This window comes from Rattus norvegicus, chromosome 11 (genome assembly GCF_021556685.1).
Source record: "Rattus norvegicus strain SHRSP/BbbUtx chromosome 11, alternate assembly SHRSP_T2T, whole genome shotgun sequence".
In the NCBI taxonomy this organism is placed as follows: Eukaryota; Metazoa; Chordata; class Mammalia; order Rodentia; family Muridae; genus Rattus; species Rattus norvegicus.
In genome coordinates this window covers 99,307,053-99,443,980 of record NC_141544.1, presented here as the reverse complement: position 1 = coordinate 99,443,980, position 136,928 = coordinate 99,307,053, and the positions used below count along the sequence as shown (strand labels likewise).

The window sequence follows — 136,928 nt, the reverse complement described above, 5'->3', positions numbered from 1 at the left end:
CCACATCCTCGCCAGCATTTGCTGTCCCCTGAGTTTTTGATCTTAGCCATTCTCACTGGTGTGAGGTGAAATCTCAGGGTTGTTTTGATTTGCCTTTCCCTTATGACTAAAGATGTTGAACATTTCTTTAGGTGTTTCTCAGCCATTCGGCATTCCTCAGCTGTGAATTGTTTGTTTAGCTCTGAACCCCATTTTTAATAGGGTTATTTGTCTCCCTGCGGTCTAACTTCTTGAGTTGTTAGAATATTTTGGATATAAGCCCTCTATCTGTTGTAGGATTGGTAAAGATCTTTTCTCAATCTGTTGGTTGCCGTTTTGTCCTAACCACAGTGTCCTTTGCTTTACAGAAGCTTTGCAGTTTTATGAGATCCCATTTGTCGATTCTTGATCTTAGAGCATAAGCCATTGGTGTTTTGTTTAGGAAATTTTCTCCAGTGCCCATGTGTTCCAGATGCTTCCCCACTTTTTCTTCTATTAGTTTGAGTGTATCTGGTTTGATGTGGAATTCCTTGATCCACTTGGACTTAAGCCTTGTACAGGGTGATAAGCATGGATCGATCTACATTCTTCTACTTGTTGACCTCCAGTTGAACCAGCACCATTTGCTGAAAATGCTATCTTTTTTTCCATTGGATGGTTTTGACTCCTTTGTCAAAAAACAAGTGACCATATGTGTGTGGGTTCATTTCTGGGTCTTCAATTCTATTCCATTGGTCTATCTGTCTGTCTCTGTACCAATACCATGCAGTTTTTTATCACTGTTGCTCTGTAATACTGCTTGAGTTCAGAGATAGTGATTCCCCCTGAAGTCCTTTTATTGTTGAGAATAGTTTTAGCTATCCTGGGTTTTTTGTTATTGCAGATGAAACTCATCTGTTTCTCATCTGCAAATTGTTCTGTCTAACTCTTTGAAGAATTGGATTGGTATTTTGATGGGGATTGCATTGAATCTGTAGATCGCTTTTGGTAAAATGGCCATTTTTACTATATTCATCCTGCCAATCCATGAGCATGGGAGATCTTTCCATCTTCTGAGATCTTCTTCAATTTCTTTCTTCAGAGACTTGAAGTTCTTGTCATACAGATCTTTCACTTTCTTGGTTAAAGTCACACCAAGATATTTTATATTATTTGGAATTATTATGAAGGGTGTCGTTTCCCTAATTTCTTTCTCGGCTTGTTTCTCTTTTGTGTAGAGGAAGGCTACTGATTTATTTGAGTTAATTTTATACCCAGCCACTTTGCTGAAGTTGTTTATCAGCTTTAGTAGTTCTCTGGTGGAACTTTTGGGATCACTTAAATATACTATCATATCATCTGCAAATAGTGACTACTTTTTGACTACTTCTTTTCCAATCTGTATCCCCTTGTAGATCAGGTATTTTTATTGAACATCTGCTTAATGCTAGACAAGTCACAAATTTTTCATTTATTTATTGCACATATTTGAGTGCCATTATGATTATTATCGGAGGTGATGGAACACACAAAAAGCTAAGTATGTTATCCCTCCATGCCAAACTGTGTTGTTGGAAAGTAATGAAGCCTTAATTTTAGGTTCAGGAGTAATGGTACCAAGCCTGAGATATTCAACTAAATCATATGCTACCAAACATATGGGCATTGTAAAGAGGAAAGGGCAAATTTACTGTATCCTTCTCTGAAATTGCTTGCCTAAGAAACAATGCTTAGACCCAAAGAACCCAGGCCTTGGACCTATAAATTCATCATTTACCCAAAAAGTATATCTAGGGTTGCCTTTTATGTTTCAACTTCCCCTTTTCCTCAAATAAACACAGCTATTACAACTGTGCTGTATTTTTGGAATCAGAGACCCAAGGAAAAGATAGTTTGCTCAGGGACTGAAATTCCTCAGCCTGGACATTTCTAACAAGTCCTTGGTCCTAACAGAAGATTGAGGAAAATAGAATGTGAGTGACTGTCAGAGTCACCTTGAGACATCCTATTGGTACTGGGAGGAGACTTAAATGGTAGCTATTTTCTTGTGTTTTTCCCATGTGTCTGAGTCAGGTCCCAAGGAGAGAAGATGAGAGGTGGGGGCTACAAAGAGCAGTGGTTGGCTTTATTCTCAATTAGGAGATGAGCTTTGGCTCTGCTCTTTGGGACAGTATGGAGATGTTTTGTATACCAGTTTGGAAAATGAAGGCTTTGAACTGTTGGGAAGGAAACAGAATGCAGGGAACAATATTCTGTTTTGTTTGTCATTCTAATTAATATTACTTTAAGTTTTAGAATACCAGTTATCTAAACTCTACACATAAGAGCAAGGAATTTAGTTGATGCTATTACTTGATTCAGGGAAGTGTATTTGGGCTTTGTGCCACTTTTGGCTTGCTCAGTGCCCAGGCAGTTTTAATAGTAACAGAAACATATTTCTTGGCAGCTTGCTTTGCTTCCTAGCTATAGTTTTATTTTGGTATAATGGCATGTAGTCTAGAGGAGCAGGGTTTGTTCTGAAAAGAGGCTTATTTTACCTGTATTTTCTTGACAATGATTTTTCTGAAAAATAGGTATTTGGAGATTTAACTAGAGATTTGCCAAGAGTTCAGTATCATACTTCAAAGAGTATTCATGCTCAAAGCAAACTGCTTTCTGAAAAGTTAGTGGTGAAGACCCTCTTTGCCATTCGAGGAAAAAACTGAGATGCAGTGAACGGTCGTTGTCAGTTGATATTCCTTCGGATAACTACTATAGCACTTTTAAAAATAACCTTTTCTTTCTCAATTTATACATTATCTTTCTACAAATCCAGCCCTACAAAGGAGAACAAATGGAAAACTGCAACAAAAGGAGGGAAAATATACCATAGAAAAAGCAAGAAAGTAATCTTCTTGCAACAAACTCAAAAGAAGAGAGACACACAAACTTAATTCCACCTCCAACAACAAAAATAACAGGAAACTATCACTATTCCTTAATATCTCTTAACATCAGTGGACTCAATTCCTCAATAAAAAGACATAGACTAAAACACAGGATACATGAAAAGGACCCAGCATTTTGCTGAGAAAACATACCTCAGTGACAAAGACAGTCACTAACTCAGAATAAAAGACTGAAAACAATTTTCCAAGCAAATGGTCCCAAGAAACAAGCTGGAATAGCCATTCTAATACTAAATAAAATAGACTTTCAAACAAAAGATATAAAAATATAAGGAAGTACACTTCATGTTCATCAAGGAAAACATCCACTAAGTTGAATTCTCAATTGTGAATATCTATGCTCCAAATGCAAAACCACCTACATTCACAAAAGAAAACTTACTAAAGCTCAAATCACACATTAAGCCTCACACAATAATAGTGGAGGATTTCAACACCCACTCTCATCAAAAGACAGATTATGGAAACAGAAATTAAACAGAGACACAGAGAAACTAACAGAAGTTATAAACCAAATGGATTTAACAGATATTTACAGAACATTCCATCCTAAATCAAAAGGATGTACTTTCTTCTCAGCACCTCATGGTGCCTTCTCCAAAATTGACCATCTAATTGGTCACAAAACAGGCCTCAACAGATACAAGAAGACAGAAATAACCCCATGCATCCTATCAGATCACCACCAACTAAGACTGGTCTTCAGTAACAACAATAATGATGGAAAGCCCACACATACATGGAAGTTGAACAGTGCTCTACTCAATGACAACTTGAGGAAAAAATACAGAAAGAAATTAAAGACTTTTTAGAATTTAATGAAAATGAAGGGACAAGATACCCCAAATTATGGGACAAAATGAAATCCGTGCTAAGAGAAAAATTCATAGCTCTGAGTGCAAAAAAACAAAACAAAACAAAACAAAACAAAAACAAAAACAAAAACAAACCAAACTGGAAGAGCATACACCAACAGCTTGACAGCACACCTAAAAACTCTAGAACAAAACAAAGCAAATACAACCAAGAAGAGTAGATGGCAGGAAAGAATCAAACTCAGGGCTGGGGTCAACCAAGTAGAAACAGAAAGAAATATACAAAGAATGAAAAAAACAAACAAACCAGGAACTGGTTCATTGAGAAAATCAACAAGATAGATAAACCCTTAGCAAGAATAACCATAGGGCACAGAGAGAGTATCCAAATTTACTAAACCAGAAATGAAAAGAGAGCATAACAAAAGAATCTGAGGAAATTTAAAAAAAAACCCTCAGATCCTACTACAAAAGCTTATATTCAACAAAAATGGAAAATCTGGATGAAATGTACAATTATCTAGACAGATACCAGAGACCAAAGTTAAATAAGGATCACTGCATAACTCCTAAGAAAGAGAAGCAGTTATTAAAAGTCTCCCAACCAAAAATAGCCCAGGACCAAATGACTTTAGTGGAGAATTCTATCAGACCTTCATAAAAGACTTAATACCAATACTGTCTAAACTATTCCACAAAATAGAAAGAGAAGGAATACTACCAAATTCCTTCTATGAAGCCACAACTGCACTTATACCTAAACCACACAAAGACCCAACAAAGAAAGAGAACGTCAAACCAATTTTCCTCATGAATATCAACTCAAAAATAGTCAATAAAATTCCTGAAATCAGAATACAAGGACACATCAAAACAATCACCCATCTCAATCAAGTAGGCTTCATCCCAGGGATGCAGGGATGATTCAATATAGGGAAAAGTATCAACTTAATCCACTATATAAACAAACTCAAAGGAAAAAAAAACACATGATCATCTCATTAGATGCTGAGAAAGCATTTAACAAAATTCAACACCTCTTCATGTTAAAAGTCTTGGAAAGATCAGGAATTCAAGGCACATACGTGAACATAACTAAAAACAATACACAGCAAACAAGTAGCCAACATCAAACTAAATGGAGAGAACCTTGAAGCAATCCCACTAAAATCAGGGACTAAACAAGGCTACCTACTCTCTCCCTACTTATTAAATATAGTACTCGAAGTCCTAGCCAGAGCAATTAGACAACAAAAGGAGGTCAAAGGAATACAAATTGGAAAAGTAGTAGCCAAAATATCACTGTTTGCAGAGGATATGATAATCAAGTGACCCCAAAGTTCCACTAGAGAACTACTAAGCCTGATAAACAACTTCAGCAAAATGGCTGAATATAAAATTGACTCAAACTCAAAATTAGCCTTCCTCTACTCAACGGATAAACAGGCTGAGAAAGAAATTAGGAAAACAACACTCTTCACAATAGTCCCCAATAATATAAAATACCTCAGTGTGACTCTAAGCAAGCAAGTGAAAGATTTGTATGACAAGAACTTCAAGTCTCTGAAGAAAGAAATTGAAGAAGATCTCAGAAGATGGAAAGACCTCCAATGCTCATGGATTACCAGGATTAATAAAGTAAAAATACATCTTGCCAAAATCAATCTATAGATTCAATGCAATCCCCATGAAAATTTCAACTCAATTCTTCATAGAGTTAGAAAGACACATTTGCAAATTCATTTGGAATAACAAAAAACCCAGGAGAGACAAAACTATCCTCAACAATAAAGGAAATTCTGGGGAAATCACCATACTTGACCTCAGGCTGTATTATAAATCAATAGTGATAAAAACTGTACGATATTGATACAGAGACAAGCATGTAGGTCAATGGAATAGAAATGAAGACCCAGAAATGAACCCCACACACCTATGGTCACTTGATCTTTGACAAAGAAGCTAAAACCATCCAGTGGAAAAAGGATAGCATTTTCATCAAATGGTGCTGATTCGACTGAATGTTAGCATGTAAAAGAATGCAAATCGATCCATTCTTATAGACCTGTACAAAGTCCAAGGCCAAGTAGATCAAGAACTTCCACATCAAATCAGATACACTCAAAATAATAGACGAAATAGTGGGAAAGAGTCCTGAACACATGGCACTGGGGAAAATTTCCTGAACAAAACACCAATGGCTTATACCCTAAGATCAAGAATCAACAAATGGGACCTCAAAAAATTGCAAAGTTTCTGTTAGGCAAAGGACACTGTCATTAGGATGAAACAGCAGCCAACAGACTGGGAAAAGATCTTTGCCATCCTACATCCAGTAGAGGGCTAATATCCAAAAACACAAAGAACTCAAGAAGTTAGACTCCAGAGAGCCAAATAACCTTATTAAAATGGCATACAGAGCTAAACATAGAATTCTCAATAAGGAATATCAAATGCATGAGAAGTACCTAAAAAAAGTGTTCAACATCCCTAGTTACTAGGGAAGAGCAAATCAAAACGACCCTGAAATTCCACCTCATACCAGTCAGAATGGATAAGATCAACAACTCTGCTGACAACAGATGCTGCCGAGGATGTGGAGAAAGAGGAACACTCCTCCGTTTTTGTTAGGATTGCAAACTGACACAACTACTCCGGAAGTCAGTCTGGAGGTTCCTCAGAAAATTAGACATTGTACTACCTAAGGACTGAGCTACACCTCTCCTGGGCATATACCCAAAAAATGCCCCCACATATAACAAAGACACATGCTGCACTATGTTCATAGCAGCCTCATTTATAATAGCCAGAAGCTGGAAAGAACCCAAATGCCTTTCAACAGAAGAATGGATACAGAAAATATGGTACATCTACACAGTGGAGTACTACTCAGCTATCAAAAACAATGACTTCATTAAATTCATAGGTAAATGGATGGAACTAGAAAATATCCTGAGTGAGGTAACCCAATCACAGAAAAACACACATGGTATGCACTCAGTGATAAGTGGATATTAGCCCAAAAGCTCAGATTACCCAAGATATCACATGCAGTTCAAGAAGAAGGATGACCAAAGTGCAGATGCTTCAATCTTTCTTAAAAGGGAGAGCAAAAATATTCACAGGAGGGGATATGGAGTCAATGTTTGGAGCAGAGACTGAAGGAATGGCCACTCAGATCCTGCCCCACCTGTTGATCTAGCCCATGTATGTACAGCCACCAAACCTAGACAATATTGCTGATGCCAAGAAGTGCATGCTGACAGGAGCCTGATATAGCTGTCTCATGAGAGACTCTGCCAGAGCTTGACAAATACCGAGGTGAATGCTTGCAGCAAACCATTGAACTGAGAGAATTGGGTTCCCATTGGAGAAGTTAGAGAAAGGATTGAAGGACATGAAGAGGCTTGCAACTCCATAAGAACAACAATACCAACCAACCAGAGCTCCCAGAGACTAAACCGCCACCCAAAGAGTACACCTGGACAGACCCATGGCTCCAGCTGCATATGTAACAGAGGATGGCTTTGTTGGGCACCTATGGGAGGAGAAGCCCTTGGTTCTGCCAAGGCTGTCCCCCCACCCCCGTGTATGGACTGTCAGGGCAGGGAGGCAGGAAGGGGTGGGTGGTTGGGTGGGGAACGCCCTCATAGAAGAATTGGGAGGGGTATGGGATTGGGGGCTTGTGTATGGGAAACTTGGAAAGGAGATAACATTTGAAATATAAATTAAAAATATCTAAGAAAAGAGTTTTTAAAAAAAGAAATTGAGATACACAGAAAAAAATTAAAATAAACTCTACAGAATCCAGAGCTCAGGGAATTCCCAGGAAGAGACTGAACAAGCATTCAATAAGCACTTGAACATATTCATATATATAAGCAAATAAACTTCCAAAAACTTGTGATTGAAAAAATATTCATTTATTTGTATGTACACTGTAGCTGTCTTCAGACACATCAGAGTGCATTGTATTCCCATTGCAGATGTCTGTGTGCCTCCATGTTGTCATTGGAAATTGGACTTAGGATTTCAGGAAGAGCAGTCAGTGCTCTTAACTGTTGAGCCATCTCTCCAGCCTACTTACAATATTTTAAAACTAGCAAAAGAAACAGATCATCAGACTAAATTCTATATCCAGCAAAACTATCCTAAAATAAAGGAAAAATCATACATTCTCCAGTGCATATAATTATGGAAAGAATTTCTAGGATGCTAATGTGTCAAAAGAAGACATACTCTTAAATATTTCTAAATAAAATAAAGAGAAAAGAAATAATAGAAGGAATTAGGAAGGAAAAAAATAATGGAAATAATATACATGAACACACGCACATAATGTATTGGTTTGTTCTTTATTACTTTTATAAACCATGTGTGATAGAATAAAGAATCATATTTCTGACTCATAAATAAATGGTACTTAAAGGTGGAAGATCAAGGAACCCAAAAGGAATTGAACTTTTTACTCTTGATAGGAAATGTTAAGACAGTGGTGTCACCTGAAAGTCACATATTACAAAACAGCAGTCATTATAAAATCTCTTTAAAACACACTAAAACACTCACAGTAAATTAAGTGAGAATCCTATTACAGTACAAGTAACCTACAGAAAAGAAAGAAAGAATAATAGAGGGAAACAACGAAAATAGCAATTAAAGTATGTACAAGCCATCAGCCAACTTGAATATGAATTTTCTAAATATCTAATCAAAATAATAAATACAAGTTAACAGGATACATAAAGAAACATTACCAACTAACTGCTGTTTGTTTTTCTTATACAATGACACAGGCAGATTAGATGCAGAAGATTGGAAATAGATGTATCAATAAAATAGTGATTTTAAAGACCAAGCATATTTCTATATGTATTGATAAAATAGACTTTAAAACAAAGAAAATTGTAGAAATAGAGATAATTTCTTTTAGTAAAATATCAATCTACAGGAAGAAATAGTAATCTTAATTATGTAACAAATAAAAGAATCTCAAAACACAAGAAGTAATTGAAAGACATAGATGAGCCTACAAAACTACAGTTTTCAGCCACACCACACCTGATAGCACTTCAAGACAGAAATCTAGAAAAAAAGAGGACCTGAACAATGATGTCAACCAGCAAGACCTAAGTGGATTTGCACAGAGCATCCTATGTGACATTTAGATAGAAAACCTTTTCAAGTGTGAAAGGGATATTTACTTCTATTGGTTGAAAAAGATAAACAAACAATAAACTTAGCAATACTAATATTATACAAAATATGCTCTTGGCCTCAATTAAATCAAACTGCAAATGAATAACAGAGATGTCAGGATATCTCTAAATAAATTTCTAAATTATTCATGAGTTAAAAATGACATACCAAAGAAATTTGAGATGAATGAAAACAGGGTACAAGAGAACACAGCCAGATGATTATTTATCAAGGGAAGTAGAGTTCAGTTAAAGTAGTGGTAAGGAAATATATTGTACTAAATTCTTAGAAATAACAAAGAATTCAAGTTCCTCCCTCAAGAAACTAGGAATAAGAGCAAAATAAATTTAAAGAAACAAGAAAGAAATGACGTAATAGCAGAAGGCACTTGCTGAGCTTGCTATCACTATAAGACAGTCAGAGGACACTGTGTAAAGGCTTATTCTCACAAAACCAATTGCTATACAAATTCAACTGACATAAAAAGGGCTATCTGAATTTTTCTGCTGTTTTCTATATTTATAATTAAAGAACTACAAAACAAGTAATTTCTGATACCAATGGTTTTACTAGACTAGAGAATTCTACCAAAATTTTAAAGAAAATTTAAAACAAATTTTCCACAACCTCATCCTGATAGTGAAAAAGAAAAAGAAATGAATATAGCCAAACTCACATAACACAAGCAAGTTCACACAAAGACAGAGAAGGAAGAAAGAAATGCATGCAGAAATAACAAAACCCTCAATCAAAAGCAAACTAAGTCAAATTATATACAGAGAGAGAGAGAGAGAGAGAGAGAGAGAAACAGAGACAGAGACAGAGAGACAGAGAGACAGAGACAGAGAAAAACAGAGAGAGAGGCAGAGACAGACACAGACAGAAACATAAAGAAACAGAGAGAGTTATATTTTCTAGTTCAATACACTTGACTATGAATTTCATGAAGTCATTGTTTTTGATAGACAAGTAGTACTCCATTGTGTAGATTACTACATTTTCTGTATCCAGTCCTCTGTTGAAGGCCATCTAGGTTCTTTCCAGCTTCTGGCTATTATAAGTAAGACTGTTATGAACATAGTGGAGCATGTGTCTTTGTTGTATGTTGGAGCATCTTTTGGGTATATGCCCAGGAGAGGTATAGCTGGGTCCTCAGGTAGTACAATGTCCAATTTTCTGAGGAACCTCCAGACTGATTTCCAGAGTGGTTGTACCAGTCTGCAATCCCACCAACAATGGAGGAGTGTTCCTCTTTCTCCACATCCTTGCCAGCATCTGTTGTCAGCAGAGTTGTTGATCTTAGCCATTCTGACTGGTGTGAGGTAGAATCTCAGGGTTGTTTTGATCCATTTCTCTGATAACTAAGGATGTTGAACGTGTCTTTAGGTGCTTCTCAGCCATTTGATATTCTTTGGATGAGAATTCTTTGTTTAGCTCTGTACCCCATTTTTAAACAGGGTAATTTGGCTCTCTGGAGTCTAACTTCTTGAGTTCTTTGTATATTTTGGATATTAGCCCTCTATCAGATGTAGGATTGGTAAAGATCATTTCCCAAACAGTTGGTTGCCATTTTGTTCTACTAACAGTGTCCTTTGCCTTACAGAAGCTTTGCAGTTTTATGAGGTCCCATTTGTCGATTCTTAATCTTAGACCATAAGCCATTGGTGTTCTGTTCAGGAAATTTTCCCCAGTGCCATGTGATCTAGACTTTTTCCCACTTTTTCTTCTATTAGTTTGAGTGTATCTAGTTTGATATGGAGGTCCTTGATCCACTTGGACTTAAGCTTCATACAGGGCGATAAGAATGGATTGATTTGCATTCTTCTACATGCTGACCTCCAGTTCAACCAGGACCATTTGATGAAAATGCTATCTTTTCCCCCACTGGATGATTTAACTCTTTTGTCAAAGATCAAATGACCATAGGTGCGCAGGTTCATTTCTGGGTCTTCAATTCTACTCTACTGATTTACTTGCCTATCTCTGTACCAATACCATACAGTTTTTAATCACTATTGCTCTGTAATACTGCTTGAGGTCAGGTATGGTGATTTCCCCCAGAAGTTGTTTTATTGTTCTTTTATCTGTTGAGGCCTGCGTTGTGACCAATTATATGGTCAGTTTTAGAGAAGGTACCATGAGCTGCTGAGATAATGTATTCTTAGTAAGGTTTCTCTTATGAATGTAAGTGCTCTTGCATTTAGAGCATGGATACTTAGGACTGAAAGTTCATTTTAGAGGATTTTTTTTGATGGATATGAAGTATCTCTCCTTATCTTTTTGATAACTTTTTGTTGAAAGTCGATTTTATTCGATATTAGAATGGCTACTCCAGCTTGTTTCTTCAGACCATTTGCTTGGAAAGTTGTTTCCCAGCCTTTTACTCTGAGGTAGTGTCTGTCTTTGTCCCTAAGGTATGTTTCCTATATGCCACAAAATGCTGGGTCCTCTTTACATATCCAGTCTGTTAGGCTATGACTTTTTATTGGGGAATTGAGTAAATTGATTTTAAGCGATATTAAAAAATAGTGATTGTTGCTTCCCGTTATTTTTGTCATTAGAGGTGGAATAGTGTTTGTGTGTCTCTCTTCTTTTGGTTTTGTTGTTAGGAGATTACTTTCTTGCTTTTTCTAGGGTGTAGTTTCCCTCCTTCTGTTGGAGTTTTCCATCTATTATCCTTTGTAGGGCTGGATTTGTGGAAAGATATTGTGTGTATTTGGTTTTGTCATGCAATATCTTGGTTTCTCCATCTACGTTGACTGTTTTGCTGAATATAGTAGCCTGGGCGGACAGTCGTATTCTCTTAGGGTCTGTATGACATCTGCCTAGGATCTTCAGGCTTTCATAGTCTCTGCTGAGAAGACTGGTGTAATTCTGATAGGTCTGCTTGACTTTTACTTGACTTTTTTTCCTTACTGCTTTTAATATCCTTTCTTTTCTTCATGCACTTGGTGTCTTGACTATTAGTGATGGGAGAAATTTCTTTTCTGGTCCAATCTATTTGGAGTTCTGTATGCTTCTTGCATGTTTATGGGCATCGCTTTCTTAAGGTTAGGGAAGTCATCTTCTATAATTTTGTTGAAGATATTTACTGGCTGTTTAATTTGGGAATCCTCACTCTCTATACTTGGGTTTGATTTTCTCACTGTGTCCTGGACTTACTGGATGTTTTGGGCTAGGAGCTTTTTGTGTTTTACATTTTCTTTGACTCTTGTGTCAATGTTTTTTATGGTATCTTCTGCCCCTGAGATTCTCTCTTCTATCTCTTGTATTCTGTTGGAGAGGCTTGCATCTATGACTCCTGATCTCTTTCCTAGGTTTTCTATCTCCAGGTTTGTCTCCCTTTGTGATTTCTTTATTGTTTCTATTTCCATTTTCTGATCCTGGATGGTTTTGTTGAATTCCTTCACCTGTTTGTGTCTGTTTTCCTGTAATTCTTTAAGGGATTTTTTTTGTTTCTTCTTTAAAGGCTTCTACTTGTTTATTTGTGTCATCTTGTATTTCTTTAAGGGAGTTATTTATGTCTTTCTTAATGTTCTCTATCATCATCATAAGATGTGATTTTCATTCCAAATCTTGCTTTTGATGTGTGTTTGGATATCCAGTATTTGTTTTGGTGGGAGAACTGGGCTCTATGATGCCAAGTAGTCTCAGTTTCTATTGTTCGGGTTCCTGTGCTTGCCTCTTGCCATCAGGTTATATCTGGTGTTAGCTTGTCTTGCTGTCTCTGACAGTGGCTTGACCCTCCTCTAGGCCTATGTGTCAGCACTCCTGTAGACCCATTTTCTTTCAGCCATATCTGGGAACAGAGAGCTGCTTCTGGGTTTGTGTGACCTGAAGCCTCCAGTCAGGTTGCTTGGTGCAGAAGAGTTGTGCTCTGAGGTGTGTAGGTGGTCCTGGTGACTGGCTTTCATATCTGGGCACATGCAGAAACCAGATGGGTCCTGCCCCTGACTGCTTCTAGGTCCCTGTGCCCAGAGGGCACAGATGGCTGTAGGCGATTTGGTCAGGAATGTGGGCAGAAAGACAGTTGTCCATACTTTTCAGGGTCCAGCTCTCTCCCCCATGGATTTGGGTACAGGGAACTGTTGAACTGGTTCAGTTCAGTTCCAGGCCCAGGCAGAACCCAACAGATTCCTGCTGCTGACTGCTCCTATATTCCTGTGTCCAGAGGCCACTATTCAGTTTCCTTGTTGGCCAGGAATGTGAACAGAAGTGGGCAGAAGTGGCAGTCTCTCCTGAGCTGTCAGGATTGTCCGAACTACTGGGAATTCAACACCCCCCGCCCCCGCCCCACTTGCAGTCAGTGCTCATAACCACTGAGCCATCTCTCTAGTCCAATTCTGTCCATTCTTATTCAGCAAATAGTAAAAATCCTAGCCACTGCAAAAGGGAGATAAAGTGAATATTATCCAAAGGAGTCTACACAGAAAACTGGAATAAAATAAATACAATAAGACCACAGGTAGAAGATCAGTTTACAAAAATCACTTGAAATTCTCCCCAAAGATGAACATTCAATGACTGAAATAAAAATCAAATTCATATTACACAAGTAATAAAAATATTTAAACACATGTTTAGAAAAGCATAATCAACAACTTTATGTTGAAAATTACAAAATGCTGATGAAAATATTAAATACACATATATACCCTATGTATTCAGAGAGATTATAAAACATCAGAGATAAACTCCAATCTCTGTACATCCTTTTATAGTGTAACTACCTAGACCACAGTCACTCATATTTGACTTAGTGATATGCTTGCTTGCTTGCTCTTTTCTGCTTTTGTTGCTTAAAACAGGCTCTTGCTCTCCAGTTTGTCCTACAACTTGCTGAATTCACTGCTATTTCCTTTGTCTCCAGGAAAGAGACAAAGGACTAGAAATAGCCAGCCACATTGCCATGTTGGGTCATCAACCATGCTGGGACAACTGTTTTGAAATAACTCTTGAGTGAGTTCCTTCTCAGTAAACTAATCCAACCTAGGTCATTGGATATTCCTCCTTTTCCTCGTGTCAAAGTCTGTAAGGCCAGTCCTCTATTTGGTTTGAGGAAAGAGACATTGCTCTAACCAACCTCATTGCCACAGATTTGAGCCCTGTGTCTCCACATCAAAATCAATTAACAGCAAATTTGCCCAGTCAAACCCAGATTCTTTCCATCGTTGTTCACCCAATTTGTATTAATTTCATCAAAATACAGCCTGTGGGGGAAAAAAGATACACGTTCTATGAACCCTCTCATAGGTGAGTAGCAGCAGCCCACTGTAAGGGTCCTGTGACTGGGCCTTTAGTTAACACAAATATGGCTCTAATGTAGTGTCCCTGAAACCCAGAACAGGACTCAGAACACCCTGGCACATGTCACAGAAGTCACAGGAAGCAGCAACTCTGAAGTGTTCCTCTTCCAGCCCCCAGGGCCTTCCAAACCAGTTCAAACCCCACCTCTATCCACCCAATTAAGCCCCCATAGGTGCTTACCCTGCCCCCTCCTCCAGAGTTTCTTTAAAGACTTGGGCAAAAGTAGTTCCTGCTTGACAGTTAGGGAACCCTTGCCAGTATCCCAGTATGTTTCTGTTAGTAGAAGTTTCTAGACGTGGCTGTTAAAATTGCTTGTTGTTGAACTGGAAACATATCTATCTAATTTCATTTTAATTATCCGTGATGACAGTCCAGGCTCTGCCATCATTCTGAATTCTCCCTCTCCACCAGCCATGTCAAAATGACTTTGTCACGGTTTTATACTTGGTTGATTTCTACTTTCATGAGGTTCTGTAGGGAAAGGCTTTAAGGGCTCAGATTCGCAAGACTGGATCTCACAGCTTGGCTAAACTCGGGTGGACCCCAAACCAAGGCCAACCACGCCCTAAGGAGCCCACTGTCCCAGGAGGCAGCAGCAGGCCAGGGCACAGAGCATGGGGACCTCAGCTGAGTAGGCACATCCAACCTTCTGCACAGAGATTCACACATGCCCTTAGTGTCATGAACAGAAAAAAAGCATCTTGTTTCTAATTCTGCTGTAGATAATGAAATTAGCTCCCAAATTACCAGAAACTGGAACAAGTAAACACAAAGGCAGGAGCTAGGTTGCCAAGCCTCCCCTCCCCCGCCCAGCGGAGACCAGCGGTGACTTTGGAGCTGTTTAAATTCAAAGCAAAGCTTCTGTTTTCCTAAGTCACTCAGTGCTGACCCTGAGCAGATAAAGCACGCTCAGTGACACTGAGAGCAGAGCTGCTCTGTTCCTGCAGGGTCACTCTGTTTACATCAGGAAATCCAGCCCCAGCGCACTAGGGCAGCGCGGAGGCGGCCCGGGCGCCGGCCTCCCTCGCGCTTGCCGCCGCGCTGCGCTGGCCCCTGGAGCTAGGCGGCTGACTCCATCCAGATGTGCTGCGGCTCCAGAGTGGCTGCCTCGCGCAGTAAATGGGCATCCGAGGCTCGTCAATCCCGGCCAGAGCAATTGCGGTCTCGCGGGCCGCCCCGCTGGCACGCGGAAACGCGCGATCCAGAAAGGACCGTGGCGGGGGGAAAAGGGGAGTCAGGGGCGCGGGGGGAGGGCAGTGCACCCCGGCGCAGAAGCACACTAATGACCGACCCGGGAAATGTGCCTAATACATTTGTACATTTCCTTGTAAATGTTTTACACTTTGAAAGAAAGGAGAACTCTGTATATCATTTGGAAATGTTGGCTGTCTATAGGTCCCTGTGGATATCACGGGGTTAGTACCGCTTGTAACAAGAGCAAGAGAAACATTAAAAAGTTGGGAAACACAGCCAATTAGTTATTACCGGGAGACTGTAAAAACAAGAGAAAGAGAAGGGGGAGGGAGGAGAAGGAATCAAAAGAAGAAATCGCCCCGGGGGGAAGAAAAGAGAAGAAACTAGATGAAGTTTTTGTGGCGTTCTCCGAATTGAATCGGGAAGAAGAACAGCTGGTGGCTTTCTAATCAGCAGCGACCTGCAAACCAGCCAGTTCCAGGGTGCGGACCTTCGGGGAGGGGGGGCTGAGATTTCCCAAACTATACCTATTTGCTGTCCTGTAAAACTTGAGCTGGGTCAGCGGACAGGCAGTGAGTTTTGGAGCAGAACCCAATTGTGCAAAATCCAAGTCAGACATTTATTTCTGATCTCCTGCCGCTTATACAGGTGTTACTAGCCGAGTAGTAATAAAAATAAGACAGGAACCACTTTTTTACAACCCTAAACTTCTACCAACCAGTCTGTGCCATGCTTACTAGAACTGTTTTTACTTTTACAGTAATTTTGATGTTTCATGATAGATTTTTGCTAATGTTGTTTTATTTTGTTTTGCTTTTGATGGCCTCTTTCTTTTTCTCTCTTCCTTCCTTTCTTTCTTTTCTCTCTCTCTCTCTCTCTCTCTCTCTCTCTCTTTCTTTCTTTCTCTCTTTCTTTCTTTCTTTCTCTCTTTCTCTCTTTCTTTCTTTCTTTCTTTCTTTCTTTCTTTCTTTCTTTCTTTCTTTCTTTCTTTCTCCCTTTCTTTCTTTCTTCCCTGTCTGTCAGCTTTTTAGTCTGACTCAAAAATCTAAGAACATACAGCATCACAGATCTGGTTGAGCCTTCCCATTCTTGTCTATGCTGAGCCATCTCAATACTCATAAAAATATGGTATATGGCAACTATAAAGTTCATCAAAAACAGGCTTATGCTCTTTCTTTCAAGGAGGAACAGGAATAGTAGCTGAACCTTCCTGGTGTGGTGGGAACAGGTAGATAAGAAACTGGGTCTGATGCCCCAGGAATAGAAGCAAAAGATGCTTGCTACAAATCTATTTATTTCAGCAACAGGAGGACAACAAGCAGACTTGGAGCCAGGCAGGCCTCTTCAGCCCTGAGTGATCTCAGTCCCCAACTCTGAGTCAGGAGGACTGCCACATGTGTCTCAGATTCGGTTTCTGGAAAGAGTACAAGTTTGCTAGTTAGCTAGGGTACTTCTTGGTGTCTGGCTGTAAGTCAGCAAAGACACACACAGCCCAGACTTAGCAGTACAGATCTTACTAAGATCTGCTTCAAAAATGATGAGAGAAGCAATAAAGTGTTCTTACAGAAGCAGCATAAGTGTGTCCTCTTTCTTGAGCACAAGCAATCTCACAGGCGAGCACTTGTAAGCAAAGTGTTCCAGCAATCATCTCTGAGATTCACAACTTCAGGAATTGTTTATATCTGAGTTCCTTGGAGATAGACATGATCACAGAGAAAATTCTTTATCTGGCATTGACTTTTAGCTTCTTAAGTAGTCTGATGGGAAGGCTACAATCAGAGACAAACTGGAAAATCCCTGTGACTGGGGTCCTTAATCTACCCATTCACATTGGCTGTAGCCTAGATACATCTGACTAATGACAGTGCCCACCACCATTAGTCATGCGTCTCCTGAACACTCAAAAAATTATATCCAGTTGCTGCTGGCAAGCCTGTTGTAGTTGATGGCATTACCCAGTGAATTTTCCTCTGTACAGAGTTCATTCTGCATCTCTGACTTTAGTTCCCTTCCGGACCAACTCACTTCTGTTTACCTGATCCTAGTTGAACTATTGTCTGAGGCATTGACTTTGCTGGTCTCTATAAACCATGTCTTGCCAATAGTCTCTCTACTAATAATTCTACTAATGACACAGGACCTGAAGTTTTAACAGACATAATCAGCACACTTACAACTGCAATTACCATTTATGGATGAATTCTACACTGTCCATTTTCTAGCCTCCTGATAGGAACAAGGATATTCTGAAGAGAGACACTGGTGCCTCTCTTCTCCCAGAGTTATTAAAAATTGGTCCCAACAGAGATGACATTTTCCACTAAGAGTCTCATGCTTGAAGGAAAAGGTGAGCCTGGTGCCAGCCAGAGGAGGAACTTGTCTCTCAGGAAGAGATCTCACAGAATTCTAAGAACTTGTCAGACTACCTTGTAGGACATACTCAAGACAAGATGGTGATGGATCAGTGAAGAGGGAACCGCACCTCTATGGTAACTGCTTAGTTATGCATGCTTCTTATCTTCTACTGAAATAAATCTTCATGTTATTAACCCAAAGACAGACTGTAAGTGGGAAGGCTTCTCTTCTCACCTTGTTACTCAATAGATATTCTTCTCTATGTGGCAACAATGAAGAAACCTCCTTTCTCAGCTTTTCAGTATTGCTAGACTCTTCAACTGGAATCCCAGGACTGCCAGGGCCCAGGCTCTATCTCAAACAATTCATTGTTTTGGCAAAGAAATGTATCTTTATTCTTCCCAAAATTGACCTGCTTGGCCTCCTGTCCCTACCAAAACCACATTGCTGTCCTGTTTCACAGACCAATGAGTACATGCAGAATTTCTTTTTAACTGATTGTCATGCCTCATCAGCCCTATGGTAGACAGCGCCCATAACAGATGTCTAGGGATCAGATCCTATCTCTAGTTCTGTGGATACATTGGTGAAGAAGGCAGTTCACAGCTGGCTACACATGACTACTTGTCACAGACTCTCCATGTCTACCACATAGCTTCCATGGAAGAGTAATTTCATTGCTCAGAACCTGGCTATTCTTTACATTTACTTTGTAGAAAAGCTTGTGCTCATGGACATTGAAATTTCCATGTTCCTCATCTATTATGACTGCCATCCTCTGAAGTGGAGGAGGCTTTGTCCTCCTTGTCCCCTGCCTATTGTGGGTATTACAGTACCATCCTGGAGATCTACTCCTTCCACAGATGGTGACTTGTAGAAGCTTAGACTATTCTTTACTCTCTAGTAGTAAAACCTAATCAAACCTTAAACCCCAAATCAATTATACAATTCACTGTGTAAGACCAATTTTTACAGGAACCTACATTCCCAGTAAGATCTGACCATACTCCAAATTACCAATTATTGGTATCTTCAGGTCTTCTACATCTCTCCACCAGCTTACAAACATACAAAGTGTTTAGACAACCAACTCAATAGTCCTAAAATATAACTCCCCCCAGTCTCTGCCTCCTTTTATAATCCTTATTAATTGCAGTAATAGTATATTTATCTATTTCCACTCAAATCAAAACCTGGGAGTAACCCTCATGTTCTTCCCTTTTCTCAACTCTAAAGTCTAGTCAGCAATCAAATCCTCTCTCCATGTCTTAGTGCTGGCTGAATGTGTGCTCCAAAGGTTCGCGTTTTAGAAGCTTATCTACATGTATCCATTCATTTATGAATTTAACCACAAAGTCCATTCCCTGTTTCTGATCACTTGAATTAAAACACATTTATTAATTCAAGAATTACACTGAGACTAGGTGAGTGCTTCTTTGGCTAGAAAAAAAAAGTCCACTGCAGGGACTCATATAATTCCAGGTCAAACCCATCACAGATAAATCAATATGGTCCTGTCCTCAGAAAGCAGTATAAAACAGTAGGGCTGTTGTGGCCTGGCTTTCTCAGCAGACACAAAAAAAAAACCCTCAATCTGAGAGCTAACTTTCTTCTTCCTTGTCTTAAGCTACATTTCCACTTTGTCACTTGTAGTTCTTCCTTGTGACAAAACCCGCTCCATCCACCAGGGACAAAGGAGAAAAGTTCTTAGTCTATCAAGAAGGAGGTTAGTGGGGTTGGGGATTTAGCTCAGTGGTAGAGCGCTTGCCTAGCAAGCGCAAGGCCCTGGGTTCGGTCCCCAGATCTGAAAAAAAGAAAAAAAAAGAAAAAAAAGAAGGAGGTTAGTATCACATCAAATAGGGAGGCCTCCAATGGAAAGCATCACTTTTAATAGAGATGCCTCTCTATTCAATTAGTCAATAGTTGGGCCAGTAACAAATTTCTGCTTCTCCTACCCTCCAACCCATTCTGGTCCTTAACAATGCTAATGTCTGCATACTTAGATCTGAGAGAATTAATAACACAAATAACATCTGAGGCTTCATGACTAAAACTCTGTAATGGTAGACAGTCCAAGTAAGGTGTAGCACTGAAGTTTTGACTCACAAAGCACTGGGAGTGGGGACTGGTAGGAGTGAGTTATGATTCCATGTGAAACTCTGGGGAAGCATCCTATGCAGATGTTTTTGTTTTAATCAGCATGACATCACAAGCTACTAATTCGTCCATGTTTGAAAATTCAAAACAAAACCCATCTGAAACCTGCTGCATAAAATCATGTTTTCTTCATCTCTGCAACTCCTAGTTCCTCTGCAGATAGTTCCAAGCTGCCTCTTCCTGTGCCTGAAAGAAAGAGATTTCAAGGCTTTCCCAGAACAATCATACTCCAGACTCAGCTACACAAATGTACTGAGACATACACAGGAGCACACACTAATATGCAGATATATGTGGACAAACACTTATACAGATAGATACACAGATATACATAGAACCATAGAGTTCTAGATCCAGACACAGGTATAGAAACACAAACAAATACTCTTACATATACAGGAATATATACCTTCTTAGAAAGTCACACAGCATGGGTGTGTGCAGTCACAGTGACCGTGACAGAAGCAGTCACCAGAACACTGCCAGACAACATTGATTACTGGAGGGTCAGCATACTGGTCTTATACCTTTGACCTCACTTCAGCTCTTTTAGGAAAAGGAGGACTTTGAACACTGTGGGCTTGCAAAAAGCCTGGGGGAAAAAGTGTGAACCACACAGTCCTGATGGGACCATTAAGTACTCTATCTATTCTGAGTCCCTGCCTTCTTTTTGACATGTATTTCTGCAGTCAAGGAAGATGGTATATGGTAGTGCTGGTTTGGGGGGTGTACTGGGGATATGATGGGTATTACCTGAAAGTGGACTTTTTAAAGCAGTGAGACACAAAGTACAATATACCCTTGAATGTTCAGGATTCTTCCCAAAATAGCTGCAATGAGTTATTCTGATTGGTGTTCATTTGGTTTGGCTTGGTTTTTTGTTGCTGTTACTTTGGTTTTGGTTCTTTAGGATAGCTATGCCACAGTGTGCAGTCAATTTATTTAGTCTGTGTTATCAATGCAAAGGACTCCATCATGAACCCTTTCTTGCTCTTACTCTACCAACTTAGGGTCCCAAAATCAGTCAAGAGGCTGATCAATCTGCAGAAGATAAGGACCCAAATGTATAACATAGTGGTTCTTAGTTCTGGATTATAGCCCACTCCAGGAACATCAGCAAAACTCTCGATAAATGTGTGGTTATCTAAGGGGTGTGTGCTATTTGCAGATAGTGTAGAGATCAGGCTGTTTCCCCCAACACAGGGCAGTGCTGTCACCCCCAGCACAGAATGATCTGGCTTTGAACATCAATAGTGCCAAGCCTGGAAACCTCCTTTTTTTGACTTGCTTGTGAATAGCTTCTCAGTGCAATTGTCCCACAGACTTCTCTGACTTCATACCACAGAAAGAGTCACTGTGGAACCCACAGCTTTCTGGCAGGCAAACCTAGCAATCACGTCTTGCAGCCAAAGCTAGAAATCAATGCAAGAGCCTGCAAAAATACAATGAAATAAAATTCAATGACATCCTCAGACCACAGTTAACTTCTGCAAAGCAGTTAACAAAAATTACAGGCATATTATTAAAAATAAAACAAACAAAATAAAACAAACAAACCAAAACTCCAATTTTATCTGGTGACTTTCCTACAGCAGAAAAGGAGAGCACCTTGCCCATTATCAGTGGTACTGTTCATTTGTGATCCGCTTTGGATTTTATTGGACAAGATGCAGAGCTCTCAATACTGAGGTCAAGATAAATGACAGCTATGGACACAGTCATACAAGGGCCCTGCTTATACTGCACAAGCCTCTTACTGGCTTGGGCTGGAACAGTCCTGTGGGCATTTCTGAAGGTGAGGCTAGGGACAAAGGTCTTTCCTAGACTAGCAAACTTCCTGCAGTTCCATGCCCTGCTGCTGATTTTACGTAACTTAGGAGCAGGTATCATGTTGAGACTGTGGACCAGCTGCACTGGTGAGCCTGTTTTCTTCCACTTCTGCACTTCAGTGTCTTCACTAGAGCTGCTGCTGTAATATGTAAAGGGTGTGAGCAGGGGAGAATGCTTTACATGTACCAAGCGGTATCTAGGTGGTTTTCACATGCCAGCCTAGTCTATCGCAACAGCCTTTGATAATCATTGTACTGCAAACAAGGAAATCAAGTCTCAGAGTGTTTATAACGAAGGAAACACAAATGGAACTAGCTAAGGTTGCCATGTTTTTAACAATTATGTGCCTAACTATGTATGGTTCTTGGCTGGAACAAATGATGTGATGTCTGTATTGTCTTTTGAAGACATTTTAAGCGTTTAGTGGCTGGGGGCTATCCTATAAGCCAATCACTTAGCTTCCTTTTCTGGTTCTTTGTGAACAAAGCTAAAGGAAGCTGAAAGGAGAGCAGATGCTCCCACCTTTTGTGGAAGACTTTGTAGACACTTTGCAGTTCCCTAGCGGACCTGGCATTTAGGAGTATGGCAGAGCTGAGATCCTGTAAGAAGAGATCATTATAACTGAGATTTTGTGGTAAAGACCCTACTGTGGTCTACCACAACCCTGGAAGAACAGTCTTTCGTGAATGCTAACTCTGCAGTATGTTTGAAGAGCCCCACTTTGCATGCTCAAGGTTACCGTGCTCAAGAAGAGTGCCTTCTTCACTTTCAATTTATGGTCAAAATAAGGCATTAGAGTATATAAGCTCATATAAGAGCTGAAAGAAAAGTTCCAAATTCACCTTCTGACTATGACCTTGGCGGTGACTTTAATTGGTAAGACAGGGTAATCCATAGATCTGCTGTTAACTAAATTAGAGGCAAAAACAGTATATAGAATGAGACTCCAGAGTACTGAGTAGAAAGACTTCTCAAAGGGCAGCACACAGAGTTTCAAAATTTTTTCTCATCAAATATCTTACTTGATTGTATGGTTGCACGTTGAAGTTGTCATAGAATTTGCTGCTTTTCTGGGTTCACAATGCAGAAACAAGCCCTTCACACACTAAGGTAAGGCAACTGCCTAAGGTAACACAATTAGGACTTCCATCATCTTCCCAGTCTGGATTGTATATGGTTTGTCTCTGGCATCACAAGTATGCTGGTAGGGTTTTCACTGTGCACCATCACTGAGCCTAGAGCACAGCCACATCTGTTGTTGATGCTTCCAACACCTGAAGAGGAATCTTGTGAAATCTGCTGAACCATTAACTAATACAACCAGCACAGGTCTATAACATCCTGCTCTTCCCATAGTATTTCTCTCTGTATTCACACACAAATGTAGTTTAAAAATAAGAGCAGCTGTAGCTATCCACATACAGTCTTCTTGGTAGACTCAGTTTCTTCTGATCAGATAGCCAGACTTCCAAGATGCTTGTCAAGAGACAATAATTTATGGAATCTCTCTAAACAATGAAGTAAACCCATGCATGTTATGGACACATGTACATAAAAAGCATTATCTTCGTGTGGTATTGTTTTTGAAAGCCTCACAGGTTTTTTTTTCTTTTTCTCTTTAGCATTAGTGAACATCTACTAGACAGTGAGGAATCAGTTATGTGAACCCCAGGAAAATACACTGACTCTTTCAACTGTGTATAATTACAACGTCATAATATAGAGCTAAGGCCTTCCTACCTTATCCACGGAAGTGGGTATTTGTCTATGATCGAGCCTCAGGATTACCAACCAACAAGGGTGGCCTTTTGGCCAGGCCAAGGCTTTGTGGTGACCCATGCACATTTCATTCCCCATGCCTTATATAATACGGAAATCAGGGACATCACTTTCAAGGCTGAGGCAAGTACAGTTCTTGTTTCTTGTGAGGGAATTCCTTCCTGAATCTTAACATTAAACACTTTTATATTTCTAGTTTCAGAAACTCCAGAATTTCAAGTTAACAAAAATTCTGACTTCTAAATAATAAAAGTACTGCTGGATTTCACATTTATTTATCTCAGAATCATCATAAACCATTCAACTGAGTTCATGAGATATTTTTGAATGACTATTTGAACCATGTATTGTCCTAAGACAAAAACTGTCTCTTCCATTACAGTCCAGGGCTTATGTTCTACTGAGAAGTAGAAAGTAACTAATGCATGATTGAAGCAACATGAAAGCAGAGTATGTGGAGGTAAATGGGTGTGAAAAAGGACTTGGAAAGGGAGTTCCAGCGTGGACCATGTGCCACTTGAGCTGAGGCATGATAGTCTCTAAGGCTGACTTAGAGCATCTTCCAATGGAATACTCCAGCCTTTTGATCACATTTCATAAACACCAACTGTGTACTAAGACCACATGGAACTCACTGGCAGCAAAATTAAACATGGAGCCACCAAGTCTCCCTCCTAGTTGAGGAAAGATTGCCCTGTCACCGTGATATGCTTTTGATCAGGGCAGTACCACTAAGGAGAAGGCTGATCCAGAGTGACCTCTTTAGTTGCCATGAACCCTCTTTGCAGCTTAGCTACAATCTTTACCCCAGATGGCCTAGTCTATGGCCTCCTTATCCTTTCAACAGAGCTGTGCTCTGCCAGCTCTGCATAAACTGCACGTATACTTAAAAGGGATCAAACTCATTCAGTGCATCTGGTGGAAAGATGTTCTTAAAACAATGAAGGGACCATGCCTGTATACCTCACAGAGGCCACCAGTTAGAAGCTTAGGAAGAGGCCTCCTTTTGCTATCTCTGAGAACAAGTACCACTAAACTCACTGTACCTAGCTTGCCACACTTTTGCATGCTGCATCCTCTTTTTACTTTTTGCAGAAGGAGAGTGATTCAGCATTGTTATGATTTTTACAGCTACAGCTGAGACCAGCCTTGTTCCTAAGAAACAGCAAATAAATGTCTCTCCACAAAGGTTTGAAAATGTATCTGAAGAACTGGTCTTGGGGGAATAAACAAGATTAAAACTACATGGAAGGAACAGTGGTCAAATGGTTGGCTGACCCTGTCTTCTCAGCACTGTGGGGCAGTGATTCCTGAAGCCTAGTTCTCCCACACATGGACTTAGCAAAGCAAGGGTGGTGAACATTTGCCAAACACTTGTTTGGTGCTGAGGCCTTTCCACACCTAACTTCACATGCAGAGCATTCTTATAGAACCAGTGTTATCCCAGTTTATAGATCTGAAAACCAAAGATGGCCACCTTTGTCTGTCTATCCCTTGAATTAAAAATGCTAAACTTCTTCAAGTAAATGGAGCCATTTAAAACCTCCATCTGTTGTGAAGCAATGGGAACACTCCTCCATTGTTGTGGGAGTGCAATCTTGTACAACCACTTTGGAAATTAGTTTGGTGTTTTCTCAGAAAATTAGAAATAGATCTACTTCAAGACTCAGTTATACCATTCCTAGGCATATATCCAAAGAATGCTCTACTATATAACACAAGATCATGTGCTTAACTATGTTCATAGCAGCTTTATTTGTAATAACAAGAAACTGGAAATAATCTAGATTTTCCTCAACAGAAGAAAGGATAAAGAAAATGTGGTACATTTACACAATGGAATATTATCCAGCTATTAAAAACAGTGGCAACATGAAATTTGCAGGCCAATGAATGGAATTAGAAAAGATCATTCTGATTAACCCAAATCCAGAAAGAGAAACATGGTATGTACTCACTTATAAGGAGATATTAGCAGTAAAGTAAAGGATAACCATGCTACAATCCACAGACACAAAAGAAGGTAAGTAGCAAGGAGGGTTCAAGAGGGAGGGAGGCACTTGAATTTCACTGAGAGGTGGAAATAAAATAAATATTGTGGGTAGAGTATGGGGAGGGTAATTCTAAAGAATAGGAATCAGATGGGAACAGGAAAGACCAGGTCAGGAGGACAAAGAGAAAACTCGGAGAGACAACTGGAATCTGAGAGCATCTCTGGGGACAAAATAGAAACCCAGGTCAATGGAAACCCCCAGGAATCTGTGAGAGTCACCTTATCTAAGTTATAGCAATGGGGGATATAGAGCCTCAACTGCCATCCCCTATAATTAGGCAAGACCTCAAATGGATGGATTTGAGGTCCCAAATCCATCCAAAACAAAACTTTCAACCTACAATTTTTCCTATGTACAAGATGCGCAGGAGTAAAAATGGAGCAGAAATCAAGGGAAATGGCTAACCAAGGACTGGTCCAGCTTGAGACCCATGCAATGAGAGGGAGCCCACCTCTAACACCATTAATGATATTCTGCTATGTTTGAAGACAGAAACTTAGCCTGTCACCAGAAAGGCTTCCCTAAGCAACTGATGGAAACAGATGTAGAGACCCAGAGCCAAACATTAGGCAGAGGTTGGGGAATCCTTCAAAAGAGGGGAGGAAGAATTGTAGGAGCCAGAGAGCTCAAGATCACCACAAGAAAACCTAAACACTACAAAAATCACCTAACCTGTCCCCCATAGAGGCCCACAGAGACTGAACTACCAGCATAGAGCATGCATGGGACTGAGCTAGGGCCTTTGCACATATGTAACAGCTGTGCAGCTTTATCTTCCTGTGGAACTAATAACAGCTGGAGCAGTGGCCATCTCTGACTTGATTGCCTGCCTTTGGCACCCTTTCTGCCTACTGGGTTGCCTCTTCTAGCCTTAATAAGAAAAGATGTGCCTTGTCTTACTTTAATTTGATATTCCAAAGCTGCTTGATATCCATGGGATGCCTCCCCTTTTCTGACAAGAAGGAGAAAAAGTGAATGGGAGTAGGGAGAAAGAGAAGAGGGAGAGAAAACCTTGATAGTCATGTAAACAAATTAATTTATTATTAAGAAAAATATCCTTCATTCACAGTGTCTCAGGCAGCCCTGCCCAAACTCACTGACTTTCACTCCCACTAATGATACCCAGGAAATCAGGGTCTCCTCTTGGAATTCTTTGTCTCACTAGTGAAAAAAATTAAAAATAAACTCAAACAGAAGGTTAAAAACAGTTTTATTTGAATGTAGAAGAAAAAAGCCCAGGAGAAGCAGGTTCTGCCAAGAGGAGGAAGATGAGGAAGAGGAAGACAGAAAGCAAAGCCATTTGAGTTAAGACAGCAAGGATGCTAGCCACATGGTATGGATCAGGACTTTATAGATCAAGTAAGGAAACCCAAAGAAGCAGAGAAAGAACACCTAAACTCTGGATAGTAACTGAAAGAAAAAGGCAGAGCGAAGAAATAAGGTGTGCTGACCTAGCTGAACTTCATGGCAGCTAGTAGGAATACAGAATTCGGAGGAGGTAAAGTACAGTGTCTCAGTGAAGAACTAATTATCTTTAAAGTTTAAGGTGAGCCTGCCTTCCTAAGGATGGCCATAATTGGCTAGGCTAGCTGGATTCACTCTTAAAAAGGAGAATGTGGCAGGTCTTCACTGGGGTTGGGGATGGAGGAGCGGGGTGGGGTGGGGTGGGAGGGATTCTATTGTTTTGGCAAAACTTTCCCTTGATGGGCCCTCTGTACTACTCTAACACTGGGATCAGGCCCTTGCTGAGCCCAGTCATTACACTGAAATCTATTCTGCTTGTCTTATCCTTATTACAACTTCTTACAGGAGAAAAAAGGTTGGCTCAAAACTGGTCAAAACTGAAGGAGGTAAGGTGACATGTTCTTGGTAACCAGGTATATTGGAAGCAGACTCATTAGGAGCCACCCCCACATTCTAGATTCCTGAACTATATGCTATGCACCTGAATTTGCAGAGGATATTGATGTTGAGGACATTGTTAATCCCTCCATGCCATGCTGACACATTGCACTTTTGAATATGTCAAAGAGCCATGCCAAGCAGGTGTGGCTATAAATGAGAACACACAAAAGCTAACAATGTTTCTTGCCAATCTTTTCCACACTGAAGAAGGAACTGAGGACTTACACAAATTGGACAGGTGCCTACCACTAGACTTACCCCAAATCTTGCATGAGAGAGATCTGGGTATTTTCATGTTACATTTGAGGCTTTAAATTACAGTAAAATATAATTAATTTCAAAGATCACAATATGAAAGTATTTAACATGGAAGAATTTGTTTCTTGAGCTATCAACAAACACCTTCATAATAATATATTTCAAGTCAGTGATGGACACTGACTTGGAACCTTAGGCCCCAGAGCCAAACTAATGTTCCCCAAATCTTCCTTGCACAGAAGGCTGGTATATGACCAAAATAAATATTGAATGAAGAGAACTCAGTGCCAACATTAATTCAGGCCATTCCATTCTTGACACTTGCCTTGTAATAAAGCATCCTCTAGAGGAATGCCTCTTTTGTTTCCCTCCTCCTGCAGTCCCTCCCGCTTCTTGCTCTTATCCATTGCCTTTTCCTTTCTCTCTCTACGCCTTTTGTTTAAATTGTGATACTCTTCTCCCATGAAGCTTAACTTGCTGGTTCACTGTGTTGCCTAGTTATATATCAACATGACAGAAGTCAGAATCACCTGGGACTCTGGACTGAGAAAATGCCTCCAGACTGTTTGATTGTAGGCAAGTTACTAGGGTATTTCTTTTTGATTAGTGTTTGAGATTGGTGGGCTCAGCCCACTGCAGAGTGAAGTCTCTCGTGGGAAGGTAGATATCATATATTTTGAATATGTTTGACCCAGGGAGTGGCACTATTTGGAGGTGTGTCACTGTGGGCATGAGTTTAAGACTTATTCTAGCTACCTGGAAGTTCTGCTAGCAACCTTCAGACGAAGATGTAGAACTCTCATGGAGCTCTCATGGAGCTCTTCCTGCAACATGCTTGCCTGAACTTCCATGTTCCTGCCTTGATGATGCTGGACTGAACCTCTGAATTGGTAAACCAGACCCAATTAAATGCTATCTTTTACAAGACTTGCCTTGGTCATGGTGTCTGTTCACAGCAGTAAAACCCTGAGACAATAGGCCTGAGTTGTATTATAAAAGAATGTTTAACAAGTCATGGAGAGCAACCCAATAAACAGCATTCCTCCATGGCCTTCACTTCAGTTCCCGACCTTGAGTTCCTGCCCTGACTTCCATCAGTGATTGAGTGTGATCTGAGGCTTGTAAGTTGAAATAAACCTTTCCGTCCCCAGACTGCTTTTGGTAAAGTGTTTTATCATAGCAGTAGAACACCTAAGTGACAGGCATACCTTCCATAAGGGCCATCAACTGTTTCCACACTACTAAACACATAATAACAGATTGAAACTGAAAATCAGAGCAAGGTCTAAGACAAGATACTCATGTTCTTGAAAAAAGAGATACTTGTCCCTTTGTGAGTTCATAAACTTTGTAAAAATGATTAAAGCTGGTCACAGAGATACATACCTCTTCCCAGCTACTTAGGAGGCTGAAGAATGGGTTCAAGGCCAGCCTGGCTAACATAGCAAGACTGTTTCAAAAGAACTATTTTCACTGTTTAATCAATTGGGATGCTCACCAACCCTACTAGGGAGTAGGGAATGAAAAGAAAAAAATCACAAAATCTATCTAAACAGTTGCTGTTTAACAAAAATGACTTCTGCTATGCTCCATTAATAGAGTTTAGAAATGTTTTCCACAAATGCCAGTCTTCCAACTAGAGCACAGAAAATCAGTCCCACTGCTCTCTTCCAAAAATAGTTTTAGATTTGTTTGCCTATAGGTGACCTCAGGAAGGAAGGTGAGGTGGTCAGGAGAGGTAAGAATGAGAACAGGTGAAGGAGCAAGAGAAGAGAGAAGGAATACATTGATTGATAGCTGTTTTTCTTTAGAAGAAAAAATGTTTTCTCAAACTCTTGAGATCTAGTATCCTTTAAATATTCAACATGCCTAAGCATTTGATATCTGGAAAAGGGATTTGGGAACTTACTGTCCTGCATGTTTAGCATATTCCCTTAATCTTACTTAATCAGACAACTCAGAGTCAAGCCACCACTACTGCCACAAGAGCATCCTGGGCTCTCAGATTCAATGATGTGACTTGCTGACAAATACCTCTTTTTGTTTGGGGCCCTGGGCAGCTTGCATGCTCCAACTGGGATTGCTCTCTGGAATCAGGCCACTCTGAATGGCTGTGGGATCTTGTAAACAGGTATGCCAGCAGCTGGTGGTCTGATAAAGAACAGACAAACCATTCCAGAAGCTCATGAAGAATTTTTCCTGCTCTAGAGGAGGATGGTTAGCCACATGAAATTCTGGAAGGTCCCTTTTTGAAAGACCTGAGAATGTCTGCTTCAGGCATGGCTTGACTGATGACTAATAGTCATCAAATAGTAAGTCCATATGCTTGCTTTCAAGCAGGAAAATAAGGGCTACACATAAGCATGTTTAACAGTGTATGTGCTTTGTGGGAGTAAGAGTTTTAAGGCTCCTGGGATGCTGTGAGAGCCTCAGACAATCTATGCCATTCAACAGATAAAGAGATAAAGAACATGTGGTACATATATACAGTGGAATATACAAAGAAGAAAATTCTGTCATTTACAGTATAGACGAAAAGGGTCCTGTATGATCTAATATCTCTGTATTATAGCCATGACCAAAGTGTCTATACAAGCAAGTACAAAATTGCCCTAGGGTACCATCTAAACAAAGTCACACAAGACAGCAGGAGAAAAGTATGAGTGGACTTTATAACTTTTATGAGTGTATTTTAGCTTGACTTTGCCCAAAATACCTGACAGAAGCAATTTATGAAATGAAAGATTTGTCTTGGCTCACAGTTCTAGAGTCTGAAGTTCATGACACAGCAGAATACAAGCTGCCAGGAGCACAGGGCTAAAGTTCCTTACATGACTATAGAACAAGAAACAGAAATATTGGAACTGGAATCAGATGTAGCCCACCCCTAATGACAGACTTCTACCAGATGGGCCACATCAAAAAGTTCCACAGTCTCCTAACTCGTGTTGTCAACTGGGAAACAATTGTGAAACATGAGCCTGTGCAGTGGAGAGAACATGTCAGACTTAAACTGTAATGATGAGAATCTCACAATCAAAACTTCTAAGCACAAAGAATTATTAATTATGAATGATGAGTAAACAGAAACAGCAAATCCCCCAAAATTGAAATAATAAAAAATTGCATGTCATAAGTTATAAAATTCTTAGGTTATTAAAAAGATAATGAATTCCTATAAGAAAGATAACTCATTTGAAAGGAAAATGGACAGCTTAGAAAAAGTTTTTTAAAAAAATCAGTGAAGAAACAATAGTTATCAGAATGAATTATTTTAATAAGTAGAATATTGTTATTAATAAACTTAATAGTAATGTATTACTGGTTTACATCTCACATTAGGCATAAGTGAAGAAGGAATGTGTATTTGAGGAAGTCAGACTTAAAGGGGAATGACATAAACGCTGTACTGAGTAATACAAGATGCTGTGCAAAGCCACTTACAACATCTACCATCTACTATCTACCTATCTACCATCTACCTATTTCTTAGTCTACCTAACTTCCAGTCTACCTATTTCCCAGTCTACTTATGTCCCAATCTACCTATTTACCACCTATCTACCTATTATCTACATATCTACCATCTACCTACCTACTGTCTAGCTATTTTCCATCTACCTATCTATCAAGAGAACACAAATCCTCACATCTTATTACTCACACAATACTGATTTATTTGGTAAAACATTATTACAAGTAGAAAACAGCAAGGATTTTTTTAACTGTCCAGTGTAAAATTATTGCCCAAATAACATAGTTCTGTCTGACAAAATAGGAACAGAAATAGTTTTCAGAACTTTACCTCTTTCCTTCCCAGTCCTCTGTACAGAAAATGGATGGGGTACAAGTGGTGAAGCTGATATATGCAGAATAGAAAGCTGAGAGGCCATCAGTCTATGAAAAAAAGCTAAATAAGTAAATAATCTTTCTTATTTATTCAAGTCATGCTAAGTTTTGTTTTCTACATGATCTGGCTGCATGTCATGTCTTTGGTTGATAAGCTATATAAGAAGACTAAAAAGCAGAAGACAAAAGCAGAGTGAGATAGTATTTTAAATAGGAAGTCCCTAAGAAACTTCCAAATCAAATGAAAACACTCAAAGAATCTCACCATCTCGACCAGAAAGTTTAAAAATAATTCTGTTCAAGGAAACACTCAAAACAGTAATGGGAGAGAGGAAGTCATAAAATTAGCCACAGAGAAAACATGGTCAGATTAAAAGCAGGATTCCTCAACTGAAGGAGGTCAGAGACAATAAAATAATTTCTTAGTGTTGAGAGGAAATCATTGCTGAAAAAAGATTACACTTAACTAACTATTGTTTTAAAGGAAGAGAAAGACTTTCAGATACAGAATTTGTCAGTCACAGACCTACAGTAAAATATGTTCAGAAAAATGTGGTCACAAAGGTGGTCAGGAGAAAGGGTAAAGGAAGCACAGAGATACCATGGAGCATGTACATAACCCTGAGCAGCAAATTTGTTAAGGGTCCAGGGCCATCTTATAATAATGTTTAGGGAAGGTGTGAAATATTGTTAGGTGCTCATTTTTTATTATTTATTTATTTATTTATTTTTAGCAAAGCTAGACTCTATAATTTTACACGCAGATCTCCAAGCCTTTCTTCGGTTCATTTTCTATTAAGCCCACATTTCCTACCAAATTCTTTGGAAATCCCTGATAATTTTTTTACATGATTTTACTTTACAATTTCAGAAAAGAAAGCATTTGATTAGTTTGCATAGAGTGATAAGTTATTGGTTTAAATGCCTACATGATCCCATCTGTCTACCAAATGTCACTTCCTCTTAAACGTTGCCATTACCAGCATTTCACCTCATTCTGTCAAGGTCCTTTCATTTCCCCATCACTGATATGGAAATGAGGGCAAGGAAGAGCCACTCCACTGAAGCTGGTGTCCAGTTAGTACCCAGTTCACTAGGACCACTATTGTCACCACAAAAATTAAAGGAGAGTATTTGATGGTACACAATAATCTAACAAGCTATTCAGTTCTTTTGTTAGATATTATTTCTTCATGTTAATGTTTACTTTATAGAATTTTTCTTAAACAAATCATTCAATTTCAATCATTCAATATTTAAAATTCCTCCTAAGCTTTCAAAAATTGATCCTCTTCTCTTATTTTTAACAACAAATGTTGAAGTAAGGAAGAACTATTCTGTTCTTGTAGTTGATTTCCTTTTGTCTAATTATTGATGAAGATACCTATTGATTTCACTGATATTTGTCAGAAAATTCTCAAACTGAAACCTATACCAACTCCAGCAACTCTACACAGAATTTGATATTCCTATCATCAAGTTTGTTCTTACTTCTAGGTTAGAGATTGTGAATTATTGAATCCATTAGACCCTTTGAATTCTTTGCCATATTCTAGGAGTTAACAAAATATTTTCAGGAGAAACACACACACCAGCAGCAGCAGCAGCAGCAGCAGCAGCAGCAGTAGCAGCAACAACAACAACAACAACAACAACAACAACAACAACAACAACAACAAGATGAAGACATTCCCTTCCTGTCCAACACAGCATGGGAACAGAACCTATTCCTCAATGCACTAGCCCCTAGTGGTCACATTCCTTCTCAAGTGTGGTTGATGAGGTGGTCTGGGAAACATTCTGACTGGGAGGGATCGAATTGCTGAAAGGCATGCAAAAAGGAATGTGGTTTTCAAAAGGTTTCCAGCAAGTACACAGGAATAGGGCTCTTGAAAGAGCCTGGATCTGGAGCTTCCCTTCCGAAAAACACTTCCAATCTCCACAGAGCCAAGTATAATAACAGTCCTGACATTATTATTACGAAGGGGAAAAAATCATTCATGCAGACTTAATGCTGTAATTTGGATATTTATAAGCCATACCCACTTTGCAACCTTACAGTTAGTTCTTGATCCAAAATGAAGCCCGCAGAAAAGCAGGGCCATGAGTCAAAGCCATAGGGCGGTTAAGGTCCAGCTTCTGAGGGTATCAGACAAGGGTAGCTATTTTTTAAGTGTTTTGAGGTAATTTTTCAAAACTTGGCCTCTTTTCATATATATATATATATATATATATATATATATTATATATATATATATATATCATCGTATTTCACAAAATTTTCCATTTTGACCACAAGATAGAGTTCCAGACATGGGCAAAGAGCCGCTGTAACCAGAGCTCATGGTTAGGGGAACTTAATACAATAATCATGTGTTTGGGACAAGGTTTTGCAACTGCAGCTCTTTCTCCTTCTCCTCCTCTTCCTCCTCCCCGCTTCTTTAAGAAAATCTGCTTTGCTCAGAAGGAGCCAGTGGCTCCCATTATTTCCCATGGCCTCCCATTAAACATGAGTGTCATCAGTTATACTTGAACTGATTTCCAGAGTGGTCACATCCTGAATGCTACATTAACAGATTCCACCCCCATACACAATGACATCCTACATGGCGACAGCATGATTGTTTAAAAAAATGTAATAAAATATATATAATATAAAACATCATTTTAGCCATTACTAAGTACATGTTTCAGTGGCATTCAATCCATTTGAATTACTGTACAGCCAACCATCATTTCACTATCTTGAAAGCTACTAAAACCTTCTCCCCATTAAACACAAAGCCCTTAGTTCCCTCTTCCTCTGGTCCCAGGCAATCACCATTCTCTTTCTTCTGCCTATAATTCTCCTTTTGTAGATATTTCACGTAAGTGGCATCATGTAACATTAGGATGTTTGCATCTGGAGTGTTCTGTCAGCCTTACAGCTCCATGTTCACACGCGGTGTTGTACGTATCTGAATTTATTTCGTAGTCTATTTCCTAATTATCCTAATTCTATTCTAAAGTAATATTCTATTTTGTTTATTCATCCACCCACTATCTAGACACTTACATTGTTTCCATCATTTGCTATCGTAATGATTATATGAAAATTTTGTACAAATATCTGTGTCACAGAAAGGAATAATGGCTCATGTGGTTATTCTGTGTGTACTTTCTTGAGTAACTTCCATATTCTTTCCACTGCATTTGTATTATTATACTTCCCCACCAACCACCACCAGCATTCCATTTCCATATCCCCACTAATGCATATCATTTCTGGGCTGGTTTTCTTTTTTCTTATTTTAATTTTATTTTAAGATTTGTGTGTGTGTGTGTGTGTGTGTGTGTGTTTGTGTGCGCGCGCGCATGTGCATGTGTATGTGTATGTGTACAAACTAGTTTGTGTGAATACTGGCACACATGTGGAAGTCAGAGGACAATATCAGGTCTTTGCCATCTCCCTTGAATGGGAATAGATCTCTTGTTACTTGCTGCTGAGCTGTGTACAGACTAGCTGGCTGGGAATTCTCCAGTCTCTATCATAGGAGACAAGCACTATGATTCATAAGATATGATGCCAGGTTTGATAGGTTTGGGGCAAGGAACTCAAACTAAAATTCTCACACTTATGTAGCAAGTACAGAGCTTCTGATGTGTTCCAATAATGAGTGTTTTTCACACATACATTGGCTATAAAGTAATTATCTCAAATCTTTTGCCTGTTTTAAAATTAAGCATTTGTTATTATAGAATTATTTTCTCTTGGTTGACTGTGATTTTGGTGTGAAATCAAGGAATTATCATCCAATCCAACCATGAAGTTTCCCTCATCTTTTCTAACAAAGTATGTTTTAGTTTTAGTTCCTGAGTTTGGCTCTTTGGTGTGTTTCACTTAACTTTCAATATGATGTAGAGTATAACATGTTTCTCTTGTGCACACAGGGTCCATTTTCCTAGCTCTCTTTTTAAGCACAGTGCCTTTCATATTTTGAATGCTCTTGATACCTTTATGCCTTGTTAAGAATATTTTGACCCCTTGTTTGAGGATTTATCTCTGCATTCTCTGTATTCTGTTTGTTCTCGTGTCTGTCTGTGCACCAGTACCACACAGCTTTATAGTAAGCTTTGAAATCAGTAAGTATGACTGATTCCGACCTGTACATTTTGAAGGTTGTTTTGTTGACTTATGGTTATTTTCCTAATGCAGTTTTGTTTCTTGAAAATATCATTGATATTTTGATTAATGTTGCACTGAGTATACATGTGATTTTGACTATAATTCACTATTTTTATGTTAGCTATAGATTAAATTAACACTCTTTCAATCTTTGACTGTGGGACACACTTTTCTTTGTTTCTGACTTAAATGTGTTTTTACAATATTCATGTTTCCAGTGGATAGATTTTTGGTTAAACTTATTGCAAAGTATTTTATTTTTGCCATTACTGTAAATTCTATTATTTTCTTCATTTCCCCTTCAACTTCTTTACTGTTACTGTTTATAAATGTAGTTTAATTTTTATCAAGGTAACTTCTTTTAAGTATAAAAAAAGTATGTATCACCTTTCATTAATCAGAAGCAAAATCACTTTATTTGTGGGTGTCTGTATATTTATTTCCTTGGAGGTGTAATGATAGAATTGTTGGAGACCAAAGAACTGAAGAAAGGTAAAAGAACCATCTTACATAAGTCAGTCTGAACCAGGCATATCGGCACTTGCTTGTAATTCCAGAACTTGGGAGGCATAGCCAGGATAGTTAGAACTTCAAGTCATCCTCAGATTCATAGTGAGTTTGGGGGTACTTCGCACTAAGTAAGACTGATGGCACCTGCATCACCAGTGTGTGAATATTGGGCGTAGGTTTGCGGGACTGAAAGAAAACATATACCCGGGTCACCCGTTTTCAGAGAGTGCCACCAAGGCTTTACTGAGATCTCCTTATATACCCTTATATATCCTTATATGCCACAGGTTGTCTAGAATGACTCCAGTTTTAAGCCAACTTTCTGTTACCAATGTCACAAATTTTTAACCATACCCAATAACTCAAAAGCCAGTAAACTATAACCAAGACATGTAGAGTGTATTATACATTTAAAACTAATCAGAAACAAAAAATGAAGTGACTACACGTATCTTTAATATTTGGATCAAACACCATTTTTATCTTTTCTAACTGTGATTTTAAGAGAAGCACTTTGTCACCTATTGAATCCAGTAATCACAGTCAAAGAATTTCCTAAGAGAAACAGCCATCAGTTCCATTACCATAGAAGCTGTGAAGCTCCTGGAGCCTTTAGGATCCGCTAGTGTAAACATTTGGCCAGCCCACTGGGGAACTTCCCCAGTGGACTTAGGCTCCAAACTACAGATGCAGGGCTCCAAAAGCCAATTGAAACTGCTTTTTACTTATTTGTTCCTTTCTTGAAAGGAGTTAAAGCTACATCAAAGGGAGAATCAACCAGCATTTAAAGTTTTAACCATTTTTTTCTTTTAAACATGAAACACAAAACACTCAAGCAACGAGAAGCAAAACCCATAAATTGACATACATGGACAGCTTGGCGCACCAAGAACAGACAATAGATATACAGGGGGAAAAACTAGATGGTGTCCCACCAAAGGGACCCAGATATCCTACCTAAAGGACCCAGAACCAGAAAGAAGCACTTCTCTAATACCAGCAAGGAGACAGGACTGTCTCCTGCCGTCCTTCTGTCCCTAGGAGGGCTCTTAAAAAGCTTAAGTTCATTTTCCTTCTCTCACCAAAGCATCTGTGGAGAGTCCAGGAGGACTGTTTTTCTCAACCCCATTTTCTCTCTTGTCTAGGGTGTAAACTGTCTCTAGTCAGGATCCAAAGACTAAAAGCATCTATGATAATTGACTTTGCTCCTCTAGATTTTAGCATAACACTAAAAGATTACATACACAAAAATATTTTACCATTATTACCTTGTCCCTTTTAACCTATTTCCAATCTGGAATATTAAAACCGCCATTAGCTATAAACCAAGGACTGACTTGTTCTATAGTTTTAACAAAATCTTGGGCTGTCTTTACCATAATACCAGTACCTTGTTGTTTGAGTAAACTTACAAGCTGATCTAGGACCAATACCAAGGAACTTGTGGTTCCCATAGGTAAGACAAAACCTTTGTAGTGCTACTTACTTTCAGTTTTGCCCCGTGGTCACTGCTAGTCCCCAATACGTTCCTCTTCCTTGTGGGCCGACATCTTGGAACGATCCTGTCAGGTTGTCCTCTCTTTCCCGATCTGGGTGGAACCTCCAGATGACAGCGCCTGTGCCGCCAGTGTGTGAATATCCGGCGTAGGTCTGCGGGATTGAAAGAAAACACCTACACGGGTCACCTGTTTTCAGAGAGTGCCACCAAGGCTTTACTGAGATCTCCTTGTATACCCGAGGCAAAAGCCATCGAAAAACAACAAGGCAGGTGAAAATTACCAACCAGGAAAACAGGAAAAGTCTGTGTGGTGGAAAGTCCCGAGCCCAATCAGGGGCATAAACAACTTCTTAACAACAATAAGCTGGAAGGCTTGGTAGGGAGCAAGGGTGCCATGGAAAAATCCCGGCCCCAAATCAGGGGCTAAGAGCAGCTACCAAAGGTGTAAACAACTTCTTGCTATAGCAGGCTAAAAGGCTCAGTGAGGGGGAAGGGAGACACCCCAAGGTAGGGCCCAACATAAGATCATGTTTCAAGGGGTAGAGACAGACAAATTGTCTCTGGTTGAAGAAATAACCATGAATAGTTCCTTTCACTTAGTAGAGCAAATGCTGCACCTTGAACTTTGTGTAGAGGCTTCTGTAAAGCACCAAGCTCATCCATAAGCTTCTATTCTGAAAAGACAAATGAAAATCTACAAACAACTGTGGAGAACATAGGACATGGGGCCAAGAGATGTCTCAATGGTTTAGTGCACTGCTTGCTCTTCCAGAGAAGCCTGATATGATTCTTAGCACCCACATGGCAGCTCAGAACAATATTTTAACTCCAGTTCCAAGGGGATCTGATGCCCTCCTGTGGCCATAACGGGTACTGCACACAGGTGGTACACAGAAATTCACACACATATAATAAAAATAAATCTCAAAAGAAAAAAAAGCTTCAGCAAAGTAGAATAGTAGAATAGGTTGTCTAGTAGTCTATACTATGATACAACAAAGTAAAATGAAAAACTGGAGTATAACTGAGAACAAGGAAGTAGTACTAGTCAAAGTTCAAGAGAAGATGGAGAAAACTCACAAATGGTCATGTAAGAATTAATAAGGAAGCAAAACTCCTTGAGCAGGTTGGGTTCAGATGCTATTTGTAACACAAAGGTGACTGTTTATGATCTCTATATTTCACTCTAGGGGATGTGGTCTATCCTCAGGAGACATGTTCTTTGTAAATACCTACAACTCTGTAGAAACGTCAGTTCTCTAGCAAGCTTATAGCTTTATTATCTATGTTAGGATAAATGGAAAGTCTGCTGGTCTGAAATGAGCAAGCATTATTAATGGGGACCATGTACCTGTCAAACATGTAACATGAATTACCAATAAGAAATATAGATTAAATGGCACTCCTGAACTCAAAATCTTGTTAGAAGGGTATGTCGTTAGCCGAGTGCTAGGCATAGACCCCTATTCCAGAATATTGAGTCCAATAAGAACTATAGCAAAAGGACCAGGTAATGTTTGACAAAGGTACAAAGAATATTTAATGAAGGAAGATGGTCATCTTACCAAATGAAGTTGAAACTGACATTCAAATAAACTTCCATGTTATCTCAACATAACCTCATAGTTTATGCAAAATTAACCTTGGAATATATAACAGCTTGCAAAAAAGTTTTTCAAAAGCTCCTGGAGAAAAGCATAAAAGAGGACCCTTATGCCCTCAGCAAAGTAATGAGTTCTTAAACATGTCACATGGGACTGGAGAGATGGCTCAGTGGTTAAGAGCACTGACTCTGACTGTTCTTCTAGAGATCCTGAGTTCAATTCCCAGCAACCACATGATGGCTCACAACCATCTGTAATAGGGATTAGATGCCTCTTCTGGTGGATCTGAAAGACAGCTACAGCGGACTCATATAAATAAAAGAAATCTTTTAAAAAAAAAGTCACATGAAATAAAATGAGAGGAGCTGAAGAGAAAACACAGCGGTTAGGACCACATACTGCTCATACAAAGGACCAACGTCAGCCCGCAGCACCCATGTCTGGTAGCTTACATCACAACTGCAGTTACAGGGGATCTGACACCTTCTCCTGGATTTTGCTGGTACCTACTTCATGTGCACATGCACACACATAGATACATGCACACACATACTTTTAATGATAAAAATAAATCCTAACAACCATAGATTGATTTGATCAAAATTAATATACTTTACTCAGCAGAAGTTACTAGCAAAAGAGTTAAAAAGACAAGCTACAAACTGGGAAACATTTGCCAACCTTATGTTAGGTAAGTAGTTTTCACAGTGTAGTATAAAAAAACAAAAGGGCCCAATTTTTAAAAAAGAAACAATATTTCTATTAATTCTTTGAGAATTTAATATACTGCATTTTAATTGTATTCACATTCCTCCTCTGACTACTCCCAGATTATCTCCTTATCAGCCATCTTTTCAAAGACTGGCCAGTTGAATGCCTCTGTGGTAACTCACCTTTGGCACAAAGAAGCTTCTTTCTGATGAAGGTTGACCAGTGCACTGAACTATGGGTATAACAATCAGGAGTCATTTCAATACTATGCCCATTTAGCAGAATAATAGTATTAGAAGCTCTCTTAGGGCCTATGACCTGTATAGCCACAAGTTCTTGGCCTAATCAACAGTGACAGGTTGCCAGCTAACGGAACAAGCCTTGGACTCAAACAAAAAAATGGCTGATTATTCCCATAACACTTACGTCACCTCTGTAGCAGTGGGCTGAACTCGTCAAGATAGCCATTATTAGCTAGCAGGGTTTATAGTTGGTTGAGAATGTTGACTTCTTTCCCCCTCTTATAGTATTTCTAAAACCCTTCAGCACTAAGAAAGACAGTCATCAGGACAGATGAGTTTTTATATGAATACCAGCTTGATAGCTTCATGTTCTGTGACTCAGATGTGTGGTGTTTTCAGCAACAGAGTCTTACTGTAAGTTCTAGAATGTAACCAAGAGTACTAGCATAGCCTAAGACATGTCTGACCTACAAAAATAGGAAAAGGAGGCAGAAAGACTGTAAGAACCAGAAGGAATGGAGGATACCAAGGAAGCAGAGCTCTATAAATCATGAGTAAAGCTCATATGAATTCAGAAAGGCTAAACCAGCACACACAGGTCTGCATTAGGTTCTTTGTGTTTAAATTAGTGTGCTTCCTGTATAGGGTTTTTATGTGATCCCTGAGTATGCAAATGAATAGATATCTGATTCTTGTATCTTTTCTTAGATTTATTTTTCCCTGTGGGTTCATCCTTGTCCAACCTCAGTGTAACAGCTTTTGTTCTATTTTATGTTAAAAAAATGAGTGGATGAATGGATGAATGTAAACCTAGTTACTCAGGTAAAGATCAACAACTTACTAATTTACCTTTCTTATCTGCTGGGAGACTGAGAATCATTTACTCCAATACAATGATAGTGGGTATATCTGGGGTAGGCCTTATATTCAGGAGTAGGTGACCAATACAGTTGTGGGTTTTTTGTGGTTTTTGTTGTTGTTTGTTTTGCTTTTGTTTATTTGTGGTGTGTGTGTGTGTGTGTGTGTGTGTGTGTGTGTGTGTATGTGTGTGTATTTGGTTCTAGTTTGGTGTGTTGTGTTATTTGATTTTATTCTTTTTGGTTTCTTTGCTGTTGTATTGGGCTTTTAATAATGCAAAATCCACAGCCACCACTCTTAATAACCCCATAGCCTCTACCTCAATACCATACACTTTCCACTGTTCCCTTGTTGTGTTCTGGCTACTGTCATAAAGGGATATTTTCAGGGGACTATATTTCTTATGTTTGGCTTGTGATACTAAGGACAATAAAGAATTCAGTGGGAAGTGGTATGACCATTTGAATGTTTTGAGCACCTACTGTGTGCTGTTGTTCCTGCAGTAGACACAATCCCAGTGTGGTATTGACTAATTGTCTCGGAGCCCCAAGCACTAATCTAGTGTGAGAACAAAACACCCTCAGTGACAGAGGGTAGAAACTAGATCTCCTTGGTTCCAAAGTATTTCCAAATACATCGGGTCAAAACCAGGAGGCTCTGGCTACTAGTTTTTTTTTTTTTTTATTAACTTGAGTATTTCTTATATACATTTCAAGTGTTATTCCCTTTCCCGGTTTCCGGGAGAACATCCCCCTCCCCCCTCCCCTTCCTTATGGGTGTTCCCCTCCCAACCCTCCCCCCATTGCCGCCCTCCCCCCATAGACTAGTTCACTGGGGGTTCAGTCTTAGCAGGACCCAGGGCTTCCCCTTCCACTGGTGCTCTTACTAGGATATTCATTGCTACCTATGGGGTCAGAGTCCAGGGTCAGTCCATGTATAGTCTATAGGTAGTGGCTTAGTCCCTGGAAGCTCTGGTTGCTTGGCATTGTTGTACTTTTGGGGTCTCGAGCCCCTTCAAGCTCTTCCAGTTCTTTCTCTGATTCCTTCAATAGGGGACCTATTCTCAGTTCAGTGGTTTGCTGCTGGCATTCGCCTCTGTATTTGCTGTATTCTAGCTGTGTCTCTCAGGAGCGATCTACATCCGGCTCCTGTCGGTCTGCACTTCTTTCCTTCATCCATCTTGTCTAATTGGGTGGCTGTATATGTATGGGCCACATGTGGGGCAGGCTCTAAATGGGTGTTCCTTAAGTCTCTGTTTTAATCTTTGCCTCTCCCTTCCCTGCCAAGGGTATTCTTTTTCCTCATTTAAAGAAGGAGTGAAGCATTCACATTTTGATCATCTGTCTTGAGTTTCGTTTGTTCTAGGGATCTAGGGTAATTCAAGCATTTGGGCTAATAGCCACTTATCAATGAGTGCATACCATGTATGTCTTTCTGTGATTGGGTTAGCTCACTCAGGATGATATTTTCCAGTTCCAACCATTTGCCTACGAATTTCATAAACTCGTTGTTTTTGATAGCTGAGTAATATTCCATTGTGTAGATGTACCACATTTTCTGTATCCATTCCTCTGTTGAAGGGCATCTGGGTTCTTTCCAGCTTCTGGCTATTATAAATAAGGCTGCTATGAACATAGTGGAGCACGTGTCTCTTTTATATGTTGAGGCATCTTTTGGGTATATGCCCAAGAGAGGTATAGCTGGATCCTCAGGCAGTTGAATGTCCAATTTTCTGAGGAACCTCCAGACTGATTTCCAGAATGGTTTTACCAGTCTGCAATCCCACCAACAATGGAGGAGTGTTCCTCTTTCTCCACATCCTCGCCAGCATCTGCTGTCACCTGAGTTTTTGATCTTAGCCAATCGCACTGGTGTGAGGTGAAATCTCAGGGTTGTTTTGATTTGCATTTCCCTTATGACTAAAGATGTTGAACATTTCTTTAGGTGTTTCTCAGCCATTCGGCATTCCTCAGCTGTGAATTCTTTGTTTAGCTCTGAACCCCATTTTTTAATAGGGTTATTTGTTTCCCTTCGGTCTAACTTCTTGAGTTCTTTGTATATTTTGGATATAAGGCCTCTATCTGTTGTAGGATTGGTAAAGATCTTTTCCCAATCTGTTGGTTGCCGTTTTGTCCTAACCACAGTGTCCTTTGCCTTACAGAAGCTTTGCAGTTTTATGAGATCCCATTTGTCGATTCTTGATCTTAGAGCATAAGCCATTGGTGTTTTGTTCAGGAAATTTTTTCCAGTGCCCATGTGTTCCAGATGTTTCCCTAGTTTTTCTTCTATTAGTTTGAGTGTGTCTGGTTTGATGTGGAGGTCCTTGATCCACTTGGACTTAAGCTTTGTACAGGGTGATAAGCATGGATCGATCTGCATTCTTCTACATGTTGCCCTCCAGTTGAACCAGCACCATTTGCTGAAAATGCTATCTTTTTTCCATTGGATGGTTTTGGCTCCTTTGTCAAAAATCAAGTGACCATAGGTGTGTGGGTTCATTTCTGCGTCTTCAATTCTATTCCATTGGTCTATCTGTCTGTCCCTGTACCAATACCATGCAGTTTTTATCACTATTGCTCTGTAATACTGCTTGAGTTCAGGGATAGTGATTCCCCCTGAAGTCCTTTTATTGTTGAGGATAGCTTTAGCTATCCTGGGTTTTTTGTTATTCCAGATGAATTTGCATATTGTTCTGTCTAACTCTTTGAAGAATTAGATTGGTATTTTGATGGGGATTGCATTGAATCTGTAGATTGCTTTTGGTAAAATGGCCATTTTTACTATATTAATCCTGCCAATCCATGAGCATGGGAGATCTTTCCATCTTCTGAGGTCTTCTTCAATTTCTTTCCTCAGTGTCTTGAAGTTCTTATTGTACAGATCTTTTACTTGCTTGGTTAAAGTCACACCGAGGTACTTTATATTATTTGGGTCTATTATGAAGGGTGTCGTTTCCCTAATTTTTTTCTCGGCTTGTTTCTCTTTTGTATAGAGGAAGGCAACTGATTTATTTGAGTTAATTTTATACCCAGCCACTTTGCTGAAGTTGTTTATCAGCTTTAGTAGTTCTCTGGTGGAACTTTTGGGATCACTTAAATATACTATCATGTCATCTGCAAATAGTGATATTTTGACCTCTTCTTTTCCGATCTGTATCCCTTTGATCTCCTTTTGTTGTCTGATTGCTCTGGCTAGAACTTCAAGAACTATATTGAATAAGTAGGGAGAGAGTGGGCAGCCTTGTCTAGTCCCTGATTTTAGTGGGATTGCTTCAAGTTTCTCTCCATTTAGTTTAATGTTAGCAACTGGTTTGCTGTATATGGCTTTTACTATGTTTAGGTATGGGCCTTGAATTCCTATTCTTTCCAGGACTTTTATCATGAAGGGGTGTTGAATTTTGTCAAATGCTTTCTCAGCATCTAATGAAATGATCATGTGGTTCTGTTCTTTCAGTTTGTTTATATAATGGATCACGTTGATGGTTTTCCGTATATTAAACCATCCCTGCATGCCTGGGATGAAGCCTACTTGATCATGGTGGATGATTGTTTTGATGTGCTCTTGAATTCGGTTTGCCAGAATTTTATTGAGTATTTTTGCGTCGATATTCATAAGGGAAATTGGTCTGAAGTTCTCTTTCTTTGTTGTGTCTTTGTGTGGTTTAGGTATAAGAGTAATTGTGGCTTCGTAGAAGGAATTCAGTAGGGCTCCATCTGTTTCAATTTTGTGGAATAGTTTGGATAATATTGGTATGAGGTCTTCTATGAAGGTTTGATAGAATTCTGCACTAAACCTGTCTGGACCTGGGCTCTTTTTGGTTGGGAGACCTTTAATGACTGCTTCTATTTCCTAGGAGTTATGGGGTTGTTTAACTGGTTTATCTGTTCCTGATTTAACTTCGATACCTGGTATCTGTCTAGGAAATTGTCCATTGCCTGAAGATTTTCAAATTTTGTTGAATATAGGTTTTTATAGTAAGATCTGATGATTTTTTGAATTTCCTCTGAATCTGTAGTTATGTCTCCCTTTTCATTTCTGATTTTGTTAATTTGGACACACTCTCTGTGTCCTCTCGTTAGTCTGGCTAAGGGTTTATCTATCTTGTTGATTTTCTCAAAGAACCAACTTTTGGTTCTGTTGATTCTTTCTATGGTCCTTTTTGTTTCTACTTGGTTGATTTCAGCTCTGAGTTTGATTATTTCCTGCCTTCTACTCCTCCTGGGTGTATTTGCTTCTTTTTGTTCTAGAGCTTTTAGGTGTGCTGTCAAGCTGCTGACATATGCTCTTTCCTGTTTCTTTCTGCAGGCACTCAGCGCTATGAGTTTTCCTCTTAGCACAGCTTTCATTGTGTCCCATAAGTTTGAGTATGTTGTATCTTCATTTTCATTAAATTCTAAAAAGTTTTTAATTTCTTTCTTTATTTCTTCCTTGACCAGGTTATCATTGAGTAGAGCATTGTTCAATTTCCACGTATATGTGGGCATTCTTCCCTTATTGTTATTGAAGACCAGTTTTAGGCCGTGGTGGTCCGATAGCACGCATGGGATTATTTCTATCTTTCTGTACCTGTTGAGGCCCGTTTTTTGACCAATTATATGGTCAATTTTGGAGAAAGTACCATGAGGAGCTGAGAAGAAGGTATATCCTTTTGCTTTAGGATAGAATGTTCTATAAGTATCCGTTAAGTCCATTTGGCTCATGACTTCTCTTAGTCTGTCGACATCACTGTTTAATTTCTTTTTCCATGATCTGTCCATTGATGAGAGTGGTGTGTTGAAATCTCCCACTATTATTGTGTGAGGTGCAATGTGTGCTTTGAGCTTTAGTAAGGTTTCTTTTACGTATGTAGGTGCCCTTGTATTTGGGGCATAGATATTTAGGATTGAGAGTTCATCTTGGTGGATTTTTCTTTGATGAATATGAAGTGTCCTTCCTTATCTTTTTTGATGACTTTTAATTGAAAATTGATTTTATTTGATATTAGAATGGCTACTCCAGCTTGCTTCTTCTGACCATTTGCTTGGAAAATAGTTTTCCAGCCTTTCACTCTGAGGTAGTGTCTGTCTTTGTCTCTGAGGTGTGTTTCCTGTAGGCAGCAGAATGCAGGGTCCTCGTTGCGTATCCAGTTTGTTAATCTATGTCTTTTTATTGGGGAGTTGAGGCCATTGATATTGAGAGATATTAAGGAATAGTGATTATTGCTTCCCGTTATATTCATATTTGGATGTGAGGTTATGTTTGTGTGCTTTCATTCTCTTTGTTTTGTTGCCAAGACGATTAGTTTCTTGCTTCTTCTAGGGTATAGCTTGCCTCCTTATGTTGGGCTTTACCATTTATTATCCTTTGTAGTGCTGGATTTGTAGAAAGATATTGTGTAAATTTGGTTTTGTCATGGAATATCTTGGTTTCTCCATCAATGTTAATTGAGAGTTTTGCTGGATACAGTAACCTGGGCTGGCATTTGTGTTCTCTTAGGGTCTGTATAACATCAGTCCAGGATCTTCTGGCCTTCATAGTTTCTGGCGAGAAGTCTGGTGTGATTCTGATAGGTCTCCCTTTATATGTTACTTGACCATTTTCCCTTACTGCTTTTAATATTCTTTCTTTATTTTGTGCGTTTGGTGTTTTGACAATTATGTGACGGGAGGTGTTTCTTTTCTGGTCCAATCTATTTGGAGTTCTGTAGGCTTCTTGTATGTCTATGGGTATCTCTTTTTTTAGGTTAGGGAAGTTTTCTTCTATGATTTTGTTGAAGATATTTACTGGTCCTTTGAGCTGGGAGTCTTCACTCTCTTCTATACCTATTATCCTTAGGTTTGATCTTCTCATTGAGTCCTGGATTTCCTGTATGTTTTGAACCAGTAGCTTTTTCCGCTTTACATTATCTTTGACAGTTGAGTCAATGATTTCTATGGAATCTTCTGCTCCTGAGATTCTCTCTTCCATCTCTTGTATTCTGTTGGTGAAGCTTGTATCTACAGCTCCTTGTCTCTTCTTTTGGTTTTCTATATCCAGGGTTGTTTCCATGTGTTCTTTCTTGATTGCTTCTATTTCCATTTTTAATTCCTTCAACTGTTTGATTGTGTTTTCCTGGAATTCTTTCAGGGATTTTTGCGATTCCTCTCTGTAGGCTTTTACTTGTTTATTAATGTTTTCCTGTGCTTCCCTAAGTGTTCTGTCTTTCTTGAAGTCCTCCAGCATCATGATCAAATATGATTTTGAAACTAGATCTTGCTTTTCTGGTGTGTTTGGATATTCCATGTTTGTTTTGGTGGGAGAATTGGGCTCCGATGATGGCATGTAGTCTTGGTTTCTGTTGCTTGGGTTCCTGCGCTTGCCTCTCGCCATCAGATTATCTCTAGTGTTACTTTGTTCTGCTATTTCTGACAGTGGCTAGACTGTCCTATAAGCCTGTGTGTCAGGAGTGCTGTAGACCTGTTTTCCTCTCTTTCAGTCAGTTATGGGGACAGAGTGTTCTGCTTTCGGGCGTGTAGTTTTTCCTCTCTACAGGTCTTCAGCTGTTCCTGTGGGCCTGTGTCTTGAGTTCACCAGGCAGCTTTCTTGCAGCAGAAAATTTGGTCTTACCTGTGGTCCTGAGGCTCAGGTTTGCTCGTGGGGTGCTGTCCAGGGGCTCTCTGCAGCGGCAGCAACCAGGAAGACCTGTGCCGCCCCTTCCGGGAGCTTCAGTGCACCAGGGTTCCAGATGGTCTTTGGCTTTTTCCTCTGGCGTCCGAGATGTGTGTGCAGGGAGCAGTCTCTTCTGGTTTCCCAGACTTCTCTGCCTCTCTGAAGGTTTAGCTCTCCCTCCCACGGGATTTGGGTGCAGAGAACTGTTTATCCGGTCTGTTTCTTTCCGGTTCCGGTGGTGTCTCAGGCAGGTGTCCTGCTGCTCCTGGGCCCTCCTCCACGGGAGCCCAGAGGCCTTATACAGTTTCCTCTTGGGCCAGGGATGTGGGCAGGGGTGAGCAGTGTTGTTGGTCTCTTCCGCTCTGCAGCCTCAGGAGTGCCCACCTGACCAGGCGGTTGGGTCTCTCTCTCACCGGGTCTGGGAGCAGAGAGCTGCTGTGGGCCGGGATCCGCGGGTGTGGGACTTCGGGTAAACACAGAACGTGCCCGGTCCTAGAGAAATTCTGCTTCCGTGTGTCCCAAGCTCACCAGGCAGCTTTCTTGCAGCAGAAAATTTGGTCTTACCTGTGGTCCCGAGGCTCAGGTTCGCTCGTGGGGTGCTGCCCAGGGGCTCTCTGCAGCGGCAGCAACCAGGAAGACCTGTGCCGCCCCTTCCGGGAGCTTCAGTGCACCAGGGTTCCAGATGGTCTTTGGCTTTTTCCTCTGGCGTCTGAGATGTGTGTGCAGGGAGCAGTCTCTTCTGGTTTCCCAGACTTGTCTGCCTCTCTGAAGGTTCAGCTCTCCCTCCCACGGGATTTGGGTGCAGAGAACTGTTTATCTGGTCTGTTTCCTTCAGGTTCCGGCGGTGTCTCAGGCCGGTGTCCTGCCGCTCCTGGGTCCTCCCCCACGGGAGCCCAGAGGCCTTATACAGTTTCCTCTTGGGCCAGGGATGTGGGCAGGGGTGAGCAGTGTTGGTGGTCTCTTCCGCTCTTCAGCCTCAGGAGTGCCCACCTGACCAGGCGGTTGGGTCTCTCTCTCACCGAGTCTGGGAGCAGAGAGCTGCTGCGGGCCGGGATCCGCGGGTGGCTACTAGTTTTTAATAATGCCTTGCTTCCCTAAAGCATCCCATTTCTGCAAATTCTCCTTTGTAAATCTGAGACTAGAATGTTAAGGAAATAAGATGAAGAAGAAATACCTCTAATTTTATCTTAGAGATCAGAAAAAGTTTATTTTGTTTGGTCATGGCAACCAAAATCAGCATTGTTAAATCAAATTATGACTTTTGCAAGATCACAGAATTATATAGATGTCAGTGTTTTCAGGGAGAAGATGTTCATGCTGGAGAAAACAGCTTACCTCAGAACAGGAGAAATCAGGCTGAACTCATCTTACTCTAGATGCTCCTCTGGGCATGTGAAGAGTTTTCAATAAAAAAATAATTTATAGCCTTAAGATGTTGATTAAAGACTTTCTAAATAAACTGACCATTCAAATGGCTATTATTCACAGTTGTTTTAGTGCAGACTAAGAGTGTTCTAGAACTGAATCATAAGTGGACACAGTAAGCCTTTTTTTTCCCTCAGATGTTCCCAGCAATAAGTAAGATGTGCAAAGCACCCAGGGACTTAGTGAAAAATTTTGAACTGTGCCAGAATTGCCATATTAAGGAGACTATCTCAGCCTGAAAGATAGGATATTATATTAAGAATATATGACTGTGAGAACTGGACAGATGGCTCAATAGTTAAGATCACTTATTCCTTCAGAGAACCCCAGTTAAGTTCCCTGTACCCATATGGCAGCTCGCAACCATCTATATTCCAGTTCAAGAGTATCTGATGCCCTCTTCTGGCTTCTGCAGATATCAGGCATTGAAATGTTACACAAAAATGTATGCAGACAAAACACTCATACACATAGTGCATGCCATTTTATTATGTTTTTATTAAAACAACTAACCAAAAATTCTTATATTAAAGGTAATTATTTATGTCCTATGAAATGTTTAAACTTGGTCCTCTGAGAATGAACCATCTTCAAATGATCTCAGTTGAGAAAAGTTCAACACAAATACATATGGATGTCTGAACTTTTAGATATCAAGCAGAACCCACACTCTTCTGCAGCAGGCTGTTATTAGAGAGAACGAAGGCTTTAGAAAATGTGGGATGGATTTCACAAATGAGGACTGCTCTGTCATGTGAACTCAGAGTGCTGTAAGAATTCAAGGGCAAGGTCAAGCACCAGATTATTTTTAATCAACACACTAAAAATCTGAGACTGACTATATCAGGAAAGACCCTGGTAGCCCTAGCTGTGCTGTTCCCCTGAACAGAATTAGAATGTGGCTGGACAGCTGAAAAAGAAGCTGCAGAGTAAATACGTGTTCCTCTCTTGTCTTCTTCTATGACCCTCTAGTAACCAAAGGGGCATCCTCAGGGCCAGTACTGGGATCATCTTTGGAACAAAGTCCAAGTCAAGCTGATTGCAAACTTGTGGGAACTGGTTCTCTAAATTGGGTTTCCCATAGAGAAGGGAGGACCTATGACTTAAAGGTCCCTGTCCAAACACATGCTGAAATTTAACTCCTGTTGTGAAGTAGTAAGAGAATGAAAACAATTTGACCAAGATCTTTCCATAGGGATACTTCAGAGGCAGTAAGGACTAGATGAGGTCATTGGGGGTAAATCCTCCACCATGGCTTTATAAGAGGAGGAAGAAAAAGACCTGTGTTAGCAATTGTGCATCTTTGCACCATATCAAGTTCTGCTCCTTCTTGGGACTCTGCAGAGAGTTCTTAGCAGCAAGAAATTCCTCACGTGATGTGACCTTGAGCTGTTGTTACAGGAAGTTCAATAGAGAAGAGATTGCCACTTAGACACAGTTAATAGCCAATTGAAAATCTTATTTTTTATTGGATTTTTTATTTACATTTCAATTGTTATTCCGGTTTCTGGTTTCCTAGCCATAAGCTCCGTATCCCATCCCCCTCTCCTTCTTCTATGAGGGTGTTCCCCCTCCCCAAATTCCCCCTTCCCACCCCCCTGACCTTCCCCTGCACTGGAGGGTGGAGGGTCCAGGCTTGGCAAGACCAAGGGCAAAAGTCTTTATTCCAGCAGGCTGGGAGTATACTCAGGTGTTCAAGAACCCAGTGTCCAGAGCAAAAGGCTTTTAAAGACTTTGCCTTCACATAATGTTTTCCAGCTGCACTGGGGCTTTACAGAAGCAAACAGTTTAACAGAAGCTAAGATAAGCAGTTAGCTGGAGGGGGTTCTGCACAACAGGTAGTTTATCATAACAAAGATATACTAGCTAGGACAGCTTGACCCCAAGTTCCTAGAATAGAAAGATATGCTAGCTAGGACAGCTTGACCCCAAGTTGCTAGAATAGAGTTAGGTAATTTTCCATGGGATTTTTCCATCAAGGAGATCAAATTCTAGTTAAGTTTGAAATGGTCTCAATGAGAATACAAGATGGAGTAACCTCGGCACTGTCCTACCCTATCACAGTGCATCAAAAAAAATTTAAGTAAATTGCACATTTAAATATATTGTGTTATCCATATATAGAATAGAAAGCAGACTAAGACTGGAGACTAGAAGAAAAAAAATCCTAGAAAGTGAATTCATAACCTCTACAGTGCAAGTAGGAAGAGCAAAACAATGTAGAAAATAACCACAGATGAAAATTAGGATTAGGGTCAGCCAGAGATTCTGAAAGATCTGTGAAGCTGCTACTCACCTGTATGTAACTTCTGTGTACCTGTCCAGGGAGCCTCCATCCTCCTCTCAAGATCACTATTTGGCTGGGCCAGCCCCTGTGTTCTATTAGAGAATGGAGACCAGTAAGTTCATGATAGTTAAAGGGCACTCAGGAATACAATATACAAAAAGATGGTGTTGTTTAATATGAATGTAGAAGGCTTAAAATACCTGCCCACCCCCCAAATGGAAGAAACCCTAATATATCACCAGAGGAAAGTAACCCAGGAGAAAGATAAAGGAAATCACAGCAAAGAAATTGCCATGAAGCTTCACAAATATATGTTAAAACTAGGCTGGGTGGCAGAGATAGAATTTGATGATATATTTTTAAATAAAATATCTGAAAGGCATACCAAATGAGCCAGGGGCATCATCTCAACCATAAAGGCTAAAGGTAGCAGGACCAGGACGCTCTCATCAGTATCTACTATTCCCCAAACCTAAAGACCATCAGCCATAGGGAGAAAGCAAAGTTCTAAAACCACACAGCTACGTGGAGTAACACAGCACTGGAGTACTTCTCTGTATGCAGTGGTGTGTCCACACTAATGGAAATGAAAACACCTTTTTTGTCCTTCTAGTCACTAATAGTCACCAGCAAAAACACAACAAACAAGCAAACACCCATAAAGAAGCATTTTAGAGAAGTAGTTTTGTTCCTTACCCATGTAACAGAATAATGCTACAGCTTCTAAAATTGTTCAGGAAAGCTGGTGATAAGGATTTACTTTATTTACCTTACTTATAAGTCACAAGAAGTTCACTCTACCAAGACAGTAGGGGCTTATAGCTCTAAGCCTCTCACAGACACTTTTGCTCTACATCTCCACAGAGCACGATCACCCAGAAATACATTCAAGACTAGAAAACAAGACAGCTGCACTATGGCTCAGGGAACCATACGTGGATTCAGGCCCAGTATGGTTCCTACACAGTCACTAAAACCTCCACAAAAAGAACTCTCTGAAAATAATATTATTTTCTGAAGAAATCTTAGCATTTCCATATGTGCATTGTAAGGGAACTAAAAGTCAGCCGATCTAGTGTCTAAACATTGTGACAAAATCATAAGAGTTCACAAGAGTACACAGCACAGTACAAGTCAGAGGACACTTCCATCTCTAAGCTTTGCCTCTGCTCCCCCAGTCTCACCTTTCTAGTGCTAACCTGTCCCAAACCCTCTAGCTAGCTGTCATCGCTTCTTGTCCATAAGGATCTGAAACCTTGCCTCCAGGGTGCAGCTATGAACTGGAGTGCACAGAACAAGGGACAGCTGCTTTTCAATGGTCCTCAACTTGAACGGCCCAGCTACAGCTAATTAGGTGAGATTGGGCAATTAAATCCATAAGCTTTGATCTTTTCTTCAGATATTTCCAAATATTCTGTGTCATTCTGCTTCAGACAACACTAACATTTCTTCCAGTGAGCAGATGCCTGCCTAGGTGACCTTGGTCTCCCTGCCAAAATAAGCTAGCATCCCTCAAGGGCATGGATGTAAAGTCATGCCTCACCTGCCCAGGCTGGCATTCACTGACAAAACTTCATCCCTCAAGTTTCTGCAGACCATTCTGTGTTTATACCTAATAGATCAGGCTTCCTAAGTGTCAGGAGATAAGAGGCTGAGTCATCTACCCATCATAGCAATTGGGTAGCTTAGACAAGAGTAGGACACTTGCCAGATCCATCCCAGCCCCACCCTGGACAGACTCATCATGTGAATTCTTTTTATTGTACCTGCCCCTATAAGGATGAGACTAGGCTAGAAACCCTAGTAAAATGGATTTTGCCATCTAAGAAAGACCTGTGAAAAATCTTTCCCAAATCATTTTTCCTGTGTCTTCCATGTAAACTTATATGTAAAAGTATATCCACCTGTAGTAATATATAATTGTTATGTTAAAATGTATAACAAGATTTAGTCCTATGTGCATGCACAGGGCTCACAGGAAATGGTAAGTGAGCTTGGGAAGTTTGTCAGAGATAAGAAACCAGCTCTAATTTCTTTTCTTTCTTTCTTTCTTTCTTTCTTTCTTTCTTTCTTTCTTTCTTTCTTTCTTTCTTTCTTTCTTCCTTTCTTTTTTAAGTTTTTGTAGTGTTTGGAGGTTGAAACCAGAGCCTAATGCATGCTAAGCAGCCATTCAAACAGAGGAGAAACTCAGAGGAAGCACAGCTGTAATGTTTCCACCCCCCAGACTCCAGGACACACCAGTGGAAACCACACTCACAACACACACACTATCGTCCTCTAGAAGGTCTGGTTTATCAGAGTCATCCTATCCTTAAAAAAAAAAGGCGAATTTCTGAGGACCCACGTATCTCTCTTCCTGATAAGCAAAGGGATCCAGTTCTGCATCCTCTGGCAGAAGCGTCTATTTTGTTACCAGCTTCTGTTACATGACATCACACGTTGAAGCCTTACAAAATATTCAGGAGCAGTGTGGGGCTTGGAAAGAACTGGATCCCTTTAGTTCCAGGTCTTCAGGCTTTCTCCGATGTGCAATTATACCAGCCAATTAAACCCTCCTGTTTCTGAGGATGCACAGTATACTGAAATTCAACTTCAGTTGGATGGTCAGCATAAACATTCTATCAACTCCTAGAAAAATACCTCCCTTTCCTTACTCAGGATGTTAATGGGCTCAAAGAGGAAATGGCTATGGTTGTGGGGAGGGGGGGAGGCAGGGTGGTGACTTAGTGAAATCAGAAACTTTTCCAGCCCTTGCTTCTGTCAACTTACAAATCGAACAGGAGTCTGGATGTCTAACTGTTTCTATGACCTCATCTGAGTGCAAAACACAATCAGTAAATAAGCACAGCCTTTAAATGCAAAGCTACTGACTGTTTCATTATTTTACCATCTCTGGTTCAGATTTGTGAAGCTATTCTGGGAGTACACGTAACAGAAAAGACCAAAAACCTATGGAGAGGCAGACATGTTTCCCAGTCATTTTCAGCAGTCTGCTGAGACATTTTCACAAGTTTCTGCTGAAGACCCAAGCATGTGGATGCTTATCTGCACTAAACTAAAAACTTTGGAATCTTAAACCTCACTTCTTAAAACCTTGCCACATGCTCCAACTTGCAGCTCCTCTGGGCGCTGTCTCCTGAAGTAAGCGTCACCTTTACATACACCTGTTCTGCCCAGGCAGGGTGTTGGAAAGCCAGTGGCAACAATTCAGTGCTTCCTCCTCTAACTTTGCCTGTAATTCTCCATTTCATTCTATATGGTCTGTGAAACCACCACATGTTCAAAGCAAGCCCACTGGAATGCTTCAGGGTTAGATGATCATAGGAGAGCTTTATAATAAATCCACTTAGAACAGCTCAGAACAGGTATCAGCTAGACAGACAATTAGAGCACATATTCTGCCAGGAAACTCTGCCAGCTTTTACCTGTTAAAGCAATTGAGAAATAGACCTGCGCTTGCAGAAGAACCATACTTGTACATGCATGTGTGGTGTGGGAAGCTGAGCAGGTGTTTGCAAGCCACAGTTATAGCCTTAACAATGCTGTTGTCAATTAAAAAAAATGCTTGGTGCTCAAGCTCTCTTGCCTTACATATGGGAGGAAAATGAGCTTAGGGGGCTACTTGGAGACTGGTATTTCAGAATAGAAGAGAGTATACTTTTTTTGGAGCATGAATTCCACAGCTAACCGGTCTTGAAGGTTTTTCTTATTAGTTAGTTAGTACTTTTTACAGCTATCACCCTTAGAGTCGTCTTTCTCTTTTTTTCAAACAGTAGGCGGAGCTAGTAAGAAACCCCCAGAGGATACCATTAGTCACTTCTTTACCTCCCCTGGGGGACTGGTATTTGCCCAGCAGTAGCCTTTTTCCCTTGGGTCCAAGTAAAGGGACCACTAAGGGAACAAAGACAATAAAGTAATCTATTGAGTAATCCTGCTGAGAAATGATTCCTGTTTGAAGCCAAATCTAATTGCACACAGACAGTAAATTAGTGGCTAGCTGATAATAGATAAGGAATGCTTTCATTATGTTACAATGTATGAGCAAGGCTCTTCAACAGCAGGCAAAAGCTCTCTGATAATGCCCATGGAAACAGATGAAACACAAAGCATGTTTTTATAATAAAAAATAATTTGCAGTTTCTTTCTCATTCCACTAGCCCCTCCTTTCTTGTAAGTTATAAGCCCTGCAGCTTGGGCAAAACAGGGGATCTTAGCTTTTCTCTGCATACATGAACAGCTGCTTCCAGGAGAAATCTAAAACCCAGTTGTTAAGCAAGAATGCTCAGCATTCCACACAAGCCAGAACTCAGGTAAACCCCAAACTTGTTCTCTGCTATGTGCCCAGTTCTACAGCAAAGCCACTGTACTAAGAAGTTGTGGCCTTGGTGCATGGTCTGTGGTCCAGGTTACTGTGGTCAATAATGTGATTTCTTTCTAGAGGCTTCTTACAGTAAAGGAACATCTTGCATGTCACTGGCTTACAGCCACCCCTTCTTCCCTGTCTCCAAGATCTTTCCACAACACATTTTTTTTTAAAAATTTACTTATATTTACTTTTTCACAATTCATTCCCCACCACACACACACACACACACACACACACACACACACACACACACACACACAGTTCCTTGAGGATTCTCCCCTCTACCAAACCTCTCCCCTCCCTGGGGCCTCAAGGATTATGCACATCTCCCACTGAGGCTAGACAAGGCAGTCCTCTGCTATATATGTGCTGGGGCCTTGGACCAGCTCTTGTATGCTGCCTGTTGGTGACTCAGTGTCCGAAAGATCTCAGGGGTCCAGGCTGGTTGAGACTTATGGTCTTCCTATGGAGTAGCCCTCCTCCTCAGCTTCTTCCAGCCTTTCTCTAATTCAACAACAGTAGTCCTCAACTTCATTCCACTGGTTGGGTGTAAGCATCTTCTGCTATCTCAGTAGCTGCTTGTTGGACCTCTCAGGGGACATCTGTGCTAGGCCCCTGTTTTACAAACCATAGCATCAGTAATAGTGTCAGGCCTTGGAGCCTCCTCTTGAGATGGATCCCAAGTCTGGCCAGTCACTGGGCCTCCTTTCTCTCAGCCTCTTCTCCATTTTTGTCCCTGCAGTTCTTTTAGAAAGGAATAATTCTGGGTCAGAGTTTTTGACTGTGGGTTGATAATTCTGTCCTCTAACTTGAAGCCCTGCCTATCTACTGGTGGCAGACTCTTCAAGTTCCCTCTCCCCACTGTTGGGCATTTCAGCTGTGGCCATCCCCATTGAGTCTTCAGAGTCTCTCACCTCCCAGGTCTCTAGTACTTTCTACAGGGTCCCCCCACCTCCCCTCTCCTGATGCTGCTCATCTCCATTCATTCTCTTGGCCCTCTGGGCTTTTATCTTGCCCTCCCCCACCCCAATACCTGCATCTGTTCCCCTTTCCCCTCCTTCTCCCCTCCCCCACCCAGAATCCTCCCTCCCTCCGCCTCTCAGGATTATTTTCTTCCCCCCTTCTAAGTGGAATTGAAGCATCCTTACTTGGACCTTTCTGTTTGTTGAACTTTGCGTAGTCTGTGGATTGTATCCTAGGTATTCTGTGTTTTGGGGCTAATATCCATTTATTACTGAGTACATACCATGCATGTCCTTTTGGGTCTGGTTACCTCACTGGGGATGATATTTTCTATTTCATCCATTTGCCTGCAAATTTCATGATGTCCTCATTTTTAATAGCTAGTTGGTATTCCATTGTGTAAATGAGCCACATTTTGTGTATTCATTCTTCAGTTGAGGGATATCTGGGTTGTTTCTAACTTCTGGCTATTACATATAAGGGTGCTATGAACATCATGGAACATGGGTCCTTGTGGTATGGTGAGGAATCTTTTGAGTATATGCCAAGAGTTATATAGCTGGATCTTCTTCAGGTAGATCTATTTCCAATTTTCTGAGGAACTGTCAGGTTGATTTTCAGAGTGGTTGTACTAGTTTACAATCCCACCAGAAATGGAGGAGTGTTCCTCTTTCTCCACATCCTTGACAGTGTGTGCTGTCACTTGAGTTTTTTTATCTTAGTCATTCTGATTGGTGTAAGGTAGAATCTCAGGATCATTTTGATTGTGTTTCCCTGATGACTAAGGACTTACAACATTTCTTTAAGTGTTTCTTGGTCATTCAAGATTCTCCTGTTGTGAATTCTCTGTTTAACTCTGTACCCCATTTTTTATTAGGTTATTTGGTTTTTTGGAAGTTAATTTCTTGAGTTCTTTATATATTTTAGATATTAGTCCTCTACCAGATGTGAGGTTAGTGCAGTTTTTTTCCCCAATCTGTAGGTTGCTGATTTGTCCTATTGACTATGCCTTTTGCCTTACAGAAGCTTTTTAGTTTCAGGAGGTCCCATTAATTAATTGTTGATCTTAGAGCCTGAACAACTGGAGTTCTTCCCAGTGCCAATGAGTTCGAAGCTCTTTCCCACTTTCTCTTCTGCTCAATTGAGTTCATCTGATTTAATGTTGAGGTCCTTGATCCAGTTGGATTTGAGCTTTCCACAACCACTTCTAATTCTTAGACTACTTAGAAACATAGTTCAGTGGACTATTTTTTCTAGCATGGACTTTCTGAAGAGAAGACCTTCCTCTTCATCTACCTAAAACACAAAGGAAGTGGTGAACAGCACTTCATCTAAACAACGGATAATGCAAGAGCAAGGAGCAGGAACAGGAGAGAGCCAGATTACTGGTCAGATTAAAGCAAGGTGTGTGTGTGTGTGTGTGTGTGTGTGTGTGTGTGTGTGTGTGTGTGTGTATGACAATGGGTAGCCCAGATCAACAAGTGTGAGCATGGAATCCCAGAAGCATTGTCAGGTCCCATAGAAATCCACAGCAAATGCTAACTGTAGTAGTGCCTTTTAGCATACCAAAGTGCAGACTGGGCTGCAGCACTTCTCACCCGACCCTAAAGCTTTCCAGCCTAGCTTCACATCCTAGTTTCTGATTCCTATACAAACCTACCATTCTGGTCATTTGCATTTTCCTGATGACTAAGACTTTGAACATTTCTTTAAGTGCTTGTCTGCTTCTTGGATTGCTCTTGTTTCTCTACCTCTTGTTCTACTCTTCTCTCCCTCTCTAGTTCTTTCTTCCCTTCTCTCCTTCCTCTCTTGGCCTGCTTCAGTGTTAGCATTTTGTCTATGCTCCACCCCACAGTTACCTGGTAACAACCAGGTATTCCTGACACTATAAAGGGGGCACTCCTTGCCCCTCCTCACTCTCTTGCTCTCTTGCTTACCCTCTTCCCCCTTAGTCAATCTCTCCCCATTCTCCCCCCCACACCCCATCTCTGCATGTGCTCATGGCTGGCCTTTTCTACTTCTCTCCTCTCCTCTCCTCTCCTCTCCTCTCCTCTCCTCCTCCTTCTTCTTCTTCTTCTTCTTCTCTCTCTCTCTCTCTCTCTCTCTCTCTCTCTTTCTCTCTCTTTGTCCCTACTACCCTCATAATTCCCCTCCCCGTGCCCTGAATAAATTCTATTTCTATACTTGAACATCATGAGGCTGGTACCTCTAGGGTAAGGGATGTCTCAGCATGGGCCTGCTGAGACAACCCCTTTCCTCATACCTCACCACACCTCCATAGAATATAATCCCCCTCTTTATCTTTTTATAAACACATCAGTCAGGATCTTCTAGATGTCACCGGCTGTACTCTCCCTCATACTTACAAAAATATTTTGCTCCTCAACTCTAGCTTTGAACAGTCATGTGCTCATTTCATTCAAGTAGGAATTGTCAATCTGATCAACCAACCTTTATTGCTGTCCTTTGAAACTTTACTGTGTCTTTGGTTATCATTGTACTTCATGGCTTTCTAACTTTCCCAGCAACATCACATCAAGAAAAAAAAAATGGCCTGTGTATTCAAAGTAACCCTGAGAGGATCCACTGGTGAGAAATCCAAGATAATATGTACATTGTTTTCTGCCCCCTAAGTCAGGCATATTTACTAGTATAAAAGTTAATTGGGGTGTTAAGTGGTCATACATGCACTGTTGAGAGGCATATATGCAAGGATACAGGTATCTACTCCTGTCTTGCATGTGTGTCTCAATTTAATTGCATCTTGGCCAAGCAATGTCAACTACCCATTAGCCATTACACTGGAGTATCCTGTCATCATGGCAGTATAAAATGTACTAGCTTTCTCTTTTATTGTCCTCGTTTTTGACAGCTCCATGTTGTAGCCAATCTACAGAAACCCCTTTTTCAAGGGTTATTCAAAATCACTAGAATTTGGTGAGCATTATAAATAAGCCCTGAGTAAAGAAAAAAAAATCAGTCAGCCTCCAAATCCTAACCCAATAGGGGTTACATGTCTGTGGACCTTCTTTTTTTTTTTTTTTTAACAAATGCTCTTAAAGGAGAAATTAGTTTAATATGGTGGAATCTCACTGGTTATAGAAACCACATTCAAGGAAGGTTTTATTTTTCCTCCATCTTTATTAAGTTGGGTATTTCTTATTTACATTTCAATTGTTATTCCCTCTCCCGGTTTCCAGGTCAACATCCCCCTAACCCCTTCCCTCCCCTTCTATATGGGTGTTCCCCTCCCCATCCTCCCCCCATTGCGGCCCTCCCCCAAACAATCACGTTCACTGGGGGTTCAGTCTTGGCAGGACTAAGGGCTTCCCCTTCCACTGGTGCCCTTACTAGGTTATTCATTGCTACCTATGCAGTTGGAGCCCAGGGTCAGTCCATGTATAGTCTTTGTGTAGTGGCTTAGTCCCTGGAAGCTCTGGTTGGTTGGCATTGTAGTTCATATGGGGTCTCAAGCCCCTTCAAGCTCTTTCAGTCCTTTCTCTGAATCCTTCAATGGGAATCCCCTTCTCAGTTCAGTGGTTTGCTGCTGGCATTCGCCTATGTATTTGCCATATTCTGGCTGAGAGATCTACATCTGGTTCCTGTTAGCCTACACTTCTTTGCTTCATCCATTTTATCTAGTTTTGTGGCTGTATATGTATGGGCCATACATGGGGCAGGCTCTGAATGGGCGTTCCTTCAGTCTCTGTTCTAAATTTTGCCTCCCTATCCCCTCCCAAGGGTATTCTTGTTTCCCTTTTAAAGAAGGAGTAAAACATCCACATTTTGGTCATCCTTCTTGCGTTTCATGTGTTCTGTGCATTTAGGGTAATTCGAGCATTTGGGCTAATATCCACTTATCAATGAGTGCTTATCATGTGTGTCTTTCTGTGATTGGATTACCTCACTCATGATGATATTTTCCAGTTCCATCCATTTGCCTATGAATTTCATAAGGTCATTGTTTTTGATAGCTGAGTAGTATTCCATTGTGTAGATGTACCACATTTTCTGTATCCATTCCTCTGTTGAAGGGCATCTGGGTTCTTTCCAGCTTCTGGCTATTATAAATAAGGCTGCTATGAACATAGTGGAGCATGTGTCTTTGTTATATGTTGGGGCATCTTTTGGGTATATGCCCAAGAGAGGTATAGCTGGGTCCTCAGGTAGTTCAGTGTCCAATTTTCTGAGTTACCTCCAGACTGATCTCCAGAGTGGTTGTACCAGTGTGCAATCCCACCAAAAATGGAGGAGTGTTCCTCTTTCTCTATATCTTCACCAGCATCTGCTGTCACCCGAGTTTTTGATCTTAGTCATTCTGACTGATGTGAGGTGAAATCTCAGGGTTGTTTTGATTTGCATTTCCCTTATGACTAAAGATGTTGAACATTTCTTTAGGTGCTTCTCAGCCGTTTGGCATTCCTCAGCTGTGAATTCTTTGTTTAGCTCTGAACCCCATTTTTTTTTCTTTTTCTTTTTTTTGGAGCTGGGGACCGAACCCAGGGCCTTACGTTTGCTAGGCAAGCGCTCTACCACTGAGCTAAATCCCCAACCCCTGAACCCCATTTTTTAACAGGATTATTTGTCTCCCTGCAGTCTAACTTCATGAGTTCTTTGTATATTTTGGATATGAGCCCTTTATCAGTTTTAGGATTGGTAAAGATCTTTTCCCAATCTGTTGGTAGCCATTTTGTCCTAACAACAGTGTCCTTTGCCTTACAGAAGCTTTGCAGTTTTATGAGATCAGATTTGTTGATTCTTGATCTTAGAGCATAAGCCATTGGTATTGACAAATCGTTTGACTATGTCAGTTCTTGTTGAATGGCTTTAACGTTTTTCATCTTTGAAGTAGATTGGATCAGGACAGATTACCTGAATTTTAACAGAGAAAAAGTACTTTTGAGCCCCTAGCCTTGATGCTATTCATTGTCTATTCAACAGTGCTTTGGGTCCTTTGGAATCATTATCACCTAGCCTTTATAAGGCAAATGCTATTTCCAGCCTAGTATTTTGAATAAGAAAATGAGTTACTGAGGGTGAAGTCACTGGCAATGGTGACAAGAATAAATGACAAATCTGACATCTGGCTCCTAGAAAGACTAAGGACTACCCACTTTGTGTGCCCTTGGGGGATCCAGGATGAACAAAACAGCAGGAGCTCCTTCATCCCTGCTTCCCATAGTGCAGAACACAGAGACTAAGTGAATGGAAATAGTATATTAACTCATTCCAGAAGAACAGGTTATGATGACAATCTTGATCTTTGCGAACTGGGTGCTTTCCTTGAATGGAAACACAGAGTGCTCTCTCAGAGGGGAGAAAAAGGGGAAAACATACCACCCATAAATTTTCTCCACTATGGCTTCTAATCTTTACCTGCAGCAGGTTAGATTTTTAATTAAAATACAAAGAACTATTTACAATGTCCCAAATCTTTCATCCTTAGGTTGCTCTAATTTAAAACTTGAGAAAAGTACTAGTATATACAGCTTCAGTTTTTAAAGAAAGAAATCTAAAAGCAGCATCATTTACATTTTGTTAGGACAGTATATATTCCTCTACTGCATTGTTTCTCAACCTTCCAAATGCTGTGACCCTTTAATACGTTCTTCATGTTGTGACATCCTCCAACCATACAATTATTTTGTTGTTATTTTATAACTGAAATTTTGCTTCTGTTATAAATTGTAAATATCTCATATACAGGATATCTGATATACAACTCTCAAAGAGGTAGTGGCCCATAGGTTGAGAACCATTGCTCTAAGTTTAAATTCACTTCTCCAATGCTTAGAGTACAACAGTCAACAAGTAAATGCTGCTTTCTGTGCCATGCCAAGAAGTTTAGTAAGGTAGAGCAGGTCAAGACCATGAAACTTGATGGGCAGACACCTGAGGCTTAGGTGACTCCCAGTTCCCTGCCAGACTCCTGACTTGGAATTCTTGCAATGGTTCTCACATAAAAGAGATGTGACCTGTTGTCATATAGGCCCAAAACAGAGTTCTCAATGCTAATGAGTTACCTAGAGGGCAGGAGGAGGGCTTAGCCACTAAGCTTCCCTTCCCAGATATTCTTCCCTCCCAAAGGTATTTACTGTCAGGCTCACCCTAAGAAGTGAGGTATGGTTATACACATCCATTTTCTGCCATGACCATAAACTGTTTAGAACCATGGACTGTCTCCACCACGGGGAGCCATGAAGAAGGCCTTTGCCTGCAGAGCTGCAGCCTAATCTCCTGTAAAAGGCCTCTCTGCACTCTTAAGTCACAACTGCCACTAACATTGAGGCCACCAAGCTAAAGACAATTATCTTTTCTGGGAATAGTCGGACCTGCCCTTTTCCCCCCAGGCCCTAGCTAGATGCTGTCCCCAGCCTATGGGCCTTGATTCTGTTTTCTGCTCTTCTGCAACTCCCAGTAGCACCTGGATGTCCAAGAGTCTGAGAACACCTTTGGCCCCAGCCTTGTCATGGCCAGGGAACCCCCGAACTAGCTTCTGCTTTCCCACACCTCAGACTGTGTTTTCCCACCCATTGAGAGGTCTTTCACAGCTTCCCTATAGTCCATCACCCATCCTGGCAGCAAAGGGGTTAAGTACAGTCCAACTTCCTATGTCTGTGCCCTATAGTGAGCAGGAATCATTACACTCCAGTCAGATTTTTTTTTTATATGGTTTGGCATTATAAGGCAGATATTGTAGAAACCAATTTATAGAATGCTACCATGAACAGTATTTCAGATTAGGATGACCTTCCTGAACATTTTCCATTAATGAGTAGCTCAGCATTAGACTCACCATGGTATTCATATGAACCATTGAATCTGTACAAGTGCTCTCTTACAAAGCAGCAAGTTTCTCTTGTAGCCTCAGTGAAGTTGTGAGTCTGATCCTTATCCCTCTGGTTCTGGTCCTTTTAAAAAAGTAAATGTACTTTTAAAAACTGAGCTGTGGTTTCTTTCTTGTAAGCTCATTCTCTGCTTAAATAAGCCAGTGGTCACCTTGATATTTGCCAGGAAAAATTCTCAGTGAAGTAAAATTTACTCCTCAGAGAAACAAATCTTCAGTTAGGGTTTCTCATTATGCCAAAGAACTAAGACACAGAAGACAGAACACTCTACTCAAGATTGTATAGTTGAACAGTAAAGATATTGGTAAGAGTATTGCTATACACACATGAAGATCTGAGTTTCAATTCCAGAACCCACAAAGGAACTGCCACATGAATGAATCAATGAACTTTTTTTTATTCATTTAGTTTTGTTTGTTTGTTTTGTTTGCTTTTGGAGTTAGGGTTTCACTATGTAGCCCTGGACAACCTGGAACTTGTTTTGTAGACTAAGCTGACCCTGGACTCAGGGAGATCCCTTACATCTGTTTTCCAGTGCTGGGATTAAAGGTGGGGGCAATCACTACCAGCTTAGTTTCTTTAAAAGCCCCTAAATACAATTCAATTATTTAATTAACTTGTGTTAATTAAAACTACAAATACCTTTAAAAATTTTTTCCTATAGTCTAATCATTGGTATCTTGAAGAACAGGTTTAAATTACAATTTAAAACACAGGTTTAAATGAAACACTGAACTAGCAAGTATCTTTTAAAGGAAAAGAACTTTTGTTAGCTGAGTTTCTTCAACAGTTCGACAAATGCTATTTATTAACCAATGAGGTAGAAAAGTCTTCATTTTCAGAAAAAGACAATTCTAAGCTGCAAAAATTTTAAAATATTGCTATTGACTTTTTCATACATAGATTCATGCCTTCCTTTACCCAAGTAAGAGTCAATAAGAGATAAAAAATACCACCAAGCAAATAATGATGAATGTTTTAGTTGGATCTTTAAAGAACAGCTGAAATACATGAAGTATCTCAAATTATACCTACTAATCATCCTTCCCAACTGTGAATATAGTTCACACCTGTAGCAGCTTGGATTTTCATGCTAATTATGTTACCCAAAACACCTGTTTACAGTGTCCTCTCCCTAGGTTAAAGGAAGCCTGCCCCCAATGGTCAATGGTTCAACAGGATGAAAGAGGAGGGATTGTTTTTTTTAAGAATTCCTGAGCAAGAAATGCAGGGCAGAGGAAGAAGGAATTCCATCATGAGAGAGGCATAGAACTCACCTTCATCATGAAGGGGAAGAGGGTGAGATGGCTAAAGCTCGCTCTCTTTCTCTCTCTCTCAGAGTGGGTTAACTATCTGCCTCTGCCTCTATATTCACCACTTGAAGGTAATAAGGAATATTGTCTTTTATAACTATTACTCTCCTTAAATGTCATCTAACTGTGACGTGATTCATTAAAACTTGAGGCTGAAAATTGTTCAGATGTGATCAAGAGATCAGTATAGAGAGCGATTCCTTACTAATAAGCCCTATGTGATTTATAACAACAGTTATAACAACAGTGCACTGACACTGACCATTTCCAAAGTATCTTCTATAGTATTTCATTATTTTAATCATTTGAACAAGTACTGTTATTACCACTTAAACAAAAAACAGATTAAATATGTTAAGACTTTTGCTTATTGTCCCACAGTTAATGAACATAAACTACTACAATCAAGCTGTGCTGTACTCTGCATGACTCCGTATTGTACGAATGTATGGCATTCCACCTTTTGAATCTGTTTTGAAGAGGGAGGGTGACTTTGAACTTGGGTGGACAAGCACATGTCACTACTATCTGTGTTCCATTACTCTCATACAGCACAGGTTGATGAATGACTTATTTCTGTCATTCAGCCTATAGACTTGGGACTGGTGAACTAGGACTATAGGACACATGATCATATTAAAATCATACCAGAAAACAGACATAAGAACTTATGAGACATATCAGGTCAAAGAAATTCCCCTCATTTGGGGCCATAAAGAGGACACCTAGATTAAGGAGGGTAAAGAGCCCATAAATTTGTCATATATGCACCTGTGTATGTATCAAAGTGTTAATGAGCTGAAAATTCTCAACTGGCTTCAGTTTAGCTTAGTTCCCATTGCAGGCACGGCCTAATTGAAATGTCATCTACCCATCCTACTGGCCTATCTTAAACTGCTGTACACCAGTCCATCCACTCACCCAAGCGTTTGTTTAGTTTCTTGCTTCACCTTGCTCCTGAAACCAAACTAAGATGCTGTAGCCAGGCTTTATGTCTGTAACCAGAAGCCTCCCACAGACTTCCAGCTGTCTGTTATCTTAACAGATATAATCAATTCTGCATTTCTATCAGTTTCCTAGATTTGGCCTCTCAGGCCTTTTTAAAACTTCTGTCTCTTAAACCATTTATAGCCATTATACAACTTAAATATATACACATAGATATATTTACTATGTGATGTGTGATCTGAGTTAATGTTACTTAAGAAGATTGGAATTTACCTGGAGTCAGTGCTCAGTGGTTCAGAGCACAACTGCTCTTCTAGGGCTCCTGAGTTCAATTTCTAACAACCACATGGTGGCTCACAACCATCTGTAATGAGATCTGATGCCCACTTCTGGTGTGTCTGAAGACAGCTACTGTGTGTGTGTGTGTGTGTGTGTGTGTGTGTGTGTGTGTGTACATATATTAAACAAATCTTTTTTAAAAGATTAGAATTTTAAAAATGCATAATTTCCTTGGCAATAAGGACAGAGACTCTGGTAAAACATTGCCAGTGTAATCATCACACTTTGTAAATTTATTGTTATTAAATACTTTTTGACACTGTAGAAAGACATAACTATGTTCATCTGTTTCTGACTTCATATACCTCAAATATAGATTGAATTAGTCACTTTGGGTGTGATGGTTTGTAAATGTTTGGACTAGGGAGTGGCACAATTAGAAAGTGTGGCCCTGTGGGAGTGGGTGTGTTACTGGGATTGTGGCTGTAAGACCTTTATCCTAGCTGTCTGGAAGTCAGTCTTCCATTAGCAGTCTTCAAATAAAGATGTAGAATTCTCAGCTCTGCCTGCATCATGTCTGCCTAATACTGCCATGTTCCTGCCTTGAAGATACTGGACTGAACCTCTGAATCTGTAAGCCAGCTCCAAATAAATGTTTTCCTTTAAAAAGACTTGCCTTGGTCATGGTGTCTGTTCACAGCAGTAAAACCCTAAGACATTGGGCTAGTAGAAAAAATTTGCTACAGACATGTGGCTTCAATAAAAGCCCTTCTCCATGTCCTGGCAACTGAGCAAATCAAGATGATGCGGATGCTAAGTGGACTCTTTCTAGCTTGCAGGTAGGTGGCTTACATCCCAGTTACTGATCTTCTTTGACACAGGAAGAGACAGGGAATAAGCTCTCTACCGTCTGTCTCTCACTTTGAGGGCACAAATACCATCATGAGACTACACCCTTAGGATTTCACCTAAAGCTCATTAATTCTCAAAGACTACATTTCCAGATAGTATATTGTTTGGGGGTTTGAATACATGAATGTGAGGACTCACCTCCCACAAAGGGTTTTGTTTCTGTGCATACTCTTGTTTTTGCTGAGTTCCATAAATATGTGCTTTGACTAACTATGATGAAGATGTATCTCTCTGACTTCAAAAGACACTGCAGAAGAAAGTACAAGATTTTCTCTTGTACCAAAAACAATATGTGGTAGCATCATGAAGGGATGCAAAGTATGTATCATATGTGCTAGCTAGATCTTCCAGGAACAAGAAGATTGGATACATTTGTGTGAAGCAAGGCAAATAGAGGAACTAATTCACCAAATAATTATTAGGTTATAACATGACCACAATTGTTTGACTTCCCGAACAAATGGATCTAGGTTCAGACCATGGCTCCTAGATGTCGAAGTTTAGGACTTTTGTCAGTTTACTCCAAGCTCTTTAAGGTTTATTTTCTTCAACTCTAGAATAGGAGTATTCAAAAGCACTTATTCCCCAAGTTTTTAAAATGGCTTTTTAATGAGGTAATGCATTCACTGGTGCTCCACAGAAGACCAAGAACTCTGTAAATCTCTCAAGTGCATAGCTATTAAAAAAAACAAACAAACAATATAAACACAAAACAAAAAACAAACAAACAAACAAACAAAAAACCCACAGAATTACAGTGAAATAAGAAAAGAATCCAAGTCCCAGATGTCCTGGATTATTTGAGGAAAAGGTCTGTTTCAAATTATTTTTCAGTTACCTTTCTGAGAACTGATCAGTTCTCAAAGTTTAGTAATTTCAGAAAGCTCAAGGAGAAAAGCACTCACACTAAAAATGAATAAGGTTTAACCAGAGTTAGTCTGAGTGGACATTATGAGTTTTCATGTGGGTCTTTTCCTCCAACATGAGAGCTAATGAAAATAAGCCATACTCACAGTCTCTGTTGCCCAGTGGCCTGGCTCCATGATAGCCCTATGATGAGTGGTCCTGGTGCTTTGGCGTTCAGCAAAAGCTTGGATTTAGCAAAGCTGAAATCATGGATGAAATAGAATCAGTGTTTAAAGACTCATGCTAATTTTCCTTCCTGTTTAACAAAAATAAAGAATAGGAGAAGTCCAAATTATGTGGACCCTTAAGACTATATGATTACAGATACTGCACAAGTAAACACATTCTTTCCTCCTAGGCAAGGGAACCCAACATCATCTCCAGGACAGTGCAGGCCAGTCTACCAATAAAAGCTGCAAACCTACCAGAGGGGTTTCATAGCTGTGTCTGGCCAATAGTAGACCATCCATGGACCCAAGTGATAGCTCTATGGAAAAAATAGGCTGAAGGCTTACAGTCACCAGTTTCTGGCAAAGTCTGACTTTAGAAGGGAGCTCTTAAATATGGGAACCAGGATCCAGGGTGTGTTGAGGGAAGGGGAATCAGAAACCTGAGACACAGACTCTGGAGACCAGCATCAAAGTGCAGATCTACTTTGTTATGCAACAACAAGCATTTTTATAGAGTCTTTGGGCCAATGGGGAATTGACTTGAACTCTGGAATAGGTGACCATCCCACAGACACTGGGGAGATGCCAGGCCGAGGGACTTCCATAAAGATGGGAAGAAGCAACTATCCTATTCTGGACCCATTCTGAGGTTCTACTAGTTTGGCAGGATCCTCTATTATATGTCAGAAGGTATGCCGGCTGACATATGCACTCATACTTTTAGAGTAGTATGGAAGCCTCTTTGCTAGTCCACCATGCCCTACCCAGTATAGATTCAATATAATGTCCATGAAATTTCCAACACAATTCATCACATAAATTGAAAGGACAGTTCTTAGTTTCATATGGAAACAAGTACAAACAAACAAACAAAACAAAACAGGCCGGTTAAGGATCTTGAAGAATTAAAGAACCAGTAGAGGAATCACCATCCTTCACCTCAAACTATACTACATGATAATGGCATAAAGCAGACACGTTAATCAGTGGAATTGAAGATGGAGACAACACTCTACATATCTACAGATACCTGACTTTTGATAAAGAAGCCAAAAATACACATTAGAGGAAAAAGACAGCATCTTCAACAAATAGTGCTGATCAAACTGGATGGCTGTATGAGTATAGAGTCCTGCCATGCAGAAAACTCAACCCAAATGCATCAGGAACTCAACATAGGGCCAGATATCCTGAATCAGATGCAAGATAAAGTAGGGAATGACTTTTAACTCATTGGGACAGGGAAATATTTTCTTCACAGAACAGCAACAGTTCAGACACTAAGAATATAATAAATAAGACCTCAGGAAACTGAAAAGCTTCTGTAAGAAAATGGACACCATCATTCAGACAAAGTAGCAGACTGCAGAATGGGAAAGGATTTTTACAAACTACATATTCAATGAAAAATTAATATCTAAAGTATATGAAGAACTAAAACAAACAAATGAAAAATTGAGCACCAATTAAAAACTGGGTTATGGAACTAAACACAGAATCTGAAAAAAAAGAGAGAAAAAGGAAACACAAATGGCTGAGAAGTACTTAGGGAACTTTTCAACATCCTTAGTCACTGAGGAAATGCAAACAAACTATCTTTCAATTTATTTTAACACCCATCAGAATGCCCAATATGAGTAAAACAAATTACAGCTCATGTTGGCAAACATACAGGATAGGGGGACACTTATCCATTGGTGGTGGGAATACAGACTTTTATGTCTACTATAGAAAGTGGTATGACAGTTCTTCAGGAAGCTAGTAAATAAATCTATCTCAAGACTTACCTGTACAACTCTTGGGTATATATCCAAAAGATGCTTCTTCCTACTACAGCAGTACACTTGCTCAACCATGTTCACTGTTGCTCTATTCATAATAGCCAGAAATTGCAAACACTTTATATGTGGTACATCTATATAGTGAAGTACTATCCAGTATTAGCCAGTCATTACCAGAAAAAAAAGACACCACAAAATTTACAGGTAAACTGATGAAACTAGGAAAAAAAATCATCCTGAGGTATCCCAGACTAAGAAAGATGAATATGGTATGTATTCACTTAAAAGTAGATGTTGGTTAACTATTATGGCCTTAATAAGCAGGTGTTATTTGTATAACAATTGAAGTGAGGCATAGAGCAAAGAACTGGGCACTGGGGGAGAAGGATCTTCCTAGGAAGGGGAAATAGAATAGTGATTTATTGACACAGAATGATGACTAAAATGGGAGGATCAAATGAGGAGAAGTGATGTGGGGAGGAAGGGAGATACAGTGAGAAACAGCTAAAATTAAGGGCCATTGGAGGACCCACATGAAACTTAATAGAGTAGGAGTTTCTAAATATATATATGAAATCTATATTGGAATAACCAGTTGCAGGAGACAAAGCCCCAATTAGACATCTTTTACTACCAAATAAAATATCTAATGCTGGATTATGCCTAATCAAGTTGTTGGCCAAAGGGGCTCCACAGAAAATACAAATAAGCCAGAGTATTGCCAAGGCTACTGGTTGCTCTCCACAAATTGAGGGTAAAGACCTATTGCTGAAGACAACACCTATATAACTCACTAAAGACAGAGAAGTCAAGTTGGCGTCTACTAGAACCCTCACCCCCTACCGACTACTTCATGGTATTGGAGGTTACTGTGCACACTGCCCAAAGAAAAAAGGAAAAACCAACCCAGCAACAAACCCTGGTATCTACAATGGGAATGATCTACCTGCCTACAATACATGTGTACAATAGTGACACAAAGTTTGTGGGAATAACCAACCAATATCTGACTGCATTTAAGACTCACTCCATGAGATGAAACCTATGCTCAATACTGCTTGAGTAGCACAAAACCTGGGAGTATAAAGGCTATGGACATAGGAAAAAAAAACAAGTACTGTTATTCTGCTAAAGCAACATAGCAATAAAATGACACCAAATGAGAAGTCACTTGCAGCTATTATGCTATATAGATAGATCAGTGTCTTGCTCCGCTATCATCAGAGAAATTTTCTCCTTCAGTGGATGAGAATAAATACCAAGACCATAACTGGACCTTGTGCAGATTGTAAAGTACCTTGGAACACTCAGTCCTAAATGGATGTCTCCATCAAATCCCTCCCTTCAGGGCTCAGGAATCTCTCTGGCAGAGGAGACAGAAATAGTGTTAAAGGCAGAGGTGCTGGAGGGCATCAAGGAAATAAGTCCTGCTAAACACATATGAATTCACAGAAATTGTGGCAGCATCCAAAGGGACTGCAGAGATTTGGGACAGATGTGTTCCTAGAGCTAAGAGGTAAAGTAGACATGGTCCCTCATTCTTAGTCCAGAAGCTATCACCAATTGCTAACCACTTGCAAAAAGAATTAGTTTTTTTTTCCAGCAGAGAATCACTGTGTACACAATCCACACTTAAGGGCAGGCTCCATGCCCAGCAGTAAATGGCCAACACAGAACAAATTCAATATTATTTTTGGAGGAATTTTCTCTCACAATGCGTTGTCTGCTGTTTTGTTTTTTAAATTTATAGATCTTTCGTGTATATATTATGGTTTCTGATTTTGTTTTTATGGGTTTTCTGTGTGTGTAGAAGATATATATATATATATATAGTGTGTGTGTTTTCTTTGGCTCTTTTTCCATTTTGTTCTATTTTGGTTTATTATTTATTACTTATTATTATTATTTATTAATTATCCAAAAGAGACAATCAAATTTACCTGTATGTGTTTTACCTAATATTCATCAGTTTAAAAAAAGAAATAATACAGTGTATTAGAAAGCAGAGTGGTAAATGCAGGACTGAAGGTAGACCCCTTCAGTCCATCAGCTGATATAGTCACTTGGCAGTGTGTGTGTGTGTGTCATAAAGAACCAAAGCACAGAAATGGACACCAGATCCTTCTTATTTCTTCTGCATAATTAATGCTCTCAGAAACTCCAGATTCTGGTTGAAGGGTGAATTCTTAAGGCACATCAAGATAAAGAAGAGAGGTTGTATGTGTCAGACATTTGATGTCCATGGTCTCCCAGGCTTATTAGTCCCTGCATAACTAGAGATTTATGTAGTTTCAGACATATCTATGTTCTGAAAAGGGAAATGTGATTCCCCAGTTGGAGTACTTGACAAAGCATCTCACTTGTGAGTCTCAACAAAATCATGTAGGAAATTAAACCTTCACAGAGCATCAGGTCCTGAGTGTCAATCAGGGCTGAAGAGCATGTGCCTACATCAGATGGTTTGTGTCACCTGTAACTATGGCTCCAAGGATGATCTGACATTTTTTACCCCCGATAAGCATCTGCACTCATGTGAGCTTGTGCAGATGAGAGACTAAGAGTTAGATTCCCTGGTAGCCAGACTCAAGGGGGAGGTGGAGGGTAAGTAATAAAGGTGCTGAACTTCCAAGATATCACTTTTTTACCTTTCCGACTCAAGACTGACAGCTTAAAACAAAGGTATTGTGGGCATTTGTCTCCCATCAGCTGGATCCCCGCTCTTGGACCTGCTCAACAAGTGCAAAGAGGAATAGTTCTGGGCCAATCAACCATCCTATTTTTCTTCAAACTGATCAACCATAAATTAGGGATGGGAAAACTCCTCAAAGACTTAAAAAAACACCTAGCCCTTGCGAAGAGACTGGATTTTCAGTCTTCGACTGTTTCTCTCTGCTACTGTCTGTGATGTTCACTATTTCTTCACTGACTACCTGCTGTGCTCAGGTTTTCCTCCTATAATTCTGTAAATGGCAGTAAATGAACCCAATCAAGACCCCTAGACTTTAATTAAAATATTTAAAAATGAATCTTTGTTTTTAAGATTGCTTCTTCCCAGAACAGTGCAGAATAGACAAGGAGAATACTCACATGTCTGTGGCTCGAACTTTTTCCTGAGCAGAATACTTTCAAACAGTGTTCATCCTCTTTTTGACTTGTAAGTGTCTTAAATAAAAAACTGTTTGGATGAGGGCGACTGTCTCACATCTTCTAAAAGTGGCATTAGAATCCTGTGATCAGTAGCCATCCCCAGAAAGTGACAGCATCAATCTTTGGACAGGCCAAATTGTAGTGAGATTAAAGCCTGTGAAACAATCATCTAACTAGCCAGAAAGGCAGGATTTTGTAGGAACCACGTGACACATATCTTGCTGAAGCACATTTCAATAAATTGGTTTCACTATCTGCTGAAAGCCACACAGACAGCACTACATATGGAAACACTGCCCTATGGCTCAGAGCTTCGGGGCACAAACTGGGAGCTAAGGAAAGGATTGAGGCCTCAAGATGGGCTTGCCAATTGACAAAGCCCCAAAACCTCCAACCGGTACTCAGGTAGTAGAATACCCTAAAAGTTTTTCATGCTGGTCAACAGATGTGAACCTATTATTGCTCTCATTGCCTAAATCTGTTCTTCAAAATGATATCCAGCAGCACCAAAGAAGAACACACACTGAATACTGCTTTTGAAGAATAAAACAAAACAAAATAAAAACCACACATAGAAGCACACAAACAGAGGCATGCATGAACCCTGAATGTCTAATCTATTAACTGTTTTGAGGGGTTTATTTTTATTGAAAATAGGAACAAGAAAATTGGGAACATAAGCCTTCTTAACAATTTTTAAAACAACTGAATCATGAAGTCAGCCGTCTGATATGAATGATCATCATTCTTTTAAAGCTCGTATGTTGCATTTTCTTTTACAACAATTTGATTTTATGATACAAAGTAGAATACCCAACATTGAAATACTCAATCCTTTCAGTGACTAACTAACATGTTAAAAATAAAACTTGATGATTATAAGTAGAAGATGTAGATATAATTCCAGCAATTTCCCCAGCCCTTCCTGCCAAGACATTCTGACACTCCAAAACACAGACCCAGCACTTACCACACAAAGTCCAAACAGCTGACCCTGGGATTGATGGATGCTCAACATTTTCCCACATAGTGTGGGAAACCCAAGGGAGCAAATCCTCAGCCTGAAATTGCTTTATGAATTATTCTTGCATCTCATCCATACACCCCCCAAGTTATTCTTCTGTTGGCAAAGTGCTGACATAACAAGAGATGGCAGCCTGAATTTCCCTGGCTGGAAGGACCCCAGTCAAAGAAGTAGATCCCCTCTAGTCTGTGAGAGTCCACTTTTAATTGTGGGACTTTGGAGGAAGCTCCACCCTGCAGCTTGTTACTCTGAGACAGTGTCAACATGGATGATTTAATCATCAGATGGTAAAACCTTGTTTAAAGGACAGATGCTACATAATGGATCTTTAAGTTCCAAAGCAATGGAAAATACCTTAGTGACTTCTAGGCAGCTGACTTGAAGGGTGGCAGTCCTTTGCTTGCAGGAGTTTGTCTTGTCTGCACAGGCCCAGGAAGCACCAGGTGCTTCCCAGTCATTAGCTTTTTTCAGTGAGCAGCTGCAGTTTCAGTAAGTGACTAGAAGAAAGCTACTGAGCAAACAAGTCACCAGGCCACTAGCCTGCAGCTCTCTATACAAGACAACTTCTGATGCCAGTGTACAAAGGACAGGACTTCTCCATGGTATGAATAAAGACAAGGTTTTTATTGTAGATATGAGGAACAGTACAACCTGAGGCATCTGGAAGAGACCAGAACAGAGAGATAAAGTAGTAAATTAAACATGACCAGCAGACTGAACTGGGCCATGGGGGATGGTGCAATAGAGGAAGGCCAAGAGAGAGGGCCAAGAGAGAGGGGGCCAAGAGGACCAAGAGCCAAGAGGATCAAGAGGATGCGTAGCCAAAATGGTAGGGTTAAATAGGAATGATAAGCTGCGGGAATGGAAGCCCCTGAGCTGCAGAAGTCTAGGGTAGGGGCAGGGTGAGAAGAAAGAAAAGAGGAGTCACAGGTATTGAGTGAGCCTGGAGGCAAGCCTGCTTTCTGGTATGTGATAGGCACCACAGTTAGCTTTTGTCCTGAAGTTTTTGGTTTAGAGGTTTCTTTAAGTGTTTGTTTTTTGTTGTTTTGTTTGTTTGGCATTTTGTTTTATTTGGTTTTGTTTAGACTTAACAGCTAGGTCTTACCACAGGAGGCCTTAACCAGCATAGCAAAATTAGTTCTGTTTTCTTCATTCTGTTTTTATGGTAAAGTGTTAGTAATCAGTCTGGAGGATCCTCAGAAAATTGGACATTGAACTGCCTGAGGATCCAGCTATACCTCTCTTGGGCATATACCCAAAAGATGCCCCAACATATAAAAAAGACACGTGCTCCACTATGTTCATTGCAGCCTTATTTATAATAGCCAGAAGCTGGAAAGAACCCAGATGCCCTTCAACAGAGGAATGGATACAGAAAATGTGGTACATCTACACAATGGAATATTACTCAGCTATCAAAAACAACAACTTTATGAAATTCGTAGGCAAATGGCTGGAACTGGAAAATATCATCCTGAGTGAGCTAACCCAAACACAGAAAGACATACATGGTATGCACTCACTGATAAGTGGCTATTAGCCCAAATGCTTGAATTACCCTAAATGCCTAGAACAAATGAAACTCAAGACAGATGATCAAAATGTGAATGGTTCACTCCTTCTTTAAGAGGGGAACAAGAATACCCTTGGCAGGGAAGAGAGAGGCAAAGATTAAAACAGAGACTGAAGGAACACCCATTCAGAGTCTGCCCCACATGTGGCCCATGCATATACAGCCATCCAATTAGACAAGATGGATGAAGCAAAGAAGTGCAGACCGACAGGAGCCGGATGTAGATCGCTCCTGAGAGACACAGCCAGAATACAGCAAATACAGAGGCGAATGCCAGCAGCAAACCACTGAACTGAGAATAAGTCCCCCGTTGAAGGAATCAGAGAAAGAACTGGAAGAGCTTGAAGGGGCTCGAGACCCCATATGTACAACAATGCCAAGCAACCAGAGCTTCCAGGGACTAAGCCACTACCTAAAGACTATACATGGACTGACCCTGGACTCTGACCTCATAGGTAGCAATGAATATCCTAGTAAGAGCACCAGTGGAAGGGGAAGCCCTGGGTCCTGCTAAGACTGAACCCCCAGTGAACTAGACTGTTGGGGGAGGGGGACAATGGGGGGAGGGTGGGGAGGGGAACACCGATAAGAAAGGGGAGGGGGAAGGGGGATGTTTGCCCGGAAACTGGGAAAGGGAATAACACTCGAAATGTATATAAGAAATACTCAAGTTAATAAAAAAAAAATTAAGACAGATTGAGAAAAAACAAACTCCTGAATTCCCTCCCTGCCCAAACAAACAAACAAACAAACAAACCATTTTCTTTTAAAAGCATACAGATTGGCAGAAAAACATGCCTAAGTCTATCAGGACCCTTGACATTACTGTCCACCCATGTGGACTACATAACACACTGCCCCAAGCAGGACTCTTCATTTTATGTGTATATATATCATATATCATGATATATATACACACTATATACACATACTCTCTACATGTATACATTCATATACACACAGTATATATATATATATATATATATATATATATATACACTATATTTATACATGCCATATATATATATGTATTGACTGGTGAATAAAACTAAGCATTTACCAAGCAGGACCCTGTCAAACATGTGGGTTGCACCAGACAATTCTCCCATGAAGAGTCCTTGACTTTATTGTCTACCAGTATAGGCTATTGCACACAAGTCTCAGTGTTTCTGCAAGGGTGAAGCCAGTCTTTCCCAATGTCAGCTCTGAGCACAAACATAATGCCCACAGCCGAATTGTTGATGGGTCTCCTGGGACATGCCTTGCATGTGTCCAAGGTTCCTTCAGGAATGTGGAAGGTTTAATGATTACAGTGTACCATACTAGGCTATCGCCAACTCTCTTTTATGATCCTTCCTGACTTTTTAACTAACTAGAAGTATCAAGTCAGATAATGAATTAATAATAATTAAATTTATTTTTAATAATTTTGCCTTTACAGAGATATTACTTGGTGAACTTTCCTCAGTTACTACTTATAACTTAAATTATCTTCTGGCTATATTTTCTTGAATTATAAACAGGAAATATTTTCCTGGGAGGCATGATGACATAATTACAGGCATATCAATCTGAGAGTAGAGTCCTCCATGTTGCTGACTTTAGAATTCCACTTACATGCAGACAAGGGTAAAGTCTCCAGGTTTCACCCTGGTCACTGCCTGTGTCCTATCATTGGTGACATTTGTTTAAGACAAAGCCTGGAGCATTTTAGCAGCTTTCATGAGTCAGAAACTTGAGGGGAGGTCTGGAGTTATACCCTTATAAACGATTTCTTATTTGTTTTTATACTCACTGATGTTTGATAATTCTCTTAGAGTAAGTACCTCTTGCATGTCCCTTGTTTATTCTGTTTTATGGAATAGCTGCAAGGTTTAACTGTCCAAAATCTCCACACTACTACTTCAATATGAAGTGGTAAGCAAAGGACGCATTCATTTTGTTAAAACATTCAATAAAATAACATTTTGTTTCCCTACAAAATGTATGTCTTTAAATTCCAATGTATCTATTAATAAGAAGGTAATGGTCTTTAGGCAGTGATGAGTGCTTTATTGTGAAGATAACAGGCTAGTTGATGGTGAAATACACATGAATAAGATTAAAAACTTTTGAAAGGGACCCTCAGAGGCTTAAGTGCCATAACTTTATTTAAAGTATGTATGTAAAAATGTGATTTTTATGGCTTTTCAAATATCCTTAGTGTTTTAAAATATTTCGTTTATTGTAGTGGTGTGTGTGTGTGTGTGTGTGTGTGTGTGTGTGTGTGTGTGTGTGTATGTGTATGTGTTTAGGTCCTCTGACCAATTTGAGAAGTGGTCTTTCCTTTCATTATAGGTTCCAGGGACTCAATTCAGGTTGTCAGGCCTAGTATAGAGTGCTTTAACCCACTCGTCTAGGGATTTTGTTTGTTTGTTTGGTTGGTTTATTTGATTTTATTGTTGTTGTTGTTGTTGTGGTTGTGGTATGTGTGTGTGTGTGTGTGTGTGTGTGTGTGTGTGTGTGTGTGTGTTGTCTGTGTACCTATGACCAAAAGGAACTTTGGGGAAGAAAGAGTTTATTTTTTTACCTTACACTTCCTGTAATTCTGCATTTCTGCCTCTGCCCTTGAGATAGTAGAAGATTTCTGAAATTTGACCATATTCTATCCGCCAGTTCTGTGCCATTTCAGTGAGCTAAACAAACAACAGATAGAAATCTGGGAGAAGCCCACACTGTACTTCAACCATGCTATCCCCTGACCTTGAACTTTTAAGCTCCTAGAAACAGGAATTAAGTAAGAGATTGATCTGTGGTTCTTCTTGATTATAAATATTCTACAAGGATTTATCAGGTGGACTAATATCTAATTGCATACACTTTTGTTATCGTAAAAATGATATTTCTAATGTAGACAACTTAAAGAAAAGAAGGTTGCTTTTGACTCTCAAACTTGGAGGGTTTGGCTCATGCTAAGTTGACTCTGTTGCTTATGGCCTATATTGAGTCTCCACAGCTTGGCAAAAAACAAACCACTCATTTTATGGTGGGGAAACAAAGAAGAAAAGAAGAGGAAGGGGTAGAATTGTAATATCTGCATTCAAGGAAGAGCACAGCTTCACCAACCAATTTTCTTTTACAATGCCTTACTTCCTAAAAGCTCAACTTCCCAATAGTGTCAAAGTGAAATCCTACCCTTAAACACATGGGTTTTGGAGAAACACCTCAGATCCAAAGTAAAGAACCAACTTCCTTCAGGTTCTCATCAAAAATACTGGCAAAGAAATTACTTGATTGCAAGATATAGGCATTGGTTTAAAGGTAAAAGTTTAAAAACATTACTTTGAATTTTAAGGCAGTCTTTGCAGGACTTACTATAAACGAGCATATATTTCTCCATTAATTTTTTTCTGTCTTCTATGACAGCCATGTACTGGTCAGTCACGTGATAAAATTGTGTTAAAATTGGGTACTACTTTAAAAGCTCTACAACTAGAAAAGAAGCTACATTATCCAGGAAATCAAATTAAAGACTCCTCAAGGGCCTAGCACTCTGATACCTTCCTGCCAAATTCTCCTATAGGATTACTACTGCTGTGTCTTAGTTTCCCTGAGAGAAAATTTTAGTAAAATTTAGTAATATTTCCCTCAAAACCAAACAAGTCCTATGAGAAAGATCTTAGATAAATGTAGGGCAGTGGACTATGAGAGGAAGCCTGGGGAGCTGGAGAGATGGCTTAGTGGTTAAGAGCACTGGTTGCTCTTCCAGAGGTCCTGAGTTCAAATCTCAGCAACCACATGGTGGCTCACAACCATCTGTAATGTGATCCAATGCCCTCTTCTGGTTTCCTCTGAGAGGAAGCCTGGTAATGTAGAGCCAAAGGTTTGAAGCCCCAGAGACCCAGAAGGGACAGTAGGAGCTTTACTGGCTCTGGGCACCATGCCCCTGTCACATAGCCACAGCCCCTGATAGATTTGTGGCCATCTAAGGACAATGCCCCAAGTCCTTTTACATGTAGATGAGGCATCCGTAACATCTCAGACCAAGACAATAGGAAAAGAGGTTTGGCCACAGTCATGTAGGCTCAAAACAGAGTTCTCCGTGCTAATGAGGTACCTAGAGGTCTGGAGTGCATTGTCAATAAACTTCTCTTTGCAGACATTCCTCCTTGTAAAAGCTGTATTATCTCAAGTCCACCCTGAGAAGTGAGGCTTGATTTTTATGTATCTATTTTCTACCATAACAATAAATGGTTTGGAACCACAGACTGTCTCTTTTTATCCAGATCCACCATGAGGAGTCATGAAGGTCTTTGTCTATAGAGCCACTGCATAATCTCCTCTATAAGGCCTCTTTGTGCTATTGGTCACAATTGCCACCAAACCTGCTGGACTCTCCCTGTGGGACTAGCAGGTGCTCCCCTTCCCCATTGCCCCATACCCCCAACACTCCTCCAGGCTCTGGAATAGACCCAGTCCCCAGGCTTCCACTCTGTTCTCAGCTCTTCCCAAGAGACTGAGAACATCCACGGCCCTGTCCTTCTCACAGGCTCTGAGACCCCCAAACCAGCTCCTGCTTTACCACACCTCAGACTATGCTTTCCCACCCCTGGATAGTGTCTCAGCACTTCCCCACATCCCAACACCTGACCTGTAGGTAGCTCCAGAAAAACGCAGTCAAACTCCCGGAGTTCCTCCTCTCCAAGCAGCTATGCCCCTTGGTGGAGCAAACACAGGCCCACAACACTACAGATAAAGGCATTTCTATTAGCAGAAAACAATGACATGGACTCAGTCCTTCTATGAAAAATAAATCCACTCATTTCACTGCTGAAGTCCCACTTCGCTCCTCACCTAGGTACAATTTACATTTGCCATATAACTTAATGGCAGTGATAAATTATGAGAAAGACATTATTGGTCAGTGTCTCACATGGTATACTAACCCAAACCTAGATGCTATTACCCTTTACATAGAAGGATATTGGTATAACCTATAGCCTGTTACTCTCTTGCATAGTATAAACAATGATGCCATACAGGAATTTATCTTTGTGTGTAAACATAGAAAACATACAGGCTGAAGGAATTATTCATTTTTACTGTAATCTTACGAGGTAATCAGCCTTTTTGTGTCACCATTGACCAAAACACAGCACACAGTTAACCCTTTTTGGGGCCCATAAGAACCCTGAGCTCTCTACCTCAAAGAGACTCCAAGGATCCTTGGAACACTTGCCTCGTGGTCTTAATGAAGTTACTTCTCCTGGATTATAGGCAGGCATTCTAAGCTTCTTGGGATGTAACTTCTGTGATTACCACTATTCTAGATACTTCACACATGCCCTCTCTCATTGTCCTAGACTCACTCTAGTTGAAGCTGGCTCTGAACTCAGGATCTTTCTACTTTAGGGTAAAGTTCTGTAACTACAGATGTGTAACTGTCATCATGCTTGGTTTTACCAGATGCTATCTTGCTAGCAGAGTGACTTTGGAGAGTCCTCATTTTGTGCTCCATGAAGTACAGAGCTGTATTGGGGAATCCATGTGACAAACTCAAGGGAGCCTTCTGCCACAACCAGCAAAAAACTGTCCTGTAACCACAGTGCTTTAATGATAAGCCCTGATGGAACTTTCAGTGGAGTCAGGCCTGTCTGCCCTCCTAACCAACATGTGGGTCTCAGGGAAAATGTACATTGTGGTGAGGAACTAAATATGTGGCAAATATGTTCAAACTTGATAAAGAGTAGAAAAGGATATTGTTTTTGAAGTTAACTCAATAAATAAGACTCTTATTTATAAGGACATAGAGGGCACCAGAGGAACTGTGTTAAATGAAAGAAGTCAGATAGAAAAAGACAAATATCCCATGTTTTTATTTGTATGTAGATGGTGATAGATTTATATTAAAAAGGTAGGAAATAACATATTAATTACAAGAGCTTAGAAATATTGTGGACAGCTTGGAGGATGGACAGGGAGAGAGGAGATTAGCAGTTGAATTGGAAGGTGATCTAATTCTACTGTTCTACAGAAAAATATAGATTACAGGTAATTTTGTTTAACAACAATTAACAATCCAAAATAACAAGTAGGAAGGATTTTGAATGTTCTAAACACAAACAAATGAGAATGTCTAAGGTATTAGATGTACCGATGACCTTATCTAGTCATTAAACATGCATTGAGATATAAACACAATACTAATGTATCAAAAGTGCATTAAAATAGGTTGAATGTGCATGCACGCATGTATGAAATTTTCAAACAATAAAAAATATTAATGGCATATAGGTAGGCATAGATAGGACTTTAATCCTAGAGCTACAGACTGAGTCAGGAAGTAAACTTTCTAGTCAGTGCCATGGAGAGACCTCGTCTCAAAAATACACATTAAAGTGCATTTGTTTGTGTTTTCACAAATTGACTTAGCCATTCTGATTTATGGAATATGTACTTTGGCCTTATAACAGAAATGCAAATGCACAGCTGCATGGCATTTAAACTTGCCCTGTGATAAAAGACACAAGACACAAATGGAAGAAGCTACAGCTCAAAGAGGAAAGCAACAAAGAGTGGCATGTTATGAGAAGATTTTGAAATTTTAGTTGAAAGTTATTTTTAAGGGAACTGGGGCTGATGGAATAAATAAAAAGACCTTTTTCCTATAGTCTCTACCTTCATTCATATTCTGTGACAAGCATTGGAAAAATTGGTCTGATCACCAAATCTGGAGAAATGTCTGTGTTCATTTGAACATATAGCATTTTACAACACAGCTGCTGTCTCCCTTCAACAGCTGAGTATAGTAATTCCAATGAGACGTTAGGAGTTTACAAGACTAAACTATTCAATACCTGGCCTGACTGTCTGTTTCTCAAATTAATTCTATTTCCATACCCTGTGACAAATTAAATGGTACCTTGTTAATGTTGATGTAGGAAGGTCCTCCAAATGACCCTGTGGGGTGTCTTCCTCCTCATCTAGTTTTCATGGATTTACTCTCAGATCTCACCATCAAAGTTTCAAATAATTCTCTTCCTCTTTCCCAGTTGGCAACCCTCTTCACTCTAATGTCTATTTTAGAAATAGACAGAGAAAATAATATTAATTCCCACACTCTCCCTTCACCCTCTATGATTTTTCCAAACACAAATAGAGAAGGAGAATATCAAGGAACTTTTCACTTCATAGCCATTATGCTAGGAGGTAGAATGGCAGTCTAGATTCATATAATGTTTGATCTCTCACTTGTATATTTGATGGAAGAGAAGAAAATGAATACATGTTTGCCACAAATCCAAGGTTTTCAAAAACCATGATTCCAAGAATGACTTTCTCATCTCTATCATCATATACACACCTCACAGATACACACACCATAAAACACATATACAACACATATATACACATACACACATAACATACTACACTCATATCATGGCCAAGAAGAGAGAAGAGGTTTGGGGTTGCTCAGTCTCCTTTGTGGGATATCCCCAATGATTTGATGCCCTAAGGGTTTCATTACTTACCAATAGTGCTGTTCTTGGGACATGGGACACACCACACATATATGCATAACACCACAAACTCACATACCTGTCCACATACACATAAGCAACCACATGCACACATGCACCACAAATACTACACACACAACACAGATACACAAACATGATTAGCATATACACATGGAGAGACACATACATAACACCCATACACATAGCACACACATATTTTCTTCTCTCCTTCTCCCCTCCCTCTCCCTCTCCCTTTGCCCTCCCTCTCTCTTACATATTTTCTTCTCTCTCTCTTCCTCTCCCTCTCCCTCTCCCTTTCCCTCTCCTTCTCCCTCCCCCGCTCCTGCCCTAGAATCACTGCAGACTAGTCCAGAACCTGATTTGTAGCTCAGAGTAGAATCAAACAAAAAGTCTTTACCTTCTAAGTGGTGGTCGTGTACTTTCATACTTAGCTAATTATCAAAAGGCACTGTAAAATATTATCAAATGGCAGTTTTTCTATTCATTATTTGTCTTGCCTGATCTCTTATAACTAATTATTGCTTTACAGCTAACATTGGAAAGTAGCAACCTTGTACCCCTAAGAATGGGAAGAGTTTGCCTTCTCCCAAAAGTTCTTTTCGTAGTTTGATGTCATCTAGCCAAGAGATTCCAGAAAAGCACTCATCAGAGCTCCTCCATTTTTATCCTGACACAATACCCATTTTATACTTCTGATTTTACTGTCACTAAAGGAATTGTCATCATTAGAAGCAGCTGCAACAGCAGGTAAATTAAATCAGTAGCAAGAGGGAAGGTTAAGTGAGCAAGAGTTGAGATAATCTTCCTTCTGCTTTTTTATCTGAGTTACTAAGAGACAGTGTGGCCTACAGTCAGGGTGGGCCTTCTCACATTAATCAAGACAATTGGGACTGTTGCTCAGGTGAGGCTCCCTACCAAGGTGATTCTAATTTGTGGCAGGTTGATATTAAAACCAACTCTAATATGTGTACAGATAACTAAAGTATAAGAATTCTGTCTCAATAACAAAAATAATTAAAGAATTAGAGATAGAAAATGTTGGTAACTGCAGAGATGACTCAAGGTATAAAATCCTTGGTATGAAAGCATGAACACTGAGGTTCTGATCTCCACAACCCATTTAAAGGCTGACTGGGCATAGTGGCATGCTCATAAGCCCAGCATATAGAAAGTAGGCTACCCAGATTAGGCAAAACAGTGACTTCTGAGTTCATTAGGAGACCTTGCTTCATGTGGAGAAAAATGTGGAGAATAAAACGAAAGATATCTGACATCAACGTTGTGCTTCCATAAGTGTGCATGCACATTTCATAAACATCTGTACACATGTACCCACACATGCATATATGTAAATGTATACATACTGTATACATACAATAAAAGAAACTTGAGAGTTAGTTTTAATAATCAAAGTAAAAATATCATTAGACTTCAAGTGAAGATTTCATGTGGTCACAATATAATCCTTGAACAGGAAACAAGTCAATTGATATAGTCCTAGTAGTATAATGGGAGAAAGGTGGGGTGGTTCAAAGACCTACTATACACCATCTACTGTATAATAAGATTTCCAGAAGTACATGCATAAAGAATATTTGAAATGACAATGACTGAGACCTTCCAAAATATGATTTTAATTACAAATTCACAAAGCTCACCAAACTCCAAATACAATAAACTCACAGAAATCCATACCTAAATATATGAGAAAATCTTGGCACAATAAGAGAAATCATGTCATATAAAAAGGATTGCCAATAAAATCACTAGGTGGTACCTTATCGGAACACATGGAGATAGGGGAAAATGGACTTCAAGATGCTGAAAGAAAGTTCTATACCAAGTAAAACTATCCATCTAAGTCAACAAAACAAAAAATATGTCATTAACTGTCTTTCTACCAAAAAAATTATATGCCATGTTAAACTATCCATCCAAAATGAACAAAAAAATGTATTCTCAAGTCAACAAAACTGGAGAATATGTCACTAGCTATCTTTCTACAAGAAATTCTAAGATTATCTCTTCAAGTTAAAATGAAAGGCCATGTGGCAACAATTCAAAGGCATTGAAAAAAATAAAGATGTGGTTGCTTCCTGGATTGATTGCCATGACTTGTTCAGGTTGCTTTCAAATAAAATACTGTCATACACAGGATTCTGTAAATATACTTTTGTTTGTAATATTTTCTTGTATATGATAGCAAATAATTGTATGTAGCATTAATTATAAACCTTTTATAATGCATATATCAATATAGAGATATTATTTTGTTACAGTAATAACAGAAAATAACAGTGAAAGAAATGAGTTATGTTGGAGTAAATTTTGATACTCTATTGAAATCATTTGTATTAACATAAGCTATATGGTTTGATTTATTGTTAGAACAATCAAATAGCAATTGGGACATAGAGGAGAAATTAGGCCAGAGATAATGTTGGGGTAGATTTGATCAAAGTGTATTATATACACACATGAAATTCTTAATTAAAAAATAAGCCTTAAAATGAGTAGAGCACATAGAAATACCCACAGGGAATTAAATATTAACATAATTTTGCATGGCCAAATTATGATCTGTACAGAAGGAACCTACACTCTACCTTGTTGGTAGTCATAAATGTTATTTTAGATATTCTTATAGAATGGACATACAGAGGTTACATACATTGTAACCCTTGGCATATAGAAGCCATATTGCCAAGGGTTACAATGATTCAGCCAGAAGCCTAGTTATGTCAACAGCTACCTGAAACTTCTGAATCCCCTGATGGATCTAGCTTCTAGCCTCCTAGAGACTATATAGTTAAGAAAATGAATTTCTAATGTGCTAGGCCATTTAGTTGGCAATTCATTAAGATACAGATAATAAATGCAGAATCCTTGTTCAAACACTAGAGTACTTTCTTTCCCTCCACCTATGCAGACAGTCATGAAAGTCATGAGATGCCTGACTTGAAGCTCTAAGCAATGCTAAGACACAAGCTTCCTGTGGGGACAATACATGGACACCAAAGCCCTGTTCCAAGAACTCAGAGCAGAATCCCAAAAGCCAGAGTGCACTGAATTGCTACTAAGCAAGTACCTTTCTAGGTATACTACATGATATCTAATTTAATCCTTTGTCTGCTACAGTGCCTGCTTGTCAACCCAGGATACTTCAGTACATAGTGGCATCCAGAGGAAAAAGCCCCATTTACTACTGGACCAGAAACCTCCTTCTATCAAACCAGCAAGAAACTTCCATTAATCTTGCTTGCTATCAAAAATTCCTTGGGAAAATAAATCATAGATTTTTGTTCCTTAAAAATAAGGCCCAGAGGGCTACATGAATCTCATCGTTGATAAAATTTATTGGTTAAATTCACCATCCAGTTTAACTTGAATATTACTAGGCATCCAAAACAAAACAAAACAAAACAAAACAAAACAAAAAAAAACAACAAAGCTCAGCCCATGGAAGGCTAACTAAAGTAAATAAACATGGAAAATCCCCCTTTCAATCAAGTGTGGCTTTTTATTCCTCCTCAACTACTCATAGTCAAATGGATCATCTTGTTATTCACTGTTGCTTTCCATTAACACAAATTAAACACAGGTTACAAGTAAACACTTCTTCCAGAAAGGGAATGTGCCATGACAGAAATAACCAACAAGTGAAAAATCAAAATCCCTCTAGAAAAAATGTTGCAGTTAAAGAGCTAGATCAGTGTCTTAGTATATTAGAGTTACTATTACTGTGATGAGACACAATGACCAAAAGCAACTTAGGGAAGAAAGTTTCTTCTTGGCTTACATTTCCACATTATAATTTATCAGAAAACCAGGACAGAAATTCAAACAGGATCAGAACCTGCAGACAGGAGTGAATGCAGGAGCCATAGAGAGGACCATGCCTTGCTCAGTCCACAAGAGAACCTATCTTGGTTATAGATGTCCAGACATGGCATCACCCACAATGAGTTGGCACCCCTTCATCAATCAATAAATAAGAAAATGCCCTCCAGTCATATCTTATGGAGACATTTTTTAATTGAGCTTCTTTCCTCTAAAATGACTTGAGTTATGTCAAGTTGACATAAAACTATCCAGCACAATTAGTGTTGTAAAAGCTGCATAAAAATCTTATCAAAGGACAATGTCTGTTCAAAGCATTTAAGTCTGAGATTTTAGCATTTTCAGGACTCAATACAGGATATTGAAAGCAAATGAGGTCATGAGAGTTCCAAGATATTGTTGAGTAAAAGGTTTTAATTGCAGATCTGATCATCTGGAAGAGACCAGAGAAGAAAGAGAAAGAAATGAATTAAACTTAACCAGCTTAACCAGGAGACTGAACACGACCATGAAAGGAGTTTTGTGTGTATGGGGGTGGGGGGAGATATTGGAGGGGAACAGAAGCAAGAGAGGGGAGTAGGAAACAAGAGCAGAAGACCAACAGAGGTTGAAGAACCAAGATGACAAATAGACTGTGTAGATGAAAAACTTAAGAGAAGCTGAGAGAGAGGGATGCCAAGCTGAGGGCCTGGAGAGATTAAGGGTAGGGGTGGAATGAAAAGAGCAAGTAGGAGCCAGGTTGTCAGCACCATGGACTCTTAACAGGTACTTGCAATGCTGAGAAAGCCTGAGGCCAGCATACATGTGGCTGTATTAACAGGCATGACAGTTAGCCATTTGTCCTGAGTATTTTTGAAACTTGACAGCTATTTAGAGAAATGTGTCAACTTGTAACAGATATTTTCCTACCTGCAATCTCAAAGAAATGAAGCCCAGGGTGGAAAATGAAGCCTGGTTCAATGACCTAAGCAATTAAGATGTGAACTGACGGGGTCAGAAGACAAGATCTTCAAGGCTCCTGTGATTCCTGTGTAGTACTCAGTCAACAAGCCTTAAGTGGATGCTAAAGCTGAGAAGATGGCCAACAGGCTGTGTGAAAAAATTACAAGAAAGAGAGGCCTGGAGCAGAGCCATATCTAGTTGATGGTCTGCTTACCACTCACCAGCAGTGTGACCTTCTACACACATCATGGTTTCAAACTCCATCTTCCTACAAACACAGATTGTAACACCTAAAATACTTTATTTTCTGGGAAGAAGAGTGCTGATTAACCCAATGCTGGACAAATCACAAGTGCTTAGTCCCTGGGGCTGGTGATTCCTCTAAAACAGCAGTTCTCAATCTATGGGTCACAACCCCTTTGGCAAACCTCTGTCTCCAAAAATATTTAAATTATGATGTATAACAGTAGTAAAATTATAGTTTTGAAGTAGCAACAAAACCAGTTTTATGGTTAGAGGTCACCACAACATATGGAGCTGTGATTAAGGGCCACAGCCTTAGGAAAGGTGAGAACTGCTCAAAAACTGCAGTAAAGGTAAACAACAATGATCGAGTGTTATTAATAGTTTTACAAAGAGCTTTTCTCCTCAGTCTCCCTCCAAACTCCAGTCCTGATAATTTCATACAACCCTCTTCATCTACCATACATATATTGCTTTTTCTCTACTGGTTGGTCCACTGATTCACATAGCTTGCCTCCAGTCTTGGCTACCACAATTAGTGCTAAAGTGAACATGAGTGTGAACATGTCTCTGGACACCACTGACCAAACCCTGTCTTTTTATAAATCATTTAGCATCATGGGTGGTGTTATCCTTCCTCATTAGCAGAAGATCAGAGTCAATGCTAACATTTGACCAGGTGGACTTGTTAGTGCCATAAAATATCAATGCCAGAATCTTAAAAGGGTTTTCTTTAAAGTGTTTCTTCCCGTAAAGCAACTTAGCTTAGGAAGTGAACATCTTTGCATAAATGATAACATCTGTCAATTCTTTGGGGTCATAGAAGATTTGACTGTGACACTATACCTAAGTTATTTCCCGTGTTGTGATTTGACATTGTCTGCTGACATCAAGAATGTGCTCTCTGAGAGAAAGACAAGTAGCAATTCAGAGAACTTTCAAGTGGATTCAACACAACTGATACTATTTAGTACTCCAAAGAAATTACTGACTCATGAGAAGAGGAATCAGAGATGGTAACACCAGCCACAAAACAGCAGAACCTCATCCCAACCTCCATGGGACAATAGGTTGTCAGAGACCTGGGCTGAAATTGCATAAAATATCATATGGCACACATAAGACCAAACCAAAGAAAGAGTACTTCATGTTTCAGGGTACAGCCATGTGCCACTTAACTGCATTTTTGTCAATGACTGCATTCACAATAGTAGTGCATGTGCCATAAGATTATAGACTCTTTCATTTGCCTAGCAATGTCACACTTGTGGTCGTGTCACAAAATAAGGCATTGTTCATCTGTTTGTAATGATACTGGTATAAGCAAAGTGACTGCCAGTCACAAGTATGCCACTCATAGTTTCAAATGGCACCTGGTGGATCAACAATGACAATAAATATAAACTACTGGTTTATGCATTTAGTATTCTATACTTATTATCATTAATGTAGAGTATACTCCTTCTACTTATAAAATCTGCTTACTGTGATGCACAGTACTATGTTACAGCAGCAGCTCCAGCAGAACCTGTTCATTTAAGTTAACACAGTTTATGATCATTTCAAGCACATGAGACCGACCTGCAGGCTCTAGGATGTTTACATAGGATCACCTATTGATGCATCCCCAGTATGTGGATTCTCATTATGTGTTACATGAGTGTGCTTCTGATCACTAGTCAATTCTGGAGTCCAGAGGGTAAGAGCCAAAAACAGAAAGCTGGTTTTAGATGTATGGTCAAAACTAGTATATATGGTCAAATATAATCCCCAGTTTCATTGTGTCCTCTTTTGACTTTCACAGCTTCCTCTCCTTGGGTTGCCACTTTTCTGCATTCCAGCTAATCTGTAAGCTGAGACAGGCTTTACAGGGACATCACAGTAACCTGGTTTCTTATTACCCTGTGTCATCATGACAGAATATCTGATAGGAACAGTTTAAGGGGAAAGAGAGATTTTGTTTATGATTTCAGAGGGTTCAGTCCATTGCTGTTTGTTCTCATGTGCCTGGGCGGAACATTGTGCTAGCAGCTACATATGTGCATATGTGTCAAGCTGTTCAGCTCAGGACAGGCAGAAAACAGAAGAAGAAAGGAACTGGGAAGTAGTTTTAGCCTTCAAAAGCATTTAGGCATCACCCCCTAAACTTTCCATAATGTCTTAAAATAGTACTACAGTTTAAGAACTAAGTTCAACACAAAAGCCCAAAGGGGGTCATTTCATATTCAAACAATAATGTCTGATAAACAGCACAGTAAATATAGAGATGCTAGTAAACCAGCCTTAGAAGCAAGTGACTTGTCCAAGATAGGTTCCTCTGAAGCCCAAAAGCCTTGACAAGGAACAGGACAAGAGAAGAATGTAGAGCACTAGGAACTTCATTCTACAACTGCATCCTGGCCTTCCTAAAGCCTGCAACATTTGCTTTCTTAATGTTTTCATGCCAGTTTTCATGAGATCTTTCAAATATTAGTTGAGTTTAGTTAAACATTTATATACATGTCTGTATACTAAAAGTTTTCCTGTATACAGTAACACCCAATTATATCTGAGTTGCTATTTTCTGAGGACATCATAGGAGAAGGTCAGAATATTGAGCTTTCTAGTTAATCATAAGATAAGACCCAAGGGACACTTGATCTACTGACATAGATCAACACTGGCTACACTGATGCAGGTATGAATATACCTGAACCCACCAAGAAACTCTAATCAAGGCCAGAGCAATGTGCTTGAGCATCTTTTCCACCATGTAAAGTGTGAGCATCTTTGGATAATAGGAGGGTACTCACATGGACCAGCCACTCTTAGGAGGCAGCCCATCTCTTCACTTGAAAGCCAGGGTGAAAACTCTAGAGTTTTCATCCTCCATTCTTCACACTTTCAAGTAGCCCCATAGCCTCCTACATCTTGGTTTCTCTGAAAATCATATAATGATATAACATCATGTTTTGCTGGTCACATTTGCACATTGCAGTGGGTTTTCCTCTTAAATAAACTGTCCATTTGGCCTCTCAAAATTCACAATCATGGCTGCTAAGTTGTGGGAACATTCAGAACACATTTATTCTTTTGATCTTCTGGCAACTGTATGAACTAGGTGTTATCATACTCTATCTAGAGTTGAAAAAACTCCCATAACAAAGATCCAGAGACTGACCCAAGATCCCACAACTACCATGGGGTAGCACTAGGATATGCTTAAAAAGCAAACTTAAAACGATGGTCACACTGGCCAAAGTAAGAGGTGTTATAATTTTTAATATTCCTGAGTAAAAGTCCTGTCCAACTATCCCTGTTCTTTCTGGCTGTGTTGCATAACTTAATTTAGTTCCATGGAGTTAATAAATATATTATTTTAACAGAAAGAGAAAACATTCCAGAAGAATATTTGAGTATAGTATCAGGCTCAAAGAATACAAAGATCACTTTACAAAAATATTCTAAAATGAATAAGCTCTTCATGGGGGGCAATGGGAAGAAGCAGGAAAAATAAAGTTGCATTTTTTTGGGATCAACTCAACTCTTTAATTCTTACTCCTAGTTACTAACAAAACATTCTCCTGCTCTACCCTCATCCCATACTTGTTTTACCAAACAGGAAATCATAGAAGCATTTACCAATTCCCACACATACTTTTTTCAAATAAACCATAAAATATGTTTAATATTGTCCTTTCAAGGATATTTTATGAAATAAAAATAAATTGACCCCCAAATGATACTTAGTGATGGTTGTTTATTGTTACCTTGTCGCCTAAAAGAATCTTCAGCAGAAATCTTTTTCTAAATGCTTACATGCACATATTAGTATGCTTTCAGCCTGTCAGAGAATCTTCTGCAATGGTCAGTGGTTAATGCAGACCAGAAAATAAATTCCTTCTATCACATAATAATCAAAACACTAAGCGCACAAAACAAAGAAAGAATATTAAAAAGCAGTAAGGGAAAAAGGTCAAGTAACATATAAAGGCAGACCTATCAAAATTATGCCAGACTTCTCACCAGAGACTATGAAAGCTAGAAGATCCTGGACAGATGTCACACAGACCCTAAGGGAACACAAATATCAGCCCAGGTTACTATATCCAGCAAAATTCTCAATTAACATAGAGGGAGAAACCAAGACATTCCTTGACAAAACCAAATTTACACAATATCTTTCTACAAATTCAGCCCTATAAAGGAAAATAGATGGAAAAGCCCTAAACAAGGAGGTAAACTACACCCTAGAAAAAGCAAGAAAGTAATTTCCTTGCAACAAAAACCAAAAGAAGAGAAACATACAGACATATTCCCATCTCTAAATATGAAAATAACAGGAAACACCAATCACTATTCCTTATTAACTCTCAACATCAATAGACTCAGTTCCCCAATAAAAAGAGAGACTAACAGACTGGATACATAAAGAGGACCCAGAATTTTGTTGTATAAAGTAAACAGACCTCAGAGACAAGGACAGACACTACCTCAGAGTAAAAGGCTGGAAAACCACTTTCCAAGCAAATGATCTGAAGAAGCAAGCTGGAGTAGCTTGAATTACCCAAGATATAGTCCACGAACCACATGAAACTCAAGAAGAAGATGACCAAAATGTGGATGCTTCACTCCTTCTTAAAATGGGGAACAAAGATATCCATAGAAGCAGATATGGAGGCAAAGTTTAGAGCAGATACTGAAGGAATGGCCATTCAGAGTCTGCCCCACATGTGGCCCATATATATATATACAGTCACCAAAACTAGATAAGATTGATGAAGCTAAAAAGTGCATGCTGAAAGGGAGTGGATATAGAACTCTCCTGAGAGACATATCCAGAGCATGTCAAATACATTCAAGAGGAGTAGAAGGTAGGAAATAATCAAACTCAGGACTGAAATCAACCAAGTAGAAACAAAAAGGACTATTCAAAGAATCAAAAGAACCAAGAGCTGGTTCCTTAAAAAATCAATACCACAATAGATAAACCCTTAACCAGACAAACCAGAGGGCACAGAAAGTGTGTCCAAATTAACAAAACCAGAAATGAAAAGGGAGACATAACAACAGAATCTGAAGAAACTCAAAAAAAATCATCAGAATCTAATACAAAAGCCTGTGTTAAACAAACCTTGAAAATCTGGAAGAAATGGAGAATTTTCTAGACAAATACCAGATACCAAAATTAAATCAAGATCAGATAAACCTTCTACACAATCCCATAACTCCTAAAGAAATAGAAGCAGTTATTAAAAGTCTTCCAACCAAAAAGAGCCCATGACCATATAGGTTTAGTGCAGAATTCTACCAGACCTTCATTGAAGACCTCATACTAATACTGTCCAAACCATTATACAAAATAGAAACAGACATAGCACTACCAAATTCCTTCTATGAAGTGACAATTGCCCTTATATCTAAACCACACGAAGACCCAACAAAGAAAAAGAACTTCAGATCGATTTCCCTTATGAATATTAATGCAAAAATACTCAATAAAATTCTTGCAAACTGAATCCAAGAACACATCAAAATGATCATCTATCATGATCAAGTAGGCTTCATCCCAGGGATGCAGGGATGGTTCAATATACAGAAATCCAACAATGTAATTGACTATATAAACAAACTAAAAGATAAAAGCTACATGATTATTTCATTAGATGTTGAGAAAACATTTGCCAATTTCAACACCCCTTCATGATAAAAGTCCTGGAAAGAAGAAGAATTCAAGGCCCATACCCAAACATAGTAAAAGCCATATACAGCAAGTCAGTAGCTAACTTCAAACTAAATGGAGAGAAACTTGAGCAATCCCACTAAAATCAGGGACTAGGCAAGCCTGCCCACACTCTCCCTCCTTATTCAAAATAGTTCTCCAAGCTCTAGCCAGAACAATCCAACAACAAAAAGAGGTCAGAGGGATACAAATTGGAAAGAAAGAAATCAAAATATTACTATTTGCCAATGATATGATAGAATATGTAAGTAACCCGAAAAGTTCTACCTGAGAACTACTAAGCCAGATAAATAACTTCAGCAAAAGTGGCTGGGTATAAAACTAACTCAAATAAATCAGTAGCCTTCCTCTACTCAAAGCATAAACAGGCTTAGAAAGAAATTAGGGAAATAACACACTTCATCATAGTCACAAAAAATATAAAATACCTTGGTGTGATTTTAACCAGTCAAGTGAAAGATCTGTATGACAAATACTTCAGGTCTCTGAAGAAAGAAATTGAAGATGATCTCAGAAGATGGAAACACCTCCCATGCTCATGGATTGGCAGGATCAATATAGCAAAAATGGCCATTTTAGCAAAAGCAATCTACAGATTCAATGCAATCCCCATCAAAATTCCAACTCAATTCTTCATAGAGATAGATAGAACAATTTGCAAATTCACTTGAAATAACAAAAAACCCAGGATAGTGAAAACTATCCTCAACAATATAAGAAGTTCTGGGGGAATCAGCATCCCTGACTTCAAACAGTATTGTAGAACAATAGTGATAATAAATTTATGGTATTGGTACACAGACAGGCAGATAGACCAGTAGAATAGAATTGAAGACCCACAAATGAACCAACACACCTACTGTCACTTGATCTTTGAAGAAGGAGCTAAAACCATCCAATGAAAAAAAGATAGCATTTTCAAATAATGCTGCTGGCTAAACTGGAGTTCAGCATGTAGAAGAATGCAAATCGATCCATTTTTATTACCCTGTACAAAGTTTAAGTCCAAGTGGATCAAGGACCTCCTCATCAAACCAGATACACTCAAACGAATAGAAAAAAAGTGGGGAAGATTTTTGGATTCATGGGCACTCGGGAAAATTTCCTGAACAAAACACCAATGGCTTATGGTTTAAGATCAAGGATCGACAAATGGGACCTCAGAAAAGTGCACAGCTTCTGTAAAGCAAAGGACACTGTCATTAGGACAAAATGGTTACCACCAGATTGGAAAAAAAATCTTTACCAATCCTCCATCTGATAGAGGGCTAATATAAAAAACACACAAAGAACTCAAGAAGTTAGACTACAGAGATCCAAATAACCCTATTAAAAAATGGGGTACAGAGCTAAACAAAAATTTCTCAGCTGAGGAATATCAAATGGCTGAGAAGTACCTAAGGAAATGCTCAACGTCTTTAGTCATCAGGGAAATGCAAATCAAAACAACCCCGAGATTCCACTTCACACCAGTCAGAATGGCTAAGGTCAAAAACTCAGGCAATAGCAGTTGCTGGTGAGGATGTGGAGAAAGAAGAATACTCCTCCATTGGGATTGCAACCTGGTACAACATCTCTGCAAAGCAGTCTGGAGGTTCCTCAGAAAATTGGACATTGCACAACCTCAGGACCCAGCTATACCTCTCCTAGGCATATACCCACAAGATGATCCAACATACAACAAAGACACATAGGCTCCCCTATGTTCATAGTAGCCTTATTTATAATAGCCAGAAGCTGGAAAAAATCCAGATGCCTTTCAACAGAGGAATGGATACAGAAAATGTGGTACATCTACACATTGGAATATTACTCAACTATCAAAAACAGTGACTTTATGAAATTCATAGGCAAATGGAGGGAACTGGGAAATATCATCCTGAGTGAGGTAACCTGATCAGAGAAAAACACACATGGTGTGCACTCATTGATAAGTGGATATTAGCCCAAGTGCTCGAATTATCCTAGATACACAGAACACATGAAACTCAAAAGGATGACCAAATTGCAAATGCTTCATTCCTTCTTTAAAAGTGGGAACAAGAATACCCTTGGGAGGGAATAGGGAGGCAAAGTTTAGAACAGAGGCTGAAGGAACACCCATTCAGAGCCTGCCCCTCATGTGGCCCATACATATACAGCCATCAAACAAGATAAGATGGATGAAGCAAAGAAGTGCAGGCCGACAGGAACTGGATGTAGATCTCTCCTGATTGACAGAGCCAGAATACAGCAAATACAAAGGTGAATGCCAGCAGCAAACCACTGAACTGAGAACGGGACCCCTGTTGAAGGAGTCAGAGAAAGGACTGAAAGAGCTTGAAGGGGCTTGAGACCCCATATGAACAACAATGCCAACCAACCAGAGCTTCCAGGGACTAAGCCAATACCCAAAGACTACACATGGACTGACCCTGGACTCCAACTGCATAGGTAGCAATGAATAGCCTAGTAAGAGCACCCGTGGAAGGGGAAGCCTTGATCCTGCCAAGACTGAACCCCCAGTGAACGTGATTGTTTGGGGGAGGGCAGTAATGGGGGGAGGATGGGGAGAGGAACAACCATATAGAAGGGGAGGGGGAAGGGTTAGGGGGATGTTGGCCTGGAAACCAGAAAAGGGAATAACAATTGAAATGTAAATATGAAATACCCAAGTTAATAAAGATGGAGGAAAAAATATCTAGAAATAATTTCTATGCATATTTCTCCATCTAGTACTTAGTATTACATAGATGATGTTTTGTTGACTGATTCTGATGCAGATACTTTAGACAAAATGTTTAAGGAAACAGCAAATTCTGCCATGCTAAGGGTTACAGATTAATTCTGAAAAACTATGCAGAGGATCCTCTATTAACTATTTGGGTTATAAAATAAATCAACAAAAATTCAACTACAAAGGGAACAGATCAGAAGAGATCAGATGTAAACTCATAATGATTTTCAAAAATAGTAGAATATATTAATTGGCTACAACATACCATTCAATTAACTATTCAAGAATTAGGTAATTTGGTTCAAATGTTACAAGGAGATTTGGATTTAAGCAGCCCAAGATGGTTAACAGCTGAAGGAGAGAGAGAGAGAGAGAGAGAGAGAGAGAGAGAGAGAGAGAGAGAGAGAGAGAGAGAGAGAGTTAACACTGGTAGGATACTGATTTCAAGATGCATATGTGGATCCCAAACTTGATTGTATTTTGGTTATTTTGCCTTCAATTCATTCTCATCAGGCAAATGGAGGGGTAGTCTTATGGAAGGAATTTTCCTAGCACAGATACAAAGTAAAGTATTAAAGATGTATATAGAATAAGCTTCTAACTTAATCATACAGGGTAGAATAAAGCCAGGTTAATTGTCAGATTATGCCATTATGGGCTACCAATAAAGATTGGCAAAGAGCTTATAGCACCTCTTTGGGAGAAATGAATAGCAAATATCTTAAAAGCAAGTGTCTTCAGTTTATAAAGAACTAGTTCCATTTGTCCCACGCATTGTAAAAGGAACTCTAGTTTCTGAAGGACTCCAGGTCCTACATTCTATACTGATGCAAATAATTTGGGAATGGCAGGCTGTAAGCCAAAATAAGCAAGCAATTCAAACCCCATATACTTGTCTAAAAATCAGAGCTATATGCAACCGTTATGGTATTATTATATTTTTCTGAATCTTTTAATATAATTACTGGACTCTCGATATGTAGAAAGAATTGTTCTGCATGTAGAAATTTCTGAGTTTATTGTGGATAATTCAGATGTAACTTTGTTATTTATACAGCTGCAAGAGGCAATCATTATATTCACCCATATTCAGTCTTATACAGGCTTGCCAGGTCCACTGGCATGAGGAAATGAAGAAACTGATCAATTATAAATAGGAAATTAGGTATTCATGAAAGACCTCATATTAACAGTAAAGGTCTAAGGAAAAATTTCTACCACCTGGCAATAACCCAAAAAAATGTTCTACCTGTTCTTTGTAAAACCAAACTCCATTGCCAACCGGAAGTAACCCTAGGGGTACAAAAGAAACGAAATATGGCTGTGTTTCATTTTGCAGAAAGTTTGTACACCATGCCATTGATATATATTCATTCTGAGAAGGCTGATTCTGTAATTACGCATTTAATGCAAGCACTAGTTATCATGGGGAAACTAGTACAAATTGAGGTTAACAATGCCCCAACATATGCCTCTAATAAGATGAAACAATTCTTTACATATTATAATATGTAAAGCACATTACAGGTATACCACACAATCCAACAGGACAAGCAGTTGTTGAAAGATCTAGTTGCACCTTAAAGAAAATGCTTATAAAACAAAAAAGAAGAATAATGACCCCCAGAGATAGACTAAATAGTGCTGTTAACTTTTTTTCTGAATGTTAATGAGAAAAAAGAACAGTTGAGAGACACTGGGTTATAGGAAAAAACTGTGGATACTATAACAATGTCTTAACATTAGAATGGAAACGAGCAAATATTTTGTATTGGGCACAAGGATTTCTTTTTTCCATCAACACACATAAAAATTAGAATTGAACAGGAGAGGTTGGCTGAAAATCTTGATCACTGATCCCCAAAACATGCATATTTCATTGAAAATGTCTCTGCTTATAATTTTCCACTACACCCAGCATAATTAATAGTTTAAAACACAAAGGGGAAAATATAGTAAGAATTCTGACATTTTGGTTTCTTTAAAACACAGAAATATTATAAGAATATTTTTTTTAATCTCAGGTATTGGGATATGGACCTCTTCACAGAAGCAGATTATGATTTGCCTCATACACTAGCAGAGGCATTATTTTGCCAGTTACAGATAGTTTCTGCAATTGTATGATGTTTAGGGTTCTGGGAACTTTTCAAAGGGTTTATAAATGCTAGTGCCCCAAGAGGAGTTACTGGTTATTGGTCTGTTGGGATTTGGGGAGGTGGATGTGGTCTGTTAGTAGTTGAGCTCAAAGAACAAACAAGAGGAAGGAAATTAGATACAGGGACCTCTGTCTCTCATCTCTCATCTCTCATCCTTTTTTTTCTCTCCTATCTAGTATTACAAGAACAAACTGGGGAAATAAAGAATAGGAAAAAGAGGAACCCACAAAGTAGCAAAAACAAGCTGCAATCAGGCTTATTACAGTCAATCGAAAGGCTCATTGTTTCACTCACAGGCCATAGCATCAACTTAGTTCTGAAACCAAACCTAATCTGTATGAAGAAAAGAGACAAAGGGGAACACAACAAAGTGAAAATAGGTAAAAGCAGTTCTCTAACTTCATGAATCCTAAAATCTCACTTCTCTTCTCACAGAGACAATATAAGTCACCATCAGCTAGTTTAAACATGCTTGGTCCTCTGTGGATGCTGACTCAGGTTAGGCCACTCAACCCTCCAAGTTATGAAGGGTCAGTCTCTAAATCACAGAGCTGCAAAGAGGGTTCAGAAGCTAGAAGGTGCCAGGAAGGGTCTAGCCTAGGAAATATGCTTGTTTTGCTTTGATGTTCACTTTTGATTTTAATATATTTAAATTTTAGCATGTAATTTAACATATTGATGGGCACAGTGTGACATTTTATTTGTGTGATCAGATCAGGACTACTATTCAGATAGTTCTTGTTCATTTTTGCTTATTGCAGCCCTGGGATCTGTGATTCTTCTCAATTTCTCAAGATCAGGATTTTAATTCTTTCTTGACCCAGTTCTCAGGAGCAACACAGAAGTCTAAGAGCTCCCCTCCTCATACAGCCAATAAACTCTTACCCCAACAGCTTCATTTGTCACACTCTCACACATTAAGTCATTGCCCACTGTCCCCGGGGCCAGGTTCTAGAAACCCAGTGCTCAATGCCCCCAAATGACTTGAACTACCCAATTCCAGACTCTTGTATGTCTGTCCTCTCAGAGGTGAAATGTGTTAGCTACTTTCTCACTGCTGTGACAAAATACCTAGCAGCAACTTAAGAGAGAAAGAATTTACTTTGGTTCGTGATTCAGTTCATTGTGGAGGGAATGTGGTAACCATAGCAATGTCAATTGTGTTGGCAGTCAGAAACAGAATAGGAACTTGAGCTGGAAGCAGGCCAGGCTATAATCCATATGATTCACCTGCAATAACCTGCTTCCTCTAGCAGGGTCCTATCTCCTAAAGATCCCATCCATATCTCTCATTCCAAAGTAATACTACCAACTGGGTAAGTTTAAACATGTTAGCCTATGGACGGCATTTCATATCCAAACTGTAATACAACACGGTATCTTAGATACTGGTGCTCAAGGCTTGCACAGCCTGGGAGTTACAGCAGTCACTATTCTCTGCACCATCAGGAGCCATCATCCTTGATGCTTTTAGCCTTACTGGAGACTTTATAACTCCCTTCACTATCTAGTCAAAGACATGGCATTGCTTCTCCATCTGCTCTTGCTACTGTCCAGTCCCATAAAAAGGAAAGAAGTCTCATTTTCTACCATTCTAAATCGCTTTGTTTTGGTGGAGATAAGGTTGTGCTGTGTAGCCCACACTGATCTAGAACTCCTAACCCTTTGAAATCTACCTTCTAAATGCATGTGATAGAGGTATGTACTCAGCCTTCTCCATCCAACTCTAGAGTTACAGTAGTGTCCATCAAATGCCAACATCTTTCTTCTTGAAGCAAACTTCCATGGACGGGGTGCTGGTTTCATAATCAGAAGTCCTAGACCTATTACTAGGACTTGGTTACCTCATTTACACAAGACTTTGTGAATTTGAAGCAATGACACACTCTTAACAGAAGGGCTGTTTTGAAGCGGAAGGCACACTGCTTTCCCCCACAGGTGTGGAGTCCCCATTCACTCTATCTGCTTTGGTTTATGGAAGTAGTGGCTTCAAAAACATGCATACAGAGGGTGGAAATTCTTGGGATTTCATGGCTGCTTCCTGATGAGTGGCACACAAACCCTTTTGTCTTTTCTAAACTCAAAAGGGATTTCATCTCTACAGTGTCCTTTCCCAGAATATATCTGAATGCATAGCATGATCATCAGATGTAGGATTGTTTAACACTTCTTTTAAAATATGGCAAACTGCCTAAAGTCAAGACTTTGTATAACTTAATATGATTCTTAACATTTTAAAAGAAAAGTAAACATGAAAAGGTTTTGATGGGAAAGTTATGTGTGTTGAGGGATTTTCTCCTGAAAAGTTAAATGTTTATCCAGAATTTTTAATATCAATGCATGTGAAGTTTTTTCACATGCACTGTGAAAAAAGTTTTTGAAAAGTCACTGAATTGTGATGACCATGTTGAAGCTTGGTTAATTGTGAGACTTTTCTTCTGCATAGAAGAATAAGCTGCTGATCATCTAAGTGGGAAGGGACCTAGGCTTTGGCTGTGGTGAGGATCACTTCACTTGAAGCAACAATTTTCTCAAAGAGTAAAATCAGAGAAGCTACAGGGATGTCAAGAGCATTTGAAAGGATCTTTCTATTATCATAATAAGATCATAAACAATTTATAGTATCATAAATAATTGGCAGTCAATAAATAGTCTTGTTTTAATAAGACAAATTTTTAAAAATTATTTTTATTTTAAATTATTAATTGTGTGTATGTGTTTGAGGGTGGGTGGGTGTACTTGTGTGGAATGCCCTCAGAGATCAGAATATAGTGTTGGAACCTTTGCAACTAGAGTTATAGGCAGTTATGAGCTGCCCTGATGTGGCTACTAGGAACAGAATTTATGTCCTCTGAAAGAACAGCATGTGCTGAGGCATTTCTCCAACTCTAAGTAGGTGTTTCTTAATACAACTTTATTGGCTTGGAATATCAAGACCATTGTGAGGGATATTTGTCTAAGCTTTTCTTGTTGGTTATTATCTTGCTTTACACATCATAGCAACCACCATAATTCCCTAATTGATTGTATTTCTTTTGTTATGAACTTTTATCAGACCCTTTACAAAGGAAGAATAGGGGGGCCAGGGATGCAAGACTTCCCAAAAGACACTTGGGAATTTCTGAGAAGTCTGGACAGATGGCTGCATAGCAACACAAGGAACTGTAGAGTTTAAAATTAAAAAAAAAATTAACAGGCTGAAGGAAAGAAAACACTGTGAAAGAAAAAGTGACAGAATGAATGTGGCTTTCTGGGAGGCAGGGAAGAAGAGTGGGCAGGACAGAGGGAGGGATGGAGGGATGGGGAGAAAAGAAAAGGAGGCAGACAGTAGGGAGCTAGGTATTATCCACAAAAGTGATTGGGAACAGCGATTAAACTATTAACATAGATTCTACCTCTTGGCATTTAGATAAGCTCCTTCATTACTGAAAGGAAACAGGCTCTCTGGATAAATGAACAGCTCAGCACACAGAAGTACAAGATGAGCCTAAAACTTGCTGTCATGCCAGGAAATAAGGAAGGAATTGAATAATAATAGGGAGATATTCAAAAGGCACAGACACCAGACCAAAGGGAATTTGGGGACAAAATCCAGGCAATCTAATAACCAAAACAATGACAGTAAAGAATTATAATTACGGAATAAAATAAGAATCCATGAAATACCAAAATTTCTGAATTAAAAAGGATAATGACATCTGAAATCATCTATTGTGATGCAAGATTTCCCAAAAGACACTTGGGAAATCTATTCTGCTTGGGAAATCATCACTAACGCAAAGGTACATGGATGAGTAGAGAGGAAACAAGATGTCAAATGCCTTCAAAGTTAGTTTCACACACAAAATATGGATTGAAAATTTGTAGTGACTATAATGACATGGCATTTTTATTATGTGATAAAATATCACTTTTACAAGTTGTGAGAAATACCATTATCAGTTTGCAGAGTGGTAAGTTGTAATGAGGAAAACACATCAGTGATGTTCTGTCCAAACATACCTAAGCTGGGCATAATCATGAAGCACCCTATCCCTAACAGGAGTATATGCTGCAAACTTTTTAACCAGAAATTTTATCAGAGACTGAGAATTTGTATTCGATGGAAGAAGCTCAAGTGATGCAGGGGCAAGTGCAGTGGGCACCCGTGGTTTTGCTTCTCTGGGACACCCAGCTACTACAGGAAGCAGAACAACTTGAGTGTGGCATTTGTACTACTTTTAATATTTCCTGTAGGTTTGAAGATTACTTCCAAATATAAGCATTTTAAAGGCTTTCCCCCTTCTTATTGTTGCCAGTGACTAATAAACTTCATTTTTTGAACTTATAGCTAAATTTATACTTCATGTAGATGTGTCTATAGTATAAGTTGTTCCTGCAGATTGTAGGAAATAAATAATATATATCAATAGACAATGGATATACATAGGAGACATAAAAGACAGAGACATAAAGAGGTAGGCAGGTAGATATTGTATGTATAATGTACAGATGATAAACAGATGCAGACAGATATAGGTAGACAAGCAGATGATAAACATAGATGATAAATGTTAGAGCTTAGCCATCAGTTAAATCAACTGTACAATATCACACATTGTCACAAGCATGACTTTATTTTCAGCTACATCTTTTATTTAACAAGTAAAAAAAATGCAGTGGCACACAAATATGACTGTATTTTAACCTAATGTAATCTTCTGTCTTTAAAACAGCATTTTAAAACTACAGTTGACCTTGACTGACAGAAGATCAAGTCAATTAAAAATTTCAGAAGGGAGCAGGACTGGGTTCTCCATGTCCTGCCCTTATCAGAAGAGCTTATTACAACCGATGGTTACTGAGGAACAGAGAGCAACTTTTCTTTATGCAGGTGGCCACTGATAGGCTTCCTATGTCTCAGTGAATAGTCCTATACCCTTGGGCATATGGACAGCATTAGTTGGATTCAGTGTTATATATACATACACACACACACACACACAGACATACACACACATATGTATATATGTATATATGTATATGTATATGTGTGCATGTGTGTGTTAAAGGGCATGAAGTTGGAAGAAAATTGTGTTGAAAAAACAGGAAGGGCTGCCATAGAGAACTGGAGGAAGGAAGTGGCAAGATGGATATCATCAAGATATATCACATGCATACATGAAACTTTCAAAAATAAAAAGTACAAATTTCTTAAAAGAGAAAACCTTACAGTTTATTAGTAAATTGGAAGTGCAAAAGCTGTGTCTCAAGAAGTCCTGTGTACCAACTGTTCAAAAATTAATTCCCACGGAGGGATGGTGGGGACTGTGCAGTTTTCAGAGATGATAACCTTTAATTTAAAGAAGAATAATATGTATGGGGAAGTCCTTAGCTTCCTGGATGGATTTCTCCTGTGGCCTCCCTTTAGTTGCCATCTCCAGCTCCTGGGCCTTCAAGGCTACTGACTTAAGTCTACTAGTACCCCACATCTGAAGCCTTCCTAAGCTTGTGACATTGCTCTTTACAACCTGCAAGAGAAGATCAGACCCTGGCACACTGTCTTGCACTTTCTGATGGGGTTTGCCTGCATGCTATGCTTTCTGCTGTAACATAGCTTCTTCTCTCATCAATTTTTTCCAGCATCCTGAGCACAGCAGCTTAACCAAAATGACTCTCAGCACCTTCACAGTGCTCCTTTAGACCCTAAGTCCTTGACTTCCTCCACTGTGATCTCTGCTTTCTGGTGAACAAAGCTTTCATAAATAAAGATGGTCAGTACCTTGTGAAGAATAGAGTCCTTCTGTAGGGCAGACTGCAGGATGACATCCTGGCAGGGTCTACACACACTGAAGACCATAATACATAGTGACTTCTGAACTTGCTGATGGCTAGACCCCCACACAAAGGACATTGAGCAGCATGCATGTTCACAAATAGCCCCAATGTAGCACAGCAGCCCCACACATAAAGAAAGATATTTGTGAATTAATATTATTTGTAATCAATATTTCTTTTTTATTGGATTTTTTAAATTTACATTCCAAATGTTATTCCCTTTCCCGATTTCCCGTCCATAAACCCCCTATTCCATCCTCTCTGCCCCTTCTTCTATGAGGGTGTTCCTCCTCCCCAACCAATATTTCTATCCCCCCACTCTAAACACCTTTCTATAAGATCCTGGGTATTAGTTTCAGCTGTGAAGGAAGCAGGGCTAATAGCTGAGGAGGCAGAAGTAAGGAGCTCTTGTGCTTATGTCTGGATTTGTTTACAGGTCCTCTTAGCTCAGACTTGAGGGTTTTGCAATCCCATATTACAAGGCTTGAAAGAAGTCTTTATATGCAATTCAACTATTAGAGTCTTTGGCCTAGTTCACAGACCTGGATATTTATTTTCATATCTGGACCCAAGGTTAGCTAATTTCCATAGATGTGGCTGTGACTTATTCTTCAGAGCCTTCCTCTGTGTAACTCATGATGCTGTAGCAAAGAGACAGAACCTGAACAAGCATTCACATGGAAACCAAAAGCAATTTTACACAGAACACCTTCAAAAGGGCTCAAGGCTCAAATGTCTCTGCAAAGGGCTTAGGTCAGGAGGCTCTTTGGCGAGGCCTCCTGATGAGCTCACAAAGTTTTAGGAGTGGGAGTGGAAATGCACTGGTAGTCAGCACCCAGAGCATTTCAAGGCCTCAGAGAACAATCAGTCCAGAGAAAAGTTGGGAAGCTGGCCTTCTGCAGACCTTGTTCCAGACAGGTCTCCTTGCTTGCCAGGATGAATGGCCATAGCCAGGCGCCTGCTACCCATTCTGACTTGGCCACCTTCCTTCTCTTTCCTGCTTTACTTGACTTTAGTCCAGCTGGACATTCTTACCAGCCTCTTTTTCATGTTCCCAATTTTTAAGTACATTTAAGTCAGCTGCTGTACTAACACAGGGGGATGTTCTGTCACCTCTCACATTTGAACCCCCTAAGAAACAGGAGAGCTATTCTCATAATCCATGCAGCAACTCAGACATCTGGGCAGGGAGACTAGACTCAGGATAGGTGGTGCTTGTCTACTCTATGTCACAGAAACAGGACAAAAAAGATACATATGCTCTTATATGTCTCTATTTAGGAACTTTACAGTGAGGGCAGCGTGTGCTGCTTGTGGTTGAAGCACAACAATAAGGACTGAGCATGCAGGACTCCCACCAGTGTGGAAAAACACCATTATCATCACTGTGGCAAGGCACAAATGTATCTTCAACAGGGAAAAAGACAAAGAAGTGAGTAACTTCATTACTCAGTGATGATTTTAGTTACTATTTATATAGAGAGACATCCCAAACGTCACAGATCTTGATGTCAACTGGATAATTCTTTGTCCCACGGGTATCTCAGATACCTCCCAGATCTTTCTGCTTCAGGGGTTATAACATAGTGAACTAGAGCTTGAAGACCTGCCACAACCTTACTCTCACCTCCACTTCTAACCCATCACCAGATCCTTGTGAGTGGATAGTTCTTTGGCATGACCCTTCACCAGAGCACCATAAATTCTTCTTTCTACTCTGCCAACCTCTCTCTGACATACCTCCTCTCTTTTGAAACCAAAGCTTCCGAGGTATTCAGGACCATCCTGGAAAAGCCTCTTCTTTCCTTCTGATGTGCCCTTTGCCTGGACCTTACCCTGTTGTTGCCTTGAGTCAACATGGATGTAAGCACAACACACATGTGAGCACACACACACACACAAACACACATACACACATACACACACACATCACAGTGGCCCAAAGAAATGTTCTAACAAAGTCACAACTGTGCTTCAGATGATTACATGCCTAATTTCAGTCTGTCCTTTCATCAATCAGACTTTTCACTGTTGTGACAAATTATCAGACAGAACAACTTAAAACTTTCAATCTACAGCTATAGGCTATGTATACTCTTGGCATGTGGCAAAGTAAAAGCACTGTGGTTACATGAAGTGAGAGGCAGACCCAAAGTCATGTCTCCGGTGACCTTCCTCCAACAAGGAACACTTCTTAAAATTTCCACCATTTCTCAAAGCAGCACTGCCATCTGGGATCAAGTGTTAGATACACCAACCTAAAGAAGCATTTCCCATTCCAGCCACAGCAGATTATCTTACAGATACAGGCTCTCAGGTCTGGGCAGTCAGAGGAAGTGATCATCATTGACCCATATATTATTTTTCTGAGCTTCAGAAGCAATGTTCAAAGTTAATGTGAAAGATAAATGTATCTAATGAGGGGGCCAGAGAGATGGATCAGAGCCTGAAACCCCAGCCCTAAAGGGATTCAATGTCTTTGGTTTCCCCTGAAATTACTCACAATGATACTCACACACTATTAGGAATAAGAAAATATTTTAAAACTCTCTAACAAGAGTTGCCTTAAAGTGTGACATGACAAGGCACTGCTGCCATACAAACACTTTGGATGAGAACCCACTTCTCTATGATGGTCTCTGAAATATCTACTGTTGTTAATAGTGCAAAGTGAAAGAACAGGATGTCTCAGTGGGAGAGGATATGGGTTCAAATCCTGCTGTTGCCTCTTGGAGCTTGGGAGCTGTATGTTAATGGCCATTTCTATGTCTGTAAAACATGGAGAACATACAATGGCGATATAAAATTTAAACAACTGTTCTGAGCAATTTAAACACTTTAAAATATCCAAAATATCTATGAAACTCAAAAGTCTCTCCAAAACTCTGAAATATCTTTAAAGTTTCAAACTCTTTTAACCATGGACTGCTGTAAAACAAAAATAAGTGGTGGCATTCTCCCTTATTCCCAAAGAGAAGAACCAGTAGACAGTCACAATCAGATAATAACAAACCCAAAGATCAACAGTCTATAGCTCAGTGTTAGAATTCTGGGATTCCTAATCTCCTAGGCTCCAAAGGGATTGGCCCAGCACATGCCGCACTTCTAGACTCAGGCGAGCTCCACTCCATGAAGCTGTCTTTGGTAGTTGTTCCATCATACTGGTACCTCCAAAATGTTAGGATTATGCTGCAACTGGGCAGCACCTTGACCAGTAGCCTCTCCTGTCCTCTCTTCAGAAACATATGATGCCAAGTCTCAACTGCTCTCCAAGACCCTTTCATGTCTTCAAAAGCAACACCGCCTGGATGGCTGTGATACTACCAACTTTGGCTGCCACATTATTTGCAGCCTTGGCCCTCTCTGGACCATAGGTTCTGTGTTCTGACCCTCAGGAAATAGTCTCAGACTAAGAAAGGTGCTGTTCTCATCTTAGTCACCACCAGTTTCTCACCTAAACAGAATCAATTGTTACAGAAAGGCAAAAGCTTTATTTCAGTAGTGTTGGTCTCATGTTAATCATATCTAATTTTTCAACCTCAGCGATCAGAACCACAATTCTGAATTCAAAGAATCAAATGAGCCTAGAAGAGTCTTTGCTTCCATCCGAAACTTTAAAAGCCAGATCTCTTTCTGCACTGCTCTCAGGTTTATCCTCCAAATACCCAGAACAGCTCATTATATTCTTAGCACTCAATGACTTTTCTAGCCTACTTGCCGTACTTTGAATTCTCAGTGTCTTCTAAAGTCCTTTCATTATTCTTCACAAAATATGACCAGGTTTGTCACAGCAAAACACCACAAACCTGGTGTCAAGTTTTTCTGTTGTTATGATTAATTACCATAACTATAAACAACTTGGGGAGAAAGGGTTTATTTCACATTACAGTAGTTAGGAGAAGTCGGGATCTGAACTCAAGGCAGGAAACCAGAGACAGGAACTGACACAAAACCATAGAGAGGTGCTGCTTACTGGCTTGCTCCTCATGCCAGTTTTCTTACTGTTTTCTTAAAAAAGCTAGAGCCACAGTCTAGGGAATGGCACTGTTCACATTGATCTGGCCTCCCCTACATCAATCAAGAACATGTATCACAGGCCAGTATGGTGGACATTTTTGCAGTTGAGGTCCTTTCTCTCTTCTGAATGATTTTAGTGAGTGCCAGGTTGACATAAAGCTAGTAAGCATAGCAAGACTGGCCGGCACTTTGTTTTCCAGGGGCAACTTCTTAAGAAAACATTGATAGTGGAATTCTACTCTGCCAGTGAAGGCAGGATATTCTTTCATCAAGGCAGACACATGTTACATTACTATTGGAGTCTTCAGGCAGGTCTACTGTGTGAAAAAGACTGAGCTCAAACTCCCAGGGGACACAAACAGTCCCAGGAGTCACTTCTAGACATGTCATTGAGAAAGAACAAAGTGAAAACAAAGCCAGACCTGAGCTCATTGCAATTTGTCTGACTGGGGTCCTGTGCCTGTACCCCACAAACTAAACCAATGATGTCCAGTGTCTGGATAAGCACTGCACTGCAGAGTTGGTATCTATAAAAAAAATCCTCAACAAAAGTAAATGATCTTGTTTTGGAAAGTATATTCATGTTTCACTTAGGAAAGGAAAGGATGATGAGGAAGGGGACAAGAGGAGACAGACACCAATACAATTACATCCACCTGAAGTGCTTTGGATTTGAATTTCCAGCTTCTGGAAGTACACAGTATCTTCCTCTTCTCAGATTTCCCTTTCTCACAGGACAGCTGAGACTGCATCAATCTTCTCTCCCATGTGTCTAATGCTTTTCATGCTTCTCAGGAAGTCCTCCTTTGCTGAGCTTACCAGGCCCTGCCACAGGGAGCAAACCCTTTCATAAACACTAACATACAGGAACAAAGGACGCCAGAGAAATGTGTTTATTTTTATAGTATTGCTTCCTCACTCCCTTGAATGATAATGTTTGAACCACTTACTATTTGACTGGAGGGCACAGAAGCCTTGAATATAATTTTGTTTTTGCTGTTTGAACCATCATTTATTTCTCTTTCATACTTTTCTAACTTTGAGGAATCTAAAACCAAGAACCTAGCCATTCATTTTACTTTGTGTTAAAAAAGTTTTAAGGTACTTTCCCCAAGTCACAGTAATGTACAAGTGTGATATAAAGAGCTCTCAAGCCATCTGCACCTCTACAAGTAGAAGAGAAAGTTCCTACAGAGTGTGTAGGAAGTCATGGTGTAAGACCCAAAAGTTAACCTGTAAGCCCCACCTGTCCAAGGACCAGTTAACTTCCTGGGAAACTGGGAAATGCAGTTCTTGGAAAAGAACAAAGCCACATGGACAAATACAGTGGCTGTATGTCTTTCCTTAAGTAGCCCCCACAACACATCTTGCTGCCACTCAGCTGGAAATTTCCAGAGAGTGGTCTTGACCAAAGATGATGCTGGTCAGTAATTAAACCTTGCTTCAAATTTGGATCAAAATGATGGCACTTGATTTTCCCCTGTGAATCTCAGAATTAACAAATTCTCAGATATCACTAAGCTATTTGGCATATGGAGTGGGCCTCTGCATCAGAGCTATGAGACCTACAGAAGTCCATGACCTGGGAGACTGCAGGGAGAATGGCAGTCCATTAGGTTCCAACAGTGTCTGTTTATTCATTCCTGTACTGCATGGCAGAACCAAGAGGGTAAAAGTAAAAAAGCCAACCTGCACACATGGTGGGGGAGGAAGGCAGATGGGACAGGGGGAGAGTGGGAGAGCAGTCCTATTTGCTTTCCACAGATCCAGTTACCAGCAATCAATCATATCTCAAATTTTTAAATGGAAAATTGCAAAAACAAGGCCAATCAAAGGCTTAGTGTTTGCCTTGCAAATGCAAAGACCTGAATCGTCCCTTGAACCTACATTTTAAAAATGTCAAGATTATTGGTATGGTCTTGTAATCCCAAAGCTGGGACTCCCTAGCCAGCCAGCCTAGCAGGGTTGGTGAATGTCAGGCTGATCCTATATTAGAAATAAAGAAGGTGGACTACACCTGAGGATAAATACCCAAGATTGTCCTTTGGCCTCAAAATACACACAGACACACAGTCTCTCTCTCTCTCTCTCTCTCTCTCTCTCTCTCTCTCTCTCTCTCTCTCTCTCTCCCTCTCTCTCTCTCTCTCTCTCTCACACACACACACACACACACACATACACACACACAGTCATGGTGTAACTATGCTTGGCCAAGGGAGTGACACTACAAGTGTGGCCTTGTTGGAGTAGTTGTGTCACTATAGGTGTGGGTTTTAAGACCCTATATTAACTGCTGGAAAGTCAGTCTTCCACTAGCAGCCTTCAGATGAAGATGTAGAACTCTCAGTTCTGACTGCACCCTGCCTGCCTACATGCTGGCTGCCATGTTCCTGCCTTGAGGATTCTGGACTGAACGTTTGAACCTGTAAGCCAACTCCAATTAAATGTTTTTTTTAAGACTTGGTGGTTTATAACCCTGAGATTTCACCTCACACCAGTGAGAATGGCTAAGATCAAAAACTCAGGTGACAGCAGATGCTGGTGAGGATGCGGAGAAAGAGGAACACTCCTCCATTGTTGGTGGGATTGCAGACTGGTACAACCATTCTGGAAATCAGTCTGGAGGTTCCTCAGAAAATTGGACATTGAACTGCCTGAGGATCCAGCTATACCTCTCTTGGGCATATACCCAAAAGATGCCCCAACATATAAAAAAGACACGTGCTCCACTATGTTCATCGCAGCCTTATTTATAATAGCCAGAAACTGGAAAGAACCCAGATGCCCTTCAACAGAGGAATGGATACAGAAAATGTGGTACATCTACACAATGGAATATTACTCAGCTATCAAAAACAACGAGTTTATGAAATTCGTAGGCAAATGGTTGGAACTGGAAAATATCATCCTGAGTGAGCTAACCCAATCACAGAAAGACATACATGGTATGCACTCATTGATAAGTGGCTATTAGCCCAAATGCTTGAATTACCCTAGATCCCTAGAACAAACGAAACTCAAGACGGATGATCAAAATGTGAATGCTTCACTCCTTCTTTAAATGAGGAAAAAGAATACCCTTGGCAGGGAAGGGAGAGGCAAAGATTAAAACAGAGACTGAAGGAACACCCATTCAGAGCCTGCCCCACATGTGGCCCATACATATACAGCCACCCAATTAGACAAGATGGATGAAGCAAAGAAGTGCAGACCGACAGGAGCCGGATGTAGATCGCTCCTGAGAGACACAGCCAGAATACAGCAAATACAGAGGCGAATGCCAGCAGCAAACCACTGAACTGAGAATAGGTCCCCCGTTGAAGGAATCAGAGAAAGAACTGGAAGAGCTTGAAGGGGCTTGAGACCCCAAAAGTACAACAATGTCAAGCAACCAGAGCTTCCAGGGACTAAGCCACTACCTAAAGACTATACATGGACTGACCCTGGACTCTGACCCCATAGGTAGCAATGAATATCCTAGTAAGAGCACCAGTGGAAGGGGAAGCCCTGGGTCCTGCTAAGACTGAACCCCCAGTGAACTAGACTGTCGCGGGGAGGGCGGCAATGGGGGGAGGGTTGGGAGGGGAACACCCATAAGGAAGGGGAGGGGGGAGGGGATGTTTGCCCGGAAACCAAAGAATTATTATTAAGTATTAAATAAATTTAAAAAAAAAATAGAAGGAAAAGCCCTTGGTCCTGTGACGGTTCATTTCCCCAGTGTAAGGTAATGGCAGGACGTTGAGGTTGGAGTGAGTGGGTGGGAATGAGACCATCCTCACAGAAGTAGGAGAAGGGGAAGAGGATAGCAGAGGGGGGAGGGGGTATGTGAGAGGGGAAAAAGGGGGATAACATTTGAAATGTAAATACATAAAATATCCAAGAAAAAATAAAATTAAAAAAAGAATATTATTTCTTAGGAATGGTGGAAAAAAAAAAAAAGACTTGGTGGTTTATAAGACACCTCGGTCATGGTGTCTATTCACAGCAGTAAAACCCTAACTAAGACAGAAGTTGGTACCAGGCACTGTGATAGGCCTGACCATGTATTTGTTTGGAAGAATGTGGTTTTGGGGACTTTGGATTTGGAAAGCAATGGAATGCTTTAAATGGGGCTTAATGGGCTATCCTAGTAGAAATATTGAAGAATTTATTAGTGAGAATGATTTGAACTGTTCAGATCTGACATGAGAAGTTTTAGTGAGGAATTTCAATATGTAACTTAGAGATGGTTTTTTGTGATATTTTAGTAAAGAATGTGGCTACTTTTGCCCATGTCTGAAGAGACTGCCTGAGGCTAAGGTGAAAAGACTCAGATTAAATGCATTAACAAAGGAAGTCTCAGAAATGCCGATCACAGACTTTGATCTTTAGTTAAGTTTTATGAAGAACATTTTAAACAAGTGTAGCAAGCTGAGAAAAGAAAAATATAAAATATATGGTTCAAGTATTATAGGTATACCAGGAAGTGAAGTGGAGTCTAGTCCTGTGTTCTAGGAAATAGCAGATTAAGGGAGTGAAATTTTGGGCAAGATATTAGCCAGCTAAGTTTAGATCCAGACATGTTGGTATATACTTTTAATCCCAGGAGATAAAGCCAAGTAGATATCTGAGTTTAAGGTCATACTGGGACACAGCAAGTTCTAGGTAAATAAAAGCTTAAGTCCAGGCACATTGGTACACACCTTTAATTCCAGGAGACAGGTATGCAGATTTTTTTTTGTTGTTGTTTAAGGTCAATCTACAAAGGAAGATCCAGGACAGCCAAGCTTAGGCAGTGGAAGAGTTGGAAAACAGAAAGCTAGAGTTAATGTAATAGAACAAGAGGAGCACGTTCTAGCCCCAGCAAGAAGGAGAACTTGGCAGCTTTGGCCACATGGTTCTGGTTTTATAGTCCAGAATAGAAGGAACTACTAGGACAATTAATGCTGGTTAGCTAGAGCGAGGAATCACTAGTGGTGATTAAGAAGAGACCAGTATCATTGAGGTGAAATCGTCTTGGAAGAGTTTTCTGACAGCACAAAGAAGCAGTGTTCCAGAGATAGCCAAGGTTATACCTCATGCTGCAGCTGTACTTGGTAATTTGTAAGAATCACTCAGGTAGTACTGGTTTTGAAGGCATGAAGGCGTCATGAAGAACAGCTGAGACTTGGCACTGTGAGAGGCCATGGAAGGCCATTGGTGAAGGTGCAGCTTCAGTTGTCTTTGATGTCTCAGGACTGAAAGGATCATACAAAGGAGTAGAGGATTGGCACCATGAAGAGAGCCTATGAGAGGCTATTGGTAAAGCCTCCTTGCAGCTGAAGACCCCAGTGTATTGGAGATGCCAGTATCAGGAAATGATCACCAAGAACAGCAGCAACAATGAGCTTGAAGTGCTACAGAGGGCAGATCTGGAGAAGTGATGCCAGCCCTTTGGAGGAGCCCAAGGTGTTTGAGATGCCAGAGCTATGGGCTATCTGCTGAGGAAAGCTGCTAACAGAGAGTGGTACTAGCCCAGGAGGAAGACAGTTGTTGCAGTCAACAAAGATGAAAAAGGAATTGGAGAGATGAAGACCACTCTGACATCAGACATGGAGATGTAGAGTTTGGAGTTTGCTCAGCTGATTTCCTGACTTGCTTTGGGGAGTACAGTTAAGTGATTGGATGACTCTCAGAAGAGACTTTAAACTTTGGACTTTTAACATTGTTGAGATGGCTATAGACTATGGGGACTTTTTGAAGTTGAACTAAATGTATTTTGCATTATGATATGTTTAGGAATGGCCACCATAGACTCATAGGTTTGAACAAGCTTATGGGGGCCAGGGAGTGGAATGTCATGGTTTGAGTATGCTTGGCCAAAGGAGTATCTCTATTTAGAGCTGTGGCCTTGCTGAAGTAGGTATGTCACTATAGGTGTGGGTTTTAATACCCTATCCTAACTGCCTGAAAGTCATTCTTCCACTTTTAGTCTTCAGATGAAGATGTAGAACTCTCAGCAGTGCCTGCACCAAACCTGCCTGCATGCTGTCATGTTCCTAGGTTGGGGATACTGGACTGAACTTTTGAACCTGTAAGCCAGCCCCACTTAAATAGTGTCCTTTATAAGACTTGACTTGGTCATGGTGTCTGTTCACAGCAATAATACTCTAACTAAGATACACACACACACACACACACACACACACACACACACACACACACATCCACATGTACCCGCACCCACACAGTATATGCACCTGCATGAGTGTATAAATACTTATATACATAAAGGCAAAATTTTGTATCTTTCTGAGTAGATGATGAAATCTCTTGTGGTCTAGGTCCATCCCTTCACTCATTCAGATATGATTTATCCTATTATCCAGTGTGTTCATGTTGTATGTACTATCAGTCCATTAGCCACTTAATAAAAGTCTTGGTTGTCTCATGACTGCTGCAATATTTTAGTATATGTACTGGAAGCTCATATTTTACTCAATTATAGTACCAAAGCACCAGAGAATGGATGCTAGCAATTTGATCACAGCAAAGAGAATCCATCAGACTGTCCAAAAGGAGAAAAGTTGAAAATTTATCATAGGTATGTATAAGTCAGAAAACAAAAACACAAAGAATCAAGTATTACTGAGTTCCAAGCAAGCATTGGTCTTGGTACATAGTCTGTGGGTAAGGGGCACTTATTTTTTGGCAGGGCTTGCAAAATACCCATCGGTGAGGTGAAGAGCTGTAGAGCACCAGGCCTGCATTCTTGAAGTGATATTCTAAGAAATGACGTCAGTGTAACTGCTCACACATCTGCCCCTGCCATGGCTTATCCCTGACTACACAATGCTGTTCCAGCAAGAAACCATATGTATTTAGCTACAACTCTCATTGTATCAGAGTTTCACTAACACTTTTCCCTTCTTTCATCAGCAACCACCCTTCCCAAAATACCACTTTAGCAGCATCATGAAGCCACATCTTTTCCTTAATTCTCATCTCCATTTCAAACTTCTTATCCAAGCCAAGTCAGAGGTTCCTTTCAATGGCATCATAAATTTTCTATTTCTTTCCATCCTATAGCTGCTTGAATGGTTCAGGGCTTCGACTGTTAGAACTTAATAGGTAGCCTAGGATGAAGAAAGAACATAGTCTGGCCTTGAACTAGTGTTCCTTCCTTTACTCCCTACAAGCTTTTACCTGTAGGCTCAAGTCTTTGAACTTGTTTGAATTGTCCAATGATACAAATGATTTGTTGCTGGCTTCTGAGGAACAAAACAAAATTTGCCAAAAATACTTTACAGAGTAATGTTAGTTTTCTTGAACACAACCTTGGTTAAACAAGTTAGTTCACCAAATCTACTCTACAGAAATGAACCTCTTCACTAAGCTCAAACTCTCTTTTTATGACAAAGACCTCCGTGGTCTCCTCTTGCTTAGCACTGAGATTCTCACAGTGTCTTGCTCCTATCACAAGCCACTCTTTCAAAGACCAGAAAGACATAGTCTTAAGCCCTCATTCTCCATGGAACTCTGCATGACTACTACTAAATCACTACTTCTCATCCCCGGCCTACTTCTGTGAAATCTGCATCTTGGGCATAGCCTTTTCTCCAAAGATTTCTCTGGCCTTCATATTGTATTCATCTCCCCATAGATACAGCCAGTCCTTACCTCATTTTAAAAGAAATGATGGATTTTAATACCTTATATTCACAGATGGAAACACACACACACACACACACACACACACACACACACACACACACACCCCTCAGGCTCCCTAATAAGCAGGTGGTAGATCAGAATTTGACAGGACCTCCTCTACCCTGACCCCCATCAATCCTGAGCCTCATCTGCAAGGCTCTGCTGTGTAAGTGAGGATGTTCTTCGAGCTGTGTAGTTTATTGTGTTTCAGTAGAGTTTGCATTTGTTCCTGGAAGGAAAAAAATAACTTGAACTTCTTAGGTAAGGCCTTGAAGGAAAACCTGCATCTCTTACAGCAAATGGAAAGAAATGATATTACCAGGTACCGCTGAGGGTCAGATATGGGCATCTATTATCAGTTCATTTATAGACATCTAAGTGAGGTCAGAGAAGTTTAGACTATCAGAAATCACAATGAAGTGAATTAGCTAGCTGGATGAAAACTTCACACAGAAAATGAATTTGAAGGAAGAACTGAGGTACTTGACTTACTATTCTACATCATCAGACCAGACCCTCATTTCAGATGTAACATGTGATTAAGTTAAAATTTCCTCCAACAATCCCTGCTAAACAAACTTCTCTATGTGTGGTATGGTAAGTGTGTGTGTATGCGTGTGTGTGTGTGTGTGTGTGTGTGTGTGTGTGTGTGTGTGTGTGTGGTATGTGAGTATGTATGTGAAGTATGTGTGTGTGTATTTATGGATTGGCATGTGTGTATGTGTATTCATGTAGGTATTATGTGTGCATGTGAGTATGATATGCATTTGGGTGTGTTGTATATGAGTATGAATGTGTATGGTATGGGTGTATGTGTGTGCGGTGTGTATATATTTGTGTGTGTATGTGTATATGTATGTGGGGGTATGGTAGGTAAATAGGTTTGTGTGTGTTATATATATATACATCTGGTGTGAAAGTATGTGTGTGTTTCTTGCACACTTGTGTATACTTGTGGCTTGTACAAAACCCTAAAGCAGTATCTGCCTAGGAACTGTATGAACATATGTGTTCCCATGGCAAAGCATATACAATGGAAGTCTGACAATCTGAGTTTAATCCCAAGACCCCACAGTGGATGAAGAGAACTGACTCCTCAAAGTTATTCCCTGATATAAACACACACACACACACACACACACACACATGCACACACACACACACACACACACACCTTATAAAGTAATAAATAAAATAAGATACAGATCTTTTAAATTGTAAAGGTTAATAAAACTGGGAATATAAGAATAACCATGAATATAAAAGAGAAAAGTAAACTCTTATATTCCAGAAACTTGCATTTGAACATCTAAGTGTATACAGTATCAAGCCAGAATACAGCTCGTACAATGTCCAAATAGGCTTCCTGACCCCGGTTACCACACAGCATGCCCCAGGCTTTGTGGACCACTATGGCAGCACTATGGAAAAGGAAGGGTTGTGAAAAGGCTGGACGTGCTCACACACAAAGGAGAAAGGTGAGCAGAAGTTTGCTGCAGGGAAGAACAGCAAATGCCTGCAGACAACTCTCTCCTAACGTATCTCCTAAAACACATCACAGTGAAATAGATTTGGGTAACTAACAGCTTGGTCAGAAGAAAACTGATGAGCTATGTACAGAAAACTTTGCAGAAGAATAGGGGAGTATAAAGTCTGCCACTGAAGAAGTGCTTAAATTTAAATTCTGCCATGAAAAGAATTAAAATCTCTACCACTCCAAATGAACTGTTTAGAATTGACCCATTACGCATATAGATAACTGGTGCTTTGTTAGCAAACAACCTCATTTTCGATACAATGAGAGGAAAACTCTGGAGGATTCTGTAATTCTTACACCTTGAAAGCTGCTCATCATTGCTTAGGGTTTATGTGCATGACCCTAAATTGGCCAGAAGTAACCCTCAGTATGTGTTTACCACAGGCCTAGCTGTGCTACACATTCTTGTAGGAATTATGTCCCTGAAGTATGTATTGCTCCCAAGTATTCCTATCAGAACCGGGGCTTAGACGAATTTGTTAAAATGGTCTGAGACCAAGAAAAATCCAAAAGCCATGTCCCTCTGGTCTCAAGGCCCAGGTTCACAGCTGCCTGATAGAGCTGCAACAGAAAAGAAGCCAGACTAGAGAGCTGAGATAACTTGCAAGCATACTGGTTCCCACGAGAAAGAGAAGTTGGCCACAGTTTTAATTCCCAATCTTTTTCTCAGTTGGAATTTTATTATTTAAGACAAATTCCAAGCTATCCCTATAGATTGTACCTTATCCCTAAGTTTCAGATCCCTTCATCAAAGGTTGTCATTTTGTAGAAGTTGGGCCTCTTCTCATTTGCCTCTAAAGTTTAGAAAATAAAAATTAAGACAAAAAGTAAAAGGCTATAATCTGATTTATTTAACTTGACACTTGTTCCATGTAGGATCCAGCATACTCTGGAGGGCCACAGGGCTTGGCCAGAAGAATCCAAGTCAGTGTTTCCAGTGAGAGGAGAGAAGGAGGCTGTGGGAGAGCCTGCCTCACAGCACTGCATGCTGGTGGATGTTGCTGTTCCGATTCTAATCCTAAGCTTTCATATTTAGAATGAGTGATTTTCCAATACTCTTGGAAATGTGGATTAACCACCCATGGTCATCTTCTGCTACTTCAGGACACTGGTCAGTATAAACATGAAGATATTCTTGTAGACTCTGTATATCTAAGAAGCTCTGGAGTCCATAGACTGTAGAGTGTGCCTAGATTCCAACCCACAGCTTGATCCTAGTTCTGAGCCAGAAGATCTTAAAGGAGTTTAAAACTCCCACACCCAGCCATTTCTTTTTTTTATTTTTTTTATTTTTTATTTTTTATTAACTTGAGTATTTCTTATATACATTTCGAGTGTTATTCCCTTTCCCAGTTTCCGGGCAAACATCCCCCTCCCCCCTCCTCTTCTTTATGGGTGTTCCCCTCCCCATCCTCCCCCCCTTGCCGCCCTCCCCACAACAGTCTAGTTCACTGGGGGTTCAGTCTTAGCAGGACCCAGGGCTTCCCCTTCCACTGGTGCTCTTACTAGGATATTCATTGCTACCTATGAGGTCAGAGTCCAGGGTCAGTCCATGCATAGTCTTTAGGTAGTGGCTTAGTCCCTGGAAGCTCTGGTTGCTTGCCATTGTTGTACATATGGGGTCTCGAGCCCCTTCAAGCTCTTCCAGTTCTTTTTCTGATTCCTTCAACAGGGTCCTATTCTCAGTTCAGTGGTTTGCTGCTGGCATTCGCCTCTGTGTTTGCTGTATTCTGGCTGTGTCTCTCAGGAGCGCTCTACATCCGGCTCCTGTCGGTCTGCACTTCTTTGCTTCATCCATCTTGTCTAATTGGGTGGCTGTATATGTATGGGCCACATGTGGGGCAGGCTCTGAATGACACCCAGCCATTTCTAAGTTCTTTTTTGTTTCTGGGAAAAGGTGGACAAGAAAGGGAAGTATTAAAAGATGAGTATTGCATAGACTCAGATTGATGTTCTTCACCATGGGAAACTCATTAGTTTACTCTTGAGTAAATGGTTGTCCTTCAGAAAGTCCCTGGGAAACACTGAAGGAGAGTCCCCAGGACCCCTGGCTCCCAACATGGATGTAGAACATAAAGGAGCTACTAGCATTCTAGTGAGTTCCAGAGGCAGTTGCTCCCTTACACTTTCTCTTAAAATTTTCAGTATTATAATGATATCCTTTTTAATTGGCTTGACACATTTTCAGCCTATTCCTAAAGGATAAGGAAGCTTATACAACATGTCCCTTGCCATATATGAAAGGGCTAGTATGGTCCTCACCTTCCCTGCAGTAGTAGTAGAATCTACTAGAAACAGATTTCCATCTCTGCCCTCCTGTAGCCCAAGCTAGAAGGCAAGCTGGCAAAAGGTCTAAAAAACAGCTGTTTATTTCTTGAATTTGAAATTCCATGTTCCAAGGCTTGGTGGTTTATGATGCCTATTATCTGACATTATTCCACATTATTCCTGGCTCCACATTTCCTAGTGTCCTTTGTTCTTCTTTTCTTCCACTGGGCTGAAAGTCAGTTGTGGAACTCTAATCAAATGTAACTGGGGTGACCAAAAATGTCTCTAGATGCCAATCAGTGTTGACAGCCCCAAATTGACATCATATTGATTTGTGCCCTAACTCTGTATTCTGTGCATGGCCAGTGCCATCATTAGAATTTCAGAAAGTGCCCAGAGGTTGTTTGCATAGAATTGATTCTCTTAGTGCAAAGTGTGTGAGCTATTTAGTCATCAGCTCACTGTGGGACCCAGTTCAGTAAAGGTATATATGCATGTGAGGAGGGAGGCAACACTGTCACAAGAGCAATTAATAGAATATGGCAAAGTTTGGAGGGAGGAAAGGAAAAAGAGAAATTATGTAATTATTCTATAATATCAAAAACTTAGAAAGAAAGGAAGAAAAAAAGGAAGGAAGGAAGGAGGGACAAAGGGAGGAAGGAAGGTGAGAGGAAGGGAGGGAGGGAGGGAAAGAAAGGGGGAGTCATATGAGGGCTTTCTGGGAAAATAAAAGGGTGATATAATGTAAGTATAATATAATCTCAAAAAATAAAATGAGAAAAAAAATCCTGCTTAGACAGGTAAGCAATGACCCTCAAGTAGTGAAAAAGCTCAGTTGAAAACAGGGAAGAGAGATGCAACCTTCAGCTTCACCTCATTGTAACACATTCCTTAAGCAGAAAGCAAGGTTGGTTTAGCATCACATTCTATGGCCAGCAGCCCTTCACGTCCAAGGAAGGATGAATATAGGAGAAAGAGATAGAAAACAAGGTTCCCCAAATGCCTTTCAAAGGTACATTGCAAGGGCCTATGAACCTCATATTAAACCCTGCATCCTGCTCTCTGTACTCAAATCCTGTGGGGGAGAGAGCTGGAGTCTCTAAACTGCAGACAATTCTGAGAACTCAGGGGAGACCATCACTTCTGTTCACATTCCTGGCCCAAGAAGAAACTGCCTAGTGCCCTCAGGATACAGGAACCTAGGAGCAATCAAGGGCAGGAATCTTCCAGTTTCTGCCTGTGCCCGGAGCTGAAAGGCAGTCACCAGGAGCACCAATACACCTGAGAGCAGAGGTAAGACCAACACTTCTGCTCTGAGCAACTTGCCTGGTGGCCTCAGGACACAACAACACAGGAGCAGTTTGGGACAAGACACTTCCGGTTTCTGCCTGCACGTTGAACCGGCCCCACAGCTCTCTGTACCCAAATCCCATGGAAAAAGAGAGCTAAACTCTCAGAACTGAGGACAATACTGAGAGCTCATGGGAGACTGACACTTCTACTTGATTGATTTCAGTCCTGAGTTTGATTATTTTCTGCCATCTACTCCTCTTGGTTGCATTTGCTTCTTTTCGTTCTAGAGCTTTTAGGTTTGCTGTCAAGGAGCTGGTGTATGGTCTCTCCAGTTTCATTCTGGAGCCATTCAGAGCTATGCTATGAGTTTCTACGGGAACCTAGGAGCAGTTAGGGGCATGAACATTTTGGTTTCTGCCTGCGCCTGGAGCTGAACTGGTCTCACAGCTCTCTGTACACAAATCCCATGGGGGAGAGAACTGGACTCTCAGAAGTGCAGTCAATCCAGAGAGCTCAGAGGAGACAACTACTTCTGCCCACATTCTTAGCCGAAGAGGAACTTTCCTAGTGCTGTCTGTGCCATCTGGGCACAGGAACCTAGGAGCAGTCAGTGGCATTACACTTCCAGTTTCTGCCTGCACACAGAGCTAAAAGCCAGTCACTAGGAGTTCTGACACACCTGAGAGCAGAGGTAAGACCAACTCTTCTCCTTTAAGCAACCCACCTGGAGGTCTCAGAACACACAAACCCAGGAGGAGTCTGGGACATGACACTTCCAATTTCTGCCTGCACCCAGAGCTGACTTGCCCCCACATCTCTCGATATCTTAATTTGGTTGAAAGAAAAGAGGTCTACAGCAGTGCTGACACAGTACTGTATTATAGGAGTATTATAGGAGGTTCAAGTCACTGTCAGAGACAGAAAGACAAGCTAACACCAAAGACAATATGATGTCGAGAGGCAAGCACAGGAACATAAGCAACAAAAACCAATGCTACTTGGCATCATGAGAGCCCAGATCTCCCACCAAAGCAAATACTGGATACCCCAACACTCTGGAAAAGCAAAATTCAGATTTAAAGCCACATCTCATGATGAAGACACAGGACATTAAGGAGGACATAAATAACTCCTTAAAGAAATACAGGACAAAACAAGTACACAAGTAGAAGCCCTTAAAGAGGAAACACAGAAATCCCTTAAAGAATGACAGGAAAACACAACCAAACAGATGTTGAACAAAACCATCCAGGCTTTCAAAATGAAAATGGAAAAAAATAAAGAAATCATAAATAGAGACCACCTCAGAGATAGAGACCTAGGAAAGAGATCAGGAGTCATAAACACAAGCATCACCAACAAACTAAAATATATAGCAGAGAGAATCACAGGGGCAGAAGATACATTGACACAACTTCAAAGAAAATGTAAAACACAAAAAGCTCCTAACCTAAAACATCCAGGAAATCCAGGACACCTTGAGAAGATCAAACCTAAGGATAGTAGGTATAGAAGAGAGCGAAGACCCCCAACTTAAAGGGCCAGTAAATGTCTTCAACAAAGGTATAAAAATAGAACTTCCCTAACCTGAACAAAGAGATGCACACAAACATACCAGAAGCCTACAGAACTACAAATAGATGGGACCAAAAAATAAATTCCTCCCGTTACATAATAATCAAAACACCAATTGCACAAAACAAAGAAAGAATATTAAAAGCAGTAAGGGGAAAAGGTCAAATAACATAGAAAGGCAGACCTATCAGAATTACATCAGACTTCTCACCAGAGACTCTGAAAGTCAGAAGATCCTAGACAGATGTCATACAGATGCTAAGAGAACACAAATGCCATCCCAGGCTACTATATCCAGCAAAATTCTCAATTAGCAGAGAGGGAGAAACCAAGATATCCCATAACAAAGCCAAATTTATACAATATCTTTCTACAAATCCATCTCTACAAAGGATAATGAATGGAAAACTCCAACAAAAGGAGGGAAACTATACCTTAGAAAAAGCAAGAAAGTAATCTAATTTCAACTAACTGAAAAGACAATAGCCACAAAAACATAATTTCAAGAAAAATAACAGGAAACCACAATCCCTATTCCTTGATAGCTCTTAACATTAATGGACTCAATTCCCCAGTAAAACGACATAGACTAACAGACTGGATACAGAAAGAGGACTGAGCATTTTGCTACATACAGGAAACACACCTCAGAGACAAGGACAGACACTATCTCAGAGTAAAAGGCTGAGCAAATGATCCCAAGAAATTGGTGTAGCCATTCTAATGTCAAATAAAATCGACTTTCAACCAAAAGTTATCAAAAAAAAAAGATAAGGAAGGACACTTCATATTCATCAAAGAAAAAAATCTACCAAGATGAACTCTCAATGCTGAATGTCTATGCCTCAAATGCAAGGGCACCTACATTCATTAAAAAAACAAAACAAAACAAAACACCTTACTAATGTTCAAAGCACACATGGCACCTCACATAATACTAGTGGGGGATTTCAATACCCTACTCTCAGCATTGGACAGATCATGGAAAAAGAAAATAAACAGAGACATAGAGAAGTTAACAGAAGTTATGAAACAAATGGATTTAACAGTTATTTATAGGACATTTCATCCCAAAAGAAAAGAATATATCTTCTTATCAGCACCTCATAGTACCTTGTCCAAAATTGAACACATAATCGGTCACAAAACAGGCTTCAACAGATACAAGAAGATTGAAATAAGCCCATGCAGTCTATCACATCACTATGGACAAAGGCTGTTCTTCAATAACAACAAAAAAGACAGAAAGCTCACATATACACTCTCTACTCAGTGATAACTCAGCCAAGGAAGAAATAAGAAAGAAATGGAAGACTTTTTAGAATATAATGGAAATGGAAGCAAAACATACCCAAACCTTCAGGACACAATGAAAGCAGTGCTGAGGGGAAGCTCATAGTTCTGAATGCCTCCAGAATGAAACTGGAGAGAACATACACTAGCTCCTTGACAGCACACCTAAAAGCTCTAGAACAAAAAGAAGCAAATGCAACCAAGAGGAGTAGATGGCAGGAAATAATCAAACTCAGGACTGAAATCAATCAAGTAGAAACACAAAGAGTTATACAAAGAATCAACAAAACCAGTCACTGGTTCCTTGAGAAAATCAACCATGTAGATGAACCCTTATTACCAGAGGGCACGGAGAGTGTATCCAAATTAAGAAAATCAGAAATGAAGAGGGAAACATAACAACAGAATCTGAGGAAATTTAAAAAATCATCAGGTTCTACTACAAAAGCCTATATTCAACAAAACTTGAAAATTTGGATGAAATGGGCAATTTTCTTGACAGATACCAGGTACGGAATTTAAATCAGGATCAAATAAACTATCTAAACAGTTTCATAAGTCCTAAAGAAATAGAGGCATTTATTAAAATTCTCAGAACCAAAAAAAAGCGTAGGACCAGATAGATTTAGTACAGAATTTTATCAGACCTTCATAGAAGATCTCATGCCAATGCTTTCCAAACTATTCCACAAAATAGAAACAGAATTAGCACTACCCAATCCCATCTAGGAAGCCACAAATATGCTTATACCTAAACCACACAAAGACCCAACAAAAGAAAGAGAACTTGAGACCAATTTCCCTTATGAATATCAATGCAAAATACTTAATAAAATTCTTGCAAAATGAATCCAAGAAGACATCAAAGAGACCATCCATCATGATGAAGTAGGTTTCATCCTAGGGATGCAGGGATCTTTCAATATATGGAAATCCATCAACATAAACCACTATGAAAACAAACTCAAAGAAAAAAGCAACATATACATCTCATTCGATGCTGAGAAAGCATTTGACAAAATTTAACACCCTTTCATGTTAAAAACCTTGGAAAGATTTGGAACTCAAGGCCCATACATATACAGCAAACCAGTAGCTAACATCAAACTAAATGAAGAGGAACTTGAAGCAATCCCACTAAAATCAGGGACTAGACAGGGCTGGCAACTCTCTATTTACTCAATATAGTACTTGAAGACCTAGCAAGAGCAATCAGACAACAAAGGAGGTCAAAGAGATACAAATTGGAAAGGAAGAAGTCAAAATATCACTATCTGCAGATGATATGATAGTAGACTTAAGTGATCACAAAAGTTCCACCAGAGAACTACTAAACCTGATAAACAACTTAGCAAAGTGGCTGGGTATAAAATTAACTCAAATAAATCAGTAGCCTTCCTCTACACAAAAGAGAAACAAGCCGAGAAAGAAACTAGGGAAACAACACCCTTCACATTAGTCAAAAATAACATAAAATACCTCAGTTGACTCTAACAAGTGAAAGATCTATATGACAAGAACTTAGAATTTCTGAAGAAAGAAATTGAAGATCTCACAGGATGGGAAGACCTCCCATGTTCATGCACTGGGAGGATTAATATAGTAAAAATGGCCATCCTGCCAAAAGCAATCTACAGATTCAATGCAATCACTGTAAAAATTCAACTCAATTCTTCATAGAGTTAGAAAACCCAATTTACAAATTCATTTGGAATAACAAAAATCCCAGCATAGCAAAAACTATACTCAACAATAAGAGAATGTCTAGGGGAATCTCCATCCCTGACCTCAAGCAGTATTACACAGGAATAGGATAAAAACTGTATGGTATTGGTACAAAGACAGGCAGTTAGACCAGTGGAAGAGAATTGAAGACCCAGAAATGAACCCACACACCTATAGTCACTTGATCTTTGACAAAGGAGCTAAAACTATCCATCGGAATGGAAAAAAGATAGCATTTTCAACAAATGGTGCTGGTTCAACTGGAGGTCAGCATGTAGAAGAATGCAAATCAATCTATTCTTATCACCCTATACAAAGTTTAAGTCCAAATGGATTAAAGACCTTCACATAAAAGCAGATACACTCAAACTAATAGAAGAAAAAGTGGGGAAGAATCTCGATCACATGGGCACTGAGCAAATTTCTTGAATAGAACATCAATGCCTTATGCTCTAAGATAAAAAATCAACAAATGGGACCTCATAAAATCGCAAAATTTCTGTAAGGCAAAGGATACTGTTCGCAGGAGAAAATGGCAACCAACAGATTTGGGAAAGATCTTTACCAATCCTACATCTGATAAATGGCTAATGTCCAATATATACAAAGAACTCAAGAGATTAGACTTCAGAGTGCCAAATAACCCTATTAAAAATTGGGTACATAGCTAAACAAAGAATTCTCAGCCAAGGAATATTGTATGGCTGAGAAGTACCTAAAGAAATCTTCATACTTAGTCATCAGGAAAATGCAAATCAAAACAACCCTGAGATTGGTGAGACCTCACACGAGTGAGAATGGATAAGCTCAAAAACCCAGGTGAAAACAGATGCTGGTGAAGATGTGGAGAAAGAGGAACATTCCTCCATTGTTGGTGGGACTGCAAGTTGGTACAACCCCACTGGAAATCAGTCTGGAGGTTCCTAAGAAAATTGGGCATAGTACTACCTCAAGACCGAGCTGTACCTCTCCTGGGCCTATCCCCAAAATATGCTCCAGCATTGTGGACACATGCTCCACAATGTTTATAGCAGCCTTATTTATAAAAGTTAGAAGCTGGAAAGAACCCACATGTCCTTCAACAGAAAAATGGATACAGAAAATGTGGTACATCTACACAATGGAGTACTAATCAGCTATTAAAAACAATGACTTCATGAAATTCATAAGCAAATGCATGGAACTAGAAAATATGATCCTGAATGAAGTAACCCAATTACAAAAGAATACACATATTATGCACTCACTGATAAGTTGATATTCCAAAAGTTGGAATTACCTGTTATAATCCACAGACCACATGAAGCTCAAGAAGGACAACCAAACTAGGGATGCTTCAGTCCTTCTTAAAAAGCGGAACAAGAATATTCATAGGAGGAGATATGGAGACAAAGTTTGGAGCAGAGACTGAAGGAATAGCCATTCAGATCCTGCCCCACCTAAGGATCCAGCCCATGTACATACAGTCACCAAACCCAGACAATATTGCTGATGCCAAGAAGTACATGCTAACAGTAACCCGATACAGCTCTCTAATGAGATGTTCTGCCAGAGCGTGACAAATATGGAGGCAATTGCTAGCAACCAACCATTGACATGAGAATGGGTTCCCCATTGGAGGAGTTAGGGAAAGAACTGAAGGAGCTGAAGGGGTTTGCAACCCCATAAGAACAACAATACCAACCAACCAGAGTTCCCAGGAAGTAAACCACTATCCAAAGAGTACACATTGACAGACTCATGACTCCAGCTGCATATGGAGCAGAGGATTGCCTTGTTGGGCACCAATGGGCTAAGAAACCCTTGGTCCTTTTAAGACTGGATTCCGCAGTGTAGGGGAATGTCAGGGTGTGGAGGTGGAATGGGCTGGGTGGTTAGGGGGGAACAACCTCATAGAAGAAGAGGGAGAGGGATGGGATTGGGGATTTATGGACAGGAAACCAGGAACAGGAATAACATTTGAAATGTAAATAAAAATACCCAATAAAGTAAACAAAAAATCTCCTATAAGTCCATAGTACCTCCCAATACAGCCACTTAAGGACCAAATCTTTAACACATAATCTTGGGGGTAAACAGTCATATTCATACCATATCAAAAGGCACAGGGATTACCAGTGCTGAGGATTGTAGTTTCTTTTAAAGGGACAACTTATATTGAATAATTACCTGGGTACTCCAAGTTGCTGACCTTGCCAAGTTGAGCACTAGTAGACTTTAAGAGCCTCCAGTGAGTTCTCAAGGGCAGAAATGATGAGAACTAAGAAAAAGGCACAGCAGACAGGGACCTTGCACAAAGGCTGGATGCAGGAGGACTTGTGCAACCAAGCTGAGCCAGAGAATGAGAGGCCTGGTCGTTGGATATATATTCTTGGGAAAAGTCAACTAAGTGTGTGATCAACTAGATGGGAGCTGTGAAAGGAAGCGATGAGTCAAGCATGACATAAGCGCTGGGCAGCTGCAGCCCCACCCTAACCCCCAAGCTTATCAGGGCTGCTTTCCAAACAAAGGGTCATTCAGTTTAGCCACTCCACAGAGATGGATCTCCCACCACATATCCTTGGGTTCCCCCAGCCTTCCAGAGGAGGGGGCTGACAGGGAGCTAGAGTCAAACTATCCTTCTGGCAGGAAGATGTTCAAAGAGAACTTTCTCTCAGAATTATAATGGTGAATCGCTAAAAAAAAAAAAAAAAGAGGCCTGAGTTTACAGGGGTACATACTGGAAATAAGGGCTATTAATAGTATCCTGAAGACTGGCTACCATACTAGACAGGCTGTGAGGCAGGAGACTGCCCTGCAGTATCCACAAGAGGGAATAAAACTATTGCTGCTAAGTAGGGCAGGGAAAGAAAACTGTTTCACAGATGCCTTAAGAATGCAAAAAAAAAAAAAAGATTCGTCATCATTTTTCAGTATGTGGTAGATCATAGCTGTGAGGTAGTATGCAGGAATAGCAACCCCCCAAACATACACAAACTTGAATGCTTAGGGAAAAGAAGATGAATCAGAGCTTTCTACTGGCACTTACTTATACCTGGTATGGGCAGGGACTAGGGGAACACACACATCAGGGTAGCATCCCCAAAATCCATGTGCTACTAGAACAAAGCAAAAAGCAGGCAGTGGGAAAGAGTCACTGAAAAACTGCCCATTTCTCTTCAGTGGGGGGAAGCCATACTCCACCCCTGCATAGAGCCCTCCAGACCACATAAGGCACATTATTTCTAATTATGTGACTTTTACTCTATAGTCAGCACTTTGGAAAAGTGTAGGCATTATATGATGCCAGTCCCACTTTTACCAGCTGACATTGGACAAGCTAACCTAATTTTCTTTAGATGAGTTTTCCATCAGTAAAATGGACATATGCTTTACCACAGTGCTATGGTAGAATGATGTGTGCTTGATTCCTGACACTAGCAGCAAATGTGAGCTTGCCTTTCCAGATGCTGACATAGGAGGGTCACAGAGAACCCACAGGCTATTCATTGTATCCTTTTGTTTGCTTTCCAGGATTTGCATAATTAGGGCAAGGAAAAGGAGATAGAAAGGCAAACCCATCTACCTACTCTCTTGAACACTTGCTCTCAAAACCCTTGTGATCCTAAGAAAGGGATATGAGGCCTAGCCATAGGCCCAGCAGCAAAGGTCCAGCAGCTAGATGGTAGGTATGCAGATTCCAGGGATGAAGCCAACTGTTTGATAGATCTCTTCCCATGAGCAAACAGACAGATGAGCCAATGAGAAAGGAAACATCATTAGATGAGTTAGGCAGCAGCTCCTTTCTACCCAGGCAGTTCTTTCCCACACCATAAGCTACCTCTGGTCATCAGAGAGATAGAGCATTCTTTCTGAACCACACACCCACGAAGACATTCCTTATCTTTAGAGGCAAACTGGAAGTTAAAATGATGGGGCAGACTTGTATTTCTATTCGGTTTGAGAGCACTTAATTCTTTAGGCTCTGGGGAAGGTGAATGAATGAGCATACTCTGACACATGTGAATAATGACAACTTGCGATTGGGTAGACCCTGCCTGGTGATCCTTAGCAGCTTCACTTGCAGGTTCCCAGAAAGAAGAGTAGAGCTTAGAAATTATGTCCTTAACACTGGTACTGATTCTCCTTCCTTCAAAGTGGTTGACTGACGACCTGGCTCATGTGTGCAATCGGGAGGCACTCATTAAATGTTCTTAGATTAACCATACCTTCTTAGTATCAGAGCTTTGATCACCTTCCCTTTTTTACCAGAAGATTCTCCACACTCAATATGTCCCCAGTGTCTCCTTAGAAGGCCTAGGACTATCACAAGTCTCATGCAAGGTCACAGCTGCATGTCTAAGTCATAGTTTTCCTAAGTAGGCATTACTGCAGCTCTGAGCTACATTTCTACTCCATCTGGCTAGTAAATGTATTTGAACTTTAAAGAAATTATCTCTGGCTTTATTATACTGCTGTCTTGAACCCTTTTTCTTTTTCCTCCCTTCTCTGTCTTCCTTTCCTTTAAGACCCTTATCTCCTGGGAGGATATGGCAAGGTTCCACTGCAGGCCAGGCTCCTACAAGGACTTGGAAAGGGGCTTTCACGGAAGGTACTTGCCCCCTCACTAGCTTTCAGCACATATGCATGAATGTCTGCCAACTCCTTCGGTCCATCTTGATTTTGTACAGTGACAGAAGCCCAGCCATACATTTTGCCCATCCAGGATTTCATTCTGGGAAAGTGAACATCCACCTGCACCACAGCAGAGGAAGGGGTTAGGATCTTCCCAGGAGGCAGCAGAATCGAAAGGTCTCAATGCTGTGTCCCTCAGAACATCCTCAAATTTCCCAAGGCTGAAGGAAGGAATTATTCTGAAGGTATTAATAGAATGCAGATGTTGGAGAATGTGGCTTTAAATTCTGCTGAACAAATGACCCTGTTGGGAGGTAGTTTCCAGTCTCCAGGGACATTCCACAGAGGGCCCAGCTGATTGTCTCATATTGAAACAACATGTCCAAGACACATTCTAGCCTAAAGCAAGTGAAACAGGGCTACTCTGACCAAGTATAAATCATGAGGTAAAGGGCAACTACATCCCTCAGTGCTGCCCTCCTCCTTCCTGGTTCCCTCCACCTCCTCCACCTAACCCCAAGGAAAACAGAGGTTGAGTAAGAGGCTGCTGAGCCAGGCCTCTGAGGCGCCGGCTGGCTGGCAGCACACATGCTGCAACTTGGGAAGCTTACAGCTAGCTTTCCATGCTGCGACCCTGATGGTTTTGCTTCAGACTTTGTTTCTGATCTTCAGTCAACTCTCTAAACACCAGGCTTCTCTAAAGAATTCAGTCTGATCTTATAAGAGTTAACACTAGAGTACCCGGGCTGGGGGCAGATAAGAGAAATTCTGGTGGGAGGTGGATGCCAGAAGGGCAGGGTGGGGGATTTCTTTAGAAAGTAAATGTGTTACTTGTGAAAATATTGGCCATCCAATAAAAAGAATGTCTTTCAGGAGACAGTTTGCCAGAATGGAAAGAAAGTCTTCTTTCAAAGACAGCCAGACCTGGCAATGTTTGGTGAGCTGTGTGTTCAGGACAGAACACAAATTAGCTGGGCTGGGGTGAAAGGCATTCCCCAACAGCCTTTGGCTGGCTACTGTACTGGCTGAACCTGGCCTTTATAAGTTTGGTTTGTTATGAAAATGTGGGTAAGCCCACCATATCCTTTACTAGGGAAGTCTAACATCAAATCCTGCCCACAAACCCACTGTCTCTGGGCAAACCCAGAAACTGTGATCTAAATTTTCAAGGCCACCAGGGATGCTGCTGGTGACCTGAGAGGACACCAGGTAGAACCAGGAGGGACATCTGTCTCACAACTCAGAGGAGTTATTGGTAATAGGGAAAGGACATCAGCAGAAGCTGATGTTAGTCAACATGGTGACATGAAACTCCCTGCATGCCCTCCACCCCCGTCCCTGCAGATAGACCCAGCCAACCAGACCCAGGAGAAAATGGCCCCAGTAACACTTGATGATTAATAATGTTGAGACAGAGCTACTACCCAAACCAGCTGTTCTTCAAAATGCAGGGTCAAGCATGGACTCTGGTGCAGGAGACAGGGAGAGGATGTTAACCAGATGGGGCATGCCCTTAACTCAAACCTCCCATGTCTTTAGCCTGCCAATGAACTATGTGCCCTTGTGTGTGATGTGCACATGGTTTGCTGTGAGAAGTCTTGCTCCTATGGAGGCATGGACAGAGGAGTTCCCAGAGGGCTGCAGGCAATCCATCCTGCTTAGAAAATAATTTGAAGTAGAAGCAACATTCGAAAGATTTTCTCCCATACATGGGTGGCTGAGCAAACATGGGGAGGGGGAGGCAGGCCAGCCAGAGGGACTGAGCTTTAAAAGGAGTTCTGAATCGGAAAGAAATAATCAAATTACTTTTTCCTCCCTCAGAATTTATCAGAAAGCAGAATTACCATTCTAATATGCCAAATGTTTGACTCCATTAGGGAATAGAGGATGCATGCTTGTTCTCACGCAAGTCTAACTTTGAGGTGCCAAGTTGGTGACTTTGCAGGTTCCTGCTGTCCCCTGCAGAAACATAAAGCAGGGACCATTTGCACTGTCTGCAGGAAGCAGAGGGAGTTGTGAGTGCCAAAAGAGAAACAGAGACAAACTTGAGAACCAAAAATAAATTGGGATGAGAAAGTGGAGTAAGAACTGCTTATGAGTTACCCAGGTGATATTGACAGGAATATTACTTTAGACAAAGGTCAGCCCATAGAAGCAAGCAGTCCTAACCTTGAAACTTGACTGATGTTGAACTGCCTTTTTGGTGCTTTTATCATAGAAACATGTGTGCAACACAAAGCCCCATCCTTGTGCCTTTGGACATAGAGCCTAGCAGAACCAAGTACATTTACAGTGTGCCACTGTTACCACATCTGTCACTGAAACTGTCTCCATTAAACTGAGAATCTTCTTTTCTCCATCCATGAAATACTGCTAGCCATGTCTCTATTTCTATGACTCTGAGAATTCTAGATTTAGTTACATAGTACTTGTCTTTCTTGCTCATCTTCTTTCATTTACTAAAACAGTTTTAATTTTTATTCATTCTGTACTCTGGATGAGAATTTGCCTCTTATTAAGGCTGACTATCATTCTATGCATATGAATCCTACACACTGCTCATTGACACATCCATATATGTTGGCTATTATGGCAAATGCTGCCATGCATATGACAGATATGCCTTCAAGAACCTGTTTGGAAGATGTCTTAGTTTGTTTTCTATTGCTGTGATAAACATTATGACCAAAAGCAGTGGTTTGCAACCTTTCTAATTCAGCAAGCCTTATGCCAACCATAAGATTATTTTGTTGCTATTTTGTAACTTTAATTTTGCTACTGTTATTAATCATAATGTAAATATCAGACATGCTGGATATCTGATATGTGAGCCCTAAGGAGGTCATGAGTATTGGATATAAGCCAGAAAAACTGACAAAACCACACAATGCAACAGGTCTTACATGGGGAGGTTTATTAAAAGTTAGTGAGGGATCACACAGGCTGCCTCTGAGTGGAGGAAGAGAAGGAGATGGGGGAGGAGAAGCAGGGTTTTTTTATCAGAAAAATGGCACATACACAGGTAAACATTCAACACAAGGTGACAATGGGCAATTGTCACCTCTGGGCAGCTAATGATGACATGTCCTGTTGTCATGAGGTCCCTTGGGCTAGCCCTGGAGGTACCTGATTGCCAAAAGTGACCCACAGATTGGGAAACACTAAAAGCAACTTTGGGAGGAAAGAGTTTGTTTTCCTTACTATTACAGACCATGATGAAGGGAAGTCAGGGCAGGAGGTCAAGGGAGGGACCTGGAGGCAGGAACTGAAGCAGAAACAGTGAGGGAGGGCTGCTTACCAGCTTGCTCCTCATTATTTGCTCAATTTGTTCTCTTGTATAACTTAGGATGACCTGCTTAGGGATGGCACAATCTACTGTGGACTAGGCAATCCCACACTAACCATCACATTAACAAACTTGCCTACAGATCAATCTGTTGGAAGCATTTTCTTAATGAAGGTTTCTTCTTCCCAGGTGAATCTAGCTACTGTCAGGGTAACAAAACACTAACTGGTATGACCTACATACAAATGGAGTGGCTACATCATGATTATCTTATTCTTATGTTTTTAAAGGATCAGCCAAACTGTTTTCACATAGCTGTACCATTTGACCAAATGCCTTCATATTTCCACTAACATTTCTTATAAATTTCTTTTGAGAAGAAAAGCCTTGAAGGATTTTTTCTAAGTAATCCTTGGAATGGACTTATTATATTCCTAATTATTGTGCGTTAATCATATGCACTAATTCTGAGCATATCATTAATAGCCAATGCAAAGCCTTCTTTGCTATAATTTTAAAACTCTGTTAAATCCTATATTTCCCTCCTATCCCCATTCTCTTCAAAAGTGATTGTCTTGATTGTCTTCAAAATTCATCTCTCTATATTTGAGTTAGTTCTTTCAAGTGGATTTTAAAAGTTTCAGATACATGTGTCATTACTGTTTCTATTTTAACCTACCAGAACTGCATGTTTATATCCACAGATTCCTCCAAACTTGGATAAAAAAATATTGTGAAATAATGTATGTATAATGAGCATACATAGTTTTTCTTCTTGTTTTTTATTTCTCAAATAATTTAGTATAATAATTGATTACATGGAATTTATGGGACATTTACTGTTACCATTTATATTGCATTGTCTCAGATACCAAAACTAATCTAGAGAGTCTTCAAAGTACACAGAGGCATACATAGAGTTTACATGCAAATATTATAGAATTTAATATAAGAAACATGAGGATACATTGATTTGAGTCCCTACAGTGGATCACGGAAATAATCTTCCTCAAAATATGTATGTATGTTTGTATGTTTGCAACCTAGCCAAGTATTATGGTCTGAACTGTTTCCTGATCTGCCATGGTGAAAGGTGCCTTGACTAGTGTGTTCCCACTTCTCTTCATTCTGCTATGCTTTCTCTACCATGAAGACTATCATATAAATTATAAGCCAAAAAAAAAAAAAAGAGGTAACCAATACAGTCACCTTTGTGTTCTCCTTCACCCCAAGGAGCTACCTGAGAACTTCCACAGAGCACAGGCTTAGGTCAGGAAAAACAGCCTTGTATATGGCATGGCAGAAGAGACCAGGTCTTGTTTAGCATTGCTAATCTGTTTACATGTACTCCAGCTACCCATGAGGGCTTTCAACAAGTTGTGAGGCCAAAGCATTTGATTAGAGAACTCAGATTTTGTCTTTTCAGTTCTATAAGCAAGGCATCTCATGGGTCCTGGTGACAGCAGGAAGCTTCATATTTCAAATAACACTCAAGCAAAGGCTCTCTTAATGGTTGATGGCTCTGATTCAGTAACAAAAGCCCGTGTGGAAGGATAAAGCTCTTTGTCTCACCATTTCTCACCATCCGAACTATTTGCCCTTCTGTACCATCTCCTGCCTTTGCTGTCATACTTTAGTCTTTTGTGATGTACACTGACTCCATTCACTAAGAACTGCTGAAGGTAATCAATTATCTTCCAACTGCATAACCACTTCCACACTCCTCTCGCCTTCCCCTAGACTATAGCAGTATATACTCCACACCCCTCCATCACCAACAATCCTTAATCCAAAGTATTACAAGCAGGGTGATTTCTAATCTTACCTATATTGGGGATTGATTCTAATGCTTTGAATTAATCCAGCCCCCCAAATCAGGAAGCTGCATGTCCAAATGCTGAAGGTCCTTGTGCCCAATTTGTTTTTGATTGATCAATAAAGAGCAGTGGCCAATGGCCAATGGCTGGGTGGAGAGAGAGAGAGGCAGAACTTTTAGATTTGCACAGGGTAGGTAGAAACTGGAAGGAAGGAAGATGGGGAATCACCATGATTCAGAGGGAGACAGATTAGATTTAGAGCTGCAGAAGGAAAATCATCCAAAATGTAGGTTAGAAGGAATGCAGGCCCTGGAACTAGGGAATGTAGGGCTCCCCAGAAGCATTTTAGGCAGCAAAGACTAGGGGGCCACCAAGAAGGAACCAGGGCAACAGAGATAAACTATAGAATTAGAGGGTGTTAAGCCAGGCATATCGGAGGGAAAGGTATGCTGGCCACTGGGAGTGTTAGAACTGCCCAGCCTTTGAACTAGTCAAGGCATATTAAAATTAACTTCTCTCTTTCTCTCTCTCTCTCTCTCTCTCTCTCTCTCTCTCTCTCTCTCTCTCTCTCTCTCTGTGTGTGTGTGTGTGTGTGTGTGTGTGTGTGTGTGTGTGTGTGTGTGTGTGTGTGTGTTTCATTCGGAAATCCAGAAAGCTCTTGGGCAGATGTATGTGTGAGACCCATAAGGGAACACAGAGCAGGTTAACAAATTATCAATACACACTTGTGCATGTGGTCCCTGCAGAGAATTATCTCTCACTGTTTTTCTTAAAGAGAAAAATCCTGCACCTCCCCCCAAATAACACAGGGACATTAGCCTTGACCACCTACTTCATCTCAAACAGTGCTCCTAGTTCCTTCAATCTGCCTACAATGGCACATTCTTCCCCTTTTACCTACCATTGTGATATCTTTAAATCTGCAACCCAAGATAGGAAATCCTTCTCCATGTGCTCTCATTGTGTTCTCCACATTCATTTCAGTGTTAAATTTATTGTTTTGATCAATAATGGCAAGCTACGGGTACAAGTACATACTAGCATCTGTTTTGTGGGTAAAGTTTTATCGAAACACAGTCATGTTCTTGTGCTTACACAGCAATACAAC

The 136,928-nt window shown here is 40.1% G+C and overlaps 1 protein-coding gene across 7 annotated transcripts; it reads right to left on the bottom strand.

Moving 5' to 3' along the window:
- Positions 1-19,148: 19,148 nt before the first annotated feature.
- Positions 19,149-80,596, bottom strand: LOC148002717 (uncharacterized). Of its 7 annotated transcripts, XR_015633209.1 has the most exons (7): positions 74,139-74,402; positions 68,178-68,270; positions 63,661-63,775; positions 51,545-51,627; positions 37,770-37,933; positions 19,883-20,119; positions 19,152-19,580 (listed from the first exon to the last, which is right to left on the bottom strand). XR_015633209.1 is itself a non-coding variant. In XM_087577246.1 (6 exons), exons 2-5 carry the CDS (start codon positions 68,205-68,207, stop codon positions 37,772-37,774), a joined length of 390 nt encoding a protein of 129 aa, XP_087433372.1. In that variant the 5' UTR covers positions 68,208-68,270; positions 80,396-80,596; the 3' UTR covers positions 36,169-36,469; positions 37,770-37,771. The 7 variants fall into 7 exon arrangements, 2 of the variants coding, with proteins under 2 accessions (XP_087433372.1, XP_087433373.1); XR_015633211.1 differs by lacking the exon at positions 63,661-63,775 and having other exon boundaries at positions 19,149-19,580; XM_087577246.1 differs by lacking the exons at positions 19,152-19,580; positions 19,883-20,119; positions 74,139-74,402 and adding exons at positions 36,169-36,469; positions 80,396-80,596.
- Positions 80,597-136,928: the final 56,332 nt, after the last annotated feature.

Bases quoted from the DNA above. Each gene is read 5' to 3' on its own strand.
- LOC148002717 (XM_087577246.1), bottom strand. From the start codon at position 68,207: ATGGAGCCAGGCCACTGGGCAACAGAGACT. The intron at 63,776-68,177 runs GTGAGTATGGCT...CTTTTTTAAAAG, and splicing joins GCCACTGGGCAACAGAGACT to GACCAGAACCAGAGGGATAA. The intron at 37,934-51,544 runs GTGAGTAGCAGC...TCAATCCCGCAG, and splicing joins TACACAGAAGTTACATACAG to ACCTACGCCGGATATTCACA.